Here is a 144,179-nt window from a genome sequence, read left to right as displayed (position 1 = left end):
TCCCGAGTTCGAGTCACTCCAAGATTAATGTATGTCGTCCAGTTACAGAGTTGTTGACAATTGACAATTCATAATCGTGGACGTTAAATATGAATGTAAGAGACTGACTTCGGTCAGCTTGAGGCTTTGATAAGCCAGTGATGGCTTCTTCGCGAGTTCCTGCTTGCAGGAGGATCTAAAAATACAAGTCTGTAAGTCAGGGCACCTATACGTTCAGACAGAAATTGCTGACAGAAGAGAAGACGGAAGAAGGCCCTCGGCCCTCAGCTTTGAAATCACCATCGTATACAGGTAGGTAGTGGACGGACATAGTGCAGCTAAGAACCAGTGGGTAACCCAGGGACTGATGGGACAATATTGGAAGCTCAGGAAATGTTGATAGCTCGGGGACAGCGGGTAGCCCAGGGGCAGCAATTTAGGTGCAATATATATCACAGGGGCACTATAGGTACCCCAGAGACAGTAGGAAGCCTAGGTGCAGCAAAGTAACTCAAGGGCAGTAATTTAGGTGTAATTAGATATATCAGGGGCACTAGGTAGCTCAGAGACAGTTGGAAGCCTAGTGGCAGTAAGTAACTCAAGGTCAGTAATTTATATGTAATTAGATATCTCATGGGGAGAGACAGTAGCACAGGGGCAGTACTTTAGGTGTAATTAGATATCTCAGGGCACTAAGTAGCTCACAGACAGTAGGGAGCCTAGGTGCAGTAAGTAACTCAAGGGCAGTAATTTAGGTGTAATTAGATATCTCAGGGGCACTAGGTAGCTCAGAGACAATAGGAAGCCTAGGGACAGTAAGTAACTCAAGGGCGGTAATGTAGGTGTAATTAGATATCTCAGGGGCACTAGGTAGCTCAGAGACAGTAGGAAGCCTAGTGGCAGTAAGTAACTCAAGGGCAGTAATGTAGGTGTAATTAGATATCTCGAGGGCACTGTAGGTGGCTCAGAGACAATAGGAAGCCTAGGGGCAGTAAGTAACTCAAGGGCAGTAATGTAGGTGTAATTAGATATCTCAGGGGCACTAGGTAGCTCAGAGACAGTAGGAAGCCTAGGGGCAGTAAGTAACTCAAGGTCAGTAAATAAGATGTAATTAGATATCTCAGGGGCACTGTAGGTAGCATAGAGACAATAGGAAGCCTAGGGGCAGTAAGCTACCCAAGGTCAGTAATTTAGGTGTAATTATATATCCCATGGGCACTGTAGGTAGCTCACAGACAGTAGGCAGCTCAAGGCAGTAAGTACCTCAAAGTCAGTAAATAAGGTGTAATTAGATATCTCATGGGCACTGTAGGTAGCTCATAGACAGTAGGAAGCCTAGGGGCAGAAAGTAACTCAAGGGCAGTAATGTAGGTGTAATTAGATATCTCAGGGGCACTGTAGGTGGCTCAGAGACAATAGGAAGCCTAGGGGCAGTAAGCTACCCAAGGTCAGTAATTTAGGTGTAATTATATATCTCATGGGCACTGTAGGTAGCTCAGAGACAGTAGGAAGCCTAGGGGCTGTAAGTAACTCAAGGGCAGTAATTCAGGTGTAATTAGATATCTCAGGGGCACTGTAGGTGGCTCAGTGACAATAGGAAGCCTAGGGGCAGTAAGTTACTCAAGGTCAGTAATTCAGGTGTAATTATATATCTCATGGGCACTGTAGGTAGCTCAGAGACAGTAGGACGCTCAGGGGCAGTAAGTAACTCAAGGGCAGGAATTTATGTGTTATTAGATATCACAGGGGCACTAGGTAGCTCAGAGACAGTAGGGAGCTCAAGGCAGTTAGTACCTCAAGGTCAGTAAGTTAGGTGCAATAGATATATCATGGGGCACTAGTGTAGCTCAGAGACAGTAGGAAGCTCAAGGGCAGTAATCTACGTACAATATATATCCCAGGGGGCATGGGCAGCACAGAGAAAGTATAGATATAGTTCAAGGACGGAAGTTCACTCATACGGCAGTACGATAGGTACCAATGTATGGACGGGGACAACGGAATTAGTTAAGGACTCACATGAGGTGTATCCATTCTGACGTTTGTGGTAATTCTAAATGGCTGACCTAAAGGTCTGTGTTTTCGACCATCTAGGTTTATGATCTTACCACTGATCAGGTACGATATACTTAAGGAGAAACAAACCAACAAGTCAAACTATTCTAGTATGATAGAGATATACTTGTTATAAAAAAGTTCCCAAATAGCTGGAAAAAATTCTTCATATCCTTTGGAGATATTATGAATCAAATATCATCTCAAGGAGGCTGCCATCTTTACAATATATGACGTCATCGTGTCAAAAGGGGGAAACCCTTTTTAATTCTCTCTCTCTCTCCACCAAGTAGCAAATGTGCCCTACTGGCAAATAAAATGTGCCCCTTTGATGAAAAACTGTCTTTTGGATATCTTAAGCCTTGTTAATTTTAATATTCTATTTTAATTATTCACGTGCACCGTAATAGTGTTGATAGATACTAACACATCATATATATTTAACCTGATATGGCCGGTGTGTATAGGCTTATAGCATAACAAGTGGTGGTTGTGGAATGAGTAAGCGCCCCTCTGATGTTGTGCCCCCACTTTTGGAAGCTTCCTATACCCCCCCCCCCCCGATTATATGTATATAATTACCAAACATATTGACTTCATCAAGAGGTGCCACAATCAGTACTTCTTACTAACTGCATTTAGTGAAAAACAATTAAACGATAAAGTATTGCATGCGTTCTCCATGTATGTTATCACAAAAGACATGTTTCTAACTTAAAAGTGACAAATGAACCCATGCCGTTCTTTATAGTTCTCTTTCTCTTAAACGTCAATTGTCATGGCTGGGTTGTCTTCACCGTTGTTCTTATAATTATTCTCGGCATCAGATGTTTTCTTGCTGACACAGGTCCCATTTCCTGCTTTGCCATTTCGCCATTTTGAAAAGCCAAAAATAATAATCATAATGACAGACAATACAGTGACTGGGATAACGCACAGCCAGTTATTATTTGCTGGAAAAAAACGAGAAATGTATGTAAGCATCTACTATAGCATCAAATGTTGTTCTGCTAATTATACTTACCAGAAATGAAGGTATACCCAAATGACCCACGAAAATCAGTTTCTAGATATACTCATCAATATGACATTACCAGGAAAGGAAACACTTGAGTCACACTGTAACAAGAATCGTAGTAAGGTAAACTTGTACTTATAAATATCACATACAATGTCATTTTTGATGTAAATATATGAAATATAGCAAAATTATCAGCATGTTTAAACTGACCTCCAAACCTCTTTCTTATCCTATCCTCTGTTACAGCTGCAAGAAACAAATCGAAAAGATAGATATTATGTATGACTAATACGATTTATAACACACTTAGTATCTGAAAATTAAACATAAGCTGAAATAAATGCTAATCCACATAAACTTACATCCTAACGCATGATTTGTGAGTTTCAACTTCCTTGAGTCGCATTTAACTATTCTGAATGCAAAGAAAATGCTAACGTCACGGTTGTGGTAATATACCATTTTGCTCTCCATATGTAACTATCCGTATCTTAATACATCGTATTAGATTTTCTGAAATATTTAAATACGGTCATTTCGGAACCAAAAGGGGGTGCCACGAGGGGTCTTTACGTTTAGTTTTTCTCACTGCCATATATTGTTACTTGAAGATCACTACCCAGAAAAAGAATTGTTTCAACAAGCTCCAATGGGGTGGTCTAATTTATCATCATCATACAGTAACAGTTTATCTCCTCATCAAACTACCTTCCTACGCTTATACATTGTATATAGTCACCTGAAGTACGTTTCTGGAGACGCAGCGTAACGTCCGTCTTGTGTTGCCCAAGAACCTCGTAGTTCACAGAGCAGGACGCTGTGACGTCATAAGCCTGCCAGTCTTCGTCTGTCTCACTTTCATAACCCTCCTGGTCAGTCGTTATTTCGTAGTAAGTAGTCAAGTATATGTTAAACAAAGACCCAATATTTCTCACTATTAGCTGTGGTTGACTGAAAGTAATTCTGGAAGAAATATATTCATCGTGGATCCATTTCGGATGCACGATTGGAAGAACGCCCTCTATTAAACATGTCAGATATCCACTGCTTGTAACATTAAATTTGCAATTCAATGGCTCTGAGCACCCAACGATAGAAGGTGTAGGATTGATTGGTGTAACTAATGAATAAAGAAATAAGAAGAGAATATTATGAACGGTATAGTTCTTAATTGTTTTCCATTTTAAGATTATTTATTTTGATATTACTACGGATACGACGAAGATTCCAAATACATTCCAAGCGTTCTACCTACCGATTGATTAGAATTATACAGATAAAGGTTTGTTGATTGAAAAGACAAAATTCCTCAATATCTTGAGATTGTAAGTCATTATATAGCTAGCTTTAGCAATACTATATTATTTATCTGTGACTTTGAGACCTTAATGTTGCAGATCAATTAACGTTTAGTTATGACGTTGTACCTCATATTGGGCCCGTCCGATAAGTGCCCCTGAAAGTAAGTTAAAACCAGGAACATGTTCGGAAAACAATATGAAAAAGAAAAATGGAACAAACGGTATTGTTTATAGTCAGTAGAACGGTATATTATACAATAAATTAAGAGATTTGCAAAAATAAAGGCACTCACCAACGGTCTTGATATTATGTTGCTTTACGTCCTCGACTTTACCATTGTTGTAGATACAAACATATTCACCTTCATGTGTATATGAGAAATTGTTAATGAGCAACGATCCATCCTTATCAAGCTCGTAGCCAGGTTTCAATACATCCGATTTGCCTTCGTGATAGTATCCAATAGTTTCGTGGTTTCTTTTCCATAATATGAACAAAGAATTCTCATTGGTGCAGACTAACCTGACGTCATCATATGCCCTATAATATGTCGGTTTCAACAGAGTAGTGATGTAGTCCTTACTCTCATATTCGACCATTACAACTATTTGTCTTAATGGCTTAGCTGGAATATCTATTATAGAGTTACAGATGTAAACATACAGTCGGTCTGTCGAGTTAAGATTTACATTCGTTGATACGAATGCCTCGTACATGTTTCCATCAAAAGACTTAGAAGTATTAACTAATCGTGTACCGTTTGATGTGTTTCTTGTCCAGCCAAGTAACGTATGAGGTCCTGTATTTGTTTCCCGACACATAAAAAATGTCGGATCTTGCAGCTGCACCAAACAGAAGTTTCTTCCCTCGCAAATATCTACTGACAATACCGCTGTTTCGACGCTTGCTGTAGAATAAACGAAACCCTTAGGAACCAGATTACGTAAACAAGTAAGGGTACCTGAAGTGTCGATAATGGCAGAATCTTACTCGAATGCATATTGAAACTGTTTTTAATTCAGTTTGTCGTTGAAGAAGATCCTGCTACAAACAACATATTAAAACTATAACTTATACATTCCAACACATGCCTATTTACTTTTTTTCTTTCTTAGAAAACTGGATTACAGGGTACATTATGTTACTGAGTTTGGTAGGTATTATCTGAGGACCGAATTTCTAAGGCAGGTAAAAATAATCGCAGTTTACAGCTAGGTTTATTCTCATAACTTTATATAAAACACTTACTTACCATAAATAACGACTTCCTGATCTGTTGTTAATGTATGTATATTTGATACAATAACTATAGCACGGTATGTTTTTTCGTCGCTGAAAGTAGTATTCCTTATCAGCAGACCACAGTTATTGGCAATATCGTATTTCCCAGCAGAGACTCCTGACCCCGCCTTCCGGCCTCCTTCAAGACTTGCGATTGGTCGAGCATTACGTGACGTTGAATCGTACCAGAAAACCCTTTGAGACTGAGGGAAGTAACAATTTATGAGTGCGTCGGATCCATGATGGGCGTAAACAGTAATGTCAGGACAATCTGCGAGAAAAGAGTAAACAATGAGGAAGCAGTAACCTGATTGGTTTGAGTCAGTAAAATCACATTTTATGCTCTATTATTTCAAAGATACATTCTTCTGCAATCATACAAATTTTCATCACATAGCTCAAGGAAGTTGTTTTTACGTGTAAATCAGTATAAGCAAAGTCGTATTTGCATTTCTTAGTATATATATTTTTTTATGATATTTCATTGTTTGTGATTCTCCAAACGTCATTTATAATTGCTTTGCTGCTGTACCTAACCGTGAAGTAATAACAAGATCAACATTTTCCTTTCTCGATATTAGAGTTAATTGTTTCTATAATAATGTTCTCTTTATATGAATGGTACTAACATTACCTATAATGATAAATTCATGTTGATAATCATGTCCGTCTCTGTCGGTGTAAATCAACGTATACAAAGATATATGATCTATTGTAACATTGTTGATAACCATGGCGCCATCTTCATCAATATCCAGAGTACCGATGTCGCGCCCAAATCCAAATCTATGCTCGTTATCTTGAAAGTGGAGTAGAATTGAGATGACGTATAATATCTGACATAAAAAAAGCAAGCCATTATGTCAAAGAAGTTAAAAGATTCTCCAGCCAGAACATTTCATACTCAGAATGGCATATCTAGCCTTTCCTGTCAAAAGTTTTTTTTATTAAATTTAAAACAAAGGACCCATAGTTTCAAAACAACCCACAACCCCCAAATGAATAAGTAATTCTTTGCTCTTATGCTTGTTTATTGACTAGTTAAAACATGTCACAAACATATTACAACAGAGTGTAGCTTTGTGCGGTATTCACGAATTAGCTTAGCCCACGGCCCACTGTACTACTACTACTAGCAGTAACATTGTAGTAGGCCTACAGCCACGGTGTGTACATTTAGGAGAGAGTTACTGTATTTCCAATGCATCCAGTTATATATCTCGGTATCGTAATGTACAGCACTGTAAAGCAGACCCATGTTCTGCAAAACTTGCTAAGGTATACTACATATAAAGCTAATATTTTTCTATATATTGCTGTTGCATCGGGAATTTTATATAAACCTTAAACTGAACATGATATTTGTATATGAACCATATAAAACAAATTCATATATGTTTCATGTGGACAATATATATAGAATCCACCTAAAGCCATATATATGTATATATGTTTATATATATATATATATATATATATATATATATATTTATATAAGCATGGGCGTCAATCCAGGGGGGGGGGGGACGGACATGCCCCCGACATTTCGATTTGTAGGGGACACACTATCAAATGTCCCCACACATTTGGAAAAAGAGTAGTGTCGTGGCTCTATTTGGTTAGGGCTTACACATCTCAGGATTCATATCATCGAATATCACTCAATGTTGCTGAATGGAGAATTCCACCCAGATCTCGTGAGTTGGTACCCTGAGCTCTCCGAAAATCTTAAGCTTAGTCTGCCTTTCTTTCGAGGCCAGTTCCAGTCATCGTCGGTTGAAGGGTATTGACAAATATTCAAGTCGATGAATCCAGCGGTACGGGCTATGTTTGGTGAAGTCGAAGCTCTCTTGCGGTTGCTCCTCGTCTCCTCCGCCACTTGGACGGAAGCCGAGAGATCTTTTAGTGCTTCGAGGCGTTTGAAGACATGCATGGCTACGGAGCACCATGACTCAACAGAGGCTGAACCATGTGATGGTGTGCCATATTCACCGCGAACGTCTCGCCCAGTTGAAATTTGAGGAGTTAACAGAGAATTTCGTTCTTTCCTCGGATTACAGACGCCGCATCTTTGGGCGATTCCAGTAGAAAGCTAGTGAGTCATTATCATAAGAGACAGCACTTCATAGCTACAGCCAAAGCTTGTACATAATTGTTGTTTAGTTGTGCATGATGGTGTTTCAAAGACGGTGCCCGTTCCCTTATATTGGGGAAATGAAATAGGGAGCATATTCCGTGGCAGCGCATCCCATGTTACCTTGTTGTTGAGTGATACCGGAGTTTAATCCACAGTGAGCAGGGGCGTCGTGCGAAAATAATTTTTCTTTTTTTGGGGGGGGGGGGGCGTGAGCAGGTGATGACTATCTAAGCGGAGCGCCACAGGTTGGCGCGCAGCGTACAAGAAAATTTTTCGTCTGGCAGACCCCTCAGATTGCAGGAAACGGCACTGCCCGTGCCTTATGGCAGAAAGCAACACCCTAACATTTCCGGCAACTTTTTATTTTGGGAAATATTCTCGAAGAAAGTGATCGCCATTTATTAATTTATTCCTCAGTTTACCAATTCTTCGTCTCCCAGAAGCGCCCAAAATTAAGAAATCGAAACATTTTTGTGTTGGCTGATCCATGATCGCCGCCCATGCCCGTGAGAAGGGGTGACTGGGTGAAGAAAAAGCTATGCCGTTTGAAAACATGGGCAGAAAAAGCGAAAGTAGCGATACCTAACGTAAAACATACGATAACGAAGTGATTATTTTCCAGGTTAATTGTGACTGTATTTGAAATGAGTATTATTATTCATATTTTTTTCGAAACTACCTATCAGACCATGAGGAAAATTTATCTTGGTGGACCTTTTAGCGAACTGATTGCATTACTTAAGAAGAAGTTCACATGGAGTCCCATAATCTCTGTTCACTACATTTATCTTAACTTTCCGAACTTTGTTACAGGCTTAGAAAACAATTAAAAAATTTGCCATTTTTTCATGGAAAATTGACTGACTTTGGCAAAGGTAACGTGTGGCACTTATTTTGGGACTACGTATATATAATATTGTTCAACGATGGCAGCGTTGATGGCACATTTGGTTCATTAGTTATCAACCAGTAATTATTTAACTGTTTCGATTGACTGAATTTCAACAATTAACAACCATTGACCAAGCAGTCAACAGAAGCCCCATTTCTCGTAGGCCCTATACAAGAAATTCAGTTGCTGACACTGTTCTCATTCAACGTCGCTGAGTTAGGTTCCAAAATGAGTCAATGGCAGTCTGCTTGCACGCTTCCGCTCGGTCGGGGTGCGTGGCCAGCACCATCAGGTCACTCAGACGTGCTTGGGACATGCTCGCCCGCAACGAATTGTTCACAAACTTTAACGCCGAAAAGCTGCGCTCGCATGAGCAGGAAGTGACTGGCAGGGTGAGAATTAGCTGGTAGGCACGAGTGACGTTTGGATATGTGTCGAATATCCAACACGTCTTTGTGTCGTCTTTGCGGTGTGTGGAAAATCCGCAACGACCATCAAAGGGCACTTGACTATTTAGTCTACTTTTCGATTTCGAAAACACTTTTTTTTTCATTATGACAAAATTTTATGACACCTTTGACAACATTTAGGGGGCCTGTGCCCCCCCGGGCCCCAATGGGCACTACGCCACTGACAGTGAGAACACTGGGTACACGCAGGGACGACGCTAGAGGGGGGGGGATGGGGTGTCTCACCTTAAACTATGTTAAACTGACGATAATTGGAAAATTGGAGTGCGACAGTCGGAATTTCCGACTGTCGCACTTCAGTTTATCTACGCCTATTCATTATTCCTGTGATTGTGCATGACCTGAAAATTGAAAAATTTCGTTGCCACTTGAGAAATTGTAACTCGCGATTCTTATACTCCACCGTACAAAACTTGCCTAATAGAACTAAAGTGATAGGCGTATGCGCCCAATCTGATTTGGGGGGGGGGAGGGGGGTTGTAGCGACTTGCCCGAAAAATATAACCAAAATGTTGTTAATGTGCATATCATATATGTTATATTATTAAATTATTAATAATGGCGTAAGAGGATATGCACCATTTTGTGGTATGACTCCCAGGACGGCAAGTCGAGAAACTCACATGCAGTCGCGGCGGATAGCTTCCTTCGCCTATATGTACGGGGACATTTTGGGACATCGTTCCTATAGGCCAGGGGTGGGCAACCTACGGCCCGCGGGCCACATGCGGCCCGCCAGTGATTTTTTTGCGGCCCGTGAGATGTCTCAAGAAAAAGAAAAAAAAATCAATCTATTTTACATCATCACAAAAAGCGAACTAGCTGCTTAGAATTTATCTGCACTAATGATGCTGTTAGGTAGGTCTATTATCACCATTAATTATCAACTGGACTCTATTGACATTATGTTTTTGTGAATACAGATTGGTACACACACCTATTTCTAAACGTCCTCGGAATCAAAAGGTTTGAAATCAACAGCAGGTCGTTGGTTAGGTGCGGCCCTGTCAATCTTTCACTCCTAAAATTTGACCCATTCATTCAAAATGGTTGCCCACCCCTGCTATAGGCCTATATCTGAGGCCCTGGGGTCATTCCTTGACCGACTTGGTGCAATATAATATCGTTAATTTATTCACAGATTGTTAGTTGTCATGGGTTCGAACGAATGAGGGGTATTCTAGCCTGAAACATAGGGCAAAGTGGTGCTGGGGTTCCAGTTGCCGCATCATTTGTCAACTTGCACTGGGTTCTAATGTTCATGTCAATTTGATTCACTAATAAAAGAAATAATCCACCAAAAATGAAGGTCGCATGAACTTTATTGCAGATTTCCTGAGTGACGAATATGTAATTTTCTCCCGAAATCACGCAACTAGATGGCTGCTATCCAGCCTGGCAAGTGCCATCTCCAGCGATCTGGCAGGTATTAAAATCTGAAATTTTCTTGGTACGCTGCGCGCTAACCGATGGTTGCGCTCCGCTTAGATAGTACTTACGGCCGGAATACTCGAATGGATTACGCCCCCCACGTTTCATATCGGATTGACACCCCTGTATATAAGGGTTCTACTTTGTTTACTTTATGAAACTTTATATGGACTAAACTTTATATAAAACTTTAAATTACGTATGGCCAAAAAGTTTTAATATTTTTATATGTTGGATTTAATATCTGGCCCATATTCGAATTATCTTAAGTTTGATGTGGAAGATATGAAAGATTCTACTTTATATCACCTTCATAATCATTTATATTGGAAATCACAAACTTTATTATTATATCTTACCACACCTAGTATAAGGATATGGAAGTGGAATGTTACTTTATGCTAATGTTTGGATTATTACTTCCTTTGCAATATGTTTTTCAAGGATGTTCTTATGTGGCTTCTCACTATTTGTTAACAGCCGTTTCCTTCCTTAAGAGTAAGTAAGCGTATTGTACAGTCACGAGTTGATCAATTGTTTTCGCGGTACATGACCTGTGATATATTGTGTGTACGGCAAACCATGTACATCACGTTATTCAATTTAACCTTATTTTAAAAAATTAAAGTTTTTTTTAAACTGCCTGCCTAGTTTGATAAATTCCAATCATTAAATTGTCTCATTTTGTCTCTTGATTGTTCTCACTTGTGTCAACCCACGCCTTTCCCTTTACCTCTACATTCATACAAAGGGATATCACTTATTCCTTGAAAATATACTTTGTCACTTTTTAAGATTTAATAAAGTCCTGTTAGGCATTATAAACTATCACCATCATCAAATAGCAATCATACAAAAAGAAAGAAAGCTGAATTGAAAAAAGTAAAAATGTATCGAATAACGTATATTTACTATATAATTGTGTATTGATGGTGGATACTCGTAGGAATAACTCACTCGTACACATGTTGAAGGCTTACCTTGATTAGACATAATTAGTAAATTTCCTTCGACTGGGTTATCGTGGTAATATTTAACTTCGCTCCAGTCTTGTAGCCTGCAGTCAATTTTCCAACTACTGCCGATTCGTGCATTTTGGTGAGTTGTACAGTCTGTCAAAACACTTTTAGTACCTAAAACAGTTGTGTTTGGAATTTAGATAAAATAGAGTATAGTATTTCTCATCATAGTTTATTTTTGATAGAAATAGCAATAGTTTCGATCCTAGCAGGGTCTTCTTCAGAGGCTAAATGACAAGCTTGTCATTGTTAACAGTTTTGTTGTATTTGTATTTAGAAATAGCAATAAGTATTCTCTGTATTAAAACAACATCATTTTGGCCCTTCTTTAGTAAACCTGCATTTCAACATGTAATAAAACAGAGCAACTGAAAGAGGTATGCATTTACAAACCCCTTTATTAATTAATAGCCAGTCATGTCTTGCACCGGTCCAAACTAAACATTTACTGAAATGTAAACGGCTCATCTAATAATTGTAAAACATATTGCATTGTGGCTTACAAAATTCGATTTGAAGCAAACGTTGACGCATATTTTTTCCATTTAACCGATAAAATGTAAAAACTAACATTGCAATAATACATACGTGCCTCAACCGAAATGATTACGAAAAAAAATCATGGTTTTCTCAAACACCAAGATTTAAGGCATATAAGACATATATCTCCAAGAATTATTGTGAAGGTGGAACCTATTGAACTCTATTAGTTCCACGTTACATAAACTATTACTACTCAAAAACAAAGAACTAGACTTTTTGTCCTACCGTGTAGAATGCACATAGTGACGATTAACCATAGATGTTTTAAGACCGGCATCATGGACGATTGAAGGAAGTTGTAATCCTGTAGAACATGAGTGAAAGAACCAAAAAGCATTAAACCTTGGACTTACTGTTTGATAAAGAGACGATGATTTCGAGCGATAACAATTACGCTTGACACACAACATCTCAAAAATGAGAAGGTTCGCAATAGGCGATGTAAACGTTTACGATCCTGATGTATTCCCTCCCTGTTGCTTACCTAAAGTAATAAAGTAATATTATACATATTTATATATATATATATATATATATATATATATATATATATATATATATATATATATATATATATATATATATATATATATATATATATATATATATATTGAAAACGTAATGAGAAGGAAAATCCAGAACAGTGACAAAACTTCCAGCCCCCACCGGGATTCGAACCCGGGCCTCCCGCTTTGTACGCCGACACCCTAACCACCAGACTATGGACGCTGATTGTATGTCCAGAGGTTCGAAACCGGTACCGGCAAGGAAGGTCGTAATTCCACTGTAGGCGTTTGTCACCTGTATCGAACAATACTACAGCCTACTTGATAGTTTCTCCATCTGTTTATAGCTCCATGGTTTCTCCCTTACTCTCTTCCAGTGTGGCAGAATTGTTATGTTTGGTCGGTTTTCTGTTAGAAGGTTGGAGTCGATCTAAGTACACATTTCCTGTTCTCATAAGTTTTTATCGCTAATATCCTAAGCGGTAAACGGAAGCTTAAAGTGCAACAACATCAGAAAACTTTGCCCCAACTTCTAATAAGTTGTCAATTATGCATTTTCCAGAAAAATGTTCAATGTTCAAAGTTGGTTTGTCACAACATCCCCTTTGGTTTATAGTCTTGCAGGCAGATGGGTCTTTGTAGGTGAAAGTATGTGCACTGAAAAAATAAACTAGTCAATATTGCCACGGACTAACGTTAAATTAGTCTGTAACGTTAGTCAATGCACACGGACTAGCAAAAATCTTCGTTTCATCGCTGCTTCTTAGTTAGTTTACACTGACTAAGGAAAATATAATCGCAGCTTAGTCGGTGGCGACGGACTAAGGTATTTTAACCCATGGACTAAGAACGATACGGACACCCGATTTACGCCATAATCGTAGCTTAGTCGGTGTCGACAGACTAATGTATTTTAACCCAATTCGATTCACTTCAATTTGGAAACCGAGAGGCAACGGCAGCTTGCTGGGCTTGGCATAGTTTCATACGATCACTCTAAGCAACTTTCAACCGTAAATCACCCAAGAAGGGCTTTAGAAGAATGGAGGTATTAACTGCATCATCGGCCTACCTGTTATTCCTTTAATTTGAAGGTAAAATTAAAGTTAATTGTTAGGCCACTGGCACTAGTACTGTATTATGGTTAGTGTAACGCTACCGTTGTCACGTTGGCGTTTCGCAATACACAAGTGCAATGACAGTGAGTAGCCTATAGGCTTCTACTGGGTACTGCAGTGCATTCTCAACACTAAAGTGTGCATCCTAAACACCAATTAACAATGTGTTATGTGTGTATTGGGCTAGATTGAACAGTGGCACATAATCTTCTTATTTATTCCCAAACAAATGCTGGAACCATAAGGCTCAATAGTTTATTTGAAGTCTACACTCATTTGGTAAAGATTTCCTGTAATTTCCCATGTGAATCTAAATGGGTAGGCTTTGTGATATTGAATAAGCAAGGCTAGACCTTCAAACGTACAGTCACAGTAGGCTGAACAAATTATGTTGGCTAGTCAACGGTATTATATGTTGCGAGCAGTCAGGATGCACGCTTCAGTTCTATTTAACCTTTTCATTTATCATTTTTTAGTATTTAATTTCCGGTCACGCCCAGGAAACAATTGCGACATTCCTTCACGGTCGACTTGCTAACTGTAAGAAGTATTAACCGTTTTTTCTCAGGAAAGCTTGATAGTCTGAAGTTATTAAAACATGTGCTTTTAGTATACTGCCAAAAGAGTAAGTTGTTGTATTTGCATTGATATTTTATGTAGAAGTAACGGAAAATTGAGTATGTTTAGTTTGGTCTAATTGCACGTTTTTTTTTTCTGTCCAATGTAGTGCAGGGTTCACTTGCGCGAATTCAAATTATTCTGTTTATGTATATGTAATATGCATCGATTCTTAGATTATGATGTTTTTTTGACATTTGTTTGTAATTCAAGCATATCTGTTTAGTAGCAAAGTTTAAAGGTTAAGATTAATTAGTTTTCTCTTCTTGATCCTAGATTGAATGAAACTCATTGGCGTAAATAATAGATCAGATGATACAGTTTAACGCAGTTGCTAAAACTCTGGGTATTCTCTAGTCTTCGCCGGTCCATTATATACTTTAGTACTACTAGTAGACTATATCAAAACGACCGAAGACAAACTTAGTGTAACAAAGTACTGATTCTCCTCTAGCCTAGGTCTAAACAGGCTTGTTATGTGAGCAAGCAAAATAACAACTAAAAACGATTAGGCCTATAAATAAGTTGGCTCAGTGCATTTCTGTTTCTAAAATTTTATATTTTTAAAGATCATAAAAACAAACAAAGATTTAGCCCATGTTTTATTATCTCTGTATTCTGGGCATTTGATTCTGGTTGCAATGGTGATGACACTCTCGTTCAAATTTTCAGCTTTATACAGTCTGCTTCAAACTTTGGGATTGTTTTTTGAGACTATAGTGGAAGCAAATCTCACATAACTTTGTGGTGACAACTTTATTTATATTTTTTTTCAAATGATGAATACTTTGCTGTTTCTTTCTTCCAGCAGGAATTGAAAAGCCAAATATCTAAGTCAAGGGTGAGCTTTCCTGTGATGTACGACACCAGTGTGGAGGCAACAACAGAAGAGGAGAACTGTTATATATGGCTTAAAGACATGTTTTAAGATGATATATTGGTACCCTTCGCAGAACAAAAGTTTATCCAAGAGTCCAAAAAGCAAAGGAACAAGTACCATAGAGAAAAAAGATGGAAGAGTGAGTTTAACTATTGTACCCAACTGTTTAATGATATTTAAGATACTTTTCATAACCTGTTTTAAAAAAAAACCAGTCTAGTATATCATTTACGTGCAAGCTTCATAAGTTTGGTCAAATTTTCACTGATCTGTAGAGTGGGAGTCCAGAGGGTTTGGTTAGCTGGAAAGGTAACCAATTGCCTGGTACATCACAATGTTCACAATGCATTCCTGTATATGAAACCTGATGACTGGCAAACCGAATGTGGTGGATGTGGCTGGGAGAGCAATTTTAAAGTCACCTAATAGCTAACCTAGAGCAGCTTTCATGGTAACCACATCAAAGTAAGAACAATGTGTCAGGTATGGCCCCAAGAGCAACAAATGGCCATTGCCAGTAATTATTGGTGGTGGGGTACCCCTGTCAGTGATCTATAATTGACCCCTCACGGCTGACCTAGGTCAGCTCATGAGGTAACCACTTGAAACCTACTGGAAAATTTTGGTTAGGACTTCAGATACAAGGGATGGGCATTGCCAGTAAATTTTATTGGTGGGGTACCCCTGCTAGTAGACCCCCAATATGCCCATCCCCTCATTGACCTAGGTGAGCTCATGATTTGACCAGTTGAAACCTACAGGAAAATGATAGGTATCACTTCATATGTAAGGGATGGGCATTTCCAGTATTTTATATTGGTGGGCCACCACTGCCAGAGTCCGCCCATCCCTTACATATAGAATCCTGTCAATAATTTCCCAGTAGTTTTCAACTGGTTAAATCATGAGCTGACCTAGATCAATAGGGGGGGGGGGGGAGCTTTTTGGGGGTCTACTGGCAGGGGTACCCCACTAATATAAATTACTGGAAATGCCCATCCCTTACATATATATAGAGTCCTGCCAATCATTTTACAGTATTTTTCAACTGGTTACCTCATGAGCTAATCTAGGTCAATGGGGGATGGGCATTTTGGGGGTCTACTGACAGGGTTACCCACCAATGTAAATGACTGGAAATGCCCATCCCTTACATATGAAGTGATACCTATCATTTTCCAGTAATTTTTCAACTGGTTATCTCATGAGCTGACCTAAGTCAATGAGGGAATGGGCATTTTGGGGGTCTACTGGCAGGGGTACCCCCCCCCAATATAAATTACTGGAAATTCCCATCCCTTACATATGAAGTGATACCATTTTCCAGTAGTTTTCAACTGGTTACATCATGAGCTCATCTAGGTCAATGGGGGTTGGGCATTTTGGGGGTCTACTGGCAGGGGTACCCCACCAATAAAAATTACTGGCAATGCCCATCAGTTGTATCTGAAGCCCTAACCAACATTTTCCAGTAGGTTTCAAGTGGTTACCTCATGAGCTGACCTAGGTCAGCCTTGAGGGGTCAATTATAGATCACTGGCAGGGGTACCCCACCACCAATAATTACTGGCAATGGCCATTTGTTGCTCTTGGGGCCATACCTGACATATTGTACTTACTTTGATGTGTTACCATGAAAACTGATCTAGGTTAGCTATCAGGTGACTTAAAAATTGCTCTCCCAGCCACACTCACCACAGTCAATTTGCCAGTCGTCTGGTTTCATATACAGGAATGCACTGTGAACATTGTGATGTACAAGGCAATTGGTTACCTTCCCAGCTAACCAAACCCTCTGGGATCCTGGTCTACTGGGATCATTATTAACATGATTAACATAATTATTAAGCTTTGAGAAATAACTTGGTGTTATGCTGTGCAAAGCAAATAATAATTTGGTAAAGCTGCTATTCCTGGCTTATAATTTGAGGGACCTAGATTTAAATGTATACCTCCCAATATGTTATAAAATTTTAATGTAAATGTATGTTTATGATAATGTGAGTTATCATGTGCTATATATATATGTATCTGTGCTTACACATATATCATATTTTCTGTTCACAGGTCAATAATGGTGCAGATTTTGGCTTCCTGAAGACAAGTGGGAGGCCATTTGTAGTTAAGAGAAACACTCTTTGTTCGTGAAGACTTAACTGGTGTCGATTTGGGGTACCACTTTAAAACGAAAGTCATGAGGAACCCTTGCCCAAGACTCAACTTTGCATTATTGTGCAGTGCTATACTTTTGCGATTCATGTTTGATCCATTAACTTGTCTTAACTTTGTTGGAAAAAAAAAATCAGATTTTCAGATTTTATTTACAGTGATTTCTTCTCTATCTGTCGAAAGTCAGCCTTTTGTAGACATCAGAGGTTTTATCAGAAATAAATACTGCCAACGTACACATTATTTGTGTTTCTTCTGCTCTCTTTTCTTTCAGTGATACTAGTCAGTGAAACTAGTCGGGTTTAATTCTTTCAGTGAATCTAGTCAGTGCAACTAGTCAGTCGATACCGACTAAGAAAGGTTAGTCGGGAGAGGCACCATCCTGACTAATGTAAAACCTGCTGTAAACTAGTCGGTGGCTCATATAAATTAGTCGGTAAAGACCGACTAATGTCACCAACTAATGTAACTGGCTAATAAACATTTACCGACTAAAAAATTGTTGATCGACTAAGCTGACGGACTAAGATGACCGACTATGAAATCCAACTGACTAAGGAATAAATTAGTCGGTATAGCAACTGACTAAGGCTATGTTAGTCGGGAGAGGCACCAGATGGACTAACGTTTTGTTAGTCGGTGAACCAATTTAAGTTTTCAGTGTGTATGTGTGGGCCTGTAAACCCATGAGTGTGTTTCGTCATTATATTAAAAAAAGGAAACAACACTAGTTGAACGTTCAGATAAGATTCATGATATTGCGTCGTTCAGCTTTAACGATCTAATTGTTTCGATATTGGTCTATAAATTGATGTTAGCTTTTAGATTTTGTGCAAAGTCAGTGTTTATTTAATGAAATGAGAGTAGGCTACCTAGCAAAAAGCAACCAGTTCCCCCGCATGTAGACCTGTTGCCTTTTGCTTGGAATACAAACAGATATATAAATATAAACCATATAGTTAGATACCCTGACAGGAATAGTTCGGTCTTTTAATATATATTTTTTCTGTATATTTTATTTCAGTTTAAACCTTCCTGTATTCTGAAAACGGATGTGAATGATAATCAATTAAAAAAGAATGGGACCACTTATGGTTGAATGTGTGATTATAGTTAACATTGATTCATATATTAACTTATATATGAGCAAGCTACCATTAAGCTACCTTCAGCATTTTTCTCTTTTTTTAATCATATTTTCCGTTATAAAGATCATTATGTTATCATTTCATGTAGTCTTTGACGTTTCGTTACAAACGCGTTATATGACTTAGCTTAGGAGTTTTTGTCACTATTCGTGCGGCGGTGTTATGAATTCGATGCAGTCAATTCATTTGTGCATTTGTAATTCCATAGGGCAAAGAATTACCGTAGTCAAGTCGATATGTTATCAGGGTATGCACCAACTATTCAGTTGCTTGTCTAGTCAGATATCTTCTAATCTTGCTGATGTTGCGCAAATGAAAATAAGTTGATTTACAAATGTGTTTTATGTGTTCATCCATATTGAGTTCAGGATCAATTCTTACTCCAAGATTGCAGACTGAGGTTTTATCGACAATATTTATGTTGCATTGACTGATGCTTAGTTGTGTTACATGCAGTTTTGCTGCTTGTTGTTTTCTGTCACAAATCAAGACTTCAGTATGTTCAGTTTGATAGGTGATTGTGGGTCATCCCTGACTGAATATCATCTAGATGCAAGATTGGACCTTTAGTATGAACGCCCTCGATTGGATCTGTTAGTTTTGGATCAATGGTGAGGTAAAGCTGAGTGTCATCAGCGTACATATGATACTTTAGCTGATGCGTATCAATGATAACACCTAGAGGAGATGTGTATATAGTGAAGATAACTGGTCCCAGTACTGAGTCTTGGGGAACTCCACTCAACAGAGGCAGCTTCTCAGATGTTGCTCCATTTACACATACTGACTGAGTTCTGTTGGTGAGGTATGACCTAAACCATTTAAGAACGATCCCGCTGATGCCAAACCTGTGTTCGAGGCGATTTAGTAATTTTGATGGTTCACTGTGTCAAAAGCTGCACTTAAATCAAGTAACATCAGAATAACCACAGACCCTTGATCTATTGATGTTAGAATGACACCTTTGACACGTAGTAGGGCCGTCTCAGCGCTGTGGCATGAATGATATGCTGATTGAAAGGGTCCTAACAAGTTGTTAGTAGATAGATAGTTCTTTAATTGGATAGCTGCCATTCGTTCTATCAGTTTTGACACAAAATCCAGATTAGAAACTGGTCTTCAGTTTCCTAGAGTTGGTTCCAGATTGTTCTTCTCTATCAAAGGAGTCATAACCGCTTCCTTGAGCAATTCAGGATCAAGACCAGTCTGTGAGATTTGTTCACGAGTATGGTGTGAAAAGGAGTGATGACTTCCATACAGACTTTCAGTAGGCATGTTGGAATGGGATCTAGACTACTGGATTTGGGTGGCGCTATGCAACATTTCATCAAAGTTCCACTTGAAACCATATCAAATTCTTTGAAAGATAATTTACAAGGAGGATCCTCATCAGAGTTCAATGGAGCTATATCTGAGAGATGACAAATGGGTGTGGATCTTGGTTATTTTGTCGCGGAAGAATATTTCAAAATGGGGAAGCCAAATCAAGTGAAGAGGAATGATGAGGAAGAGGCTTTTCCTTAGTTCTTTTGAGAAGTTCATTTAATATCTTGAACATATCCTTTTGACTTCCTGATTTTCCCTTTATATAATATTAAATATCATAATATCTCAAACAAATAAGGGTAGTTTTAACTGAAAACTGGGCAGGTTTCATTGCAAATTTAATTTAATGTTAATAGAGCTGTTTTTCAGTATTTCCGTTTTAATATGAAGAGAAAACATTTTAAATTTATCCTTCTAATTGTTGCAATATGGTAATTCAACAAATATTTGAATAGAAATATTTCGTACTTTTTAAGATAAAGATCAAAAACAGGAATGGCAAAGAACGCAATCAGTTACCGTAAATAATTACAATTTCATTGTTTCAAGATGGATTATAATACATGAGTAACTTCATTGTGCCTTGGAGTGTTTCAACATTTTAGAGGGTATTGCGGCACCTGCAGAAGTTAACTACACAAAAAAACAAAGCCAGTTGAAAGCTGCCGTGGCATGAATTTATATGAAAATTAAATAAGATTAATTTTAACCCCAAATATATTTAATGATAAAGCTTAATTATTAATCAAACATAATTCGTGGGGGAGGGGCGCGGGGTGGGGGTCGGTCGAAAAATCATTCGTATGTCTGCTCTTCAATTCTGAGACAAAGTTGCATTTAAAGTATTTTCCTTGTTCTTTAACTTGCCAATGTGGTAATCGTATAAGTAAGTTATCGAAATATCGATACCCTGTCCGTTAGTTTAAGGTATAATTGATTAAATGGACTGTATTTCGGGTTGTTAACCCTGGATTCTTCCCTTCAGTGATCCCCAGTAGGTTGTGTTTGTGATATCATAAACTTTATATGTAAGTTTTACTTTCCCAGCATAATCTTATTGTTTATGTATCTTGGAAACTTGAAACATTAGGAACGTTGATTAGCTGTCAAAGTTATTTTTATGACGAATTTCATCAAGATGCATCTCTTTTTTTTTTTAGATATGTTAGTTTTCTCCTGGAATAAGTGAGATAAATATTATAAAGAAGACCAAGAGTATTTTTCATTTTTCTTTAATACATTTCGTTACAATTTCCACATTTGGTTGACCGGAAACTTTCACATTAGTAAGCTTGATAAAGATAAAATAAAGTAAACTTCAAGGGGTAACAAACCCCAATTTCAATCCTTGGCATATATGACAGAGAAATTTGTGATGACCAACTCCCCAAAATACCTAAGAAAATACAATGTTTTATTTGGGAGATATGTCTGTTTAAAAGTCATTTATGTAAGCTGTTAGTTTTTTAAATCTGTGATGTCACAGTGCCACTACGATATGGAACATTTTTTACTTTTTCTTTGTCTTTATTATGTTTGTATGTATGTATGTATGTATGTTTGTATATATGTATTTAAATTCTCCTACAAGCAGGAACTCGCGAAGAAGCCATCATTGGCTTATCAAAGCCGCAAGCTGACACAAGTCAGTATCTTAGATTAATACTTAACGACCATAATTATGAAATGTCAATTGTCAACAACTCTGTAACTGGACGACATTCATTAATCTTGGAGTGACTCGAACTCGGGACCTTATGATTGAAATGCACCGGCGTTAACCACTGAGCTAACACTCCACTTTCTTATATTTTCAAGGTAAAATGTTAACAGTGTTTACACTGAAGCAAATACCAACAATATGTCATGTTAATAGATTGGATATTTTAGCATCAGTAACCATCTCCATTTCAGAAAACAAGCATTTCAATGAATTAAGAAAGCATACTAAGTTATAACAAAGTTATAAAGAAAATACCATTTGTTCTTCAAATTTTTGTTTCTTTAAGTTTATATGTACTTTCTCAAAATGGCGTTTACAGAGTTCTAAGAAGACCGGCACCGATTGAAGAAAACCCTTTTTGGGGTCGAATTTGAAATTTTATGTAGTCACAGACTACTAGGAAGACATTTAGAGGAAGAACATCATTTGTTGCAGCTCTCTCCACTGATGCTCGTCAGCGCATTTTCTGGATCAAACGGACCAAAAAACGCGCGGCCATGCAGCTGCCTCCGCCTCTTTCCTTCTCTCTCTCTCCACCTCTCAACTCTCTCCTCTCCTCTCTCCCTTTTTGGTTTCGATGGTAATCGTAACCTATGCACTAATGCAGGCGGAGAGTGTATTTACGTGTGTGTGTGTGACGCTTAGCTTGTAAACACGACATCTCAAGCTTGGACAAGCTTGGACGATCTCATATTTCGTGAGTAGGAGAACCACATTGAGTAGAAGAACCCTATTGTTTTGTGGGGAGGTCAAAGGTCAGTTGGGGTCACCAGGGGCCAAATAGTAAAACCTTGTCAACACGATATCTCAAGAAGGGAAACTTGGACCAATATCATATTAAGTATGTAGTTGTGGAAACCTTGTTTCATATCTACCGTATCTCCCACCGACCAGCCCAGTAAATAACATAAGAATAGGAGGCTGTTGGAAATTGGACATTACCTTGTGGGCTTCCGTATAGAATCAAATAAATTTTTGCGAACGAAGTCTCATAGGCTTTAGTACGTCGATAAATTGCCTATTTCGCTAATACATTGCGTGCAAATAGTTGTACTCAGTTGTACATCGGTGCTATTGGAAGTTTCCGTAGTACTTCACAGTTGTCGAGATTTACTGCCAAATTAAAAAATCAGGTTTGGATGTAGTTTTCGTTGGAGAAATGACGAAACTTAACTGTCGCCTAGTTAGATTTTTGAATATGATCAAACTCAATGCGAATTAGTTGTGTAAAACGGTCTTAGTTTGGCAGTGAGTTGTTCACGAGCTGTGTCTGGATTAGCTACACCTTGAAAGTAATGTTCGTCTTTCGTCACGTTTGTGAAAGGGGCAACTCGAACAAACCTGGCTATAGGCATATTGGCAATGTTATGTAGTCTAGGCCAGCAAGAGGTAAAGTTGGGTTCGTTAACACAACAACGTTAACAATAACAGTCAGAATACCAATACACTTTAGATGGCAAAACATCTCCTAAATTATTCTTACGGCCTTTGCTTACTGGCTATTAGTCATAATTCGCAAATTATACAACAATTTAAGGAGTTTGAGACAAGTTTGCTATTGTTGCTGCTAGGTTTTATTGGAGGTAGAGGCTGTTACAACCTCAGATTTTCATTGAGTTAAAGATCGCTTTGATATTAGGCAGTGTAATGGAGTAATTGGTATTTTTGCAGTTGTTTTATTTTTATTTATTTGAGACATTACAGTAGCCTAGCTGCTTATTTATGATTCTGTGACATGTTTTACTTTGTTCAACACTTACGTTTGGTGGAAGAAAGTTTAAACGTCATACTGCACAGAAACATAGTTTTCCAATGTGTAATTACGTAGCACCATGTATCTGCCTAAGTGCAGTGGCGAGTGAAATTTTGCGAGTAGATTTTTAGTCACGGTCGCCAAATCGAGTACTTTAAAAATATTTGTCGAGGCCTGAAAACCTTGAAAACATGATTTCTCATGGTAGAAATCATGGATACTTTTTATTCATGGTATATGGATTTGCCATATTGCGTACAAGAGTCCTGTTGCTTGTGAGGTCAACCTCATTTGATGTCACCAGAGGTCAAACTCTTAAAATCCTTTTACGTGATATCTAACGATGGGAATTGTGGATACACCTCTCATACTTGGTGTGCATGGTTTCATAACATTGAGTGCAAGATCCCTACTGTCTTTGGTGGAGGTGTGTATTGCCACGTACAGTAGACTGACCTGTGTTTATCATGCAATAATGTAATTGTATCAAAATGATGGTTTGTGCCATTTCTATTGTACAGCTAGTTCTAGTTACTAACAATCAAAAGCCTATAGTGCAATGAAGTCATCGATACCTCAATGCATTTTGATTATGTGGTTACGGGAGATGATCCATACTCTCTCCTGCACTATTCGCGTTTATAGAGCAACTTGCAATCCCCTTCTTTCGTTATTTATGAAATGATTTTGAATTCTTTCTTTCAGTTTCTTTTCTCACGCTAATACTTCATGTAAATTTAATACTACCATCCATTGAAGGCCTAAAATAGCAACAATCTTATCTATGTGATCTGGGTTAGTCTGAAAAAAGAATTTCCTCTGATATGTCAGTTGTTGAAAAACAGTTACCGGATATTACCTGCCTATTTATAGGTCATACACACATCATATCATAACACACACATAGCCTATATCACAAAGATAAGATATGAACATTTCAAAATTTGGTGATATTCTGGGAGTGCATATGTAAGAGAGAGAGAGAGACAGTCAGAGTTGTGGTTAAGTGGTTAATGCAGTGGGACTCGAGATCTAAGGTTTGCATGTTCGAGTTCTGATCATGTCATTACGTTAAAAATAGGCACCCCTCTTCTTTTATTCCCCAATGTATAAAACTTCATAGTTTAAGTTTTAAAAGCTAATTTGTCACTGTGCAATTTTTATATATGCCCTGCTTTGTTTATTTGTTCTTGCCACCTTTTTACCTCTTTAGTATATTTGTATTTGTATAATACTGCTTTTATGCGAGCATTCAGTATACCCTTTGTGGGGTTTCATAAAGTTGATCTTATCTTGTCTTGTGTCCTTCACGAGGCACTTGATCTCTATTGCCTCTCTTCACCCAGGCAGATGTATAAATGGGGACTTGCGAGGTAACCTGTCAATATGGCTGCATGCGCCTGTTTGTAGCTGCACTGACCCTCTATAGGAAGTCCCCCCCCCCGGGGGGACACGTAGATGTGGCGCACTATAGTGCCCCAGGAGGGATTGTTTCGTAGCAGTACCAGTAATTATCATTTAGGGCAAAGCCGCGCAAAGCTGAGACGAGACGCGAAATAAGGTGACAAAATGCTGATTATTTGTTTATTTCGAAATGAAAACAAGGAAAGTACAAGTGGTGTTAGAGACTTCAGAGATTTAGTTGAAATCCGGTTAGCATTCACTTTGGAGATAAGAATTCTAATTTCCCGTAAAAAGGATATAATATTAGGATTACTATATAGTCAAAGATAGTCTGTATGCATACAATCCAACATGCAACAGCTGCCTTAACAGTCATATAGCCCTCTATCCATAATATTAATAATGAGTATGCATAGTTAAAGCCTAAATCATGGCACTAGCCAGTTTATTACTTTATCACAATCATAAGAAAAATACAGCAAAAAATAAACAAATCATTTTGGGTTAATCGACGACTTAAGACATCCATTCAATTTTGTTATACTGCATGCAACATATTATATATTTAATTGTAAATTAGACATTTCTAAACCTAACTATCCACAATTTTGCTAATAAGTTTAAGTTCTTATTAAAAGTAGAAGAGGATATCTTAAAGAAAAGAACAATGAAGTTAAAATGATTTCTTTTAATAATACTTTTGGGAACTATTTTATGCAAGGTTAACGTTTTTCGTATTCATTGTCCCTATACTCTATTATTTATACATTATAATTTTGTTGTAAAGAATAACCATGATTATTGTTTATTTAATTCACCTTTGTACCACCCAATCACAAATTTTGAAGAAATGAGATGATGAAAAAAAAAACTTTTATGTACTATGCAAAGTATGATGTAGGCCCTAGCAATAAAGTAATCGCCGAAGATGTACTTGAGAGTGGATAAAGAGGATGGGACCATTGAAATGGAATAAACACGGCCATCGTGGTATTAACGGGAGGTGAAAAGTGGGCTTAGTGGCAATTAAGTTCCAAACTATGCAAATACTCTGTTGACGTGAATAGTCAGCAGTGTTTGAATGCGTACATACAGATGGGGGGGGGGGGGAGGGGAGGTCTTTTTGACGAGTTTTCCTCGACGACACTAAGCCTTCCTATTGTCATAGGATGGAGCCTTGTCTATATAGATGGATCTGTGTACACTGGATAGTTTAATTTAGTAGTACTAGCAAACGAAACCAACATGCATGTATTAATTCAGTAACTATAGAAATCTTCCATACGCAGCTTTATTTATGCGATTTAGAACAAGTAACAATTTCCAAGTGAGTCAATATTTTCATCATAATCTCATAGTATTTTCAATCTAGTCATTCAGAGAGTCTTAGTAATAACTTGCAGCCGTGAGTAGAGAATGAGTTCTGACAAATCAGTCTTACGAGAACACCGAGTGAATGTTACTATATCATATTGAGGGTGTCGCATGTACTGTATACTGGCCATTTACATAACCAACATGAACCACCGCTGCTTTAGCTACCAGCCGTTTATCAATCAAGCCCAACGAAAAGGCGGAATGCAAGTGGGTACACAAGTCCATGTTGGTCATATGGTTTGTTTAATTACTTCCCATTCCTATTGGTGACCATTCGCAATTTAGACCCACTTAAACGATGACGTCACATACTTAACGGACAGCTTATCAATCAAATTTAATCTACAGCTATTAAGAGGAATGAACAAAAGAAAGAACAAAAGAGGAACTTTTACCAAGGAAATTGAGAAATACATGGGAGAACTAAGACAAGGGGGTTCGGGACGGGGAGGGGGGGTGGTAGTGATGTGATCACTTGCACTGAATGGTTCCTTTGTGTCTCACGGTTGGAAATTGTGACAGCGAGGGAAATGCTCAGGTATTAAATCCTTGATATCATCATCCGTACCAACAACAATGACCATCGCCATCCCCATCTGGTGAAGAAATCAAATACAATCATTATAAGAGGGGGAACCAGGGAGTTGGGAGGACCCGGTCTTCTCCTCTGAAATTTCTTGTGGCAATAATACTAACATACTAATACAACGTTCTTCTATGAAATTGCGATTAAAGTTTGACGATTACCCAAGAAAGACTTTTCACCGATGTTGTCAATATTCATTGGACATTTTTTGCAGTAATATTTTAGTAACTACCGGCCTCCCGGCCACCTTATACTGAGAAATCGTGGGATCCGTAATTGTTTTGAAGTGGCAATACGATGTCAACATGAGATTATATCTATACTGAGCCATGTATCTTACACACATCGTACACCCTATAATGATGATGAAACCCCGATATAGATAGTCAATATGATTACATAAAAAAGAAAAGAAAATTATCATATTGTATCGAACAATTAGAAAACGCTTTGGAATATTCGATAGTTTTATACTTACTAAACTATGAAAGTCGAGATGACAATGAACGAACCACCAGCCAGGATTGTCTGCCACAAACTGCAGAATGACGTACGATTGAAAGGAAACGCAGAATGTGTCCTTCATAGGAGCGTAATTGGTCTCGAGACGGGGAAACTCCCCGTCCTGGTCTCTTTCACGGACTTCTGACGGTGGCATGTGCTCTGACTTTATCTTGCCCATACCTACAATGCGAACACTATAGCCATGAAAGTGCATTGGATGACACGAAATGTCGTCAACTTGGTTGTAGAGAAAAATCTCGACCGTCTGAAGGAAAATATATACGTTATTAGGTTAAACGGATAATGAAGTCAAAATACCACACTCGAAAGACAACGACGACGACGAACTATTATATAGTAGTATGCAATAAATGTCGCATAATAAGTGATAACAATGTATGTTAATTCCCCACCCCCCCCCCCTCCCCGCACCCACACACACCCACCGCAACCACTCGCACAAGCAGAAAGACGCGCGCAACTGTAATATCTTAAGTCTTAAGTAAACACTATAACCAGACAGGGAACCAATTTCAATCCCCCCCAAAATAGTGTGTCTACACCTTATTATTCTTAAGGTATGTTATGCTTCAGAATCCACCATTTCACGTCTGAAATTTTCATTTTCCAAACCTCTCTACACAGGAGTTTAACTTCAACGAACCAACAGCCACAACCACTTATTAAAAAATTAATTGATCCGCTTCTGATAAAACTTGAACTTTTTTTATTTTTTTCATTTCATATTTCTGTATAATAAACTGATTATACGACTTATGCCTACGTGGGATGTCCCGCATTGCAAGCACAACCATATGCTCAAGCATGTACAATTTGGTATCAATTAAAACGAGAAAGAGTGGTTTTTACAATATTTAAAAAACTCATTTTGCTTATATGATATAAAACACTGTAACGGGATCCTCGATGAGATACAATAGAAGAAGTGAAGCGTAGGCAAACATATGAATACAGGCAAAAGTAGGACGTGCTGAAAACACAAACTTACGGCAGCTTAAAAGTGCCATCAACATAAGAATGGTTAACCTTAATAAAGTTGACATTTTCAAACAATTGTTAATTCGTTGTCATGTCATCATTTCTTTTTCTAGAACAAGTTAAACTACAGGCTTGGCAAAACAAAAGTCAACAATGTAATATGTTTCAGAAAATTTTTGACATCACGAAATGAATATAGAAGTTGTCATTGCAACATTGTTTTCAGAAAGGTTTTAAATGACCAACATGGAAAAAAGTCAACAAGTTAACATTCTGCCCGAAAATTGTTAAAAAGACGAGATCTACCTTTTATGTGTTGTTTCAATTCATTTCAACGTTTCCCAGAAAACAAAATGACAAGTTTTACACTTGAAAAGAAGTCAATATTAAACATTTTGACATTTCGTATGAAATCGTTAAAATGACGAGATACCAAAAGTAAGCAATGCTTCATTTTTCTGTTGTTGTTTGATTTTGTATTGTATGTATTTTAGATCCTCCTGCAAGCAGGAACTCGCGAAGAAGCCATCATCGGCCTATCAAAGCCGCAAGCTGACCGAAGTCAGTCGGTAAATTCATATTTAACGTCCATGATTATGAATTGTCAATTGTTAACAACTCTGTAACTGGACGACATACATTGATCTTGGAGTGACTCGAACCGGGGACCTTAAGATTGAAAGACACCGGCGTTAACCTCTGAGCTAACACTCCAACATTGATTTTGTAATAAGTTATTATAACAATACAAAAAATAATAACTTATTTCGGGCAAGAAATGCTGATCTCGATTCCAAAGTTAAGCTATACTGTCGCACGAACCTCGTTCAACTGAGCAGAGAGAGTTTGCGTACAGGTACATTGTGATGTAAGGCAGTGGGTCCATGTCGAGACAACTCTGTCATCACAGTAGCTGGATTGGTCAACCTCATTATGTTGCGATAGCAATGGTACAGGGGGAAACGTAAAGGTGATATGATTAATTTGAGGCAGATCTAGTCGCAATGCGCTGTCATTTGTTGAAGGTTGGTAAAACCCGAGTGGCAAATAGTGTGTGTTCATCGAGTTCACATTGGCATCAAATCGGTCTGAAAGATGCGAAATTACAAAGAGCGATATCAATTAAAAAATCACACAGCTGCTTGATTATTCATGCAAGACAAGACCTTCCTTTATATCAAAGTCACATGCTGAAAATTACACCCTAACCCTCCCAACAACCAAGCCACCCCCTCCCTACAGACTGAACTCTCTTCCACCACCAATTGAATTTAAAAAAAGAAAACAATACTCCCCCACCACCTACCATCCCATGCACTGCCTGGCGTTTAGAACTCATTATTCCTTCGTTGAACTGTGTCTGTTTGACTCCTAATTCGATTTTAACAACGAGCGATTAATATCGCAAAAGGAAATTGTGGTGCAGACTGTAATATGTCCACATCAAATTGATCCCCTATATAATATTTTTTTCAAAAGTAGGTAGACCGTTGAAAAAATTTACACCCATTTGCACCACTATTTCAGTAGTAGTTTTGGCATTCCTATAGACACTTGTCTCCCAGGGACTCTTCCTAAAAATTTATTTTGAACTGTCTCTGTGTTCATTTGGAGTACTAAATTTTATATATAGAGTACCACATGTACTCACCAAGGGACCTGAGGTCTGTAAACTTGAAGGTGTTGGGGAACTCCACCGGTGGGTTATCGGGTACGTTTGCTACTAACTTCGGCATCGCGGTAGGACTTTCCGGCAAAAGTGGGAATGTTTCTGGGGCACCTTTGTACCTTAATATAGCAAACTCTTTGCAGGTGGAACATTCGTATTCTAGCCTATGGAGTAATATGGAAAACAAAAACAAATATAAGTCAGTTGTTAATTTATATTGTCGCTTTGATTGCTCTCACAATATTTCGTCTTAGAATTTTCCTTTTCTATATTTCGATAAGGGAAATACTTTTAGAAAGGAACATAATGAGGTAACAATGCGAATTGAGCAGGTATTTTGTAACTAAAACTCTGACAAATTACTTCAATGAATTGCACACTTACCCTAAAAGTCTCACCCAATAGTTACCAATTGTTTGATTTGCGTGGATGACCACATCGAACCTTTCTCCGGATGTCATGAAAATACCGTCGCAACTGGTGGCCTGAATGGGACGACCGTCCGCGGCTATCAATAGCAGCTCGTGGCTGTCTATGGTCACTTGGAGGGGACACGCTGTAAACCCATTGTTTATTAACCGAAGACGGTATCGTCTGAATCTCTCCACGTACAGTACATATCGAGGGGTGAAAAAAGGTTCATCAAATCCTTGATAGAAGGGAGGTCCTTTCCCCTGTCCGTTGATGAGGAGGAAGTCGGGCTTGTTCTCTCCGATATCGAAGAGATATTTGAGGAAATTTGTGCTTTGGGTTATGTTCATCCAATCTTGTAAGAACAAAATGTGACTAGAATCATCTACATCGTAAAGGTTCTGATGTGGGTCCTCCTGCAGGCCAAGAAGAAGAAGAAGGAGGGGGTGGGTTAAAATTCCAAGAAGAAGAAGAAGGGGGCATATAATGTGGTAGTTTTGTAGTTAGTGTATAGCAATTTCTACTACTTAAGTCTGAACAATGAATTTTTTTTCTGGAAATATAGTTCAAGCTAATTTCCTGAGATTGTTAGAAACTAGACATTGAATTTGTTATCAGTCTATGCGAACATCAGTTTAGATTCTTGAAATCCTTACAGACACACACACACACACACACACACATAAACAAGTGACGACAGACGATAGCTTAGTTATGGATGAACGGAGACTTAAAATAGTAGAGTAACTCCTGTTATGGTGGGGGTGTAGATGGGGGGGGAGTACAGGATAACGTGCTGTCTTGGCTCTGTGGAAAACCTCAGTAGTTTCCCTTTTTTAATACCATAAGACGTGCCCATTTTCTGGTAAAGAATCGTCTACCGAAACTGCTCCCAGTGATAACATCTACAAAGTCTGTCCTTTCAAATATTTCATTTAACGTAATAAAAAACCGAAAAGACGAACATACTATACTTCGGACTATCAAAGGACCTGCCAGACCGTCAACTCTATTGGAACCAATATGTGAATGCCAGAAAAAAGTCCCTGATTCCGTAGCCTGGAAAGAATATGTAAATGTCGTCGCAAAGGGAATGGGACATTGGGTTATCATAGAAGGTCCATCCATAGCGGGCGTCCTTATCTGTCTTACACCGTGCCAGTGGAAAGTGATTCCCGTCATATCTTCTAGTCGGTTCGTTACATTAACGACAATGGTATCGCCTTGACAGACCTACAAAAGTGAACAATCACATACAGTGTGTTATACCAAAAAAAAATTGCAATTATTTATGGTGTAGGCAGATGTCTTATTTATTTATTATTTCAATTGAACCATGTCGTGCAGCGTAACTTAACAACTTTGTATAGCTTCACACTCTCGAAACAAAGAAATATCTGATAATATTTCATTTTTTTTAATAAACAAACATTGATTGATCTTCTCAATGATTACTCAACACAAGACACAGGGCAGATAACTCTCATTTGATTGTTTTTAAATGACCTCTAATGAACCATTCAAATGTAACAGCGAACCTACTCCGTTTAATTAGTTTAAGTATAGTGACCGGAAGGACAACAGTGTAATTAACAGAAGTAGATGCATACTTCCAAATATGGCTAAATAATACAAGGCAGGTGTGTGTGTGTTGTGCTGTGGGGGGGGGGGGGGCGGTAGACCGATGCTTTCCTAGGGAGGCAGGCATGACTTTGCAGTTTGTTCTTCTTTGGGAGATGGGGGCTGAGAGATATTTGGTTCCTTGCCCCGCGAATATCTTCTCTTTTGGATACGTGTTTAGTAGGTCTGAGAGTCACGAGGCAAGCATGTTCTTGTCGCACTCAACTTATTCACGCGACAGCCAGTTATAAGATCCCCATCCGGACGAAAGTGTACCTCAGCATCTGACCCCTTTATATGAATATTGAGGGAGGTAAAGGCACCCAGTTCATGCTATGTTGAACGAAGTTGTTTCGATACCATCATGCCATCAAGGTCTTCATGAAGCTTGTTCGCCTTTAACCACATTATTCGGTCGGCATTCGATACAACTACTTTACAACTACTTAAATATGATAATGAATTTACACAGACCCAAACACTCACGATAATTTTAGGACCTGGAACTTCTCTATTGACCGTCGCAACAGGACGGGAAATACCGTTTAATGTTACACAGCCACTCCTTAGACAGTCGCTCTGGTTAAATGGACAATTCCCACAAGGCCTGTTAAGTCCAGTTAACATGGAATAGTAATATCCGACCTTCCATTGGAAGACGCAAGTACGTGTGTCGCCCATTGTACAAGTACGATCACAGTCGATAGATATTGGTCCTGTGTGAATGAATGAAAGCATAAATACCAAAATACCGAAAAAATACCGAAATAGTTTCTCATGTATCATGGATAAATTTCCTTAGGATTTCGGAAATGGTTGCATCAGTGAAGCACATTCAGTAACATATAATTCTCGGGATTAACAGTCAATGTAAGATTGACCAGCTAAAGGAGATACCGTATGGATCCAAGGCTTTGTCTGTATTTCTCTATAAATTGGTGGAGTGGTTTCCATCTGTAGTAACACCATGCTGTCGTGATTGGAAGATGTCACATTTTCTATCCGTCACACGTAGGGTGTATGTATATACATGTACAAATCGCATTTAGAAGTTTGGTAAAATTGGCGGAAATGTACAAACGAAAAATAACTGATTCCAGTCTCATGACTTTAAAATATGGCAGGCCAAATGTGCAATAACAATGATAAGTCAATATTCCGCCAGTGTATTAACCGATAAAAGTTTACAAAATCTATATACCAGTACCAATTTTGAAATATTACCCTGGATTATCAAATAACTTTTGCACATCAACTGACAAAACTCGGTTTATAGTTCGATAATCCCGGACCATCGAATTAACTTGGTACGTAGGTCGAAAATTCCTAGTTTATGAGCCAAACGCCTGGATAATCAAATGTATATAACAGGATCCTCGTCTAATAAACTATAGAATTATGTGTAAATTAAAAACCGATTCATCTCATTATTGAGCTGGTGCTCCATACACGTTTCATGACAGAAAACATATTCATACTCATTTATGAAACAGGTACGATTGCGCCATTGCTGAGTAACAAAATAGTGGAATTTTGGTTGCTTGGAAGCTAAAGTAAAATGATCAACTTAAGCGGGGGGTCGTGCGAAAATAATTTTTTGTAGGGGGGTGGGGCCTATCTGAGCGGAGCGCCACCACAGGTTGGCGCGCAGCGTACAAGAATTTTTTTTCGTCTGGCAGACCCCTCAGATTGCAGGAAACGGCACTTCCCGTGCCTTATGGCAGTAAGCAGCACCCCTTAAACTGATCAAAATTTCAGGCAATTTTTTATTTTGGGAAATATTCTCGAAGGAAGTGATCGCCATTTATTCCTCAGTTTTCCAATTCGTCGTCTCCCAGAAATCGAAACATTTTTGTGTTGGCTGATCCATTATCACCGCCTATGCCCGTGAGAAGTGGTGACTGGGTGAAACAAGCTATATGCCGTTTGAAAGCATGTGCAGAAAAAGCGAAAGTAGCGAAACCTAAAGTAAAACGTGCGTTAACGAAGTGATTATTTTCCAGGTTAATTGTGACTGTATCAAACGCGAGCTTTGGACAAACATATTCAAGGGTAATGGCATTACTAATCCCGATATGTCGTCTTTGAGGTATGTGGAGAATCCGCAACGACCATCAAAGAGCAATTGACTATTTAGTATACTTTTCGATTCTTTTTTAAAACGATGACAACATTTGATGACACCTTTGACAACATTTAGGAGTGGGGGGGGGGGCTTTGCCCCGGGCCCCAATGGGTACGATGCCACTGAAACTAAGACAATCTAGGGGTGGGTTTAGATTCAGAGAAAATGTTGCATTCGTATTTGCGATGATCTGTGCGTTTACATCATTAATTGGCTCTTAATTAGCCTCCGTTTCAATAATTGTTTTTACTTACGACATACCTGTTTGCAAGTGTCCATCACCACTTTCGGCAACATCCTGGTCGACTGGAACTTCAAGTAAAGGAATGATTTGATCAATAATCTCACCAATTGTGTTCCTGTAAAGTAAGTTATAATTAATATCATCATAATAATAATAATAACAATATATATATATATATATATATATATATATACCTATGGAGTTTCTGTTTTAGCCGTAATGTTGTCCTTTTCATCACTCTTTCATCACCCTTTCCCCATCGCCTCCTCTTCTTTCGCATATCTTGTCCACCTGAAATCACATTTTTCACTTCCTACTTTTCAGTTTTATCTTTTGGTTCCTCAATTACTCCACAACATTCATTGCAATTACATACGACCCTTTCATCTTCTACAACACCCTTTTTCTTCTCCTATAGCTCTATCGTGTCATTTAACTAGGTTAGTATCATTTACCAATGTTCCAATTAAGTTGTTTGCTTATATCTATTTTATATATGACAACGCGGGTAAGCCTCTTACGTGCGATCGCTTCAAAGCTAAACTCCATATAGATTGTTTGCCATTTACTATTTACTGGGGTTTAATCAGTTGTATCCCGAAGGAGTGGAGAAGGTCAGGCTGCCAAAGAAACGACTCTTCCAATGTTTAATATTGACTGGTACAACAATGTAATGCGGGCCACCTCTATTTCTCAAGTAATTTACAAATACCACTTACGTAATATTTCTAATGTCTCAACTGCCTTAAAGAAATGAATTATAAGTTTTATGGAGATAACAGACAGTGACTGGAGTCGCATCTTTAGCATGCCTCGGTTCATTGTGTCCGAAGCTATAAGCTACAGTATTTCCAATTTAAGTTCTTACATAGAATCACTGCAACCAATAAACTCCTTACCTTGATGGGTAAAGTAGATTCTAGTTTATGCTCCTTTTGTAACGTCCAAGTGGAAAGTTTAGAATACCTCTTTTGGGAGTGTCGCTTCACTGCTTCTTTTATTTTACACGTAGAAACTCGTTTTTAGAGAAACAGTTCTTCTTCTCAAAACAAGACATTTATTGATGGGCTAAGGTACAGGTGCTATACACTCATACAATTTTCTTATTTTACACATGAAGTATTATATATATATATGATTGCAGACTAAATAGTCGCGTACCAGATATAAATGAGTTTTTCTTTAAGTTCAAGTTTGCAATTTGTATCGAACGTTTTAATAATTTGAGATTGTCTAGATCTAGGAAAAACCGTGTTAACTTCTTTGACTTGCTACAAGCTTTTGCTCCATGCCAAGGTCTATTCCAGTAATGTTTAAACGATTTGTTATCCTTATACCCAAATTATATGCTTGTCATCGGCTCCGGTTATTAGTTGTCTTTGTTTTTTCTGTCAGAACACTACAAGGTGCTGGTGAACTATAATTGTAAATATGCGAATCATTGTAAAAAAATTACATATGTCTTTTTCGTATATAATTTTTTTCAGTTCGCATTCTAGTCGAAACATCAGGCACTTTCACTTTTGTTTAAATGTACTTTCCAAAAAGGAATATATTAGTGTTCGATGCTTGCATACGGCAGCATACGGCAGCCAGCAATTATAAAGAAGCTCGTAAATGCATACCCGCAAAATTCATTATATTTTTCCTATTTTATTGCAAAATATCATAATAAGCTCTATCTTTTGTAAAGATCGTCTTCAATGCATTTTATGTTCTTCTCATTGATGTTTATACGAATTAAAGTATAACGGCAATAGTTTGAAAACAACGTTACTTTCAACAATTATCTATGAGTAACAAAAAAGCTGTGGGCTGCACAAGTATATATCAGGATCGCATGCAGAATTTTAAAACACATTACTTTTTACTTTTTTTAAAACTACATTATATATATATATATATATATATATATATATATATATTCTTTTTTTTAAACTTATTACTAGAATTTGAAACAGTCGTTTAGCAGTACTCGAAAAGTACTCCGTACTCGCACTGGATAAAAGGTACTCGTATGCTATAAGCTATTCGTACTTGCCATACAGTACTCAGAGTCGAATGCTTAATTATTGTACTTGTACTCGGTTTAAAGTACTTGGTACTCTTTCAGGGATGAAAACTTTAAGGGAACTTCTTATGTAAAACGCTAGTTACATAAAACTGATGTTACAACATCAGTAGGCCATCAGCTGAAGGTCGAAATTCGCTTGTTTCGTTCCAGCAACTGCGGGTCTAAAATTTCTCTACAGCATTGAATACATAAATTAACTAAGATTAATGATCCAAAAGTTTTCCATGTACTTTCCTGCAGTTTTTTTTTTGCAATTCCGCTCGAAAGATCGAACTATATTTTTTATTGCGTATGTTAAGAAACCTGCCGTTTTACGTTCAAAAGTTGTGCACTAGTGAGATATATGTACCATGTGATATGAATTGTCCAATGAGCCATGAGTTCTGTGTGCAATCTTTGTAGAAAACAACAAACATGGCGGCTCCCACGGGCGCTAGTCAGTCTCTGACATACGGAAATCTACAGTGCTCATTGCACATTGAATCTGTAAAATTTGAAGCAGTCAAGGCACTGACGAATAAACGATGGACTAAAGTTACATCCTGCGCTAAAGATTGGCTTAATCTCAGCGGCGGAGACAGTTATATCGCCGTACTACTGATTACTCCATGGCCTACTACGATCAAGCGTGTGTTCAACAGCATAGTATGATGGGGTTCCACGCTAAGTGTTACAGGCGGTTCATTGATAGCAAGCACATTGCTGCAAGAAAACGGACAGTACCAGAGGAGACCCCGTATGATTTGAAACGAAGAATTGACGGAAAAGATCGAGGAAACCAAGCAGAAGCTCTGGTTTATTGCCTGTTCAATTTATTATATGTGGGAAAAGAAACAATACATTACTCGGCGTTGCAAACGGGTGCAGGACAAGCTGCAGCAGGCAGAGACTTTCGATGGAGGTAAGCCTAAGCATACTACACGACTCTACTTGTACTTCTGTGGCATAGTTGAAGTGTTAAGAGAAGTTGCATAATGCAAGATCAGTAGCTCTTGAGGGATAGAATCCAAGTCAAAGGGCACAGTGTTGGACCTGAACACAATATAATTAGTGGCATGGTCATCTGATTTGTTTTGTTATAAGGTGGTAGGAACGGAAATTTGTTTCAAATTCTCCATCTGGGGCACTAGCCTAAGTGTTAAATACAGGCTTCATAGTTTTCTTACTGTGGCCCTTTATTTGAATGATAGAGATATTATATTAGTTAGAAAATAAGTGTAACAAAGGTGCAATAAGGTTAGGTTTGCAAGGTCTTATGGTCAGCCTGTCTAGCTTTACCAAAATGAACAAGCATCTGACTCCTTTATTATTAGTAACAGATATAATCTACCATTGTATAATTTAAACCACAACATTAAGAGATAATGTACTGTACTGTCAAAAAAAGCCTGTTTTACTTCTTTTTGGCATGACACTGGTTTGCAAAATTTGAATGTGTCTTTGTTTGTCCATAGAAGATGAGCAGATCACATGGTATATAAATAAATTGTCTTAGTTATTATTTGTTCAAACTTACATTTTGATCAACAGAAAATGCAAAACAAGTTGCTTTTTTATTTCATTTTATTAAAGTATTGCTTCGACAAGCAGCAGAGCGGAAAAAAGATGAGCTCAGACTTCATGAATATTAGAGGAAAAGACTGTGTTGCCATTGAAGTGAGGTACCACTCTCTATGTTGAAGAAACTAGATACAATTCTTGACAAGGAAGACATACAGATCTTGAAAGGTAAAGTACTGTCTTCAATGTGTGGTTCATTGAGTGTTCAGGGGTGGATCTAGGACTTTTGGAATATGGGGGTCCTCCCCCAAGGAAATTAAAAAATTCTCTAAACGCTTTGAGATGCAACATCAGGTTAATCTTTCCATTGAAATTATTAAAGTAATTTGCAACATATTTCTAGCTGAATTGTAATTATATTGGTACCCCATTATAAAATGTGAGACTCAAAAATATCGAATTTCATGGTACAAGGTGTTCTATTCATTTCCATCCTCAGAGCAGAGTTTACCACCAACAAAAGATGCTCTGATCCAGCATGTTAAGCGCTGCACCAACCAGGCTGCTATTCACAGTAGGGCATTGCAGCAAAGGATTGATGCACTCTCGCCAGAGGGACATGGATGGACCTTATAATCACTTGGATGACGAAGCCACCTGCTCCAGATGTTTTGCTTCAGTGTGTCAGCAGTAGCTGTAGAGTCGGCAAATGTCTTAAAGGAAGATGTTCCTGAATGAATGCACAACTACCGTGTACAGACCTATGTAAATATAGAAATTGCAGCAACTTCCAAGAAGATGTTGAGATTGTTGATGCAGGGGAAGATGATTTGGAGGATGAACTGTGATGGTGTTAAATCTTGATATCTTAGTCTGAAATTTTAATCAAGTTTGAATTTTGTGAAGAGGGTTAACTTTTTCGAAGTCATGTTGTCATTATTTTGTTCCCCAGAGTTTAAAGGAACCAGAAAACATGATCTTATTCATATATTCATTTTAGCTATTAGTAGTTTTACGTAGATTACCCTACCTACCAGACACCTTATGATAAATATCCACATTTTCTTCAAATCACACTTTTTTTGCTGAGAGGGGAGGGGGGGGGGGGAGAGTGTTATGGGCATGCTTTACCTCTTGCATATTTACAACTACATTTACTGATGACGATGACGCAAATACCGCGTCCTGAAACCAGTCGGAGGTTTATATACTGCTGCTGGGGAACCTTCGCCCCTGACCCTGTTCCAATATCACGGTTCCTTTTTTGTTTTGCCGTAACATTTCGTTACCTGTTTTATTCATATTGTTAATACGTTTTGTGCATCTGTTCAAGTTTTGACTGAAGGATATTCAAGTCTTTAGTGACTTTTATTTCATCTAATTATCTTCACCTCTACTACGGAATGGACTTTCCCTTTTCCATGCCATATCTGACTTCCATGCAGTGAATTGAAGTGGATCCTGTTATAACTAGTACAACTTTCCTTGGATGAACTTTTAATCACTAATATTAATTCCGCGCCGCGCCTTTTGATGAAGAACCTGTATCTGAATCATCGCAAAGGCCCAGCTCTACTACACCATTGAGTGTATCGACCCAGTCTTAATAGATACATTATTTCTTTCTATCTGGGGCTTAGGTTAACTGTCTTCGTTATTCACTTAGTTGTACCATTCACCTTTATGATTCATATTATTTGTAGAATATAGATCTATTATTATTCAAAATACCATTCGAAACCTTGTCGATCTTTTCTTTTATACGTTAACTCCCTTGGAAACTCTTTTTGCAGGAATACGAATTATAAACATGTCGTTTCCGTACATGGAGAAAGTACCTAGTTTTGCAGAAGACTGTAGAAAGAGTACTAAGGTAACGGATATATACCGACTATAACTTTATTTCACATCTACGATATGCCATGACGTCTTAGTGTGTCAACTTATATATTGATTTATACAAAAGAAATAGCTCACTGGTCTTGGGGCATAAGCACATCTCACTGTAACTAGGGATCACATGTGTAAAACAGTTTGGATGGGGAGTGTAACAATTATGGAGAGGAACTTTTCATTATATGTGTATATTTACGCATACATGCACAGACGAAATGCATTCATAACATAGGGGGAAAATCTAAAAATATTTGATTTATTACAAAGCATTATATCTGAGTTTATTAAAAGTGGTACATTTTTATAATTAAAACCCTTAAGTTATAATGTGTAAAAATTGTATTTCATATTTCAAAGTTGAGAATGTGCTTTAATTTTTACCATTTTGGCGAAATGGAGGGGGTGAGGGCACTACTTGTAATGCCTGAAAACAACCCTCACTGACCCTTAGACCAGAATCCTCTTCCACCATTCTTATAACCCTGACCCAACTATTATACAAAAAAAATATATATCAGTCGTAATTAAACATATAAGAAAAGAGTGGTATGTATGCAACACTGTACCAAATCTAACGTTAGTGTGTTCCTAATACATAGCATCGTAGCACGTAATGTCTATATAACATACCCAATTTCGAGGGTGCGTTACGGAAATACTGCAGGAAATTTTTGGGAGAACTTTTGATATAATATCTGTGATGCATTGAACTACCCAAAAATGCTCTAAAAATCTAGACCCGGTGTTGCTGGAACGAAACTGATTTTACAGCCTCTTTTTGAGTTTCAGCTGATGGCCTACAGGAAAGCACACATTTTTTTCAATCTTTTTGAGAGTTTTGGCATTCTATGGTAGGCCTGTTACTCTGAAATTTATAGTCCTCGAAAAGTATACTCTGAAGACACAGTAATTGGATTCAGTAATCGGCTTCTAAAATATTGTACTCGGACACTGTACTGGACACGGTACTCGGATCCTTCAAAGCAGTACTCGGACACTGGTACTAAGTACTCGGGCGGTTTTATTACTTGACTGCAACACTGCTGTTCGTGGACCGAGCTATAGGCTATAGTTATTCTGAAGTTTTCAGTCAGTCTATGTTATCGTGTGTTATTGACCATTTCTTTCCTACCTCCCCTAAGTATATTGTAATATATAACTGTTTCATATTCCTTTCAACAACTGAAGAAATATTTCAAGTAAGTTGTTGAAATCATCATTTTCCTCATGAATAAAAATTAAGACTTTCAATGCATTTCTCTTTTGTGGAAAACATAATTAAAAAAAAAAAACCTTAAAAACTGTTTATTTTGCATTGGGTTGTAAGTTTCTGTCATTCTTAACAGGCCACGGGAAATGTTTTCGGAGGGTCGTGGGAGTTTTTATATCTACACGCTTTGGACCTTGCCGACGGAGATCGATTCAGGTATTATTTTTAATAACATAGTCCCAAACTAGCTCTCATGTATTCGTATAGCATTCAATCCTGAGTGGTGGGGATGTGGAGGTGGGGTGGGGGGGTTAGACCTCATGAAGCATCCAGAGTCGTGGGACTAAAAGTCTGCGGATCGCTGGTTTGAACAATGCATGTGGTTGGTCTTCATGGGACGGAGTCATTATTCATTGTCTAATCAGAAAATATATAAAACAATTGAAATTTGATTCATTAAAATACGTTATGATGTCTCATTTCACTGCATTTCGTGCGATTTTGATTGGGTAAAATATTAGTCAAACAAAGGAGGGAGGGCATGGTCATGGCCCCACCTCCATTTGTCACTCTAAGGAAAAATACAAATGTTTTTATTAGCACAACCTTGCGTGTACACTCAATTTTAGGACTAAATTATAGTCTAAACATGAACCAGAATGCACCATTTGACGTCTCAACTTGTTTTGTTTTTTTGTCGGGTGGGAGGATCCCCACACCCGCCTTCATGAGAGTCGGCTTCAACGAATCCACAGCAAAACCCCTACTTTGTAATATCATTGAACCACCACATCTCGCACTTCCATGACAAAAGGTTATACTGCATGCCCCAGGCCTAAATAAGTCGGGAGGAATGTATAACTTGGATCGCCTTATATATCAACTACCCCCTCCCTACCCCTCACACACCTCTGAGTATCACCCTGTCCACACTTCTGCTGTTGGATAGTCTATGTAGATAAAAGTGTTGCAAACCTTAACACGAACATTAAATTAAAGGATAACGTGTGAACAGCTGACGGCTGATCAATTTACCATGAGTTCCTCAATGATGAATATTGCTTCAATATGTATTCACCTTCTTTACTTCCACTGCAGTTCTCGAAATTTGGTGATGTTTTTTTTTTACCGCTTAACTGCCAGTGGAGTTTGCTGTTTGCCAGAATCACTTATACGGAGGCACTTGTACTTTCTATCAGCCGGCCTTGAGTTATGTACCTTACAAACACCCTATTACGGAATGCATACCGGTATGTATCAACAATGTCCAAAACTAATATAAGTATATCCAAACTAATATGAGTATGTCCAAAACAATAATATGAGCATGTCCAAAATAATAAGAGAGAGTGTCGAAAAAATAATATGAACGTGTCGAATTTAACTGCTAACTTCATATTTGTAGTGAACATTTAGGCGTTTGAATTCACGCCATTTGTTGCAAAATGTCCAAAATAATATAAACATGTCCAAACTATATATAAACATGTCCAAACTAATATAAGTGTGTCCAAAAATGATAGCAGCATGACCAAAATAATATTAGTGTCAAAAAATTATATGAATATGTCGAATGTAACTGCTAACTTCAACTTTGTAATGAAAACTATTTTCGCATTTGAATTTACGCCATATGTTTCAAATATCGAACTTTTAATTTTGGTGTGCTGAAAACAAATATAGCACCCCAAGCGAAAGTAACACGATGTACAGTTCATCCATTACCTTCTTAATGTATGTGACACTGTTTCTATTTGAATGGTATTTCGGAGGAGAACGATTTTATTTTCGAGATAATATTAGTTGCGTTGTGTCGTAGCGCGAGTGGTCGACCGCCCTAAGGTGCTGTGACTATCACTGTCAGTGAGTTACCAAGAACCATTGTGCAATACACGCGGTTGCACCACTGATCTGTAGTTCAAGATTTCTCTCCGCTTTTCCATCTTAAAATTTAGTTAAAAGGTGAGAGTGAAAATTAAACGTGGGATAACCCTAGCCTATAGGCTTACTCTTTATCATCCTGGGCTAGTGTCATACTTCATTCTTGTTAAGCAGCAAGCCTGGTAACCAGTGGCGTCACCAGACTTTTCAGTCTGGGGGGCACAGGGGGCACCAGTATTTGATGGGGGGGCACTTGGGTGGATACAGATCGCACCCCCTCCCCTTTGGAAAATTTTCGCATACGGAGGATGGGCTAGATGCAAAATGGTGCCACATTTGATGCTAAATTCGATCTGAAGATGTCTCTAGAAATTGCTATTTTTGAGGTAATGATTTTAACAACGCGCAGAATTTTGCAGAGGATATGAACCACATGCTGTCGATATTATGCCTAACCCTATCAATAGAACCTACATTTGTTGAATTAATGTGTGCATGACCCCCGACTCCTTTCTTGTCCTTCTTGTTTTCTCCCATTATCTATTAAGATGTAACAGGTTTCAGCATCGTTATTGGCTCCTATCAGGGATCTCACTATGCAATCCAAGGTTTGATCACACATCGAGTATGGCTCAGTATGCAGGTGTGAACATTCGCCATTTGTTCCTACAAGCATCTGACCTCAAATGACCTCTGCACCCCCTACACAACAGGGTTAATATATGGGTCCACAAATATAGGCAAGTATGGTGCCTGCGGACCCTCACATTTCGTCAGCTCCTAACCTGTCAACCTCAGACCAAGGCAACATACTGCAGTACCCTCCCTTCTCACAGCAGGTCCGGATTTTCGGCATTTCACAGGCATCCAATTCACGAGAGGTAAAAGACACACACAGACAGCAGACAAACACTCTCACATTCACACAAGCAGCATGACAATGAGTCAACTGCATTAAAAAGGAATAGAATGAACTTGGAAGAGTAATACCTGAGAGAAGAATAAAGGTATAATATTTCTGCTTGTCTCTGTACAATATGAACGTGAAAGAGTGATACGTGTGAGAATGGTATGGCGTGAGCACTGACACATTCAATGTAAATATCGACACCTGTTGTGATGGCGCGGGTTACGACTTCGATACCCGACGGTCAAGGATAAACTTTTTCATTTTTTTCGCAGCTCATTTGAAGAAAATACGAATTACTGTGCTTCTTTGTCCTTATGAAAAACCAACTCAGATGATGGGAGTTGAATATAACAAAATAAATATATTTTTTTACCAACCCAAATCTCAGATGGGGGGGGGGCACTCGGGGGGCACTCGGGGGCGCTAGGTTTTCCAGGGGGGCACTTGCCCCACTGGCCCCCCTTGGCGACGCCACTGCTGGTAACCGTAATTATGTGTCACAATTCTCCGTTAAAGAGTTACACAGTATGGTATGGTGGTTCTTTTTCACTGTCAACTTACGCATGTGTGATAACTGTGTACTAGTTAGAACGTTGTTAGCGCATGCGCATGTTGTACGTAATTTATTTGCCTAATTCTTTTCCTACGCAACAATATGAATAATTTTAACACTTCCAGGCAGGGCGAAACCACTCACATAACGAAGGGATGTTAAAAAGAAAAATATTAAGTAATGATCTTGTATTTACATATTATCAGGGATGTGCCCTCGCTGGGCGGCAGTGGGCGGCCCCACCCAGCACTAAAAATTACCACCCAGCACTGTCTTAAAAATTGTGAATCCCGCCAAGCATTATTTTCATCTAAAATCCCGACATTCCTAACAATATTTACTCTCTCTGTACTTATGTGATTTTTAAAATTCTCTTTTGTTTGTAAAGGGTCCAGACTCGAAAAGTCTCTACTTACTTCTGGTTCCTCCACTTCCATTACAGCATATTTTGAACTTTGTTTATTGTTGTTTCATCATAATGTGAGTAAATCCCTCATTGACTCTGTTACTGTTTATTTATATGGAAAGTGGAAATAAACTTAAAACTTGAATATATTCAACATAAATTGGGCCTAGCCTATGCCAAAATCAAACAGACTAATAATGCATCATTTACGCATGCGAGAACATTACTTACGGCTCTGAATCGGTCCTTTGTAAAATCTCTTTGAAACAAACTAATAACATTAACAAGGTACGTAATATATTTCACAAAAAAAAAATGTAAAATTGTTAGCAAAACTAGTACTTGTGTTTGCGCTACACAAGTGCCAGCATTTACATAAATTTGGACATGCTCATAGTATAGTAAGTATAGTTTGGACGTGCTAATCTTGTTTTGGACATTGTTGAAACATATTACATTCCGTAACCTGTCTTACATATCATCAACATCAAATTCTGTAGTATACACGGCTGCTATCAAAAGCCTCTATACATACTGATGTGTGTTGTACACCAGGGAAATGCAATGAGAACTTGATTTTATAGCCAGTAAATTGTTGTTTTTGATGACTTTTTTATTAGCAAGTCGTTAAAAATTGTGATTTCTAGACCTACATACGCTAACGTAATTATTCTTTAAGAAATATACGAATAGCCACTGTGGTGTATATTTGTACTCTACGGTTCTACATCATAAATTACTGTATATATATATATATATATTTATATATATATATATATATATATATTACTAATATATGGGTATAGCATTCATATGATATCTTTCAGTTATCTACACTGTACAATGTTATCATCATACAGAAAATAGGAAGACCATAAGTACTGTGTCATGTTACCATCCAATTGATACACCAACAACAATTGCTGCTAATACAGCATGCATCCAAAGAATTTCTTAACAGTTGTCACTTTTGAATTAAATTTTGTTATCGACGAACATTAGGACATATAAGAAAGGGAAAAACAAAAAAATAGACTCACTCTTTTTGGTAGATTGCTAACATCAATAGTAGAGATAAAAGCAACAGCGTTACTAATACAGCCAGTGTTGCCCATATTTTAATGATTTTACTTGCATAAGACTCAGTCTTGTTGCCCGTTTTCCCACCCAACAGTGACTGTCCTGAATCATCATCTGTCATTTTCTGTAAAGTAAGAGATACAAGAAAGGTATTCTAGATTTTTAGCCCGTCATCTGATCATAGTATGAAGTAACGACTCCCCCCCCCCACCCTACTTCCCACCCATCCCCTCCAAAACAAAAACACTACTTCTCTAACGATCATTTTTACCTTTTGCATGTTGCGTCTATACTGTATAATACTCAGTAGAAAATCAAAATAGTAACCCCCCCCCCTTTTTTTTACAGATCTTTAAACAAAAATACGTTACAAGTTGCGTCAGTCATTTTCTGTGGGGAGAGGGGGGGGGGCTGGTCTTTATAGGTATAATCGACAGACTCAAATCGTAGATTAAGTTTGGCTAACTTTTACCATGATAGCAATGTATACTTCACAAGACGCTTCGCTTCTGCTATATACGGTCTTCATTGCACCGTATGTGAGCGTTCGTGCTTATATAAGTTTTATTGCTATTTTATCACACATATATACTTTTATAACACTTGGACAGTCTGGCCAAGCACCAGCAAATTTGGTTGAGCTGCTTATTTGGCACTCCTCTCTCATGCTATGTTGTACACTTATGCTGACACAAATAGCTTTGGAGGGAATGCTTACCATTTTGAAGCTGTAACTGCTAGCGGGTTATTTTCGTTGTTTGTATGTATATTGAGCCAAGATAAGCTGAATATTTGAAAATTTATAAAATGCTACTTCACCGAACCAAGATAACACCTTAGGACTTTGGAGGCTTTTAGATTTTTTCCTAGATCTAGGTTTCCAATTAAATCTGTCAAATGATGTCGTTTTCTTCCACAAAGGTGGTATCATATATTGTCCCCAAAATGGGGGGGGGGAGAAGAAATTGAAACGTCACGATATCCTTAAATTGACAATGTTTCCTCAATTAAGCGGTTGAATGTGGCACTGTTACCATCATTGAATGTGGAACTGTTACCATATTAACAGAAAGGTTATACGACAATAACAGCATGCAACTCCTATAATAAAGACCCTTAAAATCATGCAGTAGATTAACTGGTAGCCTTTGGCGGTGTAGCAGACGGGAACATTGCTTGTAATTCCAAAGCTCGTTTTTATTTATTATAGAAGGTGAATATAAAGTTTGAGTTTGATGTTTTTTGTCTTGTTTGGTCCAAATTAACGCAAATGAGATCGAGAGGATGAAGCTTTATATGAAATCAGGAGAATGAAGTTTAGTCATCAAATAAACAGCTTTTCGAAACATTATTCAGGGTTTCTTATATAGAGTTCTTAAACTTACCAGCCCTAATATACATATTTCAAAATTACGGACGATGTTTTTGTTAACTATATAATAATTGTTTTCTTTAAGTTTAAGCGTACATTTTTATCTATTTCTTAGTCTATTCAATTTCATTCTCAAATTACCAACACAATGAAACTATATAGTGCGTGAATGTATTGCTTTTAATGAAAGAATGTTTGAAGTATTCTCTGTGAAATATGTGAAACTGTTCGTATACAATGTATAGTCACATGTTCACATGTTCTTACCGTAGTCCTAAGGGAATTCACCGTTTCCTCGCAAAAAAAAAACGAATCAGGCCACGTCACATCATACCATGTATGAAAACTAAAATACAACTTACATGAAATTTTCCCAAGAGTTGATATTGAAACCAAGAAACAGCAATAGATATTCCTATTATCTACAACTACCGGTAACGAAACGAACAGTATTGTAAATAAAGCTGAGCCTCATAAAATTGAACTGAATCGACAAAACGACAACAGTACATATGCATTGATATATATATATATATATAGGAGAAGATGCACCTTATGGTATCATTTTATGTTGCCCGGAATTGAAACTCCGTATGGTTCATTATATTAATACTGGCGTTACATTTATACAGGAAATATGATGAAAACTGCAAAGGGGTATGTCAATTTCATGGCAAAAAGCACATTATATTTCTTATGTTTGATTAGTGTATCATTCAGTTAATCATCGTCAAAGATCCTGCTAGCATCGAAGAGTCAGACCCTCTAACGTTTATAATGTCGGTGTAAGCTTAAAGAACGGAGACCCGGGTTTTGAATCCCGTTATAGGCTAAGGGTTTTCACTGTTCTGGATTTTCCAAATCATTACCGTTTCAAATTAAGATATATTCTTTCGCTGAAGGACACAGGCGTTTCCGAAATATGCACTTTTCGAACACACATATATCTTTTGTGCTCTGTTCCTGTAATGGGAGTTGTACACCTCTTTGTCTTCTCATATATAAATCAATATACACACACACACATATATATATATATATATATATATATATATATATATATATATATATATATATATATATATATATATAATATATATATATATATATATATATATATATATTTATATATATATATATATATTTATATATATATATATATATATATATATATATATATATATATATATATATATATATATATATATAAAAAGTCTACCTTAGGTCAACAGTGTACCTTGGGTCGACATTTCAGTGTCGACCTAATGTTTTCACTACCATTTTAAGACACTTTTATATTGTCGCAAATAGCTTTATAATGTTCTCCGTCCTCTAAAACGTTCATTTAAAAGTTTTGGTTAGGGTCGGTTCAGGGTTACGGTTAGAAAAAAGGGTTAGGGTTAGATTAAATTTAGTGTGTAAGTCAATGTAACTGTCGACCTAAGGTATGATCCATAATTATGAGTGTGTTTCTTTCGATTCAACTTTTTTTTTACAATATTTATAGTCAAGTAACATTTTTCTCATTGTTGAGATAAATGAAAAAAAATACCTATTGGACACAAAATATGGTTTCATGAGAAGTTTCTTTTTGTTGTTAGATACACCTTACTTTGTTATAACTGCAGTGAATTAGTCAGATGCGTGTCAAATGTTAAGCATATATTTCACCCTTGTAGGGTAAAAGTGATGTACCTTTAGGACTTCTTTCATTTACTTTATAAGGTGCTGTAACCATGCATTTTTGCTATTCGGTTGCTTTCGGTTCCTCTTTTTAAATCATGTTTGCATATTATAGTTAACAGTTCTAGGAAACTACCATGCATGGCGTTATACGATGGATACCGGTAACAATAACAGCTATAAAAAAGTTGTCTGTACCAATAGCAATTTAATTGAATATAGAGCGTATTAGGCAAGATCAGGTTGCTCCATGAAAGACGGCAGTTAAAACGTTGAAGTTATCCTATGAGTAAGTTGTGAGTTACGTGTTCATTGTTTGACTCAGAGAAAATGTCTGATCCAGCAGTTATAAGTGGGATGCAGCCGCTATTCATTGAATATGAAAATGAAAGTGGTAGTTCTTCGGGAGCGAAAGTGAAGATTAGAATAGTCCTTATCGTATCCTTGGTTCTGGTCTTCGTGACTGGATTGCTGATTGTGCTTGTTATCTCACCATCGGTTGCTTTCGGTTCCTCTTTTTAAATCATGTTTGCATATTATAGCTAACAGTTCTAGGAAACTACCATGCATGGCGTTATACGATGGATACCGGTAACAATAACAGCTATAAAAAAGTTGTCTGTACCAATAGCAATTTAATTGAATATAGAGCGTATTAGGCAAGATCAGGTTGCTCCATGAAAGACGGCAGTTAAAACGTTGAAGTTATCCTATGAGTAAGTTGTGAGTTACGTGTTCATTGTTTGACTCAGAGAAAATGTCTGATCCAGCAGTTATAAGTGGGATGCAGCCGCTATCCATTGCACCGACAAATGAAAATGGTAGTTCTTCGGGAGCGAAAGTGAAGATTAGAATAGTCTTTATCGTATACTTGATTCTGGTCTTCATGACTGGATTGCTGATTGTGCTTGTTATCTCACCATCAAGTAAACAGTAAGTATTACATCTATCTATCTATCTATCTATCTATCTATCTATCTATCTATCTATCTATCTATCTATCTATCTATCTATCTATCTATCTATCTATCTATCTATCTATCTATCTATCTATCTATCTATCTATCTATCTATCTATCTATCTATCTATCTATCTATCTATCTATCTATCTATCTATCTATCTATCTATCTATCTATCTATCTATCTATCTATCTATCTATCTATCTATCTATCTATCTATCTATCTATCTATCTATCTATCTATCTATCTATCTATCTATCTATCTATCTATCTATCTATCTATCTATCTATCTATCTATCTATCTATCTATCTATCTATCTATCTATCTATCTATCTATCTATCTATCTATCTATCTATCTATCTATCTATCTATCTATCTATCTATCTATCTATCTATCTATCTATCTATCTATCTATCTATCTATCTATCTATCTATCTATCTATCTATCTATCTATCTATCTATCTATCTATCTATCTATCTATCTATCTATCTATCTATCTATCTATCTATCTATCTATCTTTCTTTCTATCTATCTATCTATCTATCTATCTATCTATCTATCTATCTATCTATCTATCTATCTATCTATCTATCTATCTATCTATCTATCTATCTATCTATCTATCTATCTATCTATCTATCTATCTATCTATCTATCTATCTATCTATCTATCTATCTATCTATCTATCTATCTATCTATCTATCTATCTATCTATCTATCTATCTATCTATCTATCTATCTATCTATCTATCTATCTATCTATCTATCTATCTATCTATCTATCTATCTATCTATCTATCTATCTATCTATCTATCTATCTATCTATCTATCTATCTATCTATCTATCTATCTATCTATCTATCTATCTATCTATCTATCTATCTATCTATCTATCTATCTATCTATCTATCTATCTATCTATCTATCTATCTATCTATCTATCTATCTATCTATCTATCTATCTATCTATCTATCTATCTATCTATCTATCTATCTATCTATCTATCTATCTATCTATCTATCTATCTATCTATCTATCTATCTATCTATCTATCTATCTATCTATCTATCTATCTATCTATCTATCTATCTATCTATCTATCTATCTATCTATCTATCTATCTATCTATCTATCTATCTATCTATCTATCTATCTATCTATCTATCTATCTATCTATCTATCTATCTATCTATCTATCTATCTATCTATCTATCTATCTATCTATCTATCTATCTATCTATCTATCTATCTATATATCTATCTATCTATCTATCTATCTATCTATCTATCTATCTATCTATCTATCTATCTATCTATCTATCTATCTATCTATCTATCTATCTATCTATCTATCTATCTATCTATCTATCTATCTATCTATCTAGAGAAAATGTTGACATTCAACCGGAAATTGGACCTACTCCAGATATTCCCGCCACATCTGAAAGTACGAAATTTCTATCTATATTTCTATCTGGTAGTTTAGTATTGATAAAAAGAAAACGAACAACATTTCAGTGCTAGCAATGTTTCTTTAGCTATTCCAGGTTTCAATATATTCATCTTTCAAATATGCAAAATCTCTGGGATGCTTCTTTTAAGCTAAGTTGATGATGATTTCCGCTCTTTTATGAAGGCATTCATATTTATGTTAATTTATTGTTTTATAAAACCCAATTTTTCGAATAATTTGAAAACATTGTTAACATGCCTTTGTGGCTTTACCAATCCTATGTGTTTCTTAGTGAGTTTCATGTTTACATCTAAAACACTGACCTATAATGGCCATGTTTATTAGACGTTATAGTCCAGTCACTTTATGTGATTAATTTAAGCTGTTTAATTTCTCCAAAATTGAAAGTGTTACGGAAAGTCAACCTGGACAGAGAGCAGTAGCTTAGTTCTGAGTCCTAAAATCATCCTATACTTTATGAAATATCGAGATGTTAAAATATAACAATCTTAAAGGCATTGAAGACTCGCCCCATACCGCGTGCGGCCATCAGAAACAGTTAACTTTCTGTTGCTTGCAAGTATGGAGGTAAAACATCTGTTTTACCTCCATTTTGCAAGTGACGTTTTGTTCGTGTTGCTACAAAATGCAGACAGTAATGAAACGTGATACCTTGTTATCTTTAGCTGGACCTGAGATTTCCATTGCTGTATCGTTTATACACTGTGCTGTGGGTATTGACCGCAGCTGTATGTATTGACTGTACACTAGTGTCTAATTACAAACGGTTGCAAGCTGTGTGTGTATTTCTCGGATCGATGGTGGTGTCTAACACTTTTGTTACACCTCATTCGAAACTAGGTCAGATTACCGGCATTAGACTTTCTTTTTGCCCGAGTCTTCACACCCTTTAAGTCAAGTCTACTTATTTTGATGGTTTCTGACATGTCTGAATCTTATTTTTGCGCGGGGTTTCGTTAGTAGCCATAACTGCTGCAATGTGAGGTGTGACGTTTCTTCTACCTGTACCCATTTGTCGTAGTCCTTACTGCCGGTATATATTAGCAGCTCTAGCCCAGATATCAGGCATCAATTGAGTTGGAGTCAACACCTATAGCTTTTGCGACCTCTTTTAAAGCCAAATATAATTCCGTGCAATATTTGGACATATTGATAGATATTTCTTTCAATTTCAGAGTGCAAATTTGTCAATAGCTTTTGGGCACTTGATCAATCTAGAAAGACTACCGCCCCCCCCCCCCCCTCGCACACACAAGAAAACAAAACAAATTGTATGATGTTGTGGCGTGACGATTTGAACTACATTGCTGCCAGCTCCAATTTCTATAATTCACTACTTTATTTAAATGTTCTGAATTAACCTAAACCACGAATCCTGTTTCGTAATCTTTGGATTGTCTCGAGGATAACTTTTTAATCTCCGGATAAATTCTTCATTTGATAAAGTACTGACTCTCAAAATGTGTTTATGTATATATGTACTACAAACCTGTTTTTTCATGTTGTTTATGGCGTCGATTGTTCTTTTCGCTGTATCGATAACTCTTTTCGTTGTAGACAAACCTAGTACCGCTTACAACGAATGCGACCGGACCTGCAGAGCAGGGGATATCCGCACATGTATCTTCGACTGGGAAGTCTCTTACTACTATACCATGCTTACAAGTGACACTGCCTGTGGGAATTGCCCGAACACTTCAAACGATTGCAGCAATAAGGGTTGCGTTACTTTGAATGGACTAAAGCGTCCGGTGGTCACAGTTAACCAACAAGTTCCCGGGCCAAAAATTATTGTAAGCATGGTCGATGGGTTACGACCCAAACTATAGTATGGGATGGTCACAGCTGAGGACATACATTAAATCTAGATATATATTCGAATAAAATCAGGCATCAATGCCAGTTATGTCTATATATTAATTCGATTTAATGCCCACGTTGATTGCTAGTAATTCAGAGTAAAATTTAATATGTCGGCATGTAACCATTTAATTTGGGCGGTAATTATTCAAATATATAAAGTAAACAATACGATCAGTGGGCTAAGACCAAAAGAGGGTAAGGGGGGGGGGGGTGACATGCATGATGTAGACCATACATATCTAATACATCTGGACGTGAATTCCTGGCTTTTCTTAATTCTATATGTAAATTATTTTGTACAGAAAAGAGTCAAATAAATACCATATTTAAAAAGAGAGGAATGATTGCCTGGTGAAATTCATGAGTTGGTAATTCTTGATTCGCTTCTGTCTTCCTAACAGCCCCCTCCCCCTGTCTTCTTCTTCTTAACTTTGTTTACATTATATGTTTGTATAGGTGTGCAAAGGCGACACGTTCATAGTAAATGTAACGAACATGCTGAACGATATGACGGGGATAACGTTCCACTGGCACGGTTTGAACCAATTCCATACGCCCGCAATGGATGGACCGTCCATGATAACACAATGCCCGATTCCATTTGCAACGACGTTCACCTACAAGATAATCGCCAATGAGCCAGGCACATACTTTTGGCACTCTCACATAGGATCAAACCGAGCAGACGGCCTCGCTGGTCCAATAGTTATTCGGGAAGTGGTGAGTAGTGTTCAGTAAAGACATAATAAAAACAGAATTGATACTGTACACTTAATATATCTGTTCAAACCGTCATGGTAACGAGATGCACGCTGAGGTGAATGGATTTCATCAGTAACATAAGGAGACCCTGTACGACCATAAAGGTTGTTTATTAATGAATAGAACAATGGAGAGATTGATCATAAGATCACAAAATGTTGAATTGGTGAAACATACTTAATGATCGATTTATCATAAATTCTGAGAATTGCTCAATTTATGGCATATTGATAAATAATTATTTTTGTCATATTGCAGCAAAATGTTCAAATCCTCACATTATTAAGTTGAAGGGATTCATTGTAATTTTGTCACATGTTTTTAACACATTTTCTGAACAATTAATCATTTTGTTATAAAAAAAATGCATATATATAATCACAGGAAGACCTTAACCTTTCCGTAATAATCAGTATTAATATATCTTTACAAAACGGAACACCAAGGTAGCTAATGGTTCGTTCAATGCGACTAAACTTTTCCCAACTAAGGGTGCAATGCGTATGTCTATTACATGGCATTACAAAGCATCCTTATTGTTTATTGTAGACTGTCTCTATATAGCCTATATAAAACCATTTCTGTTGATGTTTTCTGTAATCGTAATGTTGTCAGAAAGTTATCTCATAATTCATCTTACGATAGTTTTCTTTCTTTACAGAATGGTACTCATCGAAACACGTATGACGTAGATGATTCAAACCACACTGTCTTTATACAAGACTGGATGAATATGACACAGAACACTAACTATGTGGAATATCAGTATGGTGTAGGGGAAAATAAACCGGACTTTCTGCTTATAAATGGAAAGGGCAAAGGACCGGAATTCAAAGGTTCCTTCTTTGTTCCACGAGAAGTATTCCATGTTGAGATTTGCAAGCGGTACCGGATGAGAGTTATCAGCAATGCTTTCACTGGCTGTCAAATGCAACTTTCCATTGACAACCACACCCTCCTAGCTATCAATATGGACAGTTATCCAATCGACCCTGTACCATTCGATGCTCTAATCAGCAATGCAGGGGAGAGGTTTGATTTTATACTTCACGCAAACCAATCCATCGGGAATTACTGGCTCAGACTGAAAGGGTGAGTCTCTATGATAAATTCATCGTTAATTTGATCTAACATCAGCTGATTACTTTAAGTTCAATATTTCTGTCTGATTGTCAGTAATCGCTATAGTCTTAACCATAGTTTAGAGAGAGAGAGAGGTGGTGGAAGTGGAGACCTCTTACATTCCAAACCACTTTTATTTACAACTTAGCAATTTTTTAATGTTCACAAACTACTTTTGATTAATGAGAAAGAGCAACTTTCGTAACATTACAAAACATGTTAAGGTTGTTGAAAGGAATAGGAGAGTGTGTTCCCCAACGTCACCCCTGCCGTATGTAAGCCGCTCCTTCACAGGTCCGCCCCCGCCTCAGATCAAGATCCCAGATATATGTCACTTCCTTGTCCTTCCTTCAAATTATTAGAGTTTATTGCAAATCTCTCGAACTTATTACTCTTTACAGAGTGAGTAAAAATTGTAAAACACTTCAGGAACTTGCAATCATACGATACATGAGCGCACCAGAAGAGGATCCTACAGCACCGGAAAGATCCCTTACTACTCCTAGCAGACTTCTTAATGCGCCTGAAAGATCGACAGTAGATGCCCCTACGATCATTAGGATGATCAATTTAACGTCAAATAGTGAGTTTGTTGTCCCTGGCTGCCTGTTTCATAATCGTTGGGATGTTTGAGTTGCAAGAGTGTTTACTGTTGTATTCTGTTTTTATAACAGAAGTTAAGAAAGTTTAACTTGGACGTAAAGGTCATAGCCTTACATCATGCATGGGAACAACCACCAGTTTTGTAGTGGGAGGGGTCGCGGGTGGTCTAAGATGTTAAAAGTCGTCTAGGGGAAGGAGAGGTGGCCACTCCCCCTTTGAGAAATGTTGTAAACGGGGACGATGCATGCTTGCATGCAAAATGGTGCTATATTTTGCAATTTTTGAAGCAATGTAGAAGAATTTTAGACTTGTTAGATTGCACCTCAAATGCATGTATGCATTGTGCCCGCCGTATGGTTATTCTGTTTGGGCTTGGGTGGGGTGGGGGCTAGACGTATACGTGTTTGCTCTCCTTAATATGTGTCGCTACGTGTCTTTTGTTTTTGTACGAGTAAAACAGCAGACGCTTTTTCTGTAAATTGACTATGTTAATTTCATTCCACCTTCAGTAAGTTTCGATGCAAACCAGGATGTCAATAGATACTACCTTTCATTAGGACTCGAAAACCCGCGTGTGATTGACCCTAGGTTACGAGAGCGGAAACTCATACCTCAAATCAACCATATCACCTTCACGTTCCCTCCCGTACCGCTTCTTACACAACATGACGAGGTTGACCAATCGTTGTTCTGTGATGCTAGAGTTGCGAGTACTTGGACCAACTGCACTGACATCCAATGTAGATGCACGCAAATCATTTCTGTAGAACTAAATCAGGTAGGTAGAATAAAGGCTCGAGAGAAGGGGCGTAACTATAGGATAATTACATATTTATCAAGGAGTGTAAAGGTTATTCCGAATTACAACTCTTTATTGAGATATACCGAACCTTTTGTGAACCTAGTCTAAGGATCCAATTTAGGTTTGCGGAACGCAACCCCGTCCCCTTTCACATTGTACTTGTTTGTCTTTGACCCAACTCATGAGACCAGTTTGGGCCCTTATAGGATTACTTAAATGGTGACTTAAGGCAGAGCAATTGTTTCTGTAGTTGTTCCACTTTTCAAGGAATTCAGTTTCTAAATATGCTTAGCCTCTGAAATGCTACTTTAATTAAGACTTATTTTTGTCGGCTCCTCAGTGTAGTCCTAAAACAAAAACTTTACGGATAAACCTACTTTTTATATGTTGAAGGATTTTAAGAAACCACAGTCATCATTATACTTTCATACCTGACATTACCAACTTAAACTTGCCATGTATACGTGCATGGGACGCATCCATGTCAATTATATAGCTTATATATATATATATATATATTAATATGCCCTAGTTATTTATTGTTTGTTGATTCTGTAATTAAGATTTACATCATCAGTGACTGTGAAGTTGAAAACTCTGTTTTAACGTATAAACCTGGAAATTCTACTCCTATGGGGAGTTAAACGGCAAAATATGAGGGAAGTTATCCTTTGCATCAATTGCATTCTATATTTGTATAGACTTCATGCAAACATCGTAGTCATAAGGTGAATGACAATTACATTTCAAAGATTGTAAATTAATTCTATCAGTTGAAAATGATGTCATGAAGGAAAACAGAAAGGATTTTTCCATTTCATGATTTCAATTCAATTGTTGAATCTGCAGATGTTACTTTTTGCATTGACTTTGAAGACCAATCCAATTACGTCACCTCTCAGAAGAATAAGTATTTATTAAGTTTCATTTATCAAGATAAAGCAATGGAGCTGCAACTTTGAGATAAATGGAATTAGCAATCAAGTAACAGTCACAAGTCAGGGCTACATATATTTCTCTTCCACAGACAGTTGAGCTGTTTTTCTTCAATGGACGACCAAATGGCGGATGCCATCCAATGCATTTGCACGGATTCTCCTATCGTATTGTCGGATCGGGGCTACTAAATGGTACTTATACTCCGGCAGACATCCAAGCACTTGACATGAACGGAACGTTTCCCCGGTTGCAATCCAATTGCCCGCCAAACAAAGACACTGTTTGTGTTTCCCATGGCTCGTACATGATTATTCAGTTCATAGCTGATAATCCTGGCTGGTGGTTCTTACATTGCCATCTGGACTTCCATGCCTTGGTAAGTATTTTTGTCAAACCCCTCCCGCCCCCACTGCTGTTACTAAATGATGATGGTGGTGACGCTGATGACGCTGATGATGATGGAGATCAAAGCATTTTTTGTTACTATTGCAATTTTCATTCACAGAAAAAACCCAGTGCATATTAATTGACAAGACAACATGTACATCAAATTAGAAATGACATTAAAATTGAAGACAAACATTTCTATATGCAGAAGATGGTGACAACTACAGACAATTGAGACTCGTAAACTCTTTCTCAAATGTGTTTGACTTGCGTGTATAATTACTGTTATCCAAGCCGATACTCATAGCTAGTACAGTAACTATACTGTTCATGTCCTGTAACAAATGTTACCGTGTTACGAACACAAAGTAGTCATTACTGATGCACGGTTGTGGAACATGAACAGTAGTTGCTGTTCCAACCATTTAGTGCGAGTTCATTAACACGCGACTCTATAATGAAGTTTTATCCAGTCGTTTTATGCTATAAGTAGGCCTATATGGATAATCCGAACATGGCCTTTCTTCTTTCTCGGCATGACGAATTGGCGTAACTTAAAGAGAGGTGGAAACTGGAATCAAGCGATACCGTACCTCCTTTTTTTCATCTCATGTAGGCATTCTCATCTTCATAGACTCCTTGTCCAGTCGCGCAGTTCTTTGTCTTACATGGGAACAAGTTAACAGCTTTGCAGTTGTTTACAGTGCCACCTGTAACACATGTTACCGTGTTACGAATACAATGTAGTAATATTATTACTGATGCACGGTTGTGGGACATGAACAGTAGTTACTGTACCAGTTATGAGTATATCGGGTGGTTATCCACGGTTGCACAGAAATATTTACAAGACGTCGTACCACGTCACAGTCATACCAAGTTATTGTCCTTGCTTTGATGGTCCCGGCGTGTAATTGCATCTTTATCTTTTTACTTTTGTGTTTTCTACATACAGATTGGAATGGCTATGGTAGTTCGAGTTGGTACTGATGAAGATCTAAGTGGTTTGATTCCACCAAACTTTCCACGATGTAACAACTTTGCTCCTCCTGGGCTTTAAACGACTGTATAGTCAAGGGAATATGTAGTTCTAGTTTGATTATAATCCTTGGCTGCAGATTCCATAGATGTAGATGTTGTAAAGGTTAAGGATCTTGTACATCACTAAAATAATTCTTTATTTTTGATCTAAGATAATACAATCAATGAAAGTTTGAGTAGAGTCATTTTTTCTTTCTCAGCAAAATAAAGGTAAATTCTATTTGTAGAAGGGCTATTTTCTATATTAATTAATGCTTTATGAAATTCATAAAATTGTGCAATTTTTAATTGGGATTCTGTCGAAGTCGGAAAGGATTTTAAATTAGAAATTGAAAGTTTTGAATGCGAAAATTAAAGGTTTTTAATGAATTGTTTAATAGTACGACTTCGTTTTCTCTTCCATTTCGTTTCTTAGGCATCTCGTTTTAGTTCTCGATGTAGCAAAACAAACTACTTCATTTACTCTGTCTATTACAGACCTTATTTGTATAATCCTGCTTATAATTGTCTAATAGAGAGACAAAGGTCTCATTTGGGGGGGGGGGGGGCAACGAGAAGCGCTTACATTCACAAATCGAAAAGTCCAAAGTTCCTCCTTGAAGAAAGCAAGAAAGAAAGAAACAAAAAAACATTAGTTTTCACTACGTTATAGTCTTCGTAATAAAGATTGCAGAAATATGAACAGGTTGATGAATGTGTCATCGCTGCCATATTACAATATATCATAACTATCGCTGCTCCTTCCAAACAGTTTACTTATATTCACATGTACAAACAGTATACGGTAGCATATAGTTCTTTACGAAGGAATGATTTTAGATTATCGCGGATTTTGTTGATAATAATGTACATTTTTCCATGTTTAATGAAACAGTGCCCTTTTCGTTATTTAAAATAAAAATGTCTAATGTGTTACAAAAAGCAACTTTTGCAAGGGAAAAAATGCCGTTCCAAATCCCCCCCCCCTCCCCTACTGATTTAGGTAAGGGGCTGAACTTTTATGGACGATCAGAGGCGAATGGATGATTTTATAAAGTAGGGGCACTGTCTGGTGTCATTAAATCCGACTGCTATGTAGGGGGGGGGGGGTCCAGGGTCCTCCCCAGAACAAAAAAACAGAAGTGACATTGTGTATTTCGAGGCATATTTAGACTATTAAATGAGACATATATAAGTAGCCCTAAATGCAAGGTTATGCTAATAAATACTTTATGTGAATTTGAAAATGTGGTGGGGAGGGATGTACACCTGTAATAGTGCTCCGAACGAATTGAAAAATCCCCCCTCCAACTGAACCATTTCCACCCGACTGACGATCGGTTGGGGATCTCCGCCCCCTCCCTTACAACCTTCTCTACTTTTTGCTTACGCCACTGAATCAACGATAGGATGAATAAGTAAGTGCACATCCCTTCTCGAACCTACAATGGGGTTCATAAATTCCACCAGTGCCATATCTGTTTATATTGTCATGAAGTGATATATCAAACTGTTGCGAGGTTTCCAACCATTTGCAGTTCTCACCCTCAAGTTTCTCCTCGTTTTAATTCCCATGCACGGTTTCCGAAAAAAAAAGAAAAACATTAGAAATTGTTCGGTCATTTTTCAGTTTAGGATCCCCGTAGGTTCAGACAAGGACATGAATAACTAAAAATCAACGGAACTTTCTTAATCATTTATTTGAGTGGAGTGCCTCGCAGCTAGGCATGCCTTTATATCCTACCATATAATTCCCCCAAGCGCAACGATGGTATTAACTCTACCGAGCACTAAGGCGCCGTCGTACTAACACAACCATGTTACAATATTGCTCTGGCGCGAGCTTAAAAAAATAGAGGGGGCTCTTCTACAAAAATGAAAGTACATGTTTACACCCAGCTGTAAAAAAAATACATTCCTTCGAAAAGCATCAATAATCACCGTGGTAACTCTTGATGACAAGTGATATTTTTAAACAAAGTGATGGCAGATGAAGCTTTATCCAATGCTGGCCTGCATTTTGATGAACTGAACAAAGTTAGGGTACTTGAACCTGAAATAAATAGTCAAACTACCGAACTAAAGGAAGAATGCAAAGAATTTGTTGAAAGTAGGTTGCACATTACTACCGTAGCCTATAGGCCTAAGCTAATCCTAAACTGTAGCGTAACTAGTCTTGTACTAACTTATATACTGTACCATAAAGTTAAACTTCAGTCTACAAGAAATACGTAGCTTAGGTAGGTTTAGCATATTTATTATTCCTAGGCTAGAAGCACGGTTGGTCCGTTAAATATATCGGCTGTGCAACACAAAACATACATTTATGATTTAGGGGATATGCGAAGCATCCGTACACCACCATACATATGGTTGGGAAACCTTTTTAATATCAATGAATTCACAGCAGGGCAATTTTGTGTAGACTTGGCCCCAGTGTACTGGTAACACTTACTATTTCAAATAGCAGCATTGAATTTACTGAACTTTCTCTCATATAAAATGCTATCCAGGTTCTTGTGTACAAAACCTGCTATTTGCCAATTTCGCATACATCATTTTGAGGATAATTTATTCCCTGCACCGATTGGATTATTAAAGTACTCCTCAATAATATATATGGCCTAGCCTAGGCCTGCCCTCTGTCTGATTTGTGCCTTGATTGGCACGTGGTCTCACTGTTCACCCTGTGAAATGTTTTGCATTGAGATCAACCCGTAATGTGACAGTACTGCCTTCAAGAGAAGGAAACAATGAGGATGGCTATTGCAGAAGGAAAAAAAAAATTGATGTTTCTCATGTGTACACATGCCTTTTTTTGTGTGTTTTTGTCTGTTCTTGATATATTTTGTGTGATCATGAAAGGTGAACGAAATAAGGGCCCAAACGATATCCACTTATATACTAGCCCAAAGTTAGGTCTAACGCTTAGCTTCAGTGCTAACATGATGTGAATCTAGCTATAATCATTACATGTTATAGGCCTATTTTGATGTAGCATGGACACTTCGAAGTTGAGACACCTAAGCCTTAAAACACCCCAAAACTATAACTTCCTTTTATTGACAAATTTGTAAGTATGTTGCTTGCATACAGGTCATTTTGGAGAGAAAATAACTGTTGCTTCGTAGTTTTTTTTGTGAAATTGGCTCTTGTTGTAGGTTGCCATGGTGAAATGTATTTCTTAGGGGTGTCCGAATTTCGCAGTGTCCTGAACTTCCCAATACTGACTATACATTGAAAAATTTATGGAATTACCTTAGACCTACAGTAGGCTTTAAGTTACAGTACTTACTAGGTTATTTATGTGTCTCCTGGAGCATTTCTTTTCAGACCTACAGCCCACGTTGACACAGGGGCTCACATCGATATGGTAAAATTCTACAGTAATGATCATGTAGCCTGTTACTTAGGCCATACATAATTATAAAAGGTTAGCCTAGTCTCATTAATGGCTTGTAATCAAACTCTGCTACCTACCAATTAACAAACTAATTTGTCTTTGACATTACCAGGGTTTTCGTTAGTAGCTGGGACCCGGGTCAAATGACCCGCTTACTGCACGTACATGACCCGGCTACTTTGCGACGCTCAGTAAAAAAAAAAAAAAAATTAAATTAAAAAAAATGACGAAAAAAATCGAGAGGAATAAATACCCACAACCAGGTCAGGTGTGATTGAAACTGTCACAGCAGTTAACTGTTGGTAAAAACTACAAGAAGTTGAACATTAGTAGTATGGTCGAGGAGATGAGGCCGAGGGGTGGGTGAGAGTAGAGGTAGGCGAAGGGCTTCTCTTGACATACAAATTGTTGCTCAACAGAGATAAAAGCTGAATAAAAAACAGAAGGTTCTATCACAGACCTAGTTGGGTATTTTTTGGCAGTAAAATCCTACTCACTTTGTAGGTACCGTAGACCTATTATCATTTTGTTATGATCGCACTTCATTTAATGCAGCAAGTGCGTCACACCCTTGCTAAGTTCGGTTCAGTGGCATAGCTACCTCCCTAGGCTCCATGACCCGAGTGTTAATAACAAAATTCAGGAGAAAAAAAGGAAAAATAGGACAGAAGAAAGGGGTAATTGGGAGGGGGCAATATCATTGACCAAACAACTGTATATTGCACCATTTTGCATCTAGAGACTTTTTAAATTGCAATTTTCCGGCAAAGGGGAGGGGGACCCCTCCCCTTAGACCCCTCCCCCATGTCCGCGTACAGACAGTCCCGCCTACTTTTCAACTTGACCCACCTACTTCATTTCTTAACAAAAACCCTGATTACTGTAATCCACATCCTCTTTTACATAGTCTCTGTCATATTATCTGAAAGCTATTTTTAAAAACTTTGTGATAGGCCTATAAGCTTTCATCACACAGTGACCTGCCACATGACTTCAGTACAGTAGCATATATATGGATATAGATTTCATAAATTTCATCAAATTTTACAACAGATCCTTTAAAGAATGTGATGGTAGGTTGTGCAAATTTTAGTATAATTTGACTCTTGAAAAATTCAAGATTTGGAAGTTTTTGACAAACTGTGACGTTAAAAAAAACAAAAATGGTTCGAGGATTCTGAAATCAAATGTTCAATTTGTGAATGAGGTTGTGACATACATATGTACATACTGAAATCTGCTTTTGTAAATTATGTTGAAAGGTATTCTTTTAATGCTCAATTTGCCATGCTATGCTATACAATGCTAGGGTTATACAGTAGTTTGGACTTGATGGGGAGGGGGTGGGAGAGGTGTGCAAAGGGTTGGGCTACAAACAGACAATATGAAAAGAAATTTCCTTTTGGAATCATGTAAAATATGTTAGCCATTAACCATAATGTGACCAATAAATAATATTATCTACAGTAGGCTGTGCCTTTATAAAAGTATGTCAACTGGTTAGTATGCACACTGCTATGAGATTTCAAATGTCTGTGACCCACAAGTCTTTTTAACAAGACTACATATGTCAAGGGATCCGCTTGAAAATGTAAAAGATATTTGTAGCTTTAATATTCGCCTGATATGTACCGAGATGGCACAGGGAGGAGTACAGTATGTTCAGAACTTTGTTATCATGTGTGAATCCAATCTTTTGTGTAGATAGTTTATATATACTTGCACAGTTCCTGAGTAGAGTGGAAGCATTACATGGATGCTGTGTGTATATGTTTACAAATTTATCCTCCCCTGTCCATACTTTACAAGTGTTAACTTTAATCATACCTACAGGTAACTCCCAATTTTTCGTTACATTTCTCTCCTCAGTGTTATTCCCCTGCCAAGTCATCCAATTGGAACTGAATGTTCAGGACTCTTTTAATATTTGACATGTTTGGTTCTGTTCTTTCTTTCTGCAGAGATTGGAGACTTCCAGAAGATAGTCGGGGGCTTCATAGAAATGGTTGATCAACTAGCTCAGGAGGTTGAAAATGAAAAAATGAAGGTGATACTTTAATTATAAAAGACCTACGATCATATAGAGTGTTTTTTAGGAAATTGGCTTATTCTGGTTGTTTTGATTAAATTAATTTGATGGTACACGTGTTGATCAATTTTGAGACATACTGTAAATAAATGAATCATTTGCTGAAGAAGACCCCAGGTGGGGTTGACACATCCAATTCGACTTTGGACACTTTGTGCTTCGTTCATCTCTGTTACTTTTTCTAAAGATTTTCTGTTTTGTAACCTTTTATTTTTTCTTTGGAGGGGTGGGGGGGGGGAGGATTGTAGGATTCATTTTGTGTTTGCTTTAAGATATTAGTGCCGCCATTCTCCTTTTGTATGTATACATTCAACATAAAACAAGTGTGAGAATAAATGAAGCATACTTCAGTGTGTCCATTAGGACTGCAGTGATTGATATGAGAATAAATGAAGCATACTAGTGTGTCCATTAAGACTGCAGTGATTAATATGAGAATAAATAAAGCATACTTAAGTGTGTCCATTATGACTGCAGTGATTAATATGAGAAAAAATCAAGCATTCTTCAGTGTGTTAATTAGGACTGCAGTGATTAATATGAGAATAAATGAAGCATACTTCAGTGTGTCCATTAGGACTGCAGTGATTAATATGAGAATAAATGAAGCATACTTCAGTGTGTCCATTAGGACTGCAGTGATTAATATGAGAATAAATGAAGCATACTTCATTGTGTCCATTAGGACTGCAGTGATTAATATGAGAATAAATGAAGCATACTTCAGTGTGTCCATTAGGACTGCAGTGATGAATACATGAGAATAAATGAAGCATACTTCAGTGTGTCCATTAGGACTGCAGTGATTAATATGAGAATACATGAAGCATACTTCAGTGTGTCCATTAAGACTGCAGTGATCAATTGTCCTCCTCAACATCAAGTTTGATTAATATTCAAGAATAAAGGAAGTGAATACTGTACTTCAGTGTGTCCAATGTCCAGTAAGACTGTGCCAGTGATTAATATGAGAATAAACGAAGCATATTTCAGTGTGTCTATTAGGACTGCAGTGATTAATTGTCCTCCTCAACATTAAGTTTATCGTGCTTCTAAATACTATGCTCATCTTGAGCCTAACAGATTTGTACGTATGACTATAGGTGATCCATGATGAAATAATGGTACGAATGTTGCTCAGTTAGTGTTGAGCTGGACCGCCCCAATCCTGAGCAAAGACGGACAGGGAAGCAAACTGCCGATTGAATGTTCTTCATTTCTTTTTTGTTTTGTTTACCTGCTCCCTCTACTTTTACTTTGCTTTTAAGCACAATTAAAGCAGTTAAACCAAATAGTCTGGAGACCAAATGATCCAGTCTATCAGATTCTAGGATTTAAAGTTTCCCAGTTTCAGAATAGATATGATACGCTCTTTCTACAGTATGATAGAAGAAAAGTCTGTTTGGTGCAAACAACTTTGAACCAAGTTGTTTGCACCAAAAGACTTTGCTGTTTTTATGATGTAGGTGATTCATGATGACATGAAAAATAATATCATGAATATTGCTGATTCAATATTAAGCTATTAAGAAGACCGTGCCAAATGCCAGGGGATGATTTCTTTCAGTTTGCAGTTAAGGGATGTTTTTTCTTACAAAAAAAATACTCTTGCTGATCTCTGTGTCTGTATAACTGTTAGAGACGTCACATGAATGTTGATAATCTCATTTACTTTCCTTGTAATTCTATATTTGAAATTCCTTAGTACCTTTACTCATTTATTGCAGTCCGTGTCACATTGGTATTTAAAATCAGTTTGTGGGTGTTTTGGTCTTTGTATGAACATTGGTATGTTATTGATGGAGCAACTGTGCTAGTCTCGAGTTCTCATAGAAGTTTGAAATATCAATGGGTGCTGATCAATTTGTTTCTCCATCAATACAGGCTATAGGATCAAGAAATTTACTAAAATCTGTCGCTAAGCAACGAGAGGCCCAACAGCAGCAGCTACAGGCATTGATAGCAGAAAAGAAGACCCAGTTAGAAAGGTAAGTGTATAGTTTTCATCTATGGGGGGACTCCACATTTTGTATGATAATTGTGCTTAGAACTACAGTATGCTTCATTGTTTTTAGGAACGTTTGGTTAATAAACATATTTTCGTCTTTAATTGTGTGTTTGAAATTGTAACAGAACATGATATAGTCAAACTTTAAGTTATTTGTTATAAGTGAATCTGTGAGAAGCATTGAATTTGAATTGCAACAGGATTGCAACTAAAAAATATGGGACTATTTTAGCACAGTTTGCAAACTTTGCAGCTGGTAGTTTGCAATTGGAGCTGAGAGAAACTTGACATGATTGTGAAAGAGAAAAGGATTCACTCTAAAGCGGATACAGTGTCAAACTGTTTATTGCTGACAATGTGTATTTTGTATTTCAAGTTTTCAGCTTGCAACTTTTCAAAATGCTAAAGAAACAGACAAATTTAAAGGGAAACTCCTTTTGTGTCTCTAAATGCCCAAGGTTCAATGAAGCTCCAAATGTTGCTCCTTAAGTTACTTTATTACTATAGCAGTGCTTGCCTTCTGTAAATCAATCTTAGATATGAATTTTAGATTAGGCATCGGACAGGGGAGGGTCATGTAAGGTGGGCATTGTTACCCTCCCGTTGAAAGCTCACACAAAAGTAGTTATTGGCACAACCTTCTATTTAGAGCTAATTTATAGTTCTACTTTGTAGTCTTCATATGCCTCAGAATGCACCGATTGATGGGTCATTCCACCTCAAATCTGCCAATTTCCTGAAAAGTTCCCAGGTGACCCTCTCAGATTTCGATGAAATTTCCTAAGAATGATTGAGTATTGCCAGAATGAACACATGTACAAAAAAGTAAAATCATACTCCATGTCGTTTTCGAGATATAGCCCGTTGAAATTTGGTCGAAATGGCCATTATGTGCATGCTTGATTCGCGAAAAGTGATTTTTATGATATTTTTCCAACTTTGAAAGCTCATAATTCAGTCTTTGTACCAGGTAGAGAGCTCAAATTTGGTATTCTATGTTACTTCTTGCCAAAATTCATGAATCTGCACTCAGGAGTTGAGTGCCGAAGCTGAAATTTAGTGTATAAGTAGATATAATATATATGTTAAACTGACCTGTACATTTCAAGAAATGTTTCAAATGATCGCGGGGTCAACCAGGGTCAAGACAGGAGGGAACTTTTTGACCTTACTCTGGCTGCAAACATATAAAAAATAAGTAAATGTGATGTGATGTCTACAAACATATATACATTTGCAGTAAATTTGATGTGATGCCTACAAACATATCATACATTTGCAGTAAATGTGAAGTGATGCCTACAAACATATCATGCATTTGCAGTAAATGTGAAGTGATGCCTACAAACATATCATACATTTGCAGTAAATGTGATGTGATGCCTACAAACATATCATACAGTTGCAGTAAATGTGATGTGATGCCTACAAACATATCATACAGTTCCAGTAAATGTGATGTGATGCCTACAAACATATCATACAGTTGCTGTAAATGTGATGTGATGCCTACAAACATATCATACATTTGCAGTAAATATGATGTTTTTACATTTTATTTTTACATTTTACTACAGTACAACAGACTTAGAATTATTTGCACTCAAGCCTTGATGATGCGGTAGGAAGAAGCATGCTTCAGATTTATCGTTTTTTGCTCTAATTTGTTTTTTTTCTATCCATGCAGGTACAGAGTGCAATATTCTGCTTTACAGAAGGAAGAAGCCGATCAAGGGGAGTTTATCGAACAGTTCCTTTTACAAAAGTGACAATTTAGATCTTTCTACATATATACATAGAGAGAGAGAGAAAGAGAGGTGGTTGGGTGGAGAGAGAGAGGATTGTGTTGATACTTCGCTTTAAGTCCATCAAGACCTTATATCTTGTTCCGATCTTGATCACGATTTCATTGGCAATGTTAATGTGGACAAGCAATGCCAGATTGCTGTGCTTTTAAAAAGCAAATAATTTTAATGATCTTACTGATAGTTTATAGAAATGTGAAAGGGTTGCAGGAAAAGGAGTAGGCAATGTTGGACATTCACACCCCCTTTCCCTCCCCCTGCTGCTATTCATAACATGAAGAAACCAAGATGTTGGTTATATCACAATAGCTTAAGGTATCAAAGAAACAAATCATGTCGATTAGTATAAGGTCTCTTGATCTTATTTTTTCGTCACTCTCCATGTCTGGATGGACGTACTGTAACTGTATTCCTTGCATTTCATGGATGAAATTTCATTACAAAGTCATTAGAAAAAACCCAAAGCAATACATAGAATGTGAAGTAGATCTATAGTAAAACAGGATGTAACTGATTCATCATCAATGGTTCAAGATTTAAGAACCTTGAATGGTTTCTACAGTAATAGTGCAAGTAGAAAATAGTTTAACTGAAATTATCATCATGCTTGAATAGATTTTGTCCTGAAGTTCGATTACAGTAAGAAGGAACTTGAGTAAACAGGGTTAGTCAACTTATGATGTAAAATTGCCTTCATATGTTGCAATTTTAACATGTTACCATACATTGGTTCAATACTGTTGAAGACTTTGTAGTATTTTGGCAAAGAAGTAAAGCAGGGAAGGTTACAGACTATTGATAAAATTTGGTCTTAAAGATGGGTAGAGTTTACCCTAAATGTCAGGGTAGGGTGGGGTTCATGGGGGAGGGGGGCATGTCTGGTGCGGAGAGGCATTAGATTGCGCCTGGATATGGGGTCATTTCCACAACGCAAGTATTGGGTCTGTTTAAAGGGGTTTCCAGATACTCTCCATGAAAGAGTTATTTCCAGGTAGTTCATAAAAAGTAATATCTCAGTGAAAGATGAAACCATGATCATAAGCATACAGAAATGACACAGATTTTGTAGCTTTTTGCTGCAACCGTCTTTTGCAACCGTTTTTTGTTTTGAAGAAAATGTCAAGTTCCTCCATTCAAACGTTCCACAAAACAGCCAAGAAGAATTATTCCGATAGAAAATTACGTTACCCTTGTGTTGTATAGTGTAAGTGGCTTTCTTATATTTGGGTAGAGAATAAGTTTGTTAAACATTAGAGGCTTGCATTTTCATCTGCAGGAATGACCCTGTTCATGTTATGATTTTACAACAAAATAATATACTCATAGAAAGGTGTGGTTTAGCCTGTGTTGTATTCAAGTACTTTTATCTGAGTACTTGAGGTCCAGAGTACTAAGTACCAGTGTCTGCGTACTGCTAATTAGGGTCCGAGTACTAGTTTCTGAGTAGAGCATTTTAGAATCAGAGTACTACGGAGTACGTTCTGAGTACTAGGGGGTACTATCTGAGTACAACGAAGTACTTTCTGAGTACTGCGGAGTAGTTTCTGAGTCCTACAGTGTACTTTCTGAGTACTAGGGGGTACTATCTGAGTACAACGAAGTACTTTCTGAGTACTGCGGAGTAGTTTCTGAGTACTACAGAGTACTTTCTGAGTACTACAGAGTACTTTCTCAGTACTGCGGAGTACTATCTAAGTACTACGGAGTACTTTCTGAGTCCTTCGAGTACTTTCTGAGTACTACGGGTACTATCTGAGTACTACGGAGTGCTTTCTGAGTACTAGGGGGTACTATCTGAGTACTACAGAGTACTTTCTGAGTCCTTCGAGTAGTTTTCTGAGTCCTTCGAGTAGTTTCTGAGTACTAGGGGGTACGATCCGAGTACTACGGAGTAGTCTCTGAGTACTACCGAGTACTCTCTGAGTACTACCGAGTACTCTCTGAGTACTACCGAGTACTCTCTGAGTACTACCGAGTACTCTCTGAGTACTACCGAGTACTCTCTGAGTACTACAACATTGGGTTTAGCATGTAATGACAGGGAGGCAGAAATGTAGAAAACATAATTATAAGTAAAGTACATTGTACAGTGTGAATTGAAAGTAAAATCTTTAAGTATTTTTCTTGTTTTCTCTGTTTGACATTACTGACCAATCAGTATCACCTTGAAATAATATATATTGAAAAAAATTAGTTGCCTTACTTGCCTTCCTTTTTGTCTAATTTGTATGAAATTCCTATATATGTTATACAACATGTTTGAATCGTTTGCTCTGCTGCAGTAAAATTCATAGGTGGTGAACAGTTTAGAGGGAAGCAGTAGTCCTGTGAACATTGGTGTTATTAGGAGCCAACTGTCCTATTGAACTGATATGCACTAATATTTATATCTATATCTATATATATTTAGATATAAATATATATATATAGAGAGAGAGAGAGAGAGAGTGGAGATATAAATATTAGTGCATATCAGTTAAATAGAACATTAGGCTCCTAATAACACCAATGTTCACAGGACTACTGCTTCCCTCTATTATCTACATTTCCCAGAAAACGTTGAGTGGTGCAATTGATCTTAGGAGGTCATCGCTATTGTTATATTTTAGCATCCTTAAACCGGTCAAATGTGTTTTTTTTTTGAGGTTTTTGTCCTCTCCATTAAGGGAGTGTTAAATTAGACATGCCTCAGAAAGAACAATTTTTTTTAAAAAAGTAGCAGTAAACTCATCTAGAAGCTTGAACATGAATTTCCATCATTCTGATGACTTTATAGCATATTTATAGCATATTTGGAGCCATTTAGTACTACATGATCTTCCAGCACATGTGAAAGTCACTATCGACAGAGCTCATGATACCCACTGCATACTTACGCTACCATTTGGAGTGGAGGAGGAGTGACACTTGGCGAATGTATATCATGTCCCTAACAAGGGTTGAAATAAGGATTTGTGGACCAGGAGCCACTTTCTAAAAAAAGTGGCTCTTGGTTCGCGGCATATTCAGTAGGACCAGGAGCTATTTTCTCACTACCAGGAGCTAAAAAGGAGAAACAAAATTCAAGTACGGCATATACGTATCAGTACAGGTGTTGTGCGATATATAAACCATGTGCACCAGTGCTATTGTGCATGCACTCGATCGATCAGTGATTTATCAAATCGCTAGCAGTTACTATATAGCACTAGCATGCAATGTAGTTTCAGGCTTCTGTGCAGCATGATAAGGCTGATATTTACAGGAATATGCGGGCGCTTATTTGCCGACAAAGTAGCGCCCGTGCGTATTGTACTTTCATGTCCAGGGGCGCTATTTTAGTGCTTGCGGGCGCGAATAGAGCCTGGGCGCCCGCTTATTTCAACCCTTGGTCCCTAACCAACCAATCAACCCCCCCCCCTCCCCACACACACATCACTACAGACCTGTTTAGGCCTGGCGTTTCTACTATGAGCGTCAATTATTATGAGTCAATTGAAATACTGGAGACGTGTCTGGATCCAAATCGAAGGCAGCCGATGCACGCATGCGTATCGAATCCGAGGTTACCGTTAACAGTTTACGATTGTGAGAAATGGCCCTTCACATGTATATTCACATAACACGACAGTCCAAGGCATCTACGGATACTTTGACTTTCCATGTTCGTAATCGTATGGTTTATATTCAGAGCTAAAGAGCATGGTTGTTAATATCATCAATGGAATTATAAAATACGGTAGATAAAACATCGACACGATCACTCTCTCGTTGAAGGACTCGGGTCCGGGGAAATCCCTATCTTGGATAAATTCGCCAAAGTACCACTCTGCCAACATGTAGTACACGGTTGTGATCACGTGACTGCTGTAGACAATAGCTGGTATACGTATCCATCTCTGACCACCTAAAAATATGGAATGTAAAAAGGATTCCGTTAGAGTATTTGTTAGACTCGTTGCAAGATCGATCCACCTCGTTACTACTATCACTCAGACACGTAAACAACATGTTTGGCGTTTGCATGTCCTAACTCGCACATAGAACAGGCGTAGCCTACATACTTTCCCAAGATATATTTTAATACTTCTAATCATTCCCAGGAATCGAGGGTTACATTATATCATAGGCCTGTATGGTGTCTTGAAGAGACAGTGGCAGACAAATACGTGTTGTGTTGTACGGTATTCACTATACCCTCGAAATAGTAGTGGGAATTACTAGGCTGGCTCATGGCGGCAACGGAATTGTCTTATATGCGTGTTGCATTTCCAGACTCTAGCGCTAAGCATGTCATACACCTGTTCAGACTGTTCTTCTGAGAACGCTGATATAACTTTCATCAACCAGCCTATAGCTACTTAAGCTTAATAAGAAACGAATTCTGTAAAGGGTGTAATTATGACAGACGTTTGTAACAATATGACTAAGTTAAGTTTAAACGCGGGTAACTCGTCATGAAGTTTGAACATGCCTGAAATTTAAATTCCTATAGCATATTTAATAGCAATAATAATATGCTTATAAGCTGTAAAGCCTCAATTCCTTTGAGCAGTGTAACTTTATAATAGGCATCTTTAATAATTTATTTTACACATGGTCGGATTACACATCAACTTAACGTTTAGAGATTACAACTTAATTTCGCTCCTCGGAGCTATGCCGCGTTATTAAATGTTTACTGTTAACACGGAATATCTTTGTGTGCTGTAAATTGTAATCAGTGTTTCATCCTTTCCATTGCCTAAAACACAAAAACTGTTGACCTATGACACCTAATTTCATCGTTGCTGATGCAATTCTGGTGGATCAAAGGAAATGTTATGTTTCATGTACCTGCTATTTCATAGAACAGTGGAGTATGCCGTATGACCTATATATTGACGTATACACATATAACCAGATTGTGACAAATTCAGCACAACGTTTGATGCAGCTTTAAATACACCTCCATAGTAATCAATGTAATAGCCTATACGTAAAATAGTTATTTTACCTTTGCAAAACGCATATGATGCCACAAAGAAGAAAGGAAGTTGAAATAGGAGTTCAACCACGATGCTGCTGCGATACCAAGCATCTCCATCCCGTACCATGGCGTCCTTAAACGTTCTTGAATACCAGTTTACGACATCTTGTGCCTTTTTATTCCAAATCAAAAGAAATAAACACTCCACGTTGGTCGACGGTGATTTTATTCAACTTACAGCAACGATGGACTACCTGATGTATGCCTGATCAATCATCCACCCCTCCCCGTGCAGAGACAATTGTCCAATCCCCTACCACCCCCTCCCCCATCATATGTGCCACCACTGATCTTGTGTACAAAAGCTTCACAACTTACAGGATACGAGCATCATTGTGCCCCTTCTAAAATTGTCGGTACCCCTTCTAAAGTCGTTGATGCCCTCTCCTTGTAGTTTGGTGACCTTTCAAGTCAAAATTCCTGGCTAGGGGCCTGCACATATGGGATATAAGTGCTTATTGAAGACATTGTTTCATTGGATTTTCGATTCGGTGGGATAAATTGAAAAACCTTTATTCCTATAGAATGTGTCTATGTTTAGAATGATGACTTGAAATAAGTTACGTATCCACGCCGAGCACAGCGCAGTAATTTCTCAAATCTAAGTTACTGCACGTCCCGGGTGAGCCTGTGATCATCGCGTGAGGAGGGGCGGGGATACATAATTGTGTTAGGATACAGTAGGTCTATAACAGCCCTTTACAAGCCTACATCATCTTGACTAATACAAGTAGATTTCCCCGTTGTATCAGTAGCCACGATTAAACGTGATTACGAGTACCGCATATGCCTAGTAGTACTTAATCTAGGTTGTATTTCAAAAATGTGCGATTGATTTAGAGCACAAACTTTGTGAGTGAGCTAGTAGAGCCTGCTATACTACAGACTCGCAGTAAGTATATGGCCTATACAGGACGTGTAGGCATATATAATGTATGTAAACACTGTCGGTTTAAACTGATCTATGATCTCTCCTAAGCTAGCTGCGTTGAATTTGCCGCTGTTCTGTGGGTATTACACACTCCAAATACAAGAACAATTATGGAGACGAGTGAGCATGCGTGCAATGTTTTAGTGCATTGACGAGTAGGGTGTAAGTTGATTTTTAATTTGACCATTCGAAGGACCATTATTATTATGATGTTGTACCTTTTCCACTTAGGCTCCCCGACGCACCCATATATTGGATGGCACGGTGCTGAGTATATAGAAATGTTCAAACCTGTTAATTTAACTGATGAATCTACTCCGTGATTGGGCAATCATCTATAAGACTGATCAAAATCAACGCAAAAAAAGGTATTTTTATGCAAAAAAGATAATGACTTACCATTTGAGGATATATCCATACCGGAAGTAACGCCTGAGAGTTAATGAAAACTGTCACCGGGATATGTGTCAGAAAGTAGAGAAAAAACGTCCATTCCAATACACGTAAAACCCCGTGTGTCATGTTGATTTACTAGGCTATGGGCTATCTTTAAAAATTCAGTACCTATCCCCCGTCTCCTCCAACCCAAGAGCATACTATTAATTGCACAGTAATTACGGCTATTATGTGCAGAAGACCACAAATGTTACATTGTATCGTTATTGAATTTCACTAATTGCAGTGCTTCTAGTCTATGCACGTATAATGTAGGCTATCACTGTAAGCAGATACGCACCCGTACCGTATTCGAACGCTACATGGGTGCCTGGAAAACAACGTTTGTTCAAGATCAACCTTTGAAAAGCCGTATCTTGCTTTGTTAGTTTTAGGTCTTGAAACAGTATTTGGAAATTGTACGGTACGGAAGCATATAACAGTCATCCCGTTGCAAAGTGACAATTTATTAATATGTCAGAGAAATTTTTAACTTTTTTTTCAAGCTAAGATGTTCAGTAAAATCATGCTCGATTAATAACTTCATTACTACTTCCTCAATGTACAAGAATTTTGTGATACGAAGATGTAGGCCCGTCAAGTTTATACCTCATTCGAATACCATAACATTTTGCATTCTTAATTTACATTGTAGAAAGCGATAAATTTACTTCTCTGACAATTTGCTGAGTCTTTGTGAATAGAAGTGAAAAAGGCCATCGCTGACTTGTATAAAGTGAGAAGTTTTTCTAACTTCAGAAGTTAGTCCTTCATGATGGCACTTATACGGCCCCATAGAATGGTCTATGCTACGTTCACATTACAACGGTGAACAAATACACATTGCCTTTGTATGTATACATAGCGAAAAGGGACAAATTCTTTAACAACGTTCTGATGTGTATAGCTACGACCATGTAATATTCGTTAACAACGTTTTACGTGTGTTTTTGCTGCAAAGTTGACGCCGTTGTTAACGAAGTTTGCCCTTTTCGCGTTCCACATCTTTGCGGTGTCTTTCGAAGCCACCGAGTATTATTGTATGGTTACATGCTCACCTAATAAGATAATAAGTCATGTTTATGTACAAGTGAAACGGAGAGCATCTCATTCATTCTGTCACTGTTTGATTTTTCGTCCTTAAAAATGAACTGGATCAGCGACGTGTGAAATCATATAGATTAATAATATCCCTCTAATATTCACTGTGCGATAAAATCCATGCATTTTACCTCCCATCCTCGTTATATTGGCGTTGTGTACCACTGAATCAGAAATAAGAGGTATGAGAGGGAGTTCATAGGGGTCAGGTGGGGGAGGAGGTGGGTGAGGGTGTAAGTGACAAGATTTTAAATTCATCTTCTGAGCATGATTTTTTTCTCGAATGTAAGGGACAGCCTCCCCTCCCCCTCCCCCTCCCCCTCCCCCTCCCCCTCCCCCTCCCCCATGATCTCTATGATCAAATTGACACCTCCACAGTCGCACTGAGGCTTCCCGTACCAGACCATGAAACTGTTAATGCTGGAGCCCAGTTTGGGAATTGTTTTTGGAATATTACAGTTGCATATGTGATTGTGAGGAGGGTTGGTGAGTTGAGTTGGGGGGGGGGGGAGCGGGGTGAATTTCAACTGCAAGCTCACCCAGACTGCAAGCAGGGACACCAATTATGACACATGACACAAGAGTTGCCCATTTTCCTAAAACAAACAAAAAACAGAAATGACATAGTAAAAGTGAAAAATTATGTGACACAGAGTTCTTTACATGAAAATCTTTATTCACATTAAGTTTTCAAGTTCATTTTTTTGTTCGTGCTTAAATTTTCTTCCGAAGAAAGGACTGAATTGTTTGGTTCCACTCCGCCAACAACAAAAAAAACCCACACGAAAGGAGTTGTCAAACAGGAGAAGGTGTCATAAGATATGTAATAGTCTATTCTTTGTTTTCACTTTCAACTTACATAATAAACTTGGCAACTTTCTTTCTACGATCGGTGTATATCTCAGTATTCTGAGATACTGTAACTGTAACACTAAACATTTCCTATATTTTGGTGTCTTATATGTATACTGTAAACCATAATCTACACCTCACTCTCCAAGGAGACATCGCAATTTTCAATGATACTTCGAAATCATTATTAATTTAATAATTTTCTAGTTATAGTCAGGTCACGTCACTAGAACAGTTACGGCATGTCGCCCACTTCTTGAACCTGTCATTTTCCATTAAGTATGCATAGTATGAGAATACATAATGTATTATACAACTTATGAATATAAATTATTCTCTCTTTGTAATACTTCTCTAGGCCCCTTAACTGGACCCATACCCCTTGGACCGTAATCCATGCCCTTCCCCTGGCTCACTCCCCATCCCCACCTAGCCAGCTTTGCTAAAAATATTAAAACAAAGATTTGTTTTTCAAGCTCAAACGAGTTGACTAGATTCAAGTCCATGCTTTCCACGTTTACAATTATACCACGTGCATGAATAATGTGATTTGACTATACAATTGATTTTTTTGACAAAGTGAACTGCATGCATGCATTCATCGGATGCAAAGCAAAAACAAACTTATTTTATTTTCAGGTTAGTCCCAGGTCTGTGCTACTTAATTACTAGTAGGTGGGAAATGTTTGTCAAGTGTTAATTTGGGTGAATTGAAATATCGAAGTTTCCAATTCAGATTAACCAATTCATTAAATATACCTTTGGAAATTATTAGACTGCAGTTAATAGACTCTCTGTAATATAGAATGTGACGCACTTAAAACCAGAGTGACCGTTTAATGGGACAGGTGGTTTAGCTTATATAGCACATTTTCAATTATGTAGTTATAGCACAGACCTAACCGTCCGCTAACACTATATAGAAAACATTCTATATCATGACAACGTTTCTGAAGCTATTGACCAAAAGTTTGATTTCCTCTTCTGTCAGAGGTTCCTCTTTTCGAAGGAATTTACAATAAGCTGCGTAAGCAGCGCTCCCCGTCGCTACTCCGAACAACGCGTTCGCTATAGCTGCAGTTGCGAACGACAATGCACCAGTTGCACCGATGGACTGACACGCTGCTATGAGACTACCGGCTCCGACTGGCGCAGCCGCTGACATCATTGAAGCGGCCCACGAACCTGTGAAACAAACGATAAAAAGCTATTCAATGGCTCCATATACCTGGCAATCAAATGAAGAACATTTGTGCCACTTGAAGTATATTGAAACACTAGAATTAACGGAACTAACTCGTTAACTTTTAAGTTCGATTTCTAAGACATCTAAAAGTGACCTCTAATAGTGAATCTATGGTTGTTTTAACCGCCTTCTGCAACAATCAATAATACAGAAACAAGCTTACCGGAGACAATTTTAAACTTCAACTTTTAAGTGCATGTAATAATGTAACATATATGCTGTCATCAATTGCTCACCCTGCATTAACCTCCAAACCGCCCCCCCCACCTCCCCACAGGAATGAATAAGATCAATTTTTCGTACTATCAGTTGCCATGTTTATATATGTGTGACGTCATAAACCGACTCCATTATGTGGAAGTTCTTGTGTGTGCGGGCGTGTGTGCGTTTTGGTGGTAATTTATACATAAAGTGTTTTACTGGATGTGTTAAAGGTTAAAGTTACAGATTAACCAAAAGTCTATACGGTGTCCATGAGCGCAATGATTATGATCACATTCCTTTTCTGCCAAAAAGGTGCTTAGGCTGTTAGTGATTCCATTACGGTTCATGATATTGGCATATAGCCGGCCTCTATTCTTTTAAATTAAACCATCAGGCAGTTATCTGGTTACAGGAGAATATCTTCTGCATGATTCAGTCGTGACAAACGCCAATCATACAAATAACGTGTATCAATAGATCAGCAATGCCAAAGCCTCGATGACGTCAGAGTATAAGCGTATCTCACGAGGATTCTACAAGTTTTATTAGCACTGAACTCGTTCCTGTAAGTTGTTTTCAATCCCACTTTAGCCAAGTTAACTTGGGTGGGTAGACCCATGGATCTACAACCTGCAGAATTGGTGCGTACCACTCAGATATTTACAATCCATAGATTGAATCGGGAAAAACAAAGGTTCTCAACATAAGTTATTCGCGTATATAAGTGCAGGCAGTTAGCGAGGTACGAACAGAGAAAACAGAAGATACAGACATAAAAAAATTAAAAAAATAAAAATATATATAGTACAAGGATAGGAAGAAAGTAAAATCAGTCTGCGAATACACAACGCTCATTATCCAAGTATTGGCCAATGCGTTTCTTGAAATATAACGATTTACATGACCATAGATCCGTTATTGTCTGAGTGTACATTAGACTTAATCCCTATAATATATTCCAATACCTTTATACCATGTTGAAGAGCCCGGGGTAATAACCATAACTTACCTGCCGATATGCCTGCTTGGGTGAAGCCCATTGCCTGAATGGTACCAGTGAGGAGAGAGGCCATGGTAACCTGTAGACATATATGGGTAAAACAAAAATGCGTATCCGTTTTTTTTTTTTTTTTGCGTTTGGCTATACAAAAGGAACAATAAATAGTGACCAGTATATGTTGCTGGAGGACGGTCGGATGGGCGGTGTGAGGAATCGCCAAAACGTTGGGACGATTCATCTTGTATGCATATTTAATTACACGAAAATTTGTCTGATTTGAATTTGATTGGCAGTTACCCCTACACTAGACATTGCCCACCCTAGCGCGCACCCCCCTCCCCCAATTCGCTTGCTCGACAAATGGAACCATCGATGAAACGTTTAGACTTACTGAAGGAAACGTCATATGGCTCTTTGGCCTTTTATGTTGTCCATATTGGAGAGAAGATTCATGCAGCTTGAATACCTGCTACACTGCACAATACGAAACGCATTAGCCCATAGAACGTGTTGCAGTGATGTCAAAATGTCAATGGCAATAGTTGTGTACACGTGTAAACGAAACTAACTCATTAACTATTCATTATGTACGATGATGGCTGACGAGCCAGAAACAAAGAATAAAAACCCAGACAATTACACATGAGGAAAAATCAATACGTAGGGGATTATTGATAGGAACCCATTCGCTTATCTTTCATGCTGCCAGCTAATGCCTGAAACTGTATATTATTATTATAGTTTGCCTGTAATATCCCTTCATAATCTGCGGTTCTCGTAAAGAATATAGCTTAATATATAGTACTGAGGCCTACGAGAGACTATCTGGATCTATTAATAAAAGCAGGCCTATGATATAAACTCAAAAAATAATCCAGCCACTTATATATCACAGTATATTACTTTATTAATCTACAGAGATGTACTGGTTACTAAGGAAAAGAAAAGTTAGATTACTTACACGTTTTCTCGAGAAAAAAAAACGTTAGCTCTGATCCTTGTAGGGTAGACTCACTAACATGTGTCAAGAAGTTGTGTAACATATATATATTGTTCATTATATATATATACATAAGTATAAATATTTCAGGCGTTCTATGTATGTTTGCATACGATTTAACCGTGTATTTATCGTATCATGGAATTTCCCCAAAGGATTTATAATTAACACACTTAAAATGATAGTAACCTCACATTGGCTGTAGATGATATCATGGGATTTCGAAACTAAATAAAGCTTATCTAGTTTGTCAAAGAGCAAATAATTAACAAGCTTGCAAAAATACTAAGGTCTAACACAAATTATTAATATAAATAGTACTAAGTTCAATAACGTCATGGTCAATGATTGAAAATAATACAAAGTGCAAATCCGAGCGTTTCGCAATTTAACATGTTTACTTAGAAATCGTAACGAAGTGATGAAATATCAACAATGAAACTCGAGGAAATTAAAGCAACACAAATGCTTGGTTTATTTTTTCGGGTATGGAATATGAGGACAATGTAACCACAATTGACTTGATAGTCAAAGTCCATTTGGACGTTTTCATTTTTAATGAGATTTTCTTAACTATGCATGTCCAATGTTATGAACCACCTTGTATGCATGTGTTAAAGTTTAAGTCATTATCATCTTTCTTTCCCGTTCATTGATTTGGCTATATGATTGTTGTCCGCAAATTGAGAGACTAGGTCTTTCCACCAGTCGAGAGAGAAATGTTTTATGGGAAATTAAAGATCGACCAAGAGGAGAAGGAAACCTCATGTGAAGCCAATAACTTTGCACTTTCTGTCCTTTAAGTTTAGAGTTCGTGATGTCCTGTAACATGAGAAGATATATGGCATAGTATTGTGTATGTGTGTGCAACTGTTTTGGATTCTGACTGAGGACTTGAACAAAGAAAATCAAAGTCCTCAGACGTCATTTGAAAATCATCACCACGTCCTCAGTGGTATTGTATTGTTAAGGCGTATAATTAATGTTAGGGTATATGGATTCGAACTCCTCCTAGACCGTAAGTCCGATGGTGGGTAGGTGGTTGACAATGTAAACTCGTGCCTGCGTGATTGATGACGTCATAGGTCAAAGGTCAAGAAACCAAACATTTAGTTTTTAGTCATTTCTGCTGGTCAACATGTAGGAGAGAGACATTTAACCACAAGATATGTACAGAATGATGGAACAAAATTTAAAATAGCACAGATTTAGATGCTTAGGGTAGGAGTCAAAGGTCAATTGAGTTCAACTGTCAAATTAGCCAAAATTGTGCGAAACATTGTGTCGCAAACTCCTCCTAGGCCAAGTTCATACTTTGTGGGTATGTGCATCACCATATTTGCTCGTCCTGCGAGATTGATGACGTCGTAGGTCAAAGATAAGAGGTCAAATGTCAAGAAACCTAAAGCTTGGGTTCTCGCCACTTTCTGTTTATCAACATGTAGGAAAAAATGCATTAAACCACACGATAAATTTGGAGAGAATGATGAAGTTAAAATTAACTGTGACAACAACTGGCAAACTTTTTAGCAAAATTAGAATGCCAAGAGTAAAGTCACGAAGGAAATGAGATCTGCAACTCCATGGATTGCCCTCTTGTTTAGATTGTGATATTACTATGTGTTGTTAGTTTATGTAATAGATATATACCGCGTTATCCGAGTCCCCGTCTAAAACAAGAACATATAAAAGATGGCATATTAGGGTAAAACTATACAAAGAGAAATATAAGTTGGTTTGTAAACATTTATCATCTCAATATGTTCGTGAACAGAAATTAGTTCGCACTATATTCAATGGGGAACGAGAAACTTCGCTTTTAGAATTTAAACAATATTAATCACATGCTTCGGGCTGTTGGGACCTATATTGGAGTATGTATGTATGGAACTCGCGAATAAGCCTCATTTACTTATCAAAGCCGCAAGCTGACCGAAGTCAGTCTCTTAGATTCATATTTATGTTTAGGTACGCAAAACACAGTGTATATCTATTTAATCTTATTACTCTTAAAAGACAAAATGTGTCTAGTAAATTACTGACTTCACATGGCCTCATGACGTAGCACCGTTATGATCACATGGCAATTTAACTGAGGTTGAGGAAATCTCCATTTATTAAGCGGTTACTCAAACTTTGCCGCATAGAACACTCCAATTCACTTGACCATGAAACGATTAAACCTACACTTTTGAACAACCACTTTTGTGATTTAACTTGAAGAAAATACGGTACTTTGCGACTTATATCATCTGTTTGTAAATTTTCGATGGGATATTCAAAAACCGTCGACAATGCGGTCAAACGAAATTCATAGCTCTCGATTAACTTATTTTTACGTACAATTATCAAAAACAATAATATTTTTAAGAAACGGGATTGTACTTCAGGTAGATTTAGTACTTAAGTTCGGTTAGCAGATCTTGGCTAAGGGTTGCTTATATTTGTTAGGCTACGAAGCCTATAAATATCAGATTCGCCACTCCAATTAAAGATGACGATAAGTTCCCGTAAATTAGATGATGATTTATCCCCTCATTCTTTCCTCAAATAACTAATGATTTAACGATTGTCCAATTAATGGATTGGAACAGGTGAAAATGAAAAGTCCAATCACATGAAGAAATTGTGTGGCCGGTTCTAAATAACAATCATGATGCTATCCGTCTGATTCGAATGATACTTCAGACATATCAAGACCGCTATGTCGACCGAAATCTTTGGAGGAGTACTATGATATGATAGGTTGTATCCGAACTGCTGACTGTTCGAATAACAACCCTGGCATCTCCAAAATATATGAGTATCAACATGACCACTTGACCAAAGGACCAACCACATGTGAAGAAGCCACAAAATGTTCAAGTTAGTACAGTCTACACGAGTGCTGAACACCTGTGACTAAATTCCCATTGTTCTGAAAGTTCTAGGTGTAGACCATTGCAAAAAACAGTTTTAATTTTTCCTTTGTATTTTATCTTGAGAGTAGACGAGTGAAACGTCTTCCAGTGAAACAGAAAACATCTAGGGACTTCACGATGGCTACAAAAGACTTAAAGGATCATACAGAATAAATTTAAGTTATTCCGAAATATTACAGGACAATATATTAAATTAACAAGTAAGTAAACCGATCCGTGGTTCGTCCAAAGAAGGGGTAATACTTTAAAGCAGCATTTTGCGTTTTGTCGCCATTTTCCACTTTTTTTGACAATTCCATCGAGTTTTTTTTACATATATCTATCACACAACAGCAAACTAAGATATTAGCCAAATTTTTTTTCCCTGTCAAATGTGTTAATTGGCGAGTACTTAAGGACATTTGCAGATAATGAGAAAAGTATCCTCCGACAAATTATACATTTAATATTAATCGCATACAGTTCCCCCAACCCACTAGTTTGAATTCAACCAATCAGAGTTGCAGGTTTAGTTATGAGCCGTTGCTAAAAATAGAATCAGAACGTCAAGTTGGTAACTTGGTACAACTGCCATAGACATGTTGTATTACGTATTGGCCATTGATGTTCGTAGCTTGTACATATTCGTATTATGGGCGAGGTTTATTTGGATCCCAACGGAAAATATCTTCGAGAAAAACAAGTTGAAAGTTGTAAAGTTTTCGACTTTTATGCCACCATTTGAAGTAAGATTTGAATAGATAAACTAGTTATGTATGTCGTTATGGCATCGTGGGATCAGTGAGGTTGTGAAAAACCATAGAAAAGGACGCAAAATGCTGCTTTAAGCCTAAAGACATCGAAACTATTCTTCCATGTATTATCATTATGTAGTTCTCCTATATTAACTAGCGCAGTGGATTACCATAATGTAATATCATCTACATAAGATCAGTACAAAGTTTAGATCTGTTCTTGAACAGAAGCCTCGGTATAAGGCAGATCTGAACTCGACAGACAAAATGTAGCGAGTTTGTCCGGACCTCGGATCTGTCGGTATTATATAAATGGCGATAGACGTTAGTCCAATGTCGTTAACATTGCGATTGGAAAACATGACCCAGGATATCACCCAATAAACATCGATCACCCAATATAGAGTTTATCATACAAAGCGTGTTTGATGTCATCAAACCCTTGTCATCTAAGATTCACCCGAGCCGAAACGATTCGCTGACAAAGCTAACTTCTATACGTCAGTGTTGATAATGCCATCTGTCGGATTCGTGTCATAACATGTAGCTAAAGAAATAAGTGCTAGTGTTTTCTTCTCGTTTGAACACGCTTCACCGAAATCGAGCGTGCTATGTTTAGTATGAAATGACTACGGAGCCAAGACTATGATATATGAAATTGCCGAAAGTAAGTTGCCAGTAGGTCGCAGGATATGCAAGTAGCATGAACAGTTTTCCAGCCTTAAGATCCTCTCATTTCGAAATAGACCAATGGAATGCTGCTGTAACTACAACGAAGGCTTCGAATTTTTACTGAACGGGAGTTGGAGTTGGTTCATAACCTGTTAGAAGAGAAATTATATGTTTAAAGTGAAAATGTTTCAGAGCTCATTTGCTTAAGCCTATCTTTCCTTTGTCTTTAATAATTAGGATTTCGAAATGAGGCCTCCAAAGGTGTCACATGATTTGACAGTAGGCTTCACTTAAAATGAGTCACAGTTTATCCTGAGAATTTTATAATGCCGACATGAAATTGTTTAAAACAAAACAAAACAACATCATGTGTAAGGTATTGACACCTACTATTCACCATAGCGTCTTCCTCTGTTAAGAGTAGCAACTCCACCTATTAGAGTATAGCATCGTCATTTGTAGTGTTTTTGGCGTTCCATATGATACCGTGTTATCACGCAATTACATATTCATGAATGATTTTTTTTTTGTACTGCAAGTGCATAACAATAGCGGACATTCTTTCGTCTTTGGGATCGCCGGTTACAAACAAGTGGATGGCGCATATTCATAGAATTTATATAACCATCAAGAAACTGGTGACCGAGAATTCAAATGGCTACAATAAGGTAGTGTATAAACCATGTCACATGTGTTGTATATTATGCACGATTTGCCGTGCAGTAAAGGCCCGGTCACACTACAGCGATATTTTATCGGAATATGGTCCGATTTTTCCGATTTTAGGCCGAAGAGTGAGGTTTGTGGTAGTGAATGTAATGAATGCAGTGGAATATTCGAATACCTACTCCAAATCTGAGGGGTTCTGGAACAGACTACATTCTAAAGTGACGTCACATCGAAAAACGATAAAAATCGGAAGAGAAATTGGATAGCTATCCGATAAAAGGAAACGGAGTCAATATCAAAAGTTAGGAGAGGGCTATTCCACATCGGAATGTCTCAACAGATAACAAATCAGGTCCTTTATCACTGTGGCTAGAAGACCCGAACGAAAAACTAACTGTTTGATTCCTCCGGGAAAATCAGATAGTATTCCGATAAAAAATCGGTATAGTGTGACTGGGCCTTAAGCTTCTAAGGTTTAAAACTAATGGGAACGCCTATCATTTGGAAAGTTAACGTCGTATTTAGTATTCCGTGCTATCCGGTGGGCTCTTAAGTATGAGTTTCAATGTATGATTTATGTAGTTATCGACTCTCTCCTGTATTGTTATACTTTGGGGCGCCCATTTTCTGTTAATTAATACTACAATAACGCAATATACATCAAAATTTAGTTTTCTTGTTGGAAAGAGGGATTGCAAATAATAAAGGGTGTCGACTTTCAATGGAGAATATCCTTAAACCCACCAAATGTTTATGTTTTTCTATTACTCACAACGCTCTTACTCAGTTGGTCGAAAAAAGAATGTGATTGCTTTTGGGCAAACAGTTTTAGATTGGATTTTCGCAAGCTTTACAACCATGTAAAAACAGGCTAATTAACATGCAACAGTTGTCAACGAAGATTACGTCATAGTTTTCGTTTTGTGATTGTTTAATAACATAAGTATTGACATGTTTTACTATGTGTTAGAATTGCTTCCAGTTAAGCTAATCTATCATATGTTTCATCTCTTGTAAACTAGAAAGCAATATTCTACGATAAATTATGATGACTATGACAACGGTACTCACCGTACTACACTACAATACACACACTACGAACATTGATTGTGCATGTAATAGGAATAACGACGGGTGTGGCTGTGTAAAGATCGTACTGAGATCTTCCTGATATGTGCATTAACCAACGTGTCTGTATATACGTGATATACTCATTGCTCAATGATTATTGCGACAAACGGCCCTGCTGTTGTCCGAATCATTGCTGATTAACCATACCAGCTTATCCTCGTCATTTTACTGCGTGGGTAAATAAATTCTAACACTTTCTGATGTTATCATTAATTACCGATTTTATCAGTATTGTTCAGTACATTTTGTACTGCGCATCCTCTATTGGTAATTTATGAGAATTCGTAGGATATCAACTGTGTAGTTTTGCTTTACTCTTTTTAACAGTGATTATTACCTGCTATACATGCCACAATACACTAAACATGTAATGGAACATGTGTCAGAGTGTTCGGAGATGGTCGTTGTAGTTTAAAGTATGTGACATACCGCAGTAATTTATTCATCAACGAATGATGCTACTCCGACTGACGAGACAAATTGTGTAAATGCGACCAACTTTTATTTCTAGTCTGCTTAACATCTTACTCCTTTGACATTTATCAGAATGCCAGCCGTAGTATTTATTATTCTAAGTTAAGGTTACCTTCAGTAAACATAATCAAGTTCTGAACACTCAGGCTTACAAGTTCATTTATTCTCATATTGTGTATATCGCAGTTTCTATGTGACGTTTATAGTGAAAAAAAACACTCATAAATACATTACCTATGACTCTATACTACAAAGGTTCACGAAGAGTATGAAATATCTTTCTGAGGTGATTGTTCCAATGCTACTTTACACAACTACCGGAATTTGCATCACTTTGGCACTCCTTTATCTCATTATTCTTTCATTGAGCATGGAAGAGCCTTCACCAACCTGGTTAATAGCGATCATAGGTAAGGAATTTGTGTTTTTAACATTGCATGTTTGTGCATGTTTGGGTATATCTGTAGGGAGACACTGAACTTATACATAAATTCGGACTACATGTTCGGTAACGATATATGTCTTCTTAAAATCATGTTTATAAGTGTTCTCAACACTATGGTTATTCAAAATGAAACCGATTCCTCCAAGCCAGTTTGGACAATTTTGTAAGCTAATACCATGCTGTACGGTCCTCCTATATCATGCCTCAAAACGCTCGCACTGGCCGTACATATGAACATTTCCTAATCTTTATCTGATAGAATATTCATACTGCTCATATACTGTCAATACAAGAGTTTCAAGGGGAACATGACCATTAGAAGAAAATACACAGAACAATAGAGTCCCAGCTGGGTACCTCTTATGCAGTTATCAATCTATAACCACATTCCGGTGAAAATAACAAGTAGAGGACTTTGAAGGTCACATGCCCTTTGCGCACGAACTTGATATATCTGGAATACAACAGAGCTGTCAATCATACCCGAAATCGATGATATCAAATATGTTAATGAGGTCAATCATTGATATGTCGAGTACAGCTCGCATAAGTCATAGATGTGACATTTTTGCAATATCTAACAACGTTGCAATACTGCATTTGGCGTGTTCGTGTGCCATTTAACACGTAAAAGGCCATTATCTAAGTAGATTGTATGATTGTGACCTACCACAAACGAAGCTATATAGTTTTTTTTCTCATAATAAGCCCCTTTCATACCTATTTTTTCATCACAACATTAAAAAGAAGTGAAGATGAGATATTGTACTTCATTGAATATTTGTGATTAAATAGTACAAACCCGTATTGGAAAAATATTATTTTCGGTGGCTATGTTTGTGTGTTAACATAAATGTGCGTCATTACCTCCTCGTTTTCAACCGCCACAACAATTAAATTAAAAAAGAAACATCTAAACTGTATTTTTACCAACATTCATGAGACCAAATTGCAAAATTTCCCAACCCGTCATATGATTGTAGACAGCCAGACTTTCTCTGATTTAATATCCTATTAACGTAAAACTGCAATACCACAAGGTCACAATTAACAATATTTATATGAAAAATGTGTCGCCAACTCTGATAAATCTATGGACATATAACTTGCTGAATTTATTCGAGGGACTGTGTCGCCGTGCCTCTGTCACTTATGGCGTTACACGATGAAGTGTCAGAGGTCAAAGTTCACCCGTGTGGTGACTAACAATGTTACAAATGACAAAATGTACTCCCACTTTTCTTGGTTTTAGATAAAGTTTCTCCCTTTTGGCCGATTTTCTCTTGGCAAAGTTGCTAAAACAGCAATAACATTTTGCAACAGAAGTTTCGATACCAAATTAGCAAAAATTATATGCTTTCCTTATGCTATGAATAATGACATGAAAAAGTGTGCGCCCAGGAAAACAAGTGTTATTATTAATAATTCTTCAAGAAAAGTTTGATTAGAGTGCACGAACAATCATATTGCACTTGAGTACTACTCGGTATGGTTGGTAGATTGCAGATTAGTGAAGCAGCTGTTTAAGCTTAACTTCCTTCTTTGTTCAAGGTAATGTTCACAAATGCCAAGGTTAAGTCCCTAAGGAATAGATATGCATCTATCCGTGTATGTCATGTAAAATCACGTAATTATATATTCCATTATTTAAATATCCACAATTTAGTATATACAGTTATTTAAAGTGAAACATTAACACAACACAATCAGCACCAGACTGGAATTATCGTCGGTGCCCCAAGCACTTGTCGTAATACCTTTAATAATCATCCATTACCGACGGCAAAACTTTTACTCAAATTTTTTACTCAAGTTGCAATAGGAAATTTCAATCATTAACCTTCATGAACACAATACATCAGGGCTCGTTTTGCCCGACACTTCAGCAATATTTGCTCCAGAAAAGAACTAATTGAAGCTTATAGATGCATGTACACGCTTCCGTTTGTCCGCGATGTCATGAATCGTTCCTGTTTTGTCATTTCTGCACGACTGTCTTGTCTCAATTTGGTAAGACAGACATGGTGCCCTTCCAATTTTCGTTTTTAAATTACCTTCAATTGTTGATTTCTTTCAAAAGTGAAAACTGCCGTTCACTCTAAGAAGATTTGAACTTGCTCCCAAAAGTTGCATTGTCCCGAGTTTTAAACTGAACATTGATATGAACATAGAACAGTACGTTTAAGTTGGTCTAGATCTAGCAAAAATGAAAGTCTTGCACATATTCCGACTGAGTCGGCATTGTTTCTTTGCATTTTGCTTGCAGGAATCACAGCAGCTACTGTTTGGGCAGGGGTGATCATCGTAAAACATCAGTGTTGGTCCACTACGCTGTGCCTACCGTCAGCGTAGTTCCTCATCTTTAACAACCTTCGAGCAAATTACATCGGAAAGAAAGCTTTAAAACGCTTTAAAAGTAAGTGTTTCGATGTGAAGAATAGCCAAGAGCGTTTACTGTTGGAAATAGTGAACACAAACAACAACACTGAATATGGAAGGAAATTCCATTTGTCTCGCATCGACAGCTTGGAGAGTCTGAAAAGGTATCATCCCTTAACGGTATACAAGCATTACGAAGATTTCATCAACCGTGTTGCAGATGGAGAACTATTTGTAATGACAAAGGACATTCCATCAAGGCTGTGTCGCACTCGTGGAACAACTGGACAAAACAAATTGATACCCCAAGATATCAAGAAACTTTTACCCAAAGTAAGGGCCGTCATCAAGGGCACAAGTTTGGAGACTTTTCCAAAGGTCACGATTATGCAAAGGATTATGAAGCTCCACTTTCATTTTGACCTCAAGAAGAGTAAAAGTGGAATACCCATTGCGGTTGCGACTGCTATTGAACCCAAAAATATGAAAAGATTAGTTTCGTACACAACCCCTCCAGAAGGTTTACTTCTTGGCGATATGTTTGAAGCGATGTACATTCATTTGCTGTTTGGTATTAAGGAAAGATCCTTAGGAGTAATTGAGGCTAGTTTTATTTCTACGTTTGAAGAAACCATCCGGATTCTCCTGGCGAACTGGCAGCTGCTGGTTGACGACTTGGCGAATGGCACAATCTCTGAGACCCTTCAGTTAGACAATAACACTCGACGAGCACTAACGGCGGCTCTGGGTATGGGCGATCCAGAGCGTGCACGAGAGGTCGAACGAGAGGTGAAGAAAGGACCAATTGGCATCGTGAAACGCATTTGGCCTTCCATAGGATATATCGGATGTATTGATAATATCGGCAGAAAACTATACTTGGAAACGACAGTTGCTAAAGGTAAATATACCACCCAATTCGCAGACTGCGCTTTTGCATCATATGACTTATACTTATACTGCGACAATGACGCTACCAATACTCCATCATAACTGACATACATAATTTTGAACCACGACAGATCTATGACACACTATTGCTAAAACAATATTCAATGAAATAAAAACAGCATTCGTTGTAAAAGGAAAGTTACCCGTTTATTTCGATGCTGAATTAAAGTATTATCGTACGATGATGTTTAATCTAAAGCTTAAATCAAGTTGATCCATTATCTCTTTACATAGGAGTTACAATTTATTCATATGGTTATGGCAGTTCTGAGGGAGCGCAAGGAGTCAACTTATGGCCAAATGATACGGAAGTGTCATTTTTGCCATACCACGAAGTTGCGGTCTTTGAATTTATACCAGAAAATGAAATGCAAGTTGAATTTCTATTTCTGTCGAGAATCATAACTTCATGGTTTTCTTGTTACATTGATTAGTTAGCTTAAATGCTGTATGTTTATTTCACGACAAGACACATGTACAAGCCAGTTTTTGTTTCAATTTCTGAAGGGAATCGTAGAAGAAGAGGTCTGTTTTCACATTGATAATGTAATGAGTACATAATTTATGTTTGCAATTTACCTTTAATTAACTTATATGATGTATGTTTATTTAACCACTGGACTATACAAGCTAGTTTAATTGTTTTGTACTTTTCGCAATAAAAATGGCTCTGTTATCACATTGAAAATGTAAATGAAACACTGCTAGGTATATGAATGAACCATTAAAAGCTTTATCAAATTGAAATTAAAAGGGGCCGTTAATGCCAAGTATCGGAAATTGTTAACATGACGGGGAAATCATACCCTAGTATTTTAAATGTTAATAAACAACTACACCACTACACAGTCACGTTAAATTAGTAATGAAAACAACGTATGTGTCACATTCAGCAATAACAATATCTGGTATTCGAACGAACAAAACGAAAACATTTTAATTTCAACAGGGATGTAGAAAGTCCAGAAACGGTATTCCTCCACGAACTTGAAGTCGGTAAAATTTACGAGATTGTGGTGACACAAGCTTGTGGATTCTATCGATACAGGATGGGAGATGTTGTACAAGTCGTCGGGTACTTTGGTGAATGTCCTAGGGTGAAGTTTTTGTACAGGTAATGTCAATTTGTTAACGCTAAGAGCATAGGCGTATGAGGCGGGGAAGGAGGTGATACAAGATATTTAAGTGAACAGTCAGGTAATATGCTGATATTGTTAAGGGCTATGAGTATAGCATAATCAGGTTGAAGCCTTTTTTCATTTTACAAATATTGATGAGTACTCGGTGTCAATGATCATAGGCCAGTTTCATGGTCGTATAGTTGTCACTATGCGAGCATATAATCTCGTAAATACGATACGTTTTTAGAAAAGTAATCCAGGAGAGAACCTGGGCACGAAAAACCAAACAACCGAACGATTGATCCGCTCTCAAATCCAGTCCCCTTGTATCAAGACTGTGTCTGTGTGATCATTGCCAGGTGTGTATCACGGTTCCCCTCGAAAGGGAACAGATACTACACATGATCTTAGCCAAAAGGCCGATAAGTTAATACGATATATATGATCAGTAAATTATGTACAATAAAGAAATAGGAACTTTGCCTGTCAGATACATTAAGGTTTTGTTAGGTTAATTTGATACTACTGCAGTGAATATAACAGTATAGTCTGAGAGTTATCATTAGCCTACTGAAAACCTACTATATGATGATGACTTCATATGGAAGGCTCGTGATCAACGCGTGAGTTAACTATGACAAAACAGAAATGTTGGTACTTAATATTATTTCTGTATGGTCATTAGTTTGTTTAGAGTCGATATAAATGTTTTATTGCAAAAAAAATAAAAACATTGTTGCTGAAATATACAATTAAGTTATTAACAAGAAACTTATTCTAGAGGTGCGTAAACATTGGTACACATGTATGTACTTTCCTTACGGCAATGTGTATATGAAAAGTTTAACAACGGAATGTCAGAGAGTTCCCCTCTATGGCAAATCCCCTTGTTCGTTGGGGATGGGATCGCCAGTCACGATTGCTAGGACAAAAAATTAATTTATGACAATAAGATATCGCTGGAGTAGAGTTTGTAATATTTGAGAAATTTCACGTTATCACCTGAATGGCCAAGGATCGAGTTGCAATGATTAAGAAAAGTTGTAAATTAAGTACTGCTGAACACTGATTAGGTGATATAGGCCTATTTATCCGTGGAAATCAATCATGAGAACTAATTCAATAGTTTATTTTCCTTTTTCATAAAGGCATTGTGAAATAAAGATAGAACGTCTTCAAATGGCCTGTCTAAACAGAGTTCCTAGTGTTTCAATGCTTTACCGAGAGAACTAATCACTTCCAGAACTACATGCTCTGCATCAAGAACCACACATATTGTATGATGCAGCATCTTCCTTTACTCATTACGTAATGTGTTAATCATATTGGAAATCTATTACAATTTAATCGACTTTCTTATTTTTATTGAACTTTAGGACGCACAGTAGCAAACTATATTATTTTCCTGTCTCACACACAGGAGGGCGATTTTGTTGACTATCAACAACGAAAAAGTCAGCCAGGCAGTTGTATCAGCCGCTTTAAAGGAAGCAATGGGGAATTGGCCGAATGTTTCATTGGAACATTTCTGTGTTGCTGAAAGCCCGCTTAGCCCTAGATTGGTGGACGAGAAACGTAATGAACAAAAAATCCAAAATAATATTTCTTGATGTTGTTTCTATAATTCCATATTTAATTGAAATAAACGATACACATGGTGCCATCAGAACAGGAGTATTATCAATTAGGTCTACTTAGCTAACTAAGCAACTTGAATTGATGTCTCAAGTCTTCAGATTTTCAGGTCTTCAGTCGAGTCTATAGTCAAGTCAAGTAGCTCATTTCACATTGTTCTAGTCGATTCATCCCTTGGCACGAATCAAATTGAGTAATCAATATCCAAGGGTCACCCTCCATCCGTTTACAATAAGTTTTCTTCACTCAAACTCAAACTCTTTAATTCGCGTCTGAATATAGTAATTAAGGGTGTCGTAAGTTAAAATCATACAATGTTTAGTATTCAGTACCATTACCCATGATAACATGTTTGTGTACGTCTTCCTTATAGATACCGGTTACAAACATTTTTATACGTTTTTCTTGGACATCCGGTCACAGAGCGATGAACTGCAACTTCAGGACGCCATCGACATTAAAGTCCTCCCAAAGGTAATTCATGAGCATCAACTTATTTTAATCCTATAGGAACTCCACTCTCCCCCTTTTCATTTAAATTTGAGAAAACATCACTATTTGCTTCAAGTTTGCTCAGCCTCAAATGAACATATCTGGAAAACGACATGCAGGAATTGAGTGAAATTTCGCTAGCATTCCCCTGATTGTATATCTTTAAGTTATACCTTTGAGATATTATTTGGACTATTTTATGATTCCTTTCTTGAAAAGATAGTATAGACGTTCAGGGTTAAATATATATATATAGATTTAAAGCTTCGAAGCAACAAGAAGTACTAACAACTACAATCAATATGAGAACGGAATCTTTGTTTGAATAATATATGAATGAAATATTTATGTAGATGGATCAAGATGCAAGCAATTGTGTATGTAAACGTTAGAAAACTGCACAGAAAAGCAAGTATAGAAGCACTAGTCTTTTAAATGTCTTTTTTTAAATATAATTGTAATTATTGAAATCATTGTTTTGAAATATGTTTTCAATTAGTTCAACCCATTTCCCTATATTTAAATTTACTTAACTAATTTAAAGAAAAAAACAAGGAAACAGAGGGAGAAAATAAAATGTTTAATATAACGGTCATGACCTTATGCTTAGGGTGATGTTTCAATATTTTATTCTTATTTTCTTGCAGCTAATAGACGATGGAATATCCTCCCGCCACAAAAGGTTTGAAAGCGAATTAAGAAGCAAAAGGCTTGACCCTTCAAAAGTGTTTTTAGTCAATTCGAAGGCATTTTGGAATCTGAGACAGTACATTCTACGGATTGGTCAAATCTCTGCAGTGCAAGTCAAGCTGCCGGAAAAGCTGAGAACACCACAAATGGTGGATATTATGATGTCTCATGTTATGTGAGAGCAAAAGATAAATAACAATCCTATCAGAACTTGTTAATTTGTAAACCTAATTTTATGCATGTATCTTTTTATGCTTAAACGTTTATACAAGTGTTTTATGTTTCTTCGATATTTGCTTCAACTGCATTAACTGCACATTAATCCTTAGATTTATCTTGCTTTATATAAAGGAAAGGCGTTACATAATTCGTTCTTAACAGCCTTTAGTTTTTGCCTGGCTATCAGTAGGAAGTGTCAGTTTAGACATAACAGTATTATTAGCGATCAAAGTATCACAAAACTAAGGCGGAGCTTGAGATCACCCAACTGATAAATAATGACTCATTTTAGCGTGTTTTAGTATCTCAGAGTAGTAGATTCTACGGATTAGTCAAATCTCTGCAGTGCAAGTCAAACTGCCGGAAAATCTGAGAACACCACAAATGGTGGATGTTTTGATGGCGTATGTATTGTTGGAGTTATAGACATATATAAATCGTGTTAAGTTTAATATATATATATATAACATATAACATATTAATATATATATATATATATATATGCGAGTGTGTGCGTGTGTTTTTATCATCGGTGATCAAAATAGGAAGAAGGAAGGATTTATCGAACAAACTGTTGCAGAAATGAAATGTGTGTACGTTTTAATTTTAGTTGACTACCTATACACCTTTACCCAAAACAATTTATATAGAAACAAGCAAAGTTAAGTGTCCATTCGTTGATTAAGCCCACGAGCTATTCGATAAAACTAAAACAGGTTTTGTATAGATGAGGGATTGTCATGTTTTATTATTATTATTGTTATAATTATTATTATTAATATTATTATTATTATACACCTCTTTTTTGTACCGGTAATGGATAGTGTGGCATTAGTTGTAGCTTAAACTGTTTAATTATAATTTGGTAGATATCTTGTACAATTTATTTGAGACATACAAGTATAAGCATGTATGTTTTATTTGTGCGAGTGTTTTTTGAATTTCAATTATGGTATCGGAAGCTATTGTAATTCCCTGAAACAGGAAATGGTAAGGTCTGCAAGCTGCATTAATAATATACAATTGAACTAAGGCGGTGAAAAGAAATATATTATTAAAGTCAAACTGTAGAGATTTGTATCGTTTTCATTTGATCATGTGTACGATATTTATAATAGCTAATGGGAGATCACAGCGGACACTGCATAATCTGTTCTGTATGCATGTACCTTGCATATGACTATAAAGCGATGTCATCAATGAAGCACGTCATGGACGAATCCAGGATTTTAACTAGACAGAAAAACTGCAGTGTGGTTTCGATGATGCTACATAACTATAAATGAAACATACTAGACTGTAGGGTATAGCCAGGATGAACAACATTCTTCAATCCAAGTTGTACAGCAAAAAGCGTTGAGATGTGACAAACAATATTCACATCAAGGGCGTAGGAACCGGGGGGGCTGGGGGCGCCAGCCCCCCCCCCCAGTGAAAAATGTGGGGGGCGGAAGTATCATTCCGCCCCCCCCCCCCCCCGCTTCGCAAGTCAGAAAACCCCTTTTTCATTTCCAAATGAGAAAAAAATCTCATTTGGAGCACCAAATTGCATCTAAGGCCAGTTGAAAATGCAAAATTATATACAAAATGGAGTGGGTGGGTTGAAGTGTGCTATATTGCACCAAATTGCATCTGAGGCCACCTGGAAATGCAAAAAAATTCCAAAGGGGGAGGAGGACACCCCCTCCCCTTAGACCCCTCCCCCAGGCCGGCCATCAGTCTTCAGCCCCCCCCCCCCACTCAAAAGTACCTTCCTACGCCACTGATTCACAATGGCAGCTGATGACCGAGATGGACACTTTTTTTCTTGGTATTCAACAAACAGATTGATTTCTACCACATTTTATTCAACATATAGATTGATCTCTACCACAGACCACGGGCTTCCTCTCAAGCCTAGACAAATATGTTTAAACGTACCCACTATTTAGCGAACGTGACTAAAAAGCTATACTCTAAAAAGCAAAATTCACTGGCCATTATAGTTTCTGTTCAAGTCTTCATAGTACAGATCTACAACATCATTACTTTCTGTGAACAAGGATTAGGCACTTTGCAGTACGAAATTTAACTTTTTCCATCAAAAGTGAGTGACGAATAAAGTAAGACATGTCGCAGAATCATAAATAAGCATTTAGGCCTACTGTACTGTCTCAAACTGATAAAAATAAAACATTTGCACAAATACCTGCAAAGATAGCTTGGCTTCTGTTACATTACCCTAGGGCCCTATATAGTACTAGGCATATTCTATGCAGTTGCTAGGTGTGTGCGAGTCATTATCCTATGCAGCACCTCGTTGTTACTTTGAACCGATACCCGATTAGCGCGACTTCTTAAATTTCCCAATTATTTATCTTGACGTATTGAAGCTGCAGACAAGTGCGCGAAAAAAATCAATATTACTCCATTACACTACCCCAAATCAAAGCGATCTTTAACGCAACGAAACTCAGGTTGAAAGAGCATCTATCTTCCAAAAAATCCTAGCAGCAATAACAGCAAACTTGTCTCAAAACTCTTTAGAAGTTGGTATATTTTGCGAATTATGACTGATAGCCAGTAGGAAAATGCCTTAAGAAATCATTTAGGAGATGTTTTGCCACAGTCTCAAGGGATTTGGTATTCTGAATGGTATTATTCACGTTTTTGTGTTAACGAACACAATCTTATACCACCGTTGCTGGCATAGACTACATAAAATTGTTCGAGTTGTCCCAGTATTATAAACGTGACGAAACTCGAACGTTACTTTTAAGGCCTAGCTATGCTGAAACTGGTAGAAGAGACTACATAACTTGACATCAACAGCCGATACAGACACATATCGTGAATTCACTAGGACGGCTTTACACAATTAATTCGCATTGAGATTGGCCATTGTCAAAAATCTAACTAGGCGACAGTTAAGTTTTGTAAACGGCATCTGGTCATTTCCCCAACTTAACTACATTCAAACCTGAAGTTTTATTTGGCAGTGAATCTCGACGATTGCTAAATACGACGGAAATCTTCCAATAGCACAGCTGTATGTACAGAGAGTGCACCTTTTTGCACGCAATGTGTGTAGCGATAGCAGGCAGTGAAGCGACACACTCAAGCCTATAAAAAAAATTCGAGTTGTGAGTTGTGAGATTTTTGTTGGGAAAACTAGAAACTTGGCAATATGAAAACCTTTTCAGAAGGCTAAGTGTTTCATTAGAGATGGCAGTCCGGAAACCAATATGCTTCTTATAGTAAATGTGTGCATAGCCAGGCGTGTCCAGAATAATTAAGGTGTAGCGCATAAACTCTCATATGTACCAATGAGCAAACTCGTATTAAAAATGTTTCCTCTTACTTAACCAAAAGTAATTCACCGACTCGTTGATACATCATGTTTGTTTAGCTCCCACCCCCTCCCATCCACCCCAACCTCCACATCCTTCACCGGAAAGATCAAGGAAATTTGTAATGAGTTAAGGAGGTTCCGTCTTGGAACTGATAAGTTAACCCCTGTATAGAGGTACAAATAAAACTATCGACTGTGTATTCTTTTCATACTTTAAATGATATAGTTTTAGCTGTAGCGAAACATTACATGTTTGTTATCTGAGGTACAACCCCCCCCCCCCCCACCCTTTCCGGGTTCTCCATACCAGAACATTTGGAACTCAAATGTATACAAAATAACATATCTTACATTTCATTCAAATTTAAGGAAAATTAATGCGCAGAGCATATTGATAAGACATTTTCAGTTCTGATCAAGGATTTGAACAAAGAGGGGATTGACTTATAGGCGCGTAGCAAGCCATCGTGGTGGGAGGGAAAAGCAAAATCAAGTTCCAAACGAGACACGGAACTTTGGCTAGAAGTGTTGATCACTTAATCAAAGTGAACTATTTTTAATCACTAGCTTGATGTGTTGTAGACCAACAACTAAGACTGCTATCAGTCCAGGTTTCAATTTGTTATCGCTCTTAAAGTCTCAGAAATGATCCATTTAAGTTCTGATGTTTCTCACTGAAAATGATTTGGTTATAAGTATATTATACAGACCATTATAGGTCAGTTTCTCAGATCAACGCAAAAGTCAGTAGGAAGACATCAGACGTTTATGACCTAGAACAACATGTTTACAGCCTAATACAAAGTTGTCAAAGATAACTTGTGCCGAATGTCATCCGAAAAGTATACTCTTTTGTTCATACGAAGTTAAAAGAACCCGATTGGCTAAGTTTCATATAAATTTATTGATATTTTTATAAAACAATAATTTATAGCTAACAATGTTCGAGACTGCACTGAGGAGTCGACGTCATCAGCAATTGAGCTTTAACGGAGCATTCCAGAGATTTATAATATTTTAAAGGTAAAATTCCCGAAACGAGAAAAAGGTATACAAATTTGACTAACACTCATTATTGTTTTATTCTATTGGACTGTTAGGGCCTACAAATCAAGTCATCTTTAAAGAAAATATTTTATACGTCCACAGGCAAGGTTTTGCTAATAACACAGTTTAATATGATGTGTGGGTATGGAAGACTCGGGAGGGATGCCTATCCTCACACTCCTTGATCCCCGGCAGGACCTGTTGGTGAAAGTTTCGCGTAACACATATATACAAAATAAAAGTTAATATGACGATATTCCAACGTTCCAAATATTGCATCAGATGTACTTACCAAACTCGTCGGTGTTCATTATAACACTCTCTGCTACGCAATATTTCTCAAGTTGAAACTCTGGCAAGGGCCGAAGAGCTTCCCTAAGGGCACACTGAACAACAGATTGAGTCAATTTTCTGCAACATGATTGAGTAACATCAACTTCTTTTCAAGAGACAACCAGCTACAAATCGGTAAAGCCATTGCTTTTACCAGTAATGTTTAAATCTTACGGCTCTATCTTTTGAACATATATCTTGTCTAACTACATGACATATATTTAGCATCGCTTGGATTTGAACAAATTGACTTAATTAATGTATTTGAGAATAGCAGTGTATGTTTCCTCTTTAACAAGGAAGGGCCGTGTTGCTAGAATCTACGTCAAGTTTAGTGAACCAAGTCCAAGTGTATACAGGAGAAGATGCCATTGATCATTTGCTGAATTTCACACCATCAAGTAACGTGTGTTATTTATGATCATGTTCCAGGATAAGAATTTAGTAACCCCCCATCTGCAAAAGTTAAAACAATTTGAAAAATGTGCATGTGTCGATTTCCGTTTTGGTTTTCGTCTTCTTACTCATTCTCTTGAAAATGACACTTGCGCGTCCTCAAGATCAGACAATTGACGTCATATAAGCTATAAACTGTTGATTGAGTTATACTTGTAGAGAAAAGTAAGCTTTGGACAACTTCCATAAAACCCAATTACACGAACAACATCTACCATTCTGTAACGGTAGAGTCCCAGGCTTGAGTTATTACGACTTCGTAGTTTCTGTTGAACTCGAGTTGGTGGATCACTGGCACCCTGAAGAATAATTAAGAGAAAAGTTGTAAAAAACTCGAGTCGTTTCATTTAAAATCGAGTCAAGTCACTACCAGCGACTTTCCTGACTCGGGGTGGGGTCCTCGACTCGAGTCACTCTCACCTCTATAAGGAGCGGGTGGGGGGGGGGGAGAACAACTCCACAAAAAAATGTTTGAGTCACTTAACTTTTGAAGTTAAAGACTCCAATCATGCATGATTCGTTATACAGCGCTGATTTAAAGCAAGGACAACGTTTATAACCTTCCTTTATACTTACATTATTTATGATAAGAGATTAAAAAAAAAAACAATTTATGAACACACATTGATTCTTCGGGAATAAATTCAAACACATCGATTTCATGGAAAGGTAGGAACTCTTCTGTTGTGTTGAGAAGCCATAGAATTACCCCTTCAGAACTGCCATATCCATAGCAGTAAATAGGTACCCCTGATAGACTAATATATAAAGACTAATACAGTTGTTAATAACGATTACAGATATTCTTCAAGTCCTATATAGACAGTGTCGGCGCTCGAGGTTTTCTCGGAAGAGAGGGGGGACGAGGAGGAGTAGTAGGGTGGATGGCAAACACAGTGGACTTATCGGCAGATACCGAAATAAAATACCGAAATATCGGTGCATAAGAAAATATCGCTGAATGTAAGGAATGACTGCCCTCGGGAAAAAGTGCTCAATATTTCACTAATTGTACATTGTTTTGAGCAAATTTGGTTTTATTTATATATTTTGAATTCGTGACCATAAAAGGTGTTTTTTTTTTCTCATCAATTATATTGCGTAAAAGTAGCTCTTGATGAGATCTTACACCTATGGTAGCTTTTAATGAACCTTTCAGTGCCTTTCTTTCACGATAGCTGATCAAGAGATTTCCAATGAGGAAGCGTAGGGTTGACAAAACTGACAAATGTGGGCAAATTTGCCTGACCGATATGTGATGACTATGGAAACAACTAAGAAGGCTAGAGACAGACACAGTCCTACTAACAAGATAAAACGAAAACAACGAAATAGCGTGGAAATATGCACAACAATGGGTGTACTGACGGTGATATGAGCCCCTGGCAATTTTGCTCATTGGTCCCCTACCCTCATCAATAGCGGCATATTCAGCAAGCTAAACGAGACCTCGACCCCACCCCCTCCCCTTTAGACTTAATTATTGAAAATGCAGTACGGTACTGAACTCTTTATAATGCATGGTAGGAATGTGTTTAGTATTGATTTTAAACGTATTGATTATAATATTAAACAGAACTGCAGAGCTGTATCAAAACTACATCTAACATCATAAAATCAGCCTTCCGGTTCATGTTTTTGGTCAGTGTGTCATACAGTAGACCCTCAACTGTGTGATTGTTCCAACCAACCGTGAGCGCTTGTTGTAACGCGTATCGAGTGAATATCTCCGAATATAATGAATAATTATATGGGTATAAGCAACCTTAAATAAATATAGCCTACGTTACATTATAACAAGTGGTCAGCTCGTTACGAAAATAAATCAACCACTGTGAGCGGAGAAGGTGAGCTGACGGTGTTCGGGCTGGTGGGAGAGCTATACCTTTCTAAATGAAAGGTAGAGTGATAGCATCCTCTCATTTAAAACTTGATAATTGCACAATAATACGATCACTTTATTGTTGAAATCGCTGTTGCCAAGTAAAAAAACTCTCCATTTGGCGCTTTTACAGATTTAATCGGAACCCCTAGAGTAACTGCGTCATGTACTTTACTTATAGGAAGCATCTATATACCTGTATACTGCTTCATTCTTTACTCTTGTGGAGTGGATTGAAAACGCTTTAAAAACGAAACGTCGCCGCATGCTCCGGAAACACACTATATATTAAATTCACAAGATAATCAGCTAGTTGAAGAATTAATTCCATGCAGGTTGCGTTAAACGTCCACAGTGGCCGTTGAATGTGTACCTACCCGCTTTGTTTTCAATGGCGTAACTAGTCTCGGTCCCATGCAAGAACAAGAACAAGGAGCTTCTTCCAGTCCCACACATTAGATTGAGTTATTATAGCAAAACCTTGCCTGTGGACCTTGCCAGCCGATACTCATAGCTGGTACAACAACTACTTTTCATGTCCCACAACCGTGCATCAGTATTACTATTTTAAACGGTAAACTGTGTTAAAGGTGACACTGTAAAAGCTGCAAAGTTGTCAACTTGTTTCCATGTAAAGAACTGCGCGACTGCCTAAGGGGTGTATGAAGATGAAAATGTCTTCGAGATAAAGTAAAGGAGGTACGGTACCGCTTGATTCCAGTTCACACCTCTCTTTATATTACGCAAATTCGTCATGCCGAGAACGAAGAAAGGCCACGTTCGGGTATATCCAATGGCCGACTTATAGTATAAAACGACTAGATACGACTTCATTTTAGAATCGCGTATCAATTAACTCGCACTATAATTGTTGGCACTGCAACTACTGTTCATGTCCCGCAACCGTGTGCATCAGTAATTACTACTTTGTGTTCGTAACACAATAACATGTGTTACAGAACATCAACAGTAGTTACTGTACCAGCTATGAGTATCGGGTGACATAACATATATAGTCTTCAAAGATAACTTTAGACTGAATGCTAGTCTTGATTTGTAGGCCTTATAGTCCAAGATAAAAAAAAAATGATTGTTAGTCATATTTCTATAGTTTTTTCACGTTTCAGGATATTCACCATTTAAATGTGATAAATATGTGGAATGCTCCGTTAAGGCTCAATTGCTGATAACGTCGACTCCTCAGTGCAGGCGGAAACATTGTTAGCGTTAATATGTTGTTTTATCAATTATATAAATAAATTGATATAAAACTCAGCCAGAACATGTTCTTTTAACTTCATATAAACAACACAGCACCTTCAGATGACATTCCTTTGTCCTTGGTAACTTTGTATTACACAGTAAACATGTTGTTTGAGTCATACAAATCTGATGTCGTCCTACCGAGTTTTGTGTTGCATCTGATAAACTGACCTATAATGGTATGCATATTATACTTAATAAATATGTCACTTTTATAGAGGAACCTCAGCACGTTAAAGGATCATTTCTCAAACATTAAAAGCGAGAACAAAACAGGAAACCTGGACTGATAGCAGTCGTAGTTGATGGTTTACAACATATGCAGCTTGTGATTGTAAAGTTAACTTTGATCAAGTAATCAACACTTCTAGCCAAAGTTCCATGTCTCTTATGGAACTTGATTTTGCTTTTCCCTTCACACCACGATGGTTGGCTACACGCCTATAAGTCAACTCCTCCTTGTTCAAGTCCTGGATTAGCCCTGAAAATTAACTATGCTCATAAATTTTCCTTAAATTTGAAATAAATGTAAGATTATATAAGCTAATTGTATACACTCGGATTCCAAATGGTCTGGAATGGAGATGCTGGAAAGGGGTGGGGGGGGGGTGCTATTGTACCTCATATAGTAGCTCAAAATGTTTTTTCCACTGTGACCTCCCATCAGCTATTACAATATTGTATAAATGATCAAATGAAAACGATATAAATCTCTACAGTTCGACTAATCTATTCCTTTTCACCATCTTACGTACAAATTTATTGTATAATATTAATGTATTATTATTATTTTATTAATACATTATTTTAAACCGCACAATTTCCGGTTTCAGGGAATTACAATAACGCCCGATACAATAATTGAAAGTTAAAAAATATTTTAAAGTGAAATATGCAGGCTCATACATTTATGTCTGAAATAAATCATTCTCACAAATAAAACATGCAGGCTCATACATGCATGTCTGAAATCAAACATTCTTACAAATAAAACATGTAGGCTCATGTCTACCAAGATATCCAACAAATGATTATTCAAACAGTTTAAACTAGAACCAATGCCAGACTAACCATTACAGGTACAAAACCAAAGGACTAACAAGGTTACATACATGACAATCAAATTATCTATACAACAGCTGTTTTACTTTTATCGAATAGTTCGTCGAGTTAATGAAATAATGGTCAATTAACTTTGCTAGCCTTTTTTCTATATAAATTGTTATCAGGCATTCTGGGTGAAGGTGTAGGTAATCAACTAATATTGAAACGTACACACATTGATTTCTGAAACAGTTTATATCGATAACTCCTTCCTACTTCCTATTCTGATCACTGATCGCTTATAAACACCCACGTCCACGCATACACACATACACGCATATATATATATATATATATATATATATATATATATATATATATATATATATATATATATATATATATATATATACACATATATATATATACATATATATACATATATATATATATATGTATATATATATATATATATATATATATATATATTTATATGTTGAGACTAGTGGAGACTAGTGGAACACTAGTAGTAGTTATTCGGAGTTTCACGCGTTGTCTGAAGATCGATCAACGCGTGAAACTCCGAGTAACAACTACTAGTGTTCCACTAGTCTCAACTAGTCTCAACATATATTTCGATCTGTCCACCGGACATAGAGCACTCTGTGCCAAGATAGACGCCAACCAACCAACTTTATCTATAATTGAAATTGTAGTGAGTTTGAAAATCGGGCCCTGTGAAAAAACTCCACCGGAATTCGAACCCGGGCCTCCCGCTTTGTATGCGGACACCCTAACCACTAGAACATTTTAAAACTACTACGATGAAACCTCAGACTATATCATAAATCTATAACTCCCACAATACATGCGCCATCATAATATCCACCATTTGCGGTGTTCTCAGCTTTTCCGGCAGCTTGACTTGCACTGCAGATATTTGACCAATCCGTAGAATGTACTGTCTGAGATTCCAAAATGCTTTCGAATTGACTAAGAACACTGTTGAACGGTTAAGGAGTTTGCTTCTCATATCGCTCTCAAATGTTTCGTGGCGGGAAGAAATTCCATCGTCTATTAGCTGCAAGCCATTAAGAAAGAAATGTTAAAACATCCACCTAAGCATAAAGTCATAACTGTTACAAAATAGTTCTTAATTTGTCTCCCTCTTTTCCTTTGTATTTTTCGTTTCTTTAGTTAAGTAAACTTAGATGTGGGGTATGGGTTTAGCTACTTGAAAACATATTTTAAAACAATGGTTTCATTGATTAGACTTTTCCATTCTCATATTGATTATTGTTTTTAAATTTTCTTGTTGTTTCGAAGCTTAAAGAACTCTATATATTTAACCCTGAACGTCTAAGTCTATACTATATTGTTCACTCAATTTCTGCATGTCATGTTCCACACATGTTCATTTGAGGCTCAGCACACTTGAAGCAAATATTGATGTTCTCCAAATTTAATCTAAAAAAGAGAGAGTGGATTTCCAGTAGGTTTAATATCAGTTTTATGCTCATGAAATACCTTTTGGAGATTTGTCAGGTCGATGCCCTCCTGAAGTTGCAGTTCATCGCTCTGTGACCGGATATCCAAGAAAAACGTATCAAAATATCTGCAACCGGTATCTATAAGGGAGACGCCCAAAAAAATCATATCAAGGTTATGGTACTTAAAAACTAACAGTGTATGATTTTACTTACACCCTTAATTACTTAGGAGCAGTGACTTTTAGTCAGAATCGAATTACAGAGTTGACGAATCAGATTCGTTTTGGAAGTCAACGGTGTATGGCGGGCCATCAGTCTCAAATCGACATATACCAATTTCCTTCGACTTATAACAGTTTCTATTTTATATAAAAAGGTTTATGGTAAATTGATATATGTCAGTTTAACGTAACATATACCGATGTAATTTGACATATCATCGATTTAAACTGATAGATGTCGATTTAAATTGACATACACCAATTTATTTTAATTATCGATTTACATTGGTATACGTCGATGAAAATCGATGATATGTCGAATTAAACTGGTATAAGTCAATTTAAATAGACATCTACCAGTTTAAGTCAATGATATATCAATTGAAATCGGTAGAAGTCAATTTAAGCTGCTAGAGACTGGTGTAAGTCGAATGAAATTGGTATATATATGTCGATTTAAATCGATAATATATATATATATATCGCCATAAACGTTGAAGGTAAGCATGGCAACCGGACGTATTTCTGAACATTATCTCCTGGTACCGAGGAGCCTGGAAAGGTTGTACAGTTACGTAGTGAAAGAAACCTATCGTGGAAGGGATGGATGGTGACCCTTCGAGATTGATTACTGACAAATAGGATTCGAGCAATTACTGAATCGACTAGAACATTAAACTTGAACGATTTGACTAGAGTCGACCCATGACCTGAAAAACTAAAAACTTGAGGCATCAGTTCTAGTGACTCAACGATAATAACACTGCTTAGGAGTATTTCGATGTCATCGACTGACAGCTTCACCATATTATGATTTTTGAAGGTGAACATAATCTCAACCAAAAATTTCCTTTATAGTAGCCATATTTTCGACAAAATATCCCTTCCAAAGTTTTTCTGGAATGGTGTATCTACTGTAAATACAAGGGAATTTCCTGTTGTATGAATATGCCGATATCGTATGCAACGTGGAAAGTACTACACACTGTGGTTAGCTAATTCAACCTTTGGTTCGAATTAATTGATAATACTACTGTTCTGATGGCCCATTGTGTATCGTTTATTTCAATTAAATATAGAATTATCAAAGCAATATCAAGAATTATTATTTTGGATTTGTTGTTCCTTACGTTTCTCGTCCACCAATCTAGGGGTAAGCGTGCTTTCTGCAACACGGAAATGTTCCAATGAAACATTCGGCCAATTTCCCATTGCGTCCTTTAAAGCGGCTGATACAACGGCCTGGCTGACTTTTTCGTTGTTGATAGTCAACAAAATCGTCGTCCTGTGTGTAAGCCAATAAATGAATATTAATTTGCTACTGTGCGTTCAAAAATGCAATCATAAATAAGAAAGTCGATATTGTAATATATTTCGAATATGATTAAACATATATGCCACTAGCCGAGAGTAAAGGAAGATGCTGCATAATACGATATGTGTGGTTTTTCGATGCAGAGCATGCAGTTATGGAAGTGATTAGTTCTCTCGGTAAAGTCCTGCAGCACCGGGTATACTGTTTAGACAGGCCTGGTAGGACCTTCATCTTTATTTTACAATGTCTCTATCAAATAGTAGAACAAACAATTGAATTATTTTTCATGATTGATTTCTACAGTTATATTTATCACCAAAACAATGTAATTTGTGATTTTTGTTAATATGGTATACTATTCTCTCTCACGTGTAAACAGAAAACAGAAAGTCTCCCACTAACCTTTTACCTGATCATGTGTAGTAGCTGTTACCTTTGCAATGTACTTGTGATACATAATGGACGTAACATCCTCATGATCATATGGTCACTGTCTTGATGTAAGGGGACTGGAGTTAAGAGTGGATGAAGTTTTGTGTATACCAAGTAGTCATTCTGTGATCAGGTTGAAGCATTTGTCTGTGCTCTTCAATTGATACATAACTATAGGATCCCCACAGAAACATGCAGTGAAAGTGAATCTCTGGAGAAACCTTGCAGCAATATTAATCATGGTAGCGACCGATTAAATGAGATGTGCAGACAAACAGGAACCCCGCAAGAAGGCTCTTCTACAGTCAAGCTGAAGCATGCAACAGTACTATAGAGGTCAGAATGATTGCAGAGACTGGGTAGCAGGACATAAGCCTATCAGACCACTGTAAAATCTTAGCAACCTTTACCATTGCACAATTTAACCCTACCAGTCACATCTATTTTTTTTTAGAGCTGCAGTGTCATGTATAATTCTGACCAAATCATGTAAACTTTGAATATATACATACATGTCCCTTCTCAGTAAGAGACATCTCTGGTTACAGCCATCTGGCTACTTGTAATAATAATAATAATAATGCATGGCCTACTAATTCAATATGTTGCATCTTACAAATTTATACTGTATTTTTCAATTCAATGCATACTGCAGCCTTCGTACCTTACTGAGTATCTTTGCAGCTAAAAAAATACTTGCAATCAACCAGCCAGCTCTAGGATGAGAGATATTGTAGATCTCTCCACCATGGGACTGATTTTTTGATTTTTGAGTGTTAGATTGATTGCATAAAAACATTCAGCACATTTGTAACCAAACATTATTTCTTTACTTTTTATAGGATCTAATTTCTAAGACTCAGAATAAATGGGCAAACAGATTTCTACCATAGAGTGACATCATCTCAAGGCCAGGCTGAAATAAGCTTCTTCCTACCATGAGTTCCAATGTGAAATGCAACTATAGCAATATGTATGCGTGTGCGTGTGCGTGTGTGTGTGTTTTTTTTTTCTTCTTTTTTTTCACGGTTTACTTTTGTGCGAATGTACTCCTTTTGGGGCATGGTATCTTTATGCATTCATATCACATTGTTTTGAAACAATCTGGAGCTCTAAGTATTATTTCGACCCAAGAATCACCAGGCTGGCGTGGTGGCCTGAACGGTAGGAAGACAGCACTGCGCGTCGGTGTTTGTTGTCAGGCTGTGTGAATCGCGCCGATCCGATGACAGGCACTGCTTTGTTTACAATGGCATCGCCAAGGTGGAATTTTTATACGGGCCTAGGATCCCAATCCATATCCTCACTTAGTCCGCAAAAGCATCCGGGAGATTCGTTGAGAGTCCGGCCTTCGGGCCAGCAGTGGGCTAGCTGACTTGCGATGGAGGGCTCACGTCGATTCGACTGGGTTGATGTTCAACGTTCAGTGAAACCATGGCCTCGATGAGGCGTAATCTCTTGTTAATTTTAGCTTTCTGTCTTCAATTTTATGATATAATAATTCAAAATAATTATTGCCTTTTTCATTCGTATTTTCCTCGCTAAGTTATTACATTTTATTTAAGATTAAATATATGCTCATGTCTGCCTAGGTTCGACTCCCCGCCGAAGCACTATTTTATTTTATTTGTTAATGATTATGATTTATTTTTTGGGTTGTTGTTAATATCTGCATGTCTATGCATGGTGTTTTAAGTTTGTTTCGCTTTATTTGTCTGTTTTTTTGTCTGTTTTTTTTCGTGGGGGAGGGGGTTCTATTTGGTATTTTGTTTCGCGTAAACACAGTAGGTCATTGCATTATTTACACAACTTGTCGAGAGAAACGATCGGAATTTAAGACCTGAGTAGTAAATTTGATTCCTGTCTCGCACGTCGCCTTTTACTGGAAATTATAATCAAAGTATACATAAGGACGAAATCTGTACCTGCAATGAAAAGAAATGCTTCTTTTGTACAGTGTAAGGCCACCGCGACATCTTTTCTGACAAGCTTGATAATATTTGTTCTTTGGGAATGTTGTGTCATTATTAAGCCATTATATTATAAACCGTTAAGTGTGGAAACAGCTTTGCTCCTGTTAGAACAACTTCACATTTCTTAAATGCTGATTTACTGAGGCAGGCGTTTGAAAGACAGTGTGATACAAAAAGGTACGGTAACGTCATAAACAATGCCACGAGCTCTCCGTGCATTAAAAACAATCGAAGTGTGCGGTAATCATGACAGTACACAAAGTAGATAATGCGGATACAGCAGACATAACCGATAATTAAACCTAGTAGCGTGGGGGATTCAATTATGACATACTAGGACTTTCTACTGGTAAACTTTACTCATTGTCGAATAAATCTATCTAATTTTTACCTTATCAAGCTTTTGCTCTGTATTTTACGTATTATGACCAAAACAAATATGAAATTCACGACAATTCCATGGGACTTATATATTCGTCTAAAAATAGCTCCGTTTCGAATATAACGCTCCGTTGCTATGGTAACATCGTGGAATTACAGAAGGTACGTCCGGAGTATTTAAAGTAAAAGGTAGCAAAGTCAAAAAAAAAAAAAAAAAAGATAAAAGAACGGATGGCCTATATTGACTTTTTAGGCATACAGTGCATACATTTCTTCATCTCCTCTCCACATTATATTTTCTCGACGTTTTCGTTGAATAATAGCCCTGCCGCTAATGGATATATGACATGTAGAAGATGGCCACGTCTGGCACCTACAAGTAGTAACCGACGTATTACTGGCGCAATCCCGACAGCACACATTATGTTAATTCTCCTACAAACTTTTCTACACTGATCCCAGAAAGCATTAAAGTGGCCATGACACGAAAATTTCAACGTCCTGTCTTTTTGGGATCCATCTAAGCATGCTCTCTAGAACATATATCAACCATTCTGCCAGTTAAAATTTGATTTTTCCCTTCGAAAATTTAGATTAAATTTACCCTCTTCGGGCTTGAAAAGTTCATTCGGCTGAAAATTTTCCTAATCTCATGACGTCATGTGACGTCATGTTATGAACACGAGTTGGCACTCGCTGATTCCTCCGAACACATTTCATACTTACAGTACGACAAGTGTACATAAATACACAAAACAGTCGATAACAAATCGGCGCGAAATCAGATCGAAATTTCCCGTGGAATGTCAGATTTAGAACCAAATGCAGCAACCGAAGTTCAAAGTGATAGTGGTTCTTCACCAGGCAGTGAAATTGGGCTATAATTAGAGTGCCCTTTCTTATATTCGAAGCAGAGAGTGAAGGCGATGATCAGGCCAATATTGAACCGGACGTTGATGGTGGACCTGAGGTGTTAGAACCGTATCAGTTCGAGCCTGTTAAACAAGCCGAAATTGATGCTCCACAACATATCGAAGAAGAAACCCGTTCTGAACTATTGCAAGGAACATACAACGTGGTAAGAATTTATTAACGAAGCATTTGAAAACAAAATCCAGTCCATTTTGTGCATGTGTTGTTGGAATTCGCGGAATACCCTAAACCGTATTGTGCGTTGTGTTACGGTGACTTACAAGCCATATGTACAGTGTGTTGGCTATGTATTCATACATGTACAAGGCTCGCCACTTGCCACATTGGAGGTTTCCTGTTCTCCAATCTGGTCTTCGGAGTTTTTAATGTGGAATACTTGACAGAAAAACGACTCGTTTATGTCGACCCGTTAAAGCCCATTTGCTTTATTTCATAAAAAAGGAGGGATCGTAGTATGCTTTCGTTAAGTGTTCGCTACATACGGAGCTGTATACTGGCTAGGCCCAGTGAAATCGACGCTGGTGTTTTGCACTAACTTGGTCATAATCGCCGTGCTTTTTTCGTCCTTCAGCCATGGATGAAGGCTAATTGCATGGGTTATGATATTTATGCAGCCCCCAACAACACAACGGACCGGCATTTCTCTCGGATAGTTTACAACAGTTGTAAAACAAACTTGAAATTTCTAACGATATAGCGTAATACAGTGGTTGATGTTTTCTCAGTGTAAATGTGCGTGTATATGGAACGGTATGATCGTCGCGCATCCGGTACATGCCTGGGCTTGGCACTTGTGTTCCTAACATGACGTCATCATTGTCTTGTTGTGAAATCGCATTTTCAGATATCTATTTTCGGATGCGAATATTAAAACGTTAATTAATAATTAGTCCTTGAGGTTTTCAAGGTGATGAGGATAGTTTTGACATAGATTTTCTCATAGATTCAGAGGAAGTTACTCTCGATTAGTTGGATTTTTCGTGTCATGGCCTCTTTAAGTGCCGTCAAAATGCCTCAGTTGCTAATAGGTACAATCCATGACGTAACACTGTTCTCGTTATGCATAAAACATGAAGTCGAAAGTAAGGCATATACTGATAGGGCTAGACTAGGTATACGTTGCAGACTATGCATAGACTAACTTCACAGACAGACATACATGCATACAGACAACTTCAGATAATGTAAAATATCACTAATCGTAATCACGTTATGTTTAATATGTCTTCAAATGTCCTACTTTTCTTCTCTGCATCCCCGGGCCGTCATTGAAGTCGTTCAAACAACTGAATTAAGGCGAAGAACGACGTCAAGATATATCCAACGTCTAGACTACACTGCTTGCAATGAAGAGACAACTGCCCAGTACAGTACGTGTTGATATGAACGCCTGCAAAATGACAACAAATATTTTCCATTGACAATCCACTGTGTATGACGGTATAGTAAACACTCGTATCAACGCACACGCGCTCACGGATGTATTCTGTACGTACAGCATGCAATGCAGACAAATATTTCGGAGCGCGCGCTTCTGATTTTGTGCTGATATTCTTGTGAGCGCTCTTGTATCACTGTTTGCATGCGCGCACTGACAAGATAGACGTCAGACTATCACGCTGTAGCTACTAAACCTTTACTTACATGTGTACAGCAGTAGACTACTGTGTTGATTGCATGCGGCAGTTTAATTTTGTGTGCACAATATGTCAGCATTGTACGGTGGCTTAATAGGGACATAGGAAAGAAATGCAATGTCCCCAAATCTCACAATGTTGACTTTTTATCTCAAAATGTTGCCTCTTTTTTCCCTCCAAATTTGGATCCAAAAACAAAAGTCCAAATGTAGAGACAAAAAGTCCAAATTTTCAGATTTGAGCAGACTTGTTTCCTTTCCTATGTCCCTATTAATCCACCGTAGTATTGTAACTATTCTTTGATCAGAAAAACTGTACAAATCTAACGGAATTGCTAATGTTAAGAGACTGGCCTTTATCATCCCTGTAAAGTCAGAACGCGCCGGTGTATATTTCATTCACGGTTGGCAGCGCTCTTAGGGTTTTAATCAGGAGCTTTCTATTTTATAGCTGTTGTGGGTGTCGTACCAGAAGTACTCGTTCCATTATCGTACACACTAAGTCTGTCACGTTTAGGGTCCGCTAAAGAATAGCTAGAAGTTGTCAACTGACAAATCATACCCCCACGTGGATATCTGAGGGCTTGGCCTGTCAGGGTGCATGCACATTTCTATATCCTGACGCAGTTTAGACTTTGAGCTAGAAGAGGAGCAATTAGTTAAGCATACTGAACCGTCTGCTCGCACGGAGAAACATCCAGATTAAACACAGAATTTCTTAACTGCTTTGTGTCACATCCAATCCTCCTTATTTGCACACTCCATCTCTACTTTGATTTATGCGCTTCCACATCAAGGCATTAAAAAACGATCGTGGTGACTGAAAATATGCCGAAACAAGCACTGCGTGAGCTCATTTTACGTCTTGTGTGTGTGTGCGTGCGTGTGTGTGTGTGTGTGTGTGTGTGTGTGTGTGTGAGGGCGGGTCAGGGAAATACAACCAAGGGACAGATAAAATCATAAAGGATGACATTTGAGGTAATCGCCCAGGGGTCCGAATTGGTTCGGGCCTAACTGGTGTTTTGGGAAGTTATGGGGCGAGCGAATGGAGTTGAGGATCGAATCAATTTTCCTTCATTATTCTCATTGTTGACCTTCACATGATGAAATTGGTTTTTAAAGGTATGGCTATGTCTTACTTCGAAAGATAACTATCTCATCTTGACTAATCTTCGATGGGTCTTTTAAAATTGTTGAAAACCGCAATACCGTTAAGCAATAATGTAACCAGCCATCCATTGAGCTGGAAGTGTCCAACAACTATAACATCACCACTAGGACACCAAAGTCCTCTTCGTCTTTACAGCACGCCGCACTGCATTTTATGACCCCGACAGGGATTTGCTTTTCCCTCTTTCTCACAACCCCCCCCCCCCCCACTTCAGATATACCTACACCTCCAACACCATTCATTTAATGTCGACATTCAGCCGGCAGAGCAGAGAACCCCCCCCTCCCAACACACACACATCACCACCAGTGGGGAGATGATGCTATGTGATTCCATGCATGGTTGGTCACTGTGTTCGTTTGTATCAGAGATGAAGATTTTGCTTCATATATCGGAAATGAAATTACAACACCGTGATCGATAGCTTGCATGTGTTACCCCGTTGAGAATGATTTATACGTCGATCAACCACCAACCCAATTATGTCTCAGTAAAGCTTTTACCTCCTCTATACACTTAGCAGTCAATAATTAGGAAATCTGGACCACGACATGAAAGAGTGTCAGGCGCGCATCGCCTTAAATATCAGTAGTGAAAGATGTCTACTTTGAGCTTCTACATAGTCTACACATTCAATGCATTCAATACTATGTTTAAAGTAATAAATGCAATAACCAAAGGGATCTATATAGGGATATATAGTATACGATAGAGTCAGAGAAGCAGGGGGGGGGGGATTATACAAGTTATCTAATTTTAATCAAGTGTCCCTTTTTCTTGACACAGGGCAAATCAAAGCGATACAGGAAATTGCTGAGCAATTGGGAATTATGGGTAAATTGGTCTTCGCCCTCGGAAAACTTGGAACAGAAAGCATAATTCATGCCAAATAAAACTACAAAAGAAAACGACCATCAAAAATGTGGTGGATGCATGTCGAACCGCTTAACGTATATAACATATTTTTACCTAATACTCATACCTATAACTCATTGATTGTACAAACGTCAGAATATATTGGCTTCCGTACTGCTCTCAGCGAGCACTGTATTACATACCGCTGTACTTTGTTTAAGTCTCGTCAATCAAAACGGCTGGACTACTTAGCTCATCAGAAGTAACCCAAAATTCAACGAGCAAAATTCAGTATGAGAATAACAAAGAACAAGTTTTCAATGGCAAATGGTGTCGGATATCATCTATGGAGGGGGGGTCTCTTTTTTATGAGAATATTATTTGGTTGAGTAATTAGTATGCCGAAAACAATGATGGACTTGCATTAACAGACGACTGAACTGATGTTACGAAGCCACATCAACTTTAACCGTATGAGCATGTCAGATGTGCAGAAACATGGCCTTTTAAAGCAGAGATATTTTTAGAAACATTAGTAGCATTAACAACCAAAAGGTGCAACGTACATTATATCGTAGGCAACATTAGTTTCCCAAAAAACAGTGATCGTGATTACGAAATGATTTCAAGCACGAAATTGGGGTCCATGAAAGTGTTCGTGAAAATTCATCATTTGATATTGCGAAAGTTTACAAAACTGTTCAAATGTACAAACAGAATTAAGGAATACAGTTCGCGAATGACAGTTTAAAACGGAAATTAAAGTGAACATGAAAAGTCAAAAGAAAATGTCATGTCTTTGCTCAAATATACAGTTAGCCATTAGTAATTTTACATTTTGTTCTATAATTTGAATTTATCATCATGTTTTTACCATGGCAACAGCCCTAATTAGGGATGACTTTGACTTTCCTGGTTGTGATTGGTTTCACCAAGACAGCTTCAAATATATATACTAAGACACTAACGTTGTGCTTTTAGGATATTTAATTACAAAGATAGGACATATTCTCAAATTCCAAGTTTTAATGAATTTGTTTGCCGTGGCAACAGCGCTGGTGGCCACACCAACCATTAATTTTATGGCAAACATGCAGATTGTGATAGCTGAGGGTCCTAGCTAACCGAAAAAAATGATGGGGTGAAAACACCTAAGAAAAACATGGTGGGGGTGAAAATCCCTAAGGGGTTCGCTTTGGGGGGGAGGGGGGTGTTTCGCTGCGTTGCCCTATTTCGTGCATCTGCATCAGTCCTCGCTTTGCTACCGTCTTTACTTACTCTCTTGTTGTAACGTTATTTTCTTTATGACAAGATATATTTGCGCCAAACTGTATCAAGTGAGCGTGACGAATTTGCGAGTTACCCAATGGTAATACCAGTTCCTATTACAGGACGATACCATGGTTACGTACGGTTACCCAATTTACCTAGCTACGTTTATATCTTGCATGCTTAAACCTGATTTTTGTCATGTCACGCCTATTTTAATGACACAACATCTTTGTTAAACAGAGTAAAACAGAGTTCTGGATGAAAGACAAATAATAAAGTATAGCAGAGTTCCGGATGAAAGACAAATAATTTTTTGTTCTATATCAATTATTTCAAACCCACACTTTATGAGAGGTGACGCAAATACCTCTTTTCAAATCAATAGGAGGAGTAAACCTATTTTTTATTCCGTTCGTTTATTTCTTTGTTATAGTGATCTGATCTAATATACAATTTTCATGATTCAGTTACGTATCGGCAAATTAAATGAGAAGGAGGGCGGCGGTCAAGGGAGAGTAGCTACGACCTTGAAAGGGATGCTATTGCCTCCTATAATTTATGCTTTATAGAGATTTTAGCTGCTGATAGAGTCAACCATTTCAGATTGTTGACTTGTATTGCACATAAAAAAGCTATAAAAACATTCAAACCCCGTCCCCGTCACCGTCCCTTCCTCATTACCATTCAGTCTTTCAAAATGCAACAATTGTAAACAACGTTGGCTGATAATAGATCAAAATTTGATATTAATAAAGATGATTCTAATATTTTGTATTAAACTAAATACACAGTTCTGTATTTGTGTGGAACACAGTCATGGGGGGGGGGGGGGTGTACACGCAAATACTGTATTTTCAGAGGATCAATAAACACAACAAGTCACTGCGGACTAAAGAAAGTTTTGTAGTTGACGAATTCCCGATCCCCGTGTTTCCCAAATCTACTTGCATAAACTCAAAACCCTATGAATTCTGTTTCGGGTTTCGAATTACTGTGCTATTTCCAGCCATTCAGATCCCTAAATAAGATTAGTCACATGTAGTTAACGTGTTTGACTTAATAAGTATTGTCCCTTCCTCGTGCGAAAAGGTCTTGAAATGTGAATAGGTATTGTTTGTTGAAATTTCAGGCTTAATCCCAGTTCATGATTGTCTGCCTCGAATATAGTTGTTAAGGGAGACAACTTACAGCAATAAATCTCTTTCGAGCATAATCGTAAGCAACCTTTTGTGAATATTTTGAGAAGATTTCACGGAATCCGTTTTTCTTTTACTGCTTGCTTCGAATTCATCGATAGTATCGGGGAATAAGCCTATTGTACATTTACGTCTTGAAAGGAAACGACATTCTTACTGCTTGCTGCAACGTATACAAAGACATTGAAGCGTGAGCTTCTTGTTAATACAGATATTCAGATCCGTTGTTCTAATGAGAGTGAAACAGGATGAATGGAGATTTCGTTGAAGGCAGTGTCATTTACTGTTACCAATAGATTGTATCCAACAAATAATACTAATTGACGCTCGTTAAATGTTAACTTGTCAAATGGCTCAGATGGTAGAGCAGTGGACTGGTAACCTGATGAACTGAGTTCGACTCCATCAATGATTATACACGTTCAAAAATTCTTTTTCTCTTTCAGCAGTCCACGTTGAAGTCTTGATATATTAATTCAACCATATAATTTACTAGCTGATGTGGTGGCCGATGCTGTTAAGAGGGTGACGAAAGACTCATTCCTCGTCGGTCGTGTAAATCGTGGCTAGGGTTCAAGACAGGCCTCTGGCGATAATACCTTTGGCTGTAGGTATGGTACTTTTTGTGGCCTAGGATCCCGTACCATGTCTCCCTTGTTGTCGCAAAAGAACCCGGGAGGATGCGCAGAAGGTCGGTCAAATCGACCAGAAGCGTACTAGGTGGCGTGCGTGAATCCTTGCCTTTGGCCAGAGGTGGTGACATCTCTGCGACCGGCATGCTTGCAGCCACCGTCCACTAAATACGTGGCCTGATGACGCGCTATTCTCCTAAAAGTGAATCTACGGATGCCTTTAAAAGCCATATAACTATTTTATATTAAAAAAAACACCCTGTTTCAAACTAGCGCCATCGAATTCCCTAAAAGCCTTTTTTTCTTGTCACCCTAAAGGTGGAATGATTTTTATTGTAATGGGTTATTTATGGTAAGCCAAGCAAAACATTCAAACAGTCATGAGGTTCACAAGGGTTTGCAGGAACTTAAAGAAACTCATTGTTTGACATAATTGTGTTCAACTTGGCAAAGATTTAAACAACCTACACCAAAACAAGTATTATATTCGTTGCAATGCCAGAGACATGCAAGCCAGCAAGACCATGAGATAAAATTTTCATATACATAGAATTAAATTTATATCACTTTTGCAAGAAAACCAAAGTATACCAGTGTCAATATGGTCCCATAATAGGTAGTTTCGGAAACTGAGTGATTCTTAAGAACTTTGTTTGAGATTCACAAAAAATATACCCCGTATTGTGTTTTGATAACTTCAGGAACAAAATTAACTTTGATGCCGTGGACCGTTAAAAACCACTGCTCTCGGTCTAGCTAGGGTTGTATAGCACATTTACTTATTTTTGTTTGATTTTTGGAATGAACCATTAAACAGTTGAGGTTCACTAGTTAAAGTGACTGGACCTATTAGTGTATTGCACAGCTCATCAGACTAGTTCCTCAGTTGCACTACTAAACTCAATGGGAGAAATTAAGATTATATGGTCTCAAATGACATGTGTATAATTTATTACAAATTTGTTAAGGACAAATGATGTCGAATGCCATCCAAGGGTGCTCCGTTGCTTAGATGAAGATTAACGAACATATTCTGGTTGACCTCAAAAACAACGGATTAACATTAATTTTAAGAACTGCAGTGAGGAGCTGACGTCACCTTAAGTTAGCCTAAACGAATATTCCAGAAATTAAGTATATTTAACGATACATATCTTGAAAAATACTGGAACAGCTACAGAAACATTATTGGACTCAAAGTTGTCTGCTTTCTTTGTATTATAACATATCAAGACTAAAATTCTGCCTTATTCATTATTTAATTATTTAAGTGAGTTATCAAGTTACAGCAAAATCTGCCTGTCGATCATTCTCCCATGATTGATTACCGGGGATAATTTTTTTAAGACAAGTCACCCAGGAAAGAACCAGGGCACGAAAACCAAACTACCGAACGTCTGATCCGCTCTCAACCCCAGTCCCCTTGTATCGAGACTGTGACTGTGTGATCATCGCCAGGTGTGTGTATAACCATTCCCCTAGAAATAAGGGAACAGATACTATACACATGATCTTCGGGGATGTCTTCAACTCTTAGGTCTATCTGTTCGTTGTACACGTCTCAGGATAAAATTAGTTTGATCTCGGAAGAATGTTACCCGATTCCTTGTTCTTTATTCTATTTGTTTTACAAGTCAATGAACTACATGTTGATGAACAAAGAACAGAAGAAGAAAACTGCCATTAATGGAATACCAGGTAGTCCCCGTTATGTCCAACGCGTAACACACTAATGGACTTTATCGATACTCAATGACGAACCACATCTTCCATATTCGAGACAAGTTTATAACAATAGAGAGAGATTAATGCCATTCAAGTGGTGCAGTTTGCTTTCATATTACTGAAACCTGCACGACAAGATGTTTACGCTATGTGAGCAGTCCAGAATTCACAGTGAACGATTAGCGTTTTCATCTATGCTATTCTATCTATGCTCTATAGGCCACGGAAAGTGACAAAGTTAGTGTGTAAGTCAATGGTAGCAATTAATTTGTGGTGCAGTACCTAAATCCCCTTTCTGCTCCCAAAACTGCATCATAGGAACGTTGAACTACGCAATCATCCATCGAGTCTTTATGCAAGTTCATCCGGCGTGTTTGCATCCTCATGAGCGCTTTCGCGCAATCGTGCACTGTACTTCAGAGATCTGTAAAGGTACCGCACCACAATTAAAGTAGTGCTCATGCGCTCGAAAGGTCAGAGAAAAGAGATAAAAATACCTAAGGTAAAACTTGTTTAAGCATGTTATCAGTTACTGCCTTTGTTTTATCTGCCTTGATATGAAAGAGCATAATTTAAAGTACAGATGGTGTGAATAAAGGGAGGATCGAAGGGTGATATATTCATTTTAGAAAATCTTTGGTTAAATGTTGATATACTCCGAGCGAGCAGATGGAAAGGTGGGGGTTCGGTATGCTCAACTTGCTCCTCTTCTAGCTGAAAATTTAAACGGTCATGATATAAAAGTTTGAAAATGCCATCATAGGTCAAGATCTCAGCTATCGTGTGGTGGGTAGGATATACCAGTTGAAAACTTATATCCATGCTTTGGCATGTCTTGAAAGTGATGAGTTTAGAGTGTAAGTCAACGGAATAATTAATTGTGGTTCGATACCTAGAAGATGTACAGATCAGGCGCATAAGAACAACTAATACATAGCCCGCCGTTGAGACGATGGAGTGACCCGCAAGGTAGTTATTTACATTGCTTTCTTCAGCTAGCCTATAGCTAACGCGACTGATTTTGTTGGCTTTTCATAATACCTCATCAGTCGGTACCTTCTAGTCGAGCAATACAAAATGTTAAGAATCAATTGTTGTCGTCTCTTATTTGTTTACTTTTCTTGGGAAATAAATTGATCCTTGTATATCCAAAGCGGTAGAAAACTAATTAGATGTCAACGGGTTTTGTTCATATTAAGCGATATCATAAAACTATCGTAAGTCTTCGCACTGTGTACACCTCGTATATAAAAGTACAAGTCCATCTGATCCAGTGTTGCCAGAGACCGAACATTTTCATTGAATGTTGTAAATTATAAAAAAAATCAAACAACCTTGTGGAATAAAACAGGCCTTGTCACTGATGTTAATGTGGTTCTTATATACTGGTGATAGCCCATTTATGTACTTATTCCTTCCGATAGGTAAATAAGTGAAAGAGACAGATTGATTGTTCTCCGAATGTTAAAAATTGACACAATGGTAAAAAACTACTTATCTGTACATTTCTTTGACGCCTTGCTCTATGAACTTAAAGCAAAACATTTATAACCGATGCCGTTCATTGGTAATAGTGTGCTTATATATAATTACACACGTGCTTACATTTATTGCAGAGCCACGTTATATGCATGTGTGTAAAATTTTGAAAACATAATCTCATATTCCGTTGTAGCCATTGAATTGAAAAAAAAAACCCACATCATATTAATCTCCTTCTATCGTGACTGTTGAGGTGATTTTGTGTTTTACCCAATCGAATCCAACTCACATGTTCCACTTTTGCTCTACCCTCCGCCGCCCCACCCAGACTCCTCTGATCCCAATTTTCATCCAGAAAACAAAGGTTGAACACCTTGGATTCATTAGTTTGATTACCAAAGGTAGTCACTTATTCCTGTAAATATGTAAACAATCAATTTAACTCTTCAAGGGATGTGGTCGACCGCAGCCAGAAAATGTAACACCACGTACACAAAGTACTCTTTCATTACAATGTGGAAGCCCTATCGCACCATTTTGTTTTGTCAACTCTCTAATTATAGATATGGTTCCCTGATGGTGAGTCCTTTTGTAAACAAAGATAATCATTTTATTACTTGATGAAAATGAATCACAATTCTGAACGACACTAAAAAGTTACTTTACTTTACTAATTATGTTGTTAATTTGTCTGTCAAACTGTGACGCAAAGTAGCGAGTGCTTAGCTTCCGAGTTTTCATTCAACTGTTTGAGTTTTGATTGTAACAATATTATTTTCTTTATGTCAATATATGATTTTTATATAAGAAAGAAAACCAAAGACTTTTTTTGACGTTTATTAATTCCTCCTCACGGGGCCGGCTGTCACTTAACGTCCCCATCCGATGGAGTAGCGTGTAACACAGCATCTACTCACTTGCTCGAATACTGAGGAAAGTGAAGGCACCACAATGAATCATGATGTGGGAGAACAAACAACTAGCTGAACCAAAACCCAGTTTGTAACTTTCATATACAGGTGTACCTTATCTTATGTAGGTCCCCGCTCAATGACAATCCACAGAAGCATATTTTGAATATGATGTCTTCAGAATCTGATTCTATGGTTGGGCATGAAACCCGAAAGCTAGAAGTCGGATGTTTTTCACTCTATATCGTCATAAAGTGCTTGACTTAATTGACTTTATTTATTATTAATTATGGATCCAAGAAAACTGAGCGTGTGAATAATTATTTTATCATGTTAAAACTCTGACAATAGCTAAAACTTATGGAACGATGAAATGGGTACATCAATATACAGGCCTAAATGTTTAATATTAATTCATTGGTTTTCATATTGTAATAACTCAACCAAATTATCTCCTTTCAACTTCATGTAAACAATAAAGCCCCCGTTGGATAATATTTAACACCTTTCTTTTTGAAAATTTTATAATGCTTTGTAAACAATCCTATTGCATTTATTGATGCCACAGTACATACATAATTGTGTGTATATGTTCAACTAAGTAGTCTCAATATTGCATTTATGCATGGGCATCGGTATAGAACAACATGTAGTGGATTAGTTAACTTGTTAAGACTATCCTTCATTCATTTGTTTATTACTAGAGGTCCTAATGATCTTGATATGGATGTTTCTGTTGCCTAGTAACACCGCATTTTCATAATTCCCTGGCATAATGGTTTGTAGCCTGAACGCTTAGCATACCCTGCTGATGAAACACATCATCCGTAAAAGCTCCATGAACATACTATACCGTTACTGAATGAACAACACATCATCAGTGATGATCACATGATATAATATTAGCCAACCAGAACCAATACCGGATGTTTGTTTCTGTTGCCTAGCAATACCGCATTATCATAATTCCCTGACATTATGTTTTGTAGCCAGGACGCTTAGCATAGGCTGCTGATAAAACACATCATATGTCCATGAGAATACTATACCGTAACTGAATGAACAACACATCATCAGTGATGATTACATGATACTATATTAACCAACCAGAACCAATAACGTAATAATATATATATATATATATATATATATATATATATATATATATACATATATATATATATATATATATATATATATATATAAATAAATATATATATATATATATATTTATTATTACGTTATTGGTTCTGGTTGGTTAATATAGTATCATGTAATCATCACTGATGATGTGTTGTTCATTCAGTTACAGTTCATTCATATATATATATATATATACATATATATATATATATATTTATAGATAAATAAAAGTTGTATGGTTTAACGTTAAGCTAGGAGAACAACAAATATGCCAAGATATAACCCTTACTTTGGATTCAAACAAGAAAATGTTGTTCTTTTTCGTTGCTAAATTTGGAAAAAAGTTAGAACGAGGGTTATTTCATAGAAGCAACTTCCTGTCGACGGTGATTCTGTTACAGACGGGTTTAGCAGTATGTTTTGGCTTCATTACTAACCACGTATTATAATAATCTGCATATAAACCTTCACAGAACCATTCGATTGAATAGTGCAAGACATTAACAACCGTATGAAGTGTGACCTACTGAACAGTGCTTCTCACATTGGATTCTAAATCAATAACTAAGCAATATCGTCTGCTATTATTCGTCTTTAGTTTTATATACATCAAAGCGAAATTAATATTTTCTAGCGATATCAATCTGTCTGTTTCATGAGTTTCTCAAAAAGTAACGCTTTTAGGATGTTATATTTAATATCCCTTCGAACTCTTCTCTCCTAAGCCAACGTTTTCTAAATATACTTTGCTTTATTAATATTCACTTTATGAGATTGCTGCTTGCTGTGCCCTTTGTTCTGTTTCTCCTTATTTATCCCTTTCTCTCTTGTATTTCTCTCTTACTTTCTTTCTTTCATTCTTTCTTTCTTTCTCTCTCTCTATCTTTCTTTCTTTCTTTCTTCTCTCTCTTTTTGTCCTTCTTTGATTTTTTTAATTCTTTAAGAAAGAAAAGAACTATATAATGTTTGAATAGTCAAGCGTCTATTAAACCTTCTCATGATCGATTTACAGTTAAATAGATGTTAATACAATGGATATCGGTATAACATAAATTTATTAACCATTCAACCAATGCTGCTTGCTTTACAAAAAGATTTCGTTTATAACAGTAATCGCTCACATGGCATATGTAATAAACACGCTTTGTCTAACAGATTTTTTTTCTCTTTTGAACGATACCAATAATTTAATGACAATAATGGAAACTTGAGCAAGGCTAGGGATATAAGTATTATATCATCTAGTCACTTTTGAAAGGATTTTTTATGTTCTTTTATACTGACTGTACTGCTTATTAAACGATATAGATGTGACTGAGTTTTTCCAAGTTAACGTGCTTATTCCTCAATATAGAACTTTTGTGTGCATGTGTGAATATGAACAAACTTAATATTGGATTCATAACGGTACCACAAACCTTGTGTTCAACAAGAAATGGTTTTACCTTCAAGTATATTATCTCTTTATTTCCGCAAGATGATAATACAAAAAAATACATAGAAGATAGTACAGAAGCATCAAAATGTTGAAGTACACATACAGTCATGAAAAGAACGATCTTATTTACAATGTAATTATCACTGCGGGGGAGACCTGGCAGAAGCAATGCTTATATAAATTCCAGGCCACCCTCTATACTTAATTAAGTGATTTACTTATTACTAAACTTTAACTTATATAAGTTCCACCCACCCCAAAAGAAGAAGATGAAGCAGGGAGAAAAACAAATTAAAAAAGATCAGTACTTATCTAACAAATGATTTTTTAAAGCCAATTTAAAGGAACTCAAAGAGGGTTGGGTACGTAAGTTGACATCTAGAGAATTCCAGAACGTTGGGCCACTTATGCGGATTGTCTTTTGGTAAGAAGAAGAACGACATAATCTATGAAAATAATTGTCCCTATATTGCCCGCCTTGATGAAAAAAGAGCTAAAATTGGGTGGAAGTAAATTGTGATTAAATTTGTACATAAAGATTCCTAATTGGTAGTGGTATAAGTCAAATATGCTTAAGTATCCGGTTGTCTTTGAAAAAAGGTGCAGTGTGATCACGGTACAGAACATTGTTGATACATCGTATGGCACGCGTCTGGAGGATGAATAGGCGATTAACAATAGATGGGTGCGAGTTAGCCCAGACAATTGCACAATAGTTTAAGTGTGGTAAAATAAGGGTGTTATATAATGAAAGGAGTACTTGCTTAGAAAAAAAGGTCTTTGAACTTATACAAGATATTAATGTTTTGGAGACTGTCTTAGATACTTTCTGAACTTGAAGCTTCCAGCTTAGATTATTGTCAATGATTAAACCTAGAAATTTAGTAGAATGAGCACAATTTATTTGTCATTCCCTATAAATAAGTTAATAATGGGGTTGGGCTTTTGCGGGGGTGAAATATTATATAATTAGACTTACATGTATTCAGTGATAACTTATTTACTTGAAACCATTCAGAAATCTTATTAAGCTCGGTAGTTATAACTCTTGCTGCAAAATGAGGATCTTTGTGTTTGTAAAATAAATTTGTATCATCAGCAAAAAGTATATAAGACATGTGATTTGAGGCATTACCAATATCGTTAATATAAATAAGAAATAAAAGAGGACCCAAAATCGAACCCTGAGGAACACCACATGAAATATTTTGATAATCTGAATTACACGACCCTAGGGAAACATATTGCTGTCTATTTGTAAGATACGATAAGAACCGATTAAAAGCTGTACCCCTAACCCCATAGTGATGTAGTTTACGAAGAAGAATTTGATGATTAACTGTATCAAATACCTTTGATAAATCTAAGAAAACACCAAGACCATATTCATTATTATCGAGAGCACCCCCCCCCCTTTATCAACTAGGTCAATTACTGCCATATAAGTAGAATAATGTCAACGAAAACCATACTGACTCTTAAAGAAAAAAATATTTTTACAAAGCTTAGTGGTACTTTTGAAATCACAGATTTAATTTGACAAAATGACAGCCTCTAACATGACTTTGAAAGCATGATACATTCCAAAGGAGTAAGACTGTGTTTTCTATGGGTCTCAGAGTTTTTGTTGTTGTCTCAAATATAATAAGACCAGAAGGTACGACAGATGTAAGACGTATGGTAGTACGCCTATATTTGAAATACCTCAGGAACTACAAGTGTCACAGGTCAAAGGATAAAGATCAAATACCAAAAGCATGTCATAAAGACACAACACATTCAAGTCCTGATATAAATATATGTTTAGAATTAACTCATGGTATGTAGAGAATCGTATTCCTGACAGCCAGAGTTACATATATTTTGAACTGATGAACGAGAAAGAATCCTGGTGACATTCATGAAGTCCCTTTGTAGCTATTTATAGTTGTCAATGTAATAATGAAATATCTTTCAAATCATAATGTGAAATATAATTTAGACCATTAATATAGACATTTAATTATTAATTACTTTTAATGTATACCTATTCAACAATATTATAATGTGCATTTTAAGCATATGGCGGGCCTTGATAGTTTAATACAGCCAAGTTTGTTCCCAATTCCTCCTTAAATGCACAACGTTACGCTCAAAAATACGTGCATGTTGTCTTGTGTTTTAGGAATGAAGGATATTTTATAAGGAAGCTTAAACAATGTTTTCGTTAAAAAGAATGTACTTCGCCTTTGTACTGTGTATTACTTTATTAAAGTGTTACTGAACATCATTGTATACCGTTATGAAGTAAACGCACATCTCTGATTTGATATTAAATATAATACAACCTAACTAGAAACGTTTCATATCAATATTTTATAGCAAATCAGGTTTCCATCTGTAGGTGTGTTTTTGTCAGCTTGTTAGATTGATGTATTGGGTAAGACAAAACCACAAAAAAAATCCTTAAGGCAAAGAAAAGAATACAATCTTGCTGTTGAATGGGTGATGGCGGTTGTGGTGTTGATGATGACAATGATGATGATAATGGTGATGATGTTAATGAGGATGATGATGGTGATGATGATGATAGTGATAATGATGAGGATGATGATAATGATTATCATCATGATCATGACGATAATAAAATAATGATAATGATAACGATTACAGTAATAATGATGATGATATGATTATGGTAATGATGATCATCAATGACATGATCATGATGGTCAAGATCAAAATGATGATGATGATGATGATGATGATGATGATGATGATGATGATGATGATGATGATGATGATGATGATGATGATGATGATGATGATGATGATGATGATGATGATGATGATGATGATGATGATGATGATGATGATGATGATGATGATGATGATGATGATGATGATGACACCATGTACCTTAAATGTTCCGAAAGTGAATTCCATAAGCACAGAAGTGTGTCTTGGAAACTGCGATCACCAATTTTCTTAACTGTCACTCATACTTTGCATATTCTTTGGCGTTAAAAAATGCTCTTATAGCTCGGAAGAATATTAGACGTAAGTTATTTTCACTTTGACTGAAGTTATATACCCGATAAAGTACTCCACCTTGACCTATAACTAGAAAACGTTTGATAAATAATTACAAGTCTTAAGTATCTTTTAAGGGGATTCCATGAATATAATTGCTTGGGTTCTTAACGCAAAAAAAAAAGAACCAATAAATAGACGACAAAGAAAAGGCTTCAATGGAGTTGGTAAGTCCGATCACTTACATTCCGTTTATTGAGCGAAGCCGTCTTCTATCTAAACTACATTCTGTGTTTCTTTAACGATGAAAATAAAAACTGAAAGGACACGCATTGCACATGATAAAAAACTCAAAGACTTTACACGTGCAAAACAAAATAAAAATCAAACCTTTGCTGTTATACTGCACGAATGCGGGGTAAATTCTTTACACAATGTGGGTAAAGTATAGACTATTAACAGTTTTGACCCACATGACATATCTGTGTAGAGCCAAAGGGCATGATCAGATTAGATCTCATAGACCAAGTTGTAATCCAATATATAATCTCTGATATACATATATTAATAACATGGTCATGAAAACTTCTCGTTTACCATTCATGTTGTTATTACACACAGTAAGGTGTTTGTTTAAAAGCTCACTACTTCCTTCTCTAACCCTCTTTAGGTGCACTCAACTAAAATTTAGAAATAAGTGATGATAGTTAAGTCGTAACAGCAATATTCGTGTGTAGGAAAACAAAAACTATTAAGTATACATAGAATACAATTTTTAACCCTTTAAAATGGTTTATGTATATCAATGCATTTTATGGCATATTCCATACCTCCTAGCTCCTAGCCATACCACATACATACCTCATATGGTATTTACAACCCATATTTAATAAGAAGTTTCTTGAAGCAGCCAATCCCATCCCCCCCCCCCCCCCACTTCATGATGACTTAATTATTTCAAAACAATTATGTAAAAGACACATTTCTCCTCGTTCCCCTCATTACGGACCTACTACCCAGGTGTTTGGTGAATAAAACATATGCTGAAACTAAGCTAAAAGCCTCTCTTGATAAGCTAGACTGCATAAACTGTGAGGACCGTGGGTTCTGGCAGAGGGAGAGGCCCTCAGTCTATGGACCCATTAACTAGATGGGTTGTTAGATAAACTAGTAAAGTTTACTTTCAGGGAGTGCTCTACTTTCGTGGTTAGTTACTCCTGGTACGCTGGTTTGACAGGGCTGGGACAGTCAGTGTGGTCAGATCCATTTCCCTGGTTGGTTGTTGGTTATTTTTTTATGTTTCCATTCTGAATAATTTGCTTATCTACTTTACACCTTTTTGAGTTTTACTTATATAATTCTGCTTTATATACCCGCCATCCTGCAGGATCTTCTCGATAAGGCTTGTCCCTCCCTTCCACTCCCGCCCCCATCACCCCCTCCCCATTGTAACAAGCTACAACTGTAACTTTGTGACTAATATTTATTTCTTCCGTTTGTCAAGATATTCGCCAATGAGATTGTGTTTCAAGAGTATAAGAGAGCACAGAAATAGAACATGGAAAAATAGCAACTTTGTCAATAGGTCTACGCCCAAACCAAAAAAAAGAGGGGAGAAATTAACTTTAATTATGAAATGATTGTTATTTGATCATAACATGTTAATTTAATGACATCAATTGACCAATTTATATACCAATAAAACTGTGTATAGACACGTACAGATGAAAATATCTTCATTTATCGCAGAAAGGGAATATTTTAAATAATCCTATGTAGTTTTTAAATTTGTCAGTATAATTAGATTAGCCGGAGTTGCACCATGCATCCATGCATATAGTACACAAGCTTCCGGTACAACTTATGTCATGAAGCTTCCAGTTGTCATTTCGTCCACATGCAACACATTCCTCCCAGGCTTTATACTGAGGTTGATCATCAGCCCACCAACTGCAGAAATAACAAAAGCAACAACTGTTCAAATAGAATACTTCTTTCAAATTGATTAAAGTTACGCATCCTTTTTTCGTCCTCGGTGTTGTCCGTTTGGCGTTCCATAAACTTCATCAGGTTGGTTAGAATATATTGTTCATCGGTCAAAAATACATTTCTAGCAGGACAATTCTTTCATGTTAAATTGAATTAATGAACTAGCCTGATCTGATATATTTTGTCCGCTATAGTTGTTCAAAATACGGTAAGTAAAAAAATGATGGTGCCTTCGTAAATGCATGTACCTGGTAGTAATAATATCGCTGTAGGCAATACCTACTTAGACTATACATATAATATCAACAATATCAACCATGGGATTTAGGCTGAGCCGTCTTTGGTATGAAACACAAGAACGGACTGAGATTTAGGCTACCCTGATACATACCTATCACTATCGACAAAGTCGGGACCTTCACTCCATTCGAAATTATTATCATCTTTTCGAATAATATCAACCCACACATACTGGCAGGAAGAAGATTCTGCATGTGTACTCATCAGATACCCGAATGTCTCCTGATAGAAGAATAAGATATCGGTTAAACTACAGTCGCAGGTTACTGATATTACACTGACGAGAAACAGATGTGTGTCTTAGACTAAGAGAAATATAAAAAATATATATGGTAGATATAATATATGTTAAATTGAGACCCTAAGATCTAATAATGTCTTTGAAATCTCTGACATACTAAGTTGGTTATATATTAGGCAATAATTTGTCCTTTCCATTATAGCAGTAGGTGGCTAAAAGTTTGGAAGGGGCAAACTATAAGAGGTGGAGATACTAGTTGTATGAATAACTTTTATTTTTAATGACATTCTACATATATTTGAACTTGACAGAAGATTCCAAAACACTCTGTGTAGGTTCATTGGCTCCAATCCCTTCTTCCTCTCTTTTACCAATCCCATGTAGTCACACCTAATTAAGCCAGTCATAATGATAATTAAAACAACAACAGAGACAGGATTTTGGGTTTTAATGTATCGCCACATTAATCATCCGTGCTTACCTCTGCTGTTTTATTGGACTGCACATGCTCATAACCGAACATTTTCCCTCCAATTTCTCCACAGGCATTCTTTGCCATAGAATAGTTCTTTCCAGCAACAATTAAAGAGTTGCAACCTTGAAGATAAATATTCAAATGTCACAAAATAAAATAAGAACATTGTACCAAATCATCAATGGCGTCAGTCCTTTAAATAAAAAAGAACGAAAAAATATTTAGCTGTAAAATCGTGACGTGTTATTTGAACAAAAACTGCATGCATAATAACAAACTAAACAATTGCAACCTTGAAAGTAAAATTCCTTTTTAACAAAATAAAATAATATAAGAACATCTTAACAAATCATAATCGTTACCGTCATATTGATCATCATATTTAGTTCTTTATATGTCTTTTATGATATGTTGTACTCTCTAATGTGTTACCTTTGCTAATGTAAACATAATAATATCGTAGTGAGAAAACCAAATGTCATTCGACGTCAGAAAGGGGATCATAGATTTCCTTGTTAATTCTGTTGTAGAATACTGCTAGAATGCTGCATTAAACCTCCCCCCCCCCCCCTGCATTATTCTCTATCTTACAAGTTTTCACTTTATCCTTTTATGCTATTAGCTGCTTTTGCAACTATAATTCTTAATTGGCTACAAAGTGAAGCAGAAATCTATACTTACTGGGTGTGGTTTCAGCATCCTCTGTAATAGAGGGAGACACATCTGTGTTGCTGTCTGTTGGAACTTTCGATGGTCTACTAGCAGGACTACATGGGTATCCAATGTTTGATGTTTTAACACCTGTCACATGTAAAAGTTCGAGTAAAACTGTAATTTATTTACTTAAATCTAAATTTAAATTAGAGGTATTAATTGAATGCATAGTATAAAAAACACGAAATGCGTAAATGTAAAGTAGAGGTACATATATATATATATATATATATATATATATATATATATATATATATATATATATATATATATAAATATATATATCTATATATATATATATATATATATAGGCTATATATATATATATATATACATATACATATATATATATATATACACAAAAGCTTCTGAGAGATTAATCTGCGTTAATGAATCTTGAAACTTAAACGTACATTACCGTACCAACCACAACAGAAAAATTACGCTTACCTTCCACCATGACTATCACTGTTAAAAGGACGAGCGCAAGTTTTTCCGGACGCATTTTCGTCAAATTCTCAAGAACGTACGCTTGTGGTTCCAAAAGGATGGCACGTAAACCGCAGAGAGGAAACAAAATGTAAAACTTTAATCTGATGTATAATACCTCACACAGTCACAGTAGACTCTAGAATAATAAAATATCGACTAAAATATAATCCCCTCATTACTATATCATTCTCCTCGCCGTTTACTTCATTTCCTCCGGTATATTATTTGTTATTTTTCTGTGTGGCTGTCAGTGTGCAATTGAGGTACTTCTTGTTTTCTCTGTCGGTCTTTCTGTTTTTCTTACCTTTAAAAACTTCAGTAAATAAGTGATTACATCTTTCTCAGCCAATTACAAACATGAAATTTCACAGAACTCTTACCAATAATAATTTCCTTTTTAGATTTTAATGGAAAATATGATTTTATCCAAACTAGCCAGTGAAACAACACATCAGCCTGCTCACGTCGCTGTCACCGAACAAATTAACTGTCGTCAATTTTATCGTCACCTTTTCAAGGCAACTCTGCGACGTTCACGCCCTCTAGTTAAAGACATAGTACACATGTAGCATGTTTACATGCAATTCCTTGTGTGCCTTTGTTGGGTTAAAATTATATTAGCTAATGTTCTGAATGACTACGAAAATGATAAAACTGTTTCTACTTGAACCTCAAATCTACTATGACCGCAGATTAACACCTACTTACGTCACTCAAACAAACATACGAATAAACTTAGGTAGAAATGGAATTCTTATTTCAAGATTTCTTGAAATTCTGTTTAATTGCAAGGATGCATGTAACAATATTTGTATACAATTCGTGTAATGAATGTCACTTTTCATGGCTGCAAATACACAACTTGGCACATCTTAAAGGAGAAATAAACCTAGAATTTTTTGCATCCATTCTTTCGTTTTGACAGATGGTCTTTCCAGTTAAAGCAATAAAAAAGCATAAAATCCCCTCTTTGAGATGAAAAAAAAACGATTTGAATGTAGTTCATGTGTCGCGCCATTTTGTTTGAATTGAGCCAGTTTCCGGAGGTACCGTGAAAGCTAGCGACTTGGCGTATTTCAAGAAAAAATAGTTGAAAATCCCTAAAATAATTAGAATTGAACTTTCAACAATAGTAATGAATAAAATATCGATCAAAGATATCTTTTGTTTTTATTGATCTGTAAAAATGCTTATAAAGTGTGTAAAATTTATTATTGTAACGAGAATCAGTGGAAATATAAATTTTGGGATCTTTTCAACGATTTGATTTTACCGTGTTTAGATTGCTTTCACCGCATACTCAGTCCTAGCGATAGCGATACTTACCTCCATCATTGCACTCCAAAAGTTAAATCATTTACTGTCGATCAAATATCTTGAAAAAGAAAATGGAAGCCTTTGGATTGGAATCGTACCTTTTCGAACCAGAATATTCAGAGGAAGAACTGAGACATCGAGAGGAGGTGTTGTGCAAAGAATCACAGTCCGCGACTGTTAGTGATGTTGGCTCGAATTCCGTTGCTGGTACGAGTACCAGTTCCGCGAGCCACTGTGAAGAATGGTGTCTGTGTGCACTCTGTTTGCTGTCATGGATTGTTCGCGGAAAAAAAAAAGCTTTGTTGAACGCAGGAGAATGTCTGACCAACAGACCTGCATTCTCCCAGATATGTTTGCAGCCAGTTAATTTAGAACTCTGTTTTGTAAATTTCTTGATGTACAAGAAGACGGATCCTACGGCTGCTGAGAACATGACGAACAGGTACTGTACACCTCAGTGAAAGTTCCCTCTTCTCTTTTCCGGATTCCGGATTTCCCTCTTTTATTCCATCTGGAATAACGAAATATCTTTTTCCTTTTCCTGCTCCCTCTTCCCCTCTTCGGTTAACACAACCAAAGGCTTGGCATTCAGGCATTTTAACCGGCGAAATAAGCTAAGCGAGAAGCTCGAACATAGTGTGAATAGACTATAACTCGTATGCAAAGCTTCATTGTTTTGAAGTTACGAAGTGGTTCACCTACGTCACTTTTGAAGCGCCCTCAATACTCAAATTAGCAAAATGGCCGTTGTTCAAATGTTTATTTTGCTTAGTTATTTCACCAATTAAATTAGAAAATTATCCCGTACCGCATGTACACTGCAAAAACCCAGAGTTTATTTCTCCTTTAATCTTCGTTTTGTTGAAGTTCAAACTAAGTTGGAAAATAAGGATGTGTTTTCTTCGGAAGCCAAGAGATTATGGCGTTTGTCACAACGAGTGAATTTGTCACAAACAATGAGTTTGCCAAACCAAGTGTGTTGATAACATGCAGTGATTTTGCTATAACGAGTGCGTATGCCGACAAGCAGTGAGGTATCAGTGGGCTATGAGCATTATGCATATTTTCTCCTTCAAAACAACCCCTCACGATTAAAGTTATATTATGTTACAGTCTAACCTTAGGCTCGGACTAAAAACATATAGGCCTAGGCGATCAGACTTTCGGAGCTGAGGCATAGTAGCATTACTTAGGCTAGGGCTAGGTCGAAGTTGAGTCATCATCATCACCATTATCACCATTATCACCATCATCATCATCATCATCATCATCATCATCATCATCACCATCACCATCACCATCACCATCTATAAATAATATATATATATATATATATATATATATATATATATATATATATATATATATATATATATATATATATATATATATATATATATATATATATAGTCTTAGAAAAATCTTCATTTGAGTCACAAATATGAAGTTGTATAAATTCGTCCAACATTTCAAATATGACATTCTGCAGTTGAGACCTGGCTTCTATACTCTTTCAAAGTGATAAAAATAGTATAAGACCTTTGTTTATATAATGTTTGCTTCTTTAAAGAAGGATCTCGTGAATGTGTTATATGTTTCAAATAGTACCTCCTGACGTTCATATCTGCAGTTCCAACGACTACCGTACAGTCTAAAAACCTTCTAATGGAAAGAATATTCGTTTATACTAATAATTGATTTTTCTTTCAAGACGGGACCTAAAATATGACAACAACTTTATCAGGGATGTATGTTAAACATCGCTGTATCCCAAATGTGTAATATTAGAGAGATTTAAAAGTTTTCAATTTTGACTCAAAAGTATATAAAACCAAAAGGTCTCATGAATTTGTTATAGATTTCAAATAGTACGCCCTGACGTTCATCTCTGACTTCTCAACAACTAGCATTGAGTCAAAAATCCTTGAAGGTTAGAAACACAGAAGGAATAGTTGTTTATACAAATAAATTGTCATATTTCAAATGAGGCATCCAGACGTTTATCTCTGATTTCTAAACGGCTGCAGTGGAGTCTAAAATCCTACAAGAAGCGAGCTACGTTGGTGACAATAACTTCGTTAAAGATGTAACCTATATTAACAACCTCGCTTAATCAAAATATATAATATCAAAGTTTGGAAGCCTATACAGGTGGTTGCCACAGAGTAACTATAATGCTACCGTATAGTAGTAAGTCTCCATTGTTTATTAGAAATAGCCTTCGTTAAACATAACTAAAATACAAGCCGCACTTTTTCTTACTCTCTCAAAACATGCATGGATGGAATTCAATTAAAATCATTGAACCTTTTAATTGTAGACAACGACAAAAAAACGTACTCCGTAAATTCATGTCGTATTAAGTTGTTTGTAAGAATGTAGGAAGTTTAAATCATTTAAATTAAGTCTTTATTTAACCAGATGGTGGAATGTTGGTAAAACTTCATTTACCACTTCACAGTTTTTCAGCCTATTGATTAAGATCAACATGTTAAATGTCTAAACCAAATTTCTGCGACCTTTGGGCTATTTATTCTCTCTCTCGAATTAGAATGGTATTGATTAACTTGGCGTAACAGTGTCATGATCACGTGTCTCCAGTCTCCATGTAAGAACACTGGGATTTAGTGGTCAATTAAGTTGTTCAGTTTTCTTGCTCAGGTGGTATCTTTTCTTACTAAAACTTTCAATCGCCGAAAAGTTTACATTCATTCGCAGTAAACTTATACCACTTTCCCCAAGCACAGGACATCCTTCCATAAACGTTCTGAATCAATCGTGGCAGAGGAGATTAAGATTTGCCTACTCCGCCCCTCCTTTGAAATATATACTGTGTACGTCAATGCTTTATTGTTTACAATTAACGAATAAACATTCCCAGCACGTGATTACGACGTTGGCTTTTATTGACTCCCCCTTCCCTCATGTAAAGGCCATGTTGCCCTGTTGATCTGAGTAACTTAGCAAGATATCTATACCTTGTTCAACTTCTCGTCATTTATAACATTTATGAATACATATATATGCAATATATTATGTGTTTATACAGAACATGTGACCAAGTTGCACTAATAATAAATATTAACAATCAGAATTTCAAAAAGGGTTACTTTCATAGTGTTTGAAATAGAAGGGATGGCGCTGCTTAAGAAATAGTTTCGTAAATATATTAAATTTGTGATGGCAATTGTCAGCTTGCGTAGATACTTTTTTAGGAGAATAGCGCCTCATTGGGCCACGTATTCAGTGGACATGGGCTGCATACATATGTTTCGACCCTCTGGCCAAAGGCAAGGATTCACGCACGCCACTGAGTACGCTTCTGGTCGACCTCTGATCGACCGACCCTCCTCGCATCCTCCCGGATTCGTTTACGACAACAAGGGAGACATTGCACGGGATCATAGGCCACAAAAAGCGCCATACCTACAGCCGAGGGTATTATCGCCTCCAGCCTGCCTCGAACCCTAGCCACGGTTTACTCGATTAGCAGTGCAAGGTATTTCGCTTACACCGTCGCGCTAACCAACACATCAGCTAGAAAACTAAATCCAAGACTGATACTTAAAGATTTGACGGGAAAAAGTGGGAAAAGTCAAAAAAATAATTTTCTCACATTCGTATATCTTTGTTGCGTTCGAACTCAGTGGTTAACGCCAGTGCGTTCCAATCATAAGGTCCCCGGTTCGAGTCACTCCAAGATCAATGTATGTCGTCCAGTTACAGAGTTGTTGACAATTCATAATCATGGACGTTAAATCTGAATGTAAGAGACTGACTTCCGTCAGCTTGCGGCTTTGATAAGCCAATGAGGCTTATTCGCGAGTTCCTGCTTACAAGAGGATCTTAAATACATACACACACACACACAACTCTAAATAGCGGAGTGTTAGCTCAGTGGTTAACGCCGGTGCCTTTCAATCATATGGTCCCCGGTTCGAGCCACTCCAAGATTAATGTATGTCGTCCAGTTACAGAGTTGTTGACAATTAACAATTCATAATCATGGACGTTAAAAATGAATGTAAGAGACTGACTTTGGTCATCTTGCGGCTTTGATAAGCCAATGAGGCTTCTTCGCGAGTTCCTGCTTGCAGGAGTATCTAATATATATATTAAAATTGTGTAAAGATTGTCAGATTCAAAGCGCCATGGGTGCACTCTGTACAATCTTAATACTTGGGTAATACGCCCTTAATGACAGTTATTCAAAGCCAATTTATACGCTTTAACACACCAGTAGAATCACTGTGGTCGAGTGGTACGGGCTTAGGTTCGTGACACGAAGATCCGGGGTTCGATTCCTACCTTCGCCTAATTAGTCCCAAAAGGACGAAACCGGTCGTGAAGTGGAATTTTTCTGGTGTGTTATTCTTTACTGATTTAATATATATATATATATATATACATACATACAAATATCAACTTCGTAGTCCTCTGCTAAACCCACTGGGCTATCGGACTACTCTTAATCATCAAACCATATAAATCCTACCTTAGACATCAACTTTGAATGACGAAAGGGAATAAAACTTACTCCTTTGAATCAAAGCAGAACGCAATTCGTCTCTTCTAAGTTCGTACAAAGTAAGCATAATGTGTGATTCTTGACATATCAGAAGAACAATAAGCTTTATCCTACGCTGCTATTATTGATTCATTCAAGACATGGCGAATTTCAGATTGCTAAAGAATTACACCCTTTATGAAGGACTAAATCTCGTTGATGCTTAGTTTGGCGGATGGGAAAAACCTTCTGATATCAGCCTGAGATCACACCGTGATATAAACCTAAGCAGGCTATCCAATATCAAAAATGTCAATTTATTTCCGACCCCGTTTCGTCTGCTAATTATTAATTTTAATTGTTACTCAAAATTGATAAAACCATCAGGCTGTCTAGTATTAGAGGAATGTTCATTTCAGCCACAAATATGAAGTTTCATGAATTAAGCCTACTTTTGTGTGTAATAATAAAAATGAAATAATTGTTTGTTTAATGAAGAGATCTCATAATTTTGTTATAAATTTGTCATAAATTTTTCTCTGACTTCTCAACGACTACCGTAGAGTCTAATGTCTTTAAACAGAAATAATCTATTTTTATACTAATAACAGTTTTTTTTTTTGTAAGAAGGGACATAAAATAGGACAACATTTTTCAGCGATGTATGTTAAACATCGCAGTATCGTGAATCTGTTACAGATTTCAAATTTAGGAATCCATCTCTGACTTCTCAAAGACCACCGAAGAGTCTAATGTCCTTCAAATGGAAAGAAAAACAAAAAGAATATATTTGTTTATATTATAATAATTGTTTGTTTTTAAGAAGGTACCTAAAATCTGACTAGAATTTTATCAGGGATGTATGTCGAACATTTTATAATGTCCTCCAAATGGAGAGAAAACAGAAAGAATATTTGTTTTACTAATAATTGCCTTTTCTTTCATGAAGGGTCACCTAAAATACGACAAGAATTTTATTAGGGATGTAGTTTAAACATCGCTGTATCCCAAATTTTTATTGTAAGAGAGATTTTAAAGTTTTCATTGTTGACTCAAAATGAATATTACCACAAGGTTAATGGTCTCAGAAAAATGTTCAAAAAAATATAAAGTTTCATTAATCCGTCCAACATTCAAATATCACATTCTGGCATTTTTACCTGACTTCAATACCCTTTCAAAGTGATAAAACAGTATAAGAACTAATAGTACATCCTGAAGTTCATAAATGTAGTCTCAACGGCTACTGTAGAGTCTAATGTCCTTCAAATGGAAAGAAAAACAGAAAGAATATTCGTTTATACTAATAACTGCTTTTTCTTTCAAGAAGGGACCTAAAATATGACAAGAAGTTTCTTAGGGAACCGATGTATTTTAAACATCACTGTATCACAAATTGGAATTATTAGAGAGATTTTAAAAGTTTTCAATTTTGACTCAAACATGAATAAAACGACAAGGTTATGGTCTTAGAAAAATGTTCATTTGAGGCACAAAAATGAAATTTCATGAATTCGTCCAACATTTCAAATGTGACATTTTGCAGTTGATACCTGATTTCAATACTCTTTCAAAATGATAAAAACAGTATAAGAACTTTCGTTTATAATAATGTGTGCTTCTTTAAAGTTTTATTATTAGAGTGATTTTATAGTTATAGTTAGATAATCTATTGAAATAGAGCCATCTTGTCCCAGTGTCGGAGAAAATAAGACACTAAAAATATAGTCTATATTAAAATAATAGTTTTCTTGTTTTAAATTAAAATTTGCTATTTACTTTTAAAGAGTGTGAACCTAATATACCGCTCGTCTTGTCTGGAATATAATTAAAAGAGCGCCATCCTTCCTCAGCATAATTGTGGGAAGAATTATAAATGTCGTGATGTCAAAATTTGAAGAAATCATTAAGCTATAGTCTTACAAAAATTGTCAAATTTGTGCAGAAAATGATAATTTAAGATTGAAACTTCTAGTCTGCATCTTCTGATGGATTCCCAGGGATCAAAAACGTTCCTTCGCCAAGTTAAAAGTGTGATTTGTGAACCATTGAGATAGAAACATAGTATATACTAAAATAATACTCTTTAAATCAAACTTTGCCATCTATATTTAAAAATGTGGCCTTAACATAACACCCTCATTGCCTGATTTTGAGAGAAAAAGGGCTATAGTCTTATGATTTCTTTGTATTTCTTATATGAATAGCTATAATACTAAATTCAATATATGTTCATGAAGTTTGTTTTCAAATATTTCTTATATGAATAGCTATAATACTAAATTCATTATATGTTCATAAAGTTTGTTTTCCAATAGGTGGTTTTAAGTGCTTCAATTAAAAATATCAGAATGAAAAGATTTATCATGTTAAAGTTATAATCTGGCAGATATCTTTGTGATGAACAACTATACCAAAACAACTATAATTTGTGTTACTATTTTTCCATAGAGAATGTTATAATATGATAAAAATATTGTCATAACAAGAAGAAAAAAAGGAAATCTGAAGTCGGTTTTATTTGTATGGATATTTATAAGAAAAATTCATATAACACGAATGAGATAATCAGAGATGAGAAACGCATAACTGTGTAATTCGAATCATAAACTCATCCATTCAACGTATTTTTTTCTTGGGAGAGGGGGGGGGGGGGTTCTTTGCAGAAGTATTGCCTGTGCGTTCGTATGTATGTATGTGTGTGTGTGTGTTTGCTTTCAACCTCCGTTTATAAAACAAAAATTCAAAAGATAGGACGAAGATTCACTATGATGGGCAAAGTACGTCCATTTAGAAGGGAATCTCTCGTGTAGATGTCTATTAATGAACGAGTGTGTGTGAGTTTGTTTTAAGGGTTGGGGGGGGGGGGGGTAGGCGTGCAACAGAAATAATTTTGCAAGGTAGCAAGAGTAACTTGGCCCGAAATTTTCACCAATTACGGTACGTCATCAGTTATGATACGTCATAAAAATCACCTTTGGAATATTAATACGTTTTAAATTGTCGAATATACGAGTGGTGAATTGATGATGTCGAATACCCCGGGAGTGTGGAGAGTGTGTCGGGTGATGGGAGGGGGGCGGGGAGTGATGTGACGTTTGCAAATGGATGATTACATCATTAACTACATCAAATATATACAACCGGGTGTTTTAGCCAATGAAGTAATGTAGTATATGTCACTTTTACGTGAATATAGAACTATTTCCCAACGCCCTGTCAGTTCGTTTAAGTTAGCTTTACGTCGCAATTTTTGCTAAAAAGATTTTCAATAAAGCAAAACAAAGTTCGTAGCACGATGGAGGCAGATTGCAATATCTTACAAATAAACTGTATTGACAGTAAAGAGACACGATGAAATATATCCCTACTTTAAAAGTAGAAATACAAACACGAACACATACAAACACATAAAGGAAAATAAAACATGCTACTCGGGTAGACTTTTCTCATTTTTTTGGCTTCTGCCTTAAATGTTGTGATAAGATCTTCCTTCTTCTCACATAAATCAAAACTATGACACTCGAAAGCCACAGGGGAGTCGTGCATTCCGTTCCGGTGACTCTAAATCGCTCTTTGAAAAGCGATTCAATAGGTTGGTTTCTCAGGAGAACAAAAGAGAACTCGGTTGCTTACAAGGACTCAACATTATATTTGAAACTATATGAATGATATAGAAGTAAACGTTATCGTTTCTACGGTGAAGGTTTCAATGGCTAGTAATTAGATAATATTGAACCCTCTCTTTAAGTTTCACATATTTTCAAGAAACTTTCGCACCACTTCTGTGTACAGTGTACATATATATTTGGCAAGACAGAACGCAATATCTCACAAATAACGTATTTGCACACAACAGAGACACCGTAGAATACGTGTCCCCACTTTGGGGCAAACAGGCACACCGAAATTTCAAAACTGTGAACCTAATGTTACATTGCATCACTGATTTGGTGCAATCGACCTAACATGATATATGAGTACAAACTTTTTTCTGATACCATAATTTACACTAACCGAACTAAACTCTCATAAGGACAACAGTTCTTTTTTTGTGTATAATAATCTTTCCATAGAGAATTTTGATGCCATAGCTACGAGTAAAGGAATTTTAAGCATCGGTTGTTATGCGTAAGGATACTTGTAAAAGCCATTCATATAATACAAATAAGATCGTCAAAGACCAACGTATAACCGTGTTATTCACAAATAAATCAAATCGTTGAACGCCCTCTTTTTGTATGTCTTTGCTGAAGTATTGTTTGTGCGGTATTACGTGTACTTCGTGTTCCGCAATCGGTTTATGAATAATTCATAAGTTAACAAGGAGAGAAAATCACATAGGCATATTTGATATGCAGTACTATCATCTAGAGTCGTGCCTCTCAAACTGATTTTCCTCTTTTTGCGTTTGTTTGAGAGCAGTCCGGGCAGCGGAGCGGATATGGAGGAGCAGGGGCCAGCCAAACAGCACCGACAAGTTGTGGGGGGGGGGGGGTCAAAAGTGTACCATTAAATAAACAAAACTGAGTGCATTGGTAATAAAATTAAAGTAGACTTCAGCTTGTTTTGGAATTAAAATATGTTCTTGTGTTATTTTCAGTGTGCTTTACTTAATTCCAGAAATAGTTGCGAAATTCCGGAAAGAATTTTCAAATAAACTTTTGATGCAAATAGCTAAATTGTCTGTATAAAAAGTAAAAAGTTGGTTGAAAAATGAGACATGTAATGCCTTTAAATCCAACATAATATTTAGGATAGAATATATATAACTACACGCTACACAAATTTCCGGACACCCTGGTCCTTCGTCATGTGTAAAAAGAGTGATTGAAATCACGTTAGTCTACCGTAAGCCCCAGACTGCTAAAAGTGCTTGAACCCGGAAAGAAAAGCCATATCCCTATTGAGACCATGACAGTGTGAACGTACTTTAAAGATCAATTCGACTTCCTTCAAGTTTCTTTTATTATGGTCAGACAAATTACCCAGGATTATGGCAAACTTCAGACAGTCGATATTGTGTTGTGGAAGATTAAAATGTTCAGCCACTGGAAACTGGTTTTGTTGAGTCTGATTGTGCCTTTGTGAAAAGGAGTGGGGGTTTGGCCAATGTATTGTATATTATGACAGATAACACAAGTGATAATATATATCACAAAAGAAGTGTCACAATCGTATGGACCTGGATGTAAACACACCCCTGAAGGAGAGAGCTGAATGTCAGGGTCCGTGGTCAAGTGAAGACAGACCTTACACCGGGGTTTACCACATTTAATATTCCCCTTGGGTCGGGAAGTGTCAGTGGAGGGTAAAAGACTCCTAACAAGGATGTTGAGTCATTTGTGATTCCTACAGCCGGATACTTTGAACAGACTGTTAAATGAAATGGAGGTAAACGACAAAGGCAAATGAATATATAATATAATTGAAATTGTACTGAGTTGGAATATCTAGAACAGAAAAAAAAAATAATGTCTTAGACCTCAAAGATGTATTCTGAGGCATATATAGATAATACATTAGGTCTTTAAGTAGGTCCAAATGCAAACGTGTGCATATCAAAGCCATTTCCTCTTTCCCGTGCAACAATGCACTAATTAAGGAGAGAGAGAGAAACATCTTTAGCGTTTTGTTCCATCAGAGACCTTCAAATTCAACTTGCCATTTTCCTTATTAAGACTGTCTTTGTTTTCTAGCTTGAAACGTAATAATGATTTGTTTAAACAGTTATCCTTCCACTTATCTAACTTTTATCACATTCAAAGACTGTTTAAGACCGGCCTTGCAGGAGAGGGGGGGGGGGTGGAATTAAAGAGAAAGACTCATGTTATCCACTAAGTAGACTCCCGTATTCAATGTGCATAACAAACTATATATGCTTACGGTAACTCAGTCATTTCAGATTGTAATTTCTACAGCACTGTTACTCCCCTGCAATAGTGACTATCGATTTCCTTGAAACGATTTGGAGAGATAGAGTTATCTTTCAGAAAATGTTACATTGATTCTAATTCGTTGAGATTTGCTACCGGGCAAGACGTTGGCAAATCATAATTTCTTTTAGCCTTGCTTGAAGTAAACCATTCCAAAATCACGTCCGTGTCAACTCCACAGGTTGTAAGTGATGCAACTATGAGTCATATTTCAAACTGAAATGATGTAAGTGTGGTATATTGTGCCATAAAGAATTGATATGCTCTTGAATTTCTGGGGGCGTACGCCACACACGCCTGAAGATATGTGCCCGGGCGTGGACAAATTCTTCGCGGACTCGAAATGTAAAAAAAAAATCCTCCTGCTACATGTTTCCACGACTGACAGTGGAGGCATGCGCCCCCCCCCCCCCTTGAATAACGCCGAAACATCGATCGCCCGACAGCGGTGACGGTCACCACGCTTTGTATACACACACAGCTCTGCCGCCCCTCCACTTGCATGGGCATATAAATATATATAGCCTATATTCCCAGCTCGGTACAAGGTAAGAATTTAGGGACATTGCATATCCTTTACGTAAAGTATATAGCTCATTCAGTTTCTGCATAGATGTCGGTAACATTTTGCGGGTTTGTCGCCTAGCTCGCCTTATGGTGAACACCGGTGCTCGTCGAACTCGGATAGTTTCATCAAAACTAACACATCTTCTTAGTGCGCTATCTCACATATCAAGTAATTTGACACTTAAGAGACACCGTAGAATTTGTGTCCCAACTTTGTCGGAAGAAAACGCAAAACATACCTTCGAAAATTGAAACCGTGAACCTGATGTTACAAAATAACACGGGTAAGGTAAGCTCGGCCTAACATGACATATCAACACAAAATTCATTATTCTATCATATTTTACCATAATTAAAATATGTACTAAAGAGGAGAAATATTTCTTCATTGCATGATTATCTTTCCATATAAGGTATCATGTAGTCGAAATATAGGCCTACTCACAACTACGAAGAAACCAACTTTAAAAATATGTGGTCAAAATGTACGGATACTTTTACGGACTATTCATGAGAAGACGAAATCATTCCATTTTTTTTACAAAATTTTTTTGGTCGAAGTCACAAGGAAAAGGGAGAACATAATGTCATTTGAGTGTGTATGAATATGGGTGTATATGCATGTGTTGCCT

The 144,179-nt window shown here is 37.1% G+C and overlaps 9 protein-coding genes and 2 long non-coding RNA genes across 16 annotated transcripts in view; 5 read left to right on the top strand and 6 right to left on the bottom strand.

Moving 5' to 3' along the window:
• Positions 1 to 12,910, bottom strand: part of LOC139981505 (uncharacterized) — a 14,752-nt gene extending 1,842 nt beyond the window's left edge. Inside the window, exons 1-9 of the mRNA XM_071993947.1 lie at positions 12,892 to 12,910; positions 12,356 to 12,434; positions 11,549 to 11,701; positions 6,273 to 6,437; positions 5,610 to 5,909; positions 4,650 to 5,264; positions 3,795 to 4,175; positions 3,266 to 3,301; positions 1 to 2,987 (exon numbers count right to left, since the gene is read on the bottom strand). The exon at positions 1 to 2,987 is cut by the window's left edge and continues 1,842 nt beyond it. Of these exons, the coding sequence (XP_071850048.1) occupies positions 2,797 to 2,987; positions 3,266 to 3,301; positions 3,795 to 4,175; positions 4,650 to 5,264; positions 5,610 to 5,909; positions 6,273 to 6,437; positions 11,549 to 11,701; positions 12,356 to 12,410 (1,896 nt within the window). The 5' untranslated portion in view covers positions 12,411 to 12,434; positions 12,892 to 12,910 and the 3' untranslated portion in view covers positions 1 to 2,796. The remainder of the gene's footprint in view (positions 2,988 to 3,265; positions 3,302 to 3,794; positions 4,176 to 4,649; positions 5,265 to 5,609; positions 5,910 to 6,272; positions 6,438 to 11,548; positions 11,702 to 12,355; positions 12,435 to 12,891) is intronic.
• A 374-nt stretch (positions 12,911 to 13,284) lies between these two features.
• LOC139981516 (uncharacterized) lies at positions 13,285 to 18,084 on the top strand. The gene is made up of 3 exons (XR_011797880.1): positions 13,285 to 14,379; positions 15,181 to 15,391; positions 17,320 to 18,084. It is a non-coding gene; the product is annotated as an uncharacterized lncRNA (long non-coding RNA).
• A 6,837-nt stretch (positions 18,085 to 24,921) lies between these two features.
• LOC139980860 (uncharacterized) lies at positions 24,922 to 47,714 on the bottom strand. 2 transcript variants are annotated; one of them, XM_071992845.1, is made up of 10 exons: positions 47,460 to 47,687; positions 45,781 to 45,944; positions 34,328 to 34,425; positions 32,428 to 32,657; positions 31,291 to 31,554; positions 30,295 to 30,737; positions 29,893 to 30,074; positions 29,064 to 29,329; positions 27,217 to 27,507; positions 24,922 to 26,748 (listed from the first exon to the last, which is right to left on the bottom strand). In XM_071992845.1, the coding sequence occupies exons 2-10, from the start codon at positions 45,939 to 45,941 to the stop codon at positions 26,653 to 26,655; spliced, it is 2,031 nt and encodes a 676-aa protein (XP_071848946.1). In that variant the 5' UTR covers positions 45,942 to 45,944; positions 47,460 to 47,687; the 3' UTR covers positions 24,922 to 26,652. The 2 variants fall into 2 exon arrangements, with proteins under 2 accessions (XP_071848946.1, XP_071848945.1); XM_071992844.1 differs by having other exon boundaries at positions 24,923 to 26,748; positions 47,555 to 47,714.
• On the top strand, positions 36,530 to 39,892 carry LOC139980948 (uncharacterized). Its single transcript, XR_011797747.1, has 3 exons — positions 36,530 to 37,285; positions 37,957 to 38,112; positions 38,384 to 39,892. It is a non-coding gene; the product is annotated as an uncharacterized lncRNA (long non-coding RNA).
• Positions 47,715 to 49,420: 1,706 nt separating the features above from the next.
• Positions 49,421 to 59,223, top strand: LOC139980857 (uncharacterized). Of its 2 annotated transcripts, XM_071992839.1 has the most exons (9): positions 49,421 to 49,808; positions 51,234 to 51,295; positions 52,880 to 53,115; positions 53,642 to 53,905; positions 54,609 to 55,039; positions 55,471 to 55,652; positions 56,182 to 56,450; positions 57,502 to 57,789; positions 58,756 to 59,223. In XM_071992839.1, the coding sequence occupies exons 1-9, from the start codon at positions 49,633 to 49,635 to the stop codon at positions 58,858 to 58,860; spliced, it is 2,013 nt and encodes a 670-aa protein (XP_071848940.1). In that variant the 5' UTR covers positions 49,421 to 49,632; the 3' UTR covers positions 58,861 to 59,223. The 2 variants fall into 2 exon arrangements, with proteins under 2 accessions (XP_071848940.1, XP_071848941.1); XM_071992840.1 differs by lacking the exon at positions 51,234 to 51,295 and having other exon boundaries at positions 49,668 to 49,808.
• A 1,479-nt stretch (positions 59,224 to 60,702) lies between these two features.
• On the top strand, positions 60,703 to 70,318 carry LOC139980859 (intraflagellar transport protein 20 homolog). Its single transcript, XM_071992842.1, has 4 exons — positions 60,703 to 60,930; positions 64,185 to 64,270; positions 66,197 to 66,300; positions 68,008 to 70,318. The coding sequence occupies exons 1-4, from the start codon at positions 60,804 to 60,806 to the stop codon at positions 68,087 to 68,089; spliced, it is 399 nt and encodes a 132-aa protein (XP_071848943.1). The 5' UTR covers positions 60,703 to 60,803; the 3' UTR covers positions 68,090 to 70,318.
• Positions 70,319 to 70,466: 148 nt separating this feature from the next.
• Positions 70,467 to 74,862, bottom strand: LOC139980858 (sigma intracellular receptor 2-like). The gene is made up of 3 exons (XM_071992841.1): positions 74,464 to 74,862; positions 73,101 to 73,245; positions 70,467 to 72,011 (listed from the first exon to the last, which is right to left on the bottom strand). Exons 1-3 carry the CDS (start codon positions 74,584 to 74,586, stop codon positions 71,746 to 71,748), a joined length of 534 nt encoding a protein of 177 aa, XP_071848942.1. The 5' UTR covers positions 74,587 to 74,862; the 3' UTR covers positions 70,467 to 71,745.
• Positions 74,863 to 77,291: 2,429 nt separating this feature from the next.
• On the bottom strand, positions 77,292 to 79,953 carry LOC139981437 (uncharacterized). Of its 3 annotated transcripts, none has more exons than XM_071993806.1 (3): positions 79,866 to 79,953; positions 78,912 to 78,981; positions 77,292 to 77,637 (listed from the first exon to the last, which is right to left on the bottom strand). In XM_071993806.1, exons 2-3 carry the CDS (start codon positions 78,973 to 78,975, stop codon positions 77,384 to 77,386), a joined length of 318 nt encoding a protein of 105 aa, XP_071849907.1. In that variant the 5' UTR covers positions 78,976 to 78,981; positions 79,866 to 79,953; the 3' UTR covers positions 77,292 to 77,383. The 3 variants fall into 3 exon arrangements, with proteins under 3 accessions (XP_071849907.1, XP_071849908.1, XP_071849906.1); XM_071993807.1 differs by having other exon boundaries at positions 79,860 to 79,945; XM_071993805.1 differs by having other exon boundaries at positions 78,912 to 78,988; positions 79,864 to 79,945.
• A 4,752-nt stretch (positions 79,954 to 84,705) lies between these two features.
• Positions 84,706 to 94,403, top strand: LOC139981537 (uncharacterized). The gene is made up of 8 exons (XM_071993995.1): positions 84,706 to 84,897; positions 86,759 to 86,913; positions 89,215 to 90,228; positions 90,513 to 90,648; positions 91,228 to 91,392; positions 92,820 to 92,974; positions 93,408 to 93,508; positions 94,174 to 94,403. The coding sequence occupies exons 3-8, from the start codon at positions 89,565 to 89,567 to the stop codon at positions 94,393 to 94,395; spliced, it is 1,443 nt and encodes a 480-aa protein (XP_071850096.1). The 5' UTR covers positions 84,706 to 84,897; positions 86,759 to 86,913; positions 89,215 to 89,564; the 3' UTR covers positions 94,396 to 94,403.
• Positions 94,404 to 104,524: 10,121 nt separating this feature from the next.
• LOC139981527 (uncharacterized) lies at positions 104,525 to 112,226 on the bottom strand. The gene is made up of 4 exons (XM_071993979.1): positions 111,777 to 112,226; positions 106,633 to 106,787; positions 105,319 to 105,419; positions 104,525 to 104,872 (listed from the first exon to the last, which is right to left on the bottom strand). The coding sequence occupies exons 1-4, from the start codon at positions 111,803 to 111,805 to the stop codon at positions 104,642 to 104,644; spliced, it is 516 nt and encodes a 171-aa protein (XP_071850080.1). The 5' UTR covers positions 111,806 to 112,226; the 3' UTR covers positions 104,525 to 104,641.
• A 14,761-nt stretch (positions 112,227 to 126,987) lies between these two features.
• On the bottom strand, positions 126,988 to 132,738 carry LOC139981141 (uncharacterized). Of its 2 annotated transcripts, none has more exons than XM_071993332.1 (6): positions 132,636 to 132,738; positions 131,179 to 131,259; positions 130,696 to 130,815; positions 130,021 to 130,136; positions 129,390 to 129,520; positions 126,988 to 128,959 (listed from the first exon to the last, which is right to left on the bottom strand). In XM_071993332.1, the coding sequence occupies exons 2-6, from the start codon at positions 131,231 to 131,233 to the stop codon at positions 128,815 to 128,817; spliced, it is 567 nt and encodes a 188-aa protein (XP_071849433.1). In that variant the 5' UTR covers positions 131,234 to 131,259; positions 132,636 to 132,738; the 3' UTR covers positions 126,988 to 128,814. The 2 variants fall into 2 exon arrangements, with proteins under 2 accessions (XP_071849433.1, XP_071849430.1); XM_071993329.1 differs by lacking the exon at positions 132,636 to 132,738 and adding an exon at positions 131,601 to 131,872.
• Positions 132,739 to 144,179: the final 11,441 nt, after the last annotated feature.

This window comes from Apostichopus japonicus, chromosome 15, assembly GCF_037975245.1.
Source record: "Apostichopus japonicus isolate 1M-3 chromosome 15, ASM3797524v1, whole genome shotgun sequence".
Taxonomy (NCBI): Eukaryota; Metazoa; Echinodermata; class Holothuroidea; order Aspidochirotida; family Stichopodidae; genus Apostichopus; species Apostichopus japonicus.
Note: the sequence above shows the minus strand (reverse complement) of the source record. Positions and strands in the feature narration are given on the sequence as shown.

Coding starts and splice junctions, on each gene's coding strand:
- LOC139980860 (XM_071992844.1), bottom strand. CDS start 45,941: ATGACAGATGATGATTCAGGACAGTCACTGTTGGGTGGGAAAACGGGC. Junction 34,426..45,780: donor TTAGCAATCTACCAAAAAGA/GTGAGTCTATTT, acceptor CTTACTTTACAG/GAACACAATTGGTGAGATTA. Junction 29,330..29,892: donor TACAGACCTCAGGTCCCTTG/GTGAGTACATGT, acceptor CGCATCTTTCAG/ACCGATTTGATGCCAATGTG.
- LOC139981141 (XM_071993332.1), bottom strand. CDS start 131,233: ATGCGTCCGGAAAAACTTGCGCTCGTCCTTTTAACAGTGATAGTCATG. Junction 130,137..130,695: donor GGATGCTGAAACCACACCCA/GTAAGTATAGAT, acceptor TTTATCTTCAAG/GTTGCAACTCTTTAATTGTT. Junction 128,960..129,389: donor GACTTTGTCGATAGTGATAG/GTATGTATCAGG, acceptor TTATTTCTGCAG/TTGGTGGGCTGATGATCAAC.
- LOC139980859 (XM_071992842.1), top strand. CDS start 60,804: ATGGCAGATGAAGCTTTATCCAATGCTGGCCTGCATTTTGATGAACTG. Junction 60,931..64,184: donor ATGCAAAGAATTTGTTGAAA/GTAGGTTGCACA, acceptor TTCTTTCTGCAG/AGATTGGAGACTTCCAGAAG. Junction 64,271..66,196: donor TTGAAAATGAAAAAATGAAG/GTGATACTTTAA, acceptor CCATCAATACAG/GCTATAGGATCAAGAAATTT.
- LOC139981527 (XM_071993979.1), bottom strand. CDS start 111,805: ATGACGGCCCGGGGATGCAGAGAAGAAAA. Junction 106,788..111,776: donor CGGGGATGCAGAGAAGAAAA/GTAGGACATTTG, acceptor GCTTACACACAG/GACGACGATTTTGTTGACTA. Junction 104,873..105,318: donor ACCTGACAAATCTCCAAAAG/GTATTTCATGAG, acceptor AATGGCTTGCAG/CTAATAGACGATGGAATTTC.
- LOC139981537 (XM_071993995.1), top strand. CDS start 89,565: ATGACAAAGGACATTCCATCAAGGCTGTGTCGCACTCGTGGAACAACT. Junction 90,229..90,512: donor GGAAACGACAGTTGCTAAAG/GTAAATATACCA, acceptor CTCTTTACATAG/GAGTTACAATTTATTCATAT. Junction 91,393..92,819: donor AGGGTGAAGTTTTTGTACAG/GTAATGTCAATT, acceptor TCTCACACACAG/GAGGGCGATTTTGTTGACTA.
- LOC139980858 (XM_071992841.1), bottom strand. CDS start 74,586: ATGACACACGGGGTTTTACGTGTATTGGAATGGACGTTTTTTCTCTAC. Junction 73,246..74,463: donor TATGGATATATCCTCAAATG/GTAAGTCATTAT, acceptor TGGAATAAAAAG/GCACAAGATGTCGTAAACTG. Junction 72,012..73,100: donor ATCATATGCGTTTTGCAAAG/GTAAAATAACTA, acceptor CCATATTTTTAG/GTGGTCAGAGATGGATACGT.
- LOC139980857 (XM_071992839.1), top strand. CDS start 49,633: ATGTCTGATCCAGCAGTTATAAGTGGGATGCAGCCGCTATCCATTGCA. Junction 51,296..52,879: donor TATTCCCGCCACATCTGAAA/GTACGAAATTTC, acceptor TTTTCGTTGTAG/ACAAACCTAGTACCGCTTAC. Junction 53,116..53,641: donor TTCCCGGGCCAAAAATTATT/GTAAGCATGGTC, acceptor ATGTTTGTATAG/GTGTGCAAAGGCGACACGTT.
- LOC139981437 (XM_071993806.1), bottom strand. CDS start 78,975: ATGGCCTCTCTCCTCACTGGTACCATTCAGGCAATGGGCTTCACCCAA. Junction 77,638..78,911: donor CCAAGCAGGCATATCGGCAG/GTAAGTTATGGT, acceptor TTTGTTTCACAG/GTTCGTGGGCCGCTTCAATG.